The sequence below is a fragment of the Dromaius novaehollandiae genome, chromosome 4, assembly GCF_036370855.1.
Source record: "Dromaius novaehollandiae isolate bDroNov1 chromosome 4, bDroNov1.hap1, whole genome shotgun sequence".
Lineage (NCBI taxonomy): Eukaryota > Metazoa > Chordata > Aves > Casuariiformes > Dromaiidae > Dromaius > Dromaius novaehollandiae.
The window spans coordinates 53,389,410-53,533,588 of record NC_088101.1 but is presented as its reverse complement, the minus strand read 5'-3'; the positions used below and the strand labels follow the sequence as shown (position 1 = coordinate 53,533,588).

Below are 144,179 nucleotides of genomic sequence, written 5' to 3'. Positions count from 1 at the left end.
GCTAGGGGAAACATGGTCTCTAGCCAATATGACTTTATAAAAGTTGTAATTGACATTTTCACACTTCAAAATAGTCATAGCCCAATTGGATCCAAATTATATCCTGAATGGCAGCCACAGCTGAGATAATTATAACTGAAGATAGTCCCAACATGAAGAAATCTGAGACAGATTGGCAGTGTAGTATGTGGAGACTTACTTTTTCATTGAAGCAGAATAAACATATGTGGTTTAGCAGTTTTTTTCTTTCTTAACTTTCTTTGTATCTCACAAAAAAATTGTGATATTTATAATATTTATTTCACACCTTGAACTAAGTAAAAAAGAAGGTCATTGTTACTCTTGCCAATCAAGATCCAGGCACACTCTCAGGGAGCCCTGGCAGCCTGTAGTGGAGCAATGTCTACTGGTAGATTTCCAAATTATTATGTGTTACATCCAAGGGAATTCAAGAAATTTTAAAAACTCTATCTCAATGTAAATCCATTAAATGATCAGCTGCAGTCTAGCAGAATGAAACATTTTGGAAATTGAAGAAAAACATGAATACTTTGCAAATTTCAAGCTTTATTAGTAGTTATTAAAATACTGTGAACTCTTGCTCTCCAGATCAATATAATGTCTCTCAGCGGTACATATCTATTCATGCCATATCTATGAAACATCGTCCTTGTTTTTCAATAAAATGTCAATATTGTCTTCTCTTATTGAGATGAATAGCTTAGTAAAATTTTTAAAAGAGGCTGTAGATATAAGATTCTTATGTTCTTATGTCCTTTACACAGTAAAAAGCCTGCCTTCTACAATCATTATTAATTGCATTACTGTGAGCTAAAATTGTTCTTATTCAGTCATAAAAGGAAGACATTTCTACCATAACTTTGAATGTTTAACATGGAAAAACTAGATAACAGGAATGACTTTTTTTGTCATTCACTTCATTGTCTCCTATCTCATGCCCTCCAGCTCTGGTTCCCATATCTCAGACCACTGCTTTGCAGTGCTGTGATTTGTCTCCCTCTGGGCTATATCCGATACATGGGCTTGCAAAGAAGAAGGCTGGCAGATTATTTCCTATTGGGAAACAGAGAGTTTCTTAATAGAAAACACATTCCTTAAGCAGCAGCCTAGTACCATAGGCCTTCCTTATAACATGACATAATTTGGTGTACTATCTGCTCCAAGCACAAGTGGATTCTCAGGTAGACTGAGAGGTTTCCATAGCTTAATAACTGTGGTAACATCCTCTCCTGGCAGTTCCTCAGGGCAGCAAATTCCTGGGGGCAGCAAAAAGGTGATGATGCCTGTATCTGCCTGGCTCTTTGCAGAGCTCTGGGAGGCCAGACTGGTAACAGCTGCTTCAGGCAGATCAGGGCTCTGGGGATGGCAGATAATGCCAAAGGTGTGCCCCCTACCTTGGCCACTACCCCCACCCCTCTCAGTTTTTCTCTCCTTTGCATCTCATTTTTTCCCAGTCACAGGGGAAACAGCAACCATGACTTTTCACAGCTTCTCCCAGCTTTCTGCTTTAATACTGCACATTCCTGTTTCCCTTCACCTTCCTGTCACTAAAGAGACTTGACCCAATCCCTAAACTCCAAAGCAAAAAAAAATCACATTTCCTTATACTACTAAAACTTCAGCTGATTCTGGAGCTGCACAATCAGGCAGAGAGTAAGAGATTCAAGTAGCTCATGATTCTACTCCAAGGAACCCCCCAGCTCTCCAAACGTTTTTTGGTATGGCTTCCTTAAAGCCTTCTTGTTCTACTTTTTATAAAAATACATAAATACTCATTGACACAAGTCCTGACACCTCAGTGTCCTGCTTTGGCAGCAAGTGTTCTAATCACGAGGCTATTGAAGTATCTTGCATCTGCCTATAACATCTGCAATTTCTAAGTGGGTGCTTGAGCAGCATTGCTTGGGGATTTATTCATGGTTTTTCCATTTTTGTCATTTGTTTGTTAACTCTTGCTTTCTTTTTTCAAAAGAACCTGCTAAATCCATTATTTTTTTCAACTGCTGATTTCTGGACTCTGGAATGGGGACAATCACATGGGAAAACCTTAGGAAGGGCACTTAGCAAGTCTTGTGTTAGAAGGTTTATAATCATTATAAAGTGTTCCACACCTCAGTCAAAAAGTCTTACATATCTGCCATTCAGAAAAGGCTGAGTGGCTCTTCTCTTAATGATTGAATCCAACCCTTTCTACTGCCAACAAGCCTGTCAGGGATGCTGTATATAGGTTAGAAATATACGAACAAATGCAAGAGCCATATAGTTAAGTTTTAAATGTTTTCCTACCATAGGTTTTCATTAAAGATCAGAAGCAATTTTATCTTCCTGTCATTTTTGGATATGATTTATAATGATAATGGTTGGAAAACAGATTAACAATAACAAAACTAGTATGCAGCACAGTGACTGAGGTAGGAGTCCTGAAATACATGCCAAGCACAACTGTGTAAACTTATTGCCATCAGCATTTATTTCTTCCGAATCCATTGTTGGTACTAGTGACGCTATATAGAAATTTCATATTTTCTTTCATTGACACTTGGTTGTGGGGGATAGATTTCTTATAACAGAACATCTAATGTGGTCATTTACAGTTTAGAGTTGGTCTGAAATTTCATGAAAATGTCTAAGTGACTTTTGAGTTAAGAGAGATTTACAGGAAAAAAACATCTGAATAATTGACTTTCAGTTTGAATGTTACATTACATTAAGACCCCATCTGCAGCTTTTTAGTATGGCTTGCAATGTCTGTTGGCAAACCAGAAAACCTAATGAGAATTTATACGGGCTATGAATCTTTCTCTCTAGGTCCTTTTTTTAAACCAAATATTGAATACATGATTTAGTTGATAAATTTTACCCAAAATGAATTGCTAGAAATCTCGTCAGTCAATGTCATGATGTGAAACAGGAACTATCTCAACTTTTTTACTAGGTAAAATGATGAATAGACTTACTACTTAAGATTCAGTTAATATTTAACAAAATACATGCAATAAAAACAAACAGAATTAAAAACTTATAAAGCAAGAGCCATTATATTTATGTTAGTAGCTATTCTAAATATACTGTAACATTTACTTTGGTTTGTTTATGCTGACATACTGGGTTTCGTTTGTTTATACTCTGCCCTGGTGGAAGATTTTTTTTCCAAGAGAAACATTTTGTAATCAGTGGCAGACAGGGATAAACACATATGCACTTTGTTATTGCTGTTAAATGGGATTGCTTTGTCATTTCAAGTTGCAGCTAATTATATTTGTATTACTTATACTTCATGGTCAGCAGACAAAACAAAAATCAAGCATACAAAGTACTTCTCAGAATATCCTCTTCAGAGAATTCAGTGTACTCTACCATTAAAGTATTTTCATTAAAAAAAAGATCACATTCTCACTCACCATTTTGTGGGTTGAATTATACTTAAAACCATGACCTTTCCTACATGCTAGTTTTGATCCTGCTGCAGTGAAATCAGTGACAGTAAGACTGGGCACCCTGTGAATAAGCAAATGCATATATATATATATATATATATATATATATATATATATATATATATGTACACACACACATATATATTTACACACATATACGTATATGCATGTGTTTGTGTGTTTGTGTGTGTAATATAAATAATACTAAATAAAATATAGAGAAATGTATAACCCGTGCAAGATATGTGGCTACTTATCTACCTCAAGTTGGTCCGACATCACCAGGATCATTTCATTATGTCCTCCATTTTGTCAATTTTATTGCTTGCATAAATGATTGTATTCCACGAGATTTAATTAATGTGCTCTGATGTTATAGATTAGGCATTAATGAAGCTACTTTTGTTATAGACTTCAGTGTATAAGCACAGCCTTCTAGACCAAAGCATGCATATATATAAATGCTTTGTTAATGATAGAAGTAGATTATAACTTCTCAGCTCATTTACCAAAGGTGCAAAGCCTCAGGAAAGACAACTGTTTTGATTTTTTTGGCTGTGTGTCATGCATTTAACACCCGGATGAATGAAATCACATCACTCTAATGTGAATACATGTCCCTCAGCTGTCTAGACCAATGGTCATCTGTTAACATGACAGGACACGTTCACCAGATTGGACCCTTGCTTGAGGACAGACATGTCAAGAAGTGGCTGGTTTATATGTGAAGCCTGTAAAATACTTTCGATCTCTTCTTTATAAGCAAAAATCATAGAGTTGAATGTCACCGTGCACTAAATCATATCCTTTTAAATGGACTTGTCATAGAAAGAAAATATGTTCAGAAACAGAAATAAGGAATGTGAAGAGGCAGCTGTGGATATCAGTGACCTCAACCATTTTAAAGATTAGGAAACCAAAGAGCCCCAGTGGGACGTAAACATGAACTGGGATGTCACTTCTACAGATGTCTGTAATGTCAGATGGGCTAAATGAATTACAGAGAAATGAATCTGTTGGAATCCAATGGAAACAAATAGTGTTGCCTTTATTACAAGGTATCACTGAGACAGTTTTGGTTGCCTACAGTACCCATAGTTAGGCATCTTGCCCAGAAAAGATGACTTCAGGTGCACATAGGTGTAGAGAAAGGTTATTCATGGGTATGGGTAGAGGAGTCTGTTGTTGTGGCCAAGGAAAATGAAGGCAGTGTGGGATTATGACTCTGGTCTCTAAAAATACCAGGGAAGGGCAAGAGTTACCTGAATTATAAATGCAATATTAATACAAGAAGAAATAGGACTGTGAATACATTTAAGAAATTGAAGAATGATTTTGAAACACTAGACCAATGAAGTTCTGAGAAGCTTTCCAACAGTAGAAGGGCCAAAGTTACATGACTCCTTTTAAAACTGTGTTTAATAAATTAATGGAAGGAATTACAGGAAATGTAATCTTAGCAGGAGATTGAAACAATGACAAGAGGGGATTAATGTTAATTCTGTAGTTGTACGTATATGTTTATATTCAGTATGGTCATACTTAGAATTACCACAGTACAGGTACCAATAACACTCATGGCTAATAGGCAATTAAAAACTGCAAGTAAAAAGCCTATCATACGTTTTATACTCATTTGATATAAATCCAAAATTGTCTTATTTTCTAAGCTATTAGTTTTAACAACCCATCAAGCTGCCATACCCATAATCATGGCACCAAATATGCCAGTCTTTGTCTCCTACTAGTTTAATTTTGATACACACATCTTTGTTCTTTATCCTATGCAGTCACTTATGCATGGCAATACATAACAACAATGCATTATCTTTCTTTAAATTCCTTAATAAATTTAGCTCTACTGGGATCACTAGAAAACATTTTAAAAGGGCTCACTAGTAGACGTTCTGCTGCAACTGCCTCTTATTATGCTAAATATGTTCACCTCTTGGTTATCTTGTGCTTCCCCTTCTCCCCAGGGAAGGGGTGTTTGTTGAATCCATATGTTTTGTAAGGTAACAGGTTACATTTATAAACTCATGGGATGGCTACTGGCTTTCTTACATTTTCATTTGTTTTTTAAATTTTCTTCTCTAAAAATAAAATTTACATGTCATATTCTTTCATGTAAAGACAGGAGGAAAAAAAAAGAAGAGTTTATTTTCTTTTTAAAAAATTTTGCCTCACCACTCAACACCTGTAAATAAAGAAAAGCAGAACTCAGGAGGCATTAAAATCTGAAAACCTATTTTGCCTATTTTTACAAAGAAAACCTTGGAAATGTCTAGATTTTGAACATACTTTCAGAACATCCATACACCAGAAATTTGCCATCCTGAAGTTATTGTGAAAAAGGAAATTAACATTTGAAAAACATTTTCGAAGAAATTAACAGTAAAGGCAAAGTCATTTTTTCCTAGACCAGTTTCAGGGACTTTTCAAGGACTCTTAACACATCTTAGTTTTAATTCTGGGGTGTGCATTCCCTTCATATATTTAATGTACATGTTTTAAATGCTTGGCTTGGTGGCAGGCAGATGCACAAAAGCAAAAGGAAGACTTCTTTTTAGACAATGGATAGTAGAGTTGATCTATAGAGGCTTTCCATAACTGCACGTTCATAGCAAGGCTGAGGAGTGGAAAGGAATGTGTCTTCGTATGAGTTTATACGTACTTAACACAGTAGTGCCCTACAGAGGCACCCACTGTATATGATATTATTATAATCTATTTTGATTTGCCTGTCTTTCCATTTTCTGCTTTCTGTGTGAAAACATAAAAGGGGTCTTTCTTGAGCTGAGGTTTGTACCCGTACAGATGTCCATGCTCTGCATCCCTCCTAGAATCTTAAGAAGGCCCAGTGTTACAGGCATGTAGGTAAAAGCAGCATGTGGCCCTTGGATAACCCTATATATATAGGAGAAAAGAGTAGTTTAAGTTTCCAAGCATCTTCCTCTGTAAGAGTCTGTTTTAATTTGTATATAATTTTGCCAAATTTTAACGATTTGACCTGACCTTATTCATACCAAGGTGTCTGCCTCAGACTGACTTGCTTTTCCCCATCCTGGAGATTCAGAGAAAATTTTAAAGCTATTTTGTAGAATAAGGTGAAGGAAAAACAAAATGATAGAGTAACTGAGAGAGGTAGGATTGCAAGAAATAAGGAGTATCCAAGACAAAGCTCAGCTCGCTCTTCGGCATGTTTCTGTGCTGCGGTCCATCATGCTGGACTCTAAAGCTTTGACATGGCTAAGGTATCTGAAATGGCAAATATTTCTCAAAAAAGACAATTATCTGGAAGGGAATGTAGTACTGGCTGTGCCCCCTTTTACATATAGTTCAGTGATTAGGGCACTCTTTGAGATCTCTGCTCGTAGATCCTGCCTTTCACCATCCGAAAAGTGTATTTACTGCAAAGTTTTACGTGAAATGGTGTACTTTCAGGTGGAAATGAACAGCACAGAATTGTTATGATGTATAGCGTATTAAATATGTATAAAAATGGGCATCATTTGCACTGAAGGCACTAGAGGGACAATAGTATAGAATGTATGATCATATATTTAGCAAGTATCATTATGCTTTATAGGGCAAAATCTATTTAATGTTAAACAAGCCATCTTCAAATTCTTTCACCAAAGCTTTTGAAAACTAGACATTGGCTGAATTGAAACACAAAAGCACAAGGACAGTAAAAATAACCTACAATTACTGTAAGCCAGGTGCTTAGGGAAAAGGAAAATCGTGAATACATTTTGCCAGACTTCCTAAAAAATGGAGCAGAACTTAACAAAAGGCAAATAAAATGAGCTACTGATTAGACTGAAAGTAATGTTATGTAGAGCTTACAGAGTAACTTTCCACTGTATAACACTTTTGTTTTAAATGTTTGATTTCCTGCACTGACCAAAGTGAATGGATCAGATCTCGTTCAGATGAGTGCCATAAAAAGGTCTTTTAAAACCTAACAGTTCTACTGAGTATGAATTTAGCCACCCTATCTACAATACTCAATGCAAACCTTCCTGTAGTAAGAGAGTTATTCTTTTACTGTGCCACACACGAGTAAATAGTGAATGAACTGATATATCTGGCATATATCTGATATACCTTATATTAGAGTTGTATCATTCACTGAATGTGGGTTGGAGGAGAGAGGGAAGGAAAGATGTCACCTGGCTACGTATGGAAATGAACCAGCATGTCACAGAAAATAATTTTAAGTATTTCAAGAAGTTAAATTCTTACTGCAGTAGCAGCCAGCCATTATTATTTTTCAGTAAGTTCTGCTAAAATTTGGACCATTTATCATCTTTGTCTCAAATCCCATGAAACTGGTATTTGCTTTCAGTTAAAGTTATTATTCTACTACTATTCAAATTCTTCAATGGAGTGATATCTCCTACAGGCTAAGACTGTTGGTTTATTTTTATGAACTTTTGGCTATTTGCTCAATGTACAATTTTTTAAAGCCTTTTCAAGTTGTAACATAGAATATATGAGATGTAAATAAAATGTTTCAGGCTATTGCAGACAGCGCACTTGCTTTAACATTTCTAGGCTGATAAACAGTTGAGCACTAATCTTTATTATATTCAGCTTTGTGTCTTAAGCGTTGTCAGTCTGATGACTAAACCAGCAGGGCTGAATTCAGTGATAGACTGTGTGGGATGTAACATTATCCTACAGGACTGGTGCCTGATTAGCATGGTGTTTTCATAAGCATGAACCCACAGATTCCTTAGTATGCATGGGATGTCCAATACTCTGCATACATGTAGAACACATACGTGGTTGTAAATGATGCTTAGGACTTTATGGATTCTTAAGACACAGTCATGATATGACCTAGTAATACTTGCTGTTTAGAGAACTAGGTTATTAACCTAAAAGATTGGGTGGGGGGAGGGATCAAAACCAAGATTTTCTTTCTTTGCATGCTTTGGGGATCACTGAGTTTTATTTCTAAGCTATTACTTCTGTAGGTCATGCTATGGGTTTTTTTGCCTCTTATGTACTGAATGGTTCGACTTCCTATAAGAGCAACTTTTTCAGGATGACATTCATCCTAAATTGAGCCTATTAGAACTATTTTAGTTTTACATTAAGGCTTGTCTCCATAAACATGGTTTCTTTTTGCAACTTTTATTCCTATTTTGACCTTCTTGTTCATTTTTGAGCATGTTTTGGCTTGGATTTTAAATGATTTATACAAAAAAAAGTAGTTTTAACTTTAAGGAAAGGCTTTTTTTCCCCTAAACAATGGACAAATGGACACACCACCCTCCTCTGCGACCACTGCAATTTTGATGAATCATTATTTCAGGGTAAAGCAGCAAAGTACCTGGCCCAAACAATTTAAAGTGACAGACCTCATACTGTTATCCATGTATGTGGTCAGGAAAGGCACAAATGCTAAGTGGAAATTCCCAAGAGGACATGAACATGTGAATTCCCACACTCTTGGTCATATTCCTGAAAATTTGTCTTTAATCCCCAAAACATTGACAATGAGAAAGATTAGGATGGTCAGTTATTGTACCACAACTTCTAGATTGACTTTTCAATTTCTAAATGAATTAAATGAACCCCAATCTGAACCTAAATAGTCACAAAAAAACCACACTTGAAATCTTGACCCACTGGTAGCTGGCTAAATTGAGCACATGCAGGAAACTACAGAGTAGTTTGGTTACCAGTTTCAAATGAGAGCCTGTGATCCTGTGTCTACCTTGCACACTACAGTGGTCTGTGGAGCTACTTGAGCTAGTCAGAAATAGAAAAGCACCTTACTGCAGTAATTTATCCTGTGGGTAAAGTAAGTAGCACTTTGTTCCATGTATTGCAATGAAAATTGTCAGATATAGTTCTGTCCTTTCAGATGCCTGAGGATATTGCAATGTGACGTGTAGACATACCCTTATTACCGTGTTTGCACTTCTAATAATTTTCAGCTATCCTTTTTTTCTTTCTAACTGCTTTTTAGACTTGGGCAATACTTGTATCCTTCCTTTTTTTTTTTCCACACAACTTGATTCTATGGCTGTAAGTCATCTGCATGCTGCTACTTCTTAATCATTTTTAATGACAACATTAAGATTTTCCTTATAAGTTTGTGTTATGTAAAAAAACCTTGCAGTATTATTTTTGGAATGTATTAGTGAATCATGAGTCTTTCAGAGGTGATCTATCAAGCACAGTTTTGATACTTTTTCTTACATATTAGGATAAAACACTTCGATCCATTGATGTAACATGATTGTATTTTGTTTTAGTTTGATCAGTTTTCCTCTTCTGAAAATTGTGCTCCTTATTCTATACTTCTTCACCTTGCTTTGCTGTAATTTTCAGAGAATTTCACACTGATAGACTGTTACAAGTTTGGGAACTGGTGGATCAAATCCAGACTTCAAGGTCTCCATGATGAAAATATTCATGAAAACAAAACTTTTACCTTGTCTTACTCTCTATGGGACTAACATTCTATTATTGGATATTTTCACAGGGAACACAACAGTGGAAAACTTCAGGAGCAGGAGAGAAACACAGCAAGGGATTTTAAGGTGAGAGGGCTAGATTCCTTGTTACAAATCTTTAGAGAACAGAGACACTAGGAATTAGAACAAAGAAAATGAAAAAAGTTATTTCATTCCTTCCTGATAATAAAAAAACCTGTGTCTGGATCTAAAAAGTCTCATGTAGGAACCTTCTAAGCAGCTCTTTAATTGACTGTATGTTTATGAAATGCTCACTAGAGCCTGAGTCCTAAAAAAAGAGAACCCTAAAGATTTATTCAAACAATGGTAAGCAGAGAAATGTGATTTCTGGGGCCAAGACTGTTGATAATGTACACATACAGTAGAAATAGTTTTGAATGGTCCTGCCTCATATTTTTGTTGCTGCAGTTACCTCTCAGAATATCTAATCTCATAGATAAGGTTAGGCTCTATCAAGTTGTTCTGCCTGATTTAGCAAATTATTTCTGTTTCTAAAAGCAGATTCTGTGCATGCTGATGTGCACCCTCCTGCTCTATTCTAATAGAGCAGTGGCAATGTTTATTCTTCTAATAGTAAAAAATGGCAATACTTGATTATCCAGGACAATATATTGTCCCAGGGAAGCACACTTTGATAGTGTCAGAATAGGACATTCATACAAGGATCTGAACCTACAGTCAGCACATACCTCATTTATCCCATTCTACCAAAGTAACCAAGCCCCTTTGGCCACCTTTCACAAACGTTATGAGGGAGCACTGGAAAGGCTAGAGGAGGACCAGGGGAGTTTTGTATTCAGATGGGGAAGGACCAATGAATGAAATAGTAACAGTTATCTAAATGCCTTATTTCTGCGCCAAATAGATTCTCCCATTCTTTTAGCCCCACTGAGAACAAGGAATTGCTGAAAGTCAGTGAAGCTGAAATTTCAAGCGGAAAGGATAGCTTTCACTGTTTTTTTTTAAAAAAAACCTCCTACAGGTCAATGAATATTTTTTCAGTCTGAATATAACCCTCAAAAATCTCCATCAAAACTTGGAGTTTTAAAATCTAAGTACTGGTAGATATTTAAAGGCATTCCATCTTTGGTATGGCTCTCTCATTGACTTCTCTGCATTACAATACCCTAGTCACACTTTCTCCACACTGGGTTTTTTTCAGCTTCAAATCCATACAGTTAAGATTTTTCTCATCTTCAAAAAGGAGCCTACATATCTGATGGCATTTTGAGACTTCTCACTCCATTGTATTTTAGACAGAAGCTATTTATATTAACTTTCACTCTGCTCAGAGAAGCTACAGGGTTACTAAGATGATGAAATCTTTTAAAGGCTTAAATTTTCAGTGTGATCCTGTTCTTGTTTTTAAATGTCTGTACTAGAAACTATTTTTGTAGCATTGAAACAACTTTTGCATAAAGTTAGATTTTGTGATCTCCAACAGACTGCAAGATGCCAGTGTGATTCCTTTATTAATAAAGCTAACCTTACACCCAAATATTGTCTGCTATTATCTTGTCTTTCATCTTTCCATTTAACTCCTCTCTTTCATAACTTATATAATGGGTCATTAACATACCATGTACCTTCTCTAAAATTCAGTCCATGTTTTTAGGTTGCTTTTTTTCAGTTCCATGGCTTTGCTAGAGCAGCAGTAGCATTTATCCTACTTGCACCATCACATGGGGCACATTTTTGGAATATCCCTTAGAGTAATCAGGAGTTCCTACATAAAATTGCTATTCCGTAATACCTAAAGAAACAGTGATAATTTGCCTTTGGTATGAAGCTTTTGTTCATGCTTTATATGTACCAGCAAGCCTAAATTTATCCCTACAACTCAATTTGTTAAAAAAAAAATACATTTGATGATGTCTCTGCAAGGGGCAATGTGCATGGGTTAATCTGCTTGCTTGTTCCTTTGATCAGGTCCTATATAGATTTATATCACTAGTTTCTAATGGTACCTTAACTATCAACTGAGAATTCCTCTCTGCTTAATTAGGCTGTGATCCTGCAAACTTCAAAATGCATTCTGAAGGAATGGCAAGTTAAGATTACAAAGATAAATAGAAAATGGGGTAAAAGAACTATTAAAGGCAAAGAGTAATGCTGACACAAGAATAACTGGAAATAAACTAACAAAGAATAGGCTTTGAATCCTAGGGAAGGCTTTTAATCATGAGGGTAAGAAAGTTATAGAACTGCTTTCCGAGACAAGTGTATAGGAGGAGAAGGCCTCCAAGTGTTACAGTCAAAATCTTCTTATGGCTCAAGGAGAATTCACCATATATTCTAAGAATTTATCGTTAGTCCAGTGAATGTTTTAATGGACTAATAGTCCAAATTATCTAATTAATACAGAAAACACTCATTAATATTACAGATAAAATTATTATATTAAGCAACTTTCCTAGTATTTACCCCTCTTCTCTGGTGTGGTACTCACCATATTAATACTCTTCTGGGTCCAAAGACTGAAAATTTCAGTGTCTCTCAGAGAAGTGAGGAAAAGTTACAATTTGTCGTTGGCACCCTGTGGTCCTCAGCAGGAGGAACATGATATTGATGCTGGGGGGGTTCTTCCTTCTCAGTTTTGGTCTACTTGTGTTTATTATTATGTTTTCTTATCAGTCTGTTTCTTCTCATTACTTCTCAGGTGAAGTTTGAAAGTTGTCCCCCAGCCTCCCCCAGTCCCTGGTAGCCAAAGGGGCAGTTTGCTGCCCAGCAGCTCCCTGGGGCTGGCAGGCCTTTACCCCGCAGGGTATTCCCAGCGCTGAAGCTAAAGCAGGTCAGGCAGCAGGCAGCGGCCACTGCACACCTGGCAAACCAGGCTAAAAGCAGCTCAGGCCGAGGCAAGTGCTGAGAAGTCCTGAGACCCTGCACTGCTCGGTCAGTGCAACGCCTGGGGCCTTTGCCTGGTAATGAATCCTTGCTCTGTTCAGTCTCACTTTTCAGAGTGCCTTGCAAAGATCTGCTATGACAGTCATTCTTCCCTACAAGCACACCAGTGTCCCTTCTCTGAGATTATCACAGTATCTTTTTTACAGGTGATTACCAGATCACAAGTCAGAACAAAGACTGATCTGTTTCACTTACCACGTCAAACTAGCCCAACACTGTACATAGTTTTTTACCAGTGTGCAAAATGGTGCAACAGGAAACTGAAGAGAGCCTGAAAGTCTTTCCCTCCGAGAGCCTGGAGAATTCCAAAGCCAGCTTGGCAGCATAACATTCGGCATGATGTGATGAAATAGGGTCAGATGATTATTACTTACTTTGGCTTGTGATAACTGGAAGTAGAAGACAAATAACTAAAAAATTATGGGCATCTTCAAGGAAAACGAACGGGGGAGAATGCAGATCATCTAACAAAGTCTTTCAGTCTTGGAATAAAACACATTCAGATCACGAGCTCTTTAATGTTAGCTGCACAAAGTGTGCTCCAGATAATGCTAAATTAAAGCAATGACGGGTGCAGAAAAATTTGCATTTAGCACTCTGAAATGCATTCTCCCTCACACCCCCACACAAGATTTTAAAAAAGATGCCTAGAACTTCAATTCACTAAAAGAAGGGCCAAAACAAAGATGATAGCAATTTTTTTTAAGTTTAAAATAATGTTGCTTCACTTACTAGGATAGCAAAGTTCACTTTGCATAATGTCCTTTCATTTTATGAACTTGGGCGCTAGTGGCTCTTAGACCATATCACATTGCAGTTTTTAACTGTGCCTGGAGGGCAGAGGAGAAGTTATTGTCTTGCAGTTATTTATAACTGGTGTTTATTTTTAATTTGGAAAACTTCATTTAACATTTTGACTTGGAGAAAAAAAGAGTGAAAGTGTTTGGAGTATCTGTGAATTTGTTTTCAATTAATACTCTCCAGAAGAGAGAATGCGTACATAAAAAGGCTCATTTCCCTTGGAAAAAAAAAAATCTTACAAGAACTCTTTAAAACTGTAATTAACAATGAGTGTTCAGTAACAGCATATGGCCAGAGCAGCCTGTGAAAGCTTATATTCAATGAATCCTCGTAAGATCTTACCCTGGTAATACTCAGATTGTTTTTCTGGTTGAACAATAGCTGTCAATTTGGGCCTGGAGATATTTAACAACATACAAAGCAAAAAGAAGACATTGTATATAACATAGTCTGACATGAACATTCTTGGTATGAAAGTTAATTTCATTATAGTCAAAGTCACCAACTTAAATTTATCCATGATCGTACCCACTGCTTTATTCTTCTGTCAGATGCTCAGGAGGATCCAATCACACAACCGATGTATCATTTCCACTGTTTGCCTGGTCAATGGGTTTTATTAGTGCTCAGTATTTCAGGGAAGCACACATTTGAAAGAAATAAAAATAGCTTAGACAAATAACCTCTAGCAAATAACTGCTCATATAAATCTGTGAATTAAAATACGGACAGCCTTTGGTTTTTCCAGATTGATATTCAGAAATTCCTCAAAGAAGTAATTAAGTTCAGTATGTTGTAAACAACAATTATTTGTCCTACATCTAAATCTTCTTTATTGCCTAGGATGGGAAGATAAAATAGACCTCTTCAAATGTAATCAACCTCCATCGATCAACCTCAGCCTTGCCCAATAAACTTTTTGGGTGTTTTGGTTTTACACAAGACCTGATTTTTGTCAGGAAGCTTAGAATTTTGTTGGAATTGCAAATTTTGTTGGAATAGAGTGAATCTGCCAGTGAACTGAAATTAAACAGTTGCTTTGCTTACTTTAGTTTTTCTGTGAAGCAAACTGTTAACTTTACTTGTTAAAGTCACTATGGCACCAAATGTATTAAATGGTATCTTGCATATCTCCAATGGTGCTCCTTTATGTTTATGAAAAACATTGCTAAAAATTTCAGGTACCTTTATTCCACAATGCATGACTGACTTAGTGTTCAACCCTCCTTCATATCCACTGCTGTCATTTGTCATTAATGCCAGCTTTGTACCGGCTGGGTTACAATTCACAAATACGCTGAGTTCATCTGACCCTCATATTTGTCAAGTAAAGGACATTTTTTAAGATGATTGTCCTCAAATAATTATATTGCTTTTTCTAAAATCATAAACTACTTTGTCCTTTTGTTACTAAAGATTAAACATTCAAACATGATAACACTTGGATGGTTTTAAGGGTAGGAAATATTTTCTCATCAATTAATTGCAAGCTTTGATTACATATGAGTGAAACAATCCATAGTCTACCAGCATCTTGACATCACATTTCTTCAATTTGAGTATCAAATGATATTGCAGTTCTTTAATTTGAGTATCAAATGATTTTTTAGTAATTTAGAATGTGTATCTTAGGTATATTAGCAGTCTTACAGTTTTGCACTCCTTTTGTACATGTAGTTCTCCTTTAAAGCCTGATATTAAAACTTAATTTTGTTATAACAGCAATTAAATGATAATGGATGAATGAAAAGTGGGAAGAGAGTTAGAGATGTCCCACATGAACACCAGATATATCTGCTTCCTATGCCAAAGAAACTCTCCATTTAAATTTTACACAAAAGGCAAATGAGTGAGAAAGCAAAAAGGAGAGGATGAGGACTTTTTTCCTATTAAAAAAAATAAAACTCAAAATTCTGCAATAACCACCTTAAATTTTTCCAAGACTTTCACTCTAAGATTAGGTATGGGAAGAGTCTGGGAGAGAGGGAAGGAGGAAAAGAAGGAAGGAAGGAGGAAAAGGAAGCAGGGAGGAAGAGATTAGCATCCTACTTTTCCTGTGTTAATTAGGTTTTGCAAATCTACTCAGCCTGTGTTATAACAATCCTGAAAAGTCTATTAAGTGGCTCTTCTGCCTGTTTTCTCTTCTTTTTTTCATACATATAGGCTCAGCTCATTCTAGTACTGTGCAATAGAGTAGTTCAGGTGCATGCTTTGGTACCTGCTGTCCATCACCTGTGAAACAATTAGCCCAGTTTGCCTCTGTACTGATATATCACCTCTGTTTCAGTCCATTATATTTGTTTAACAATTAGTTCCTGTCTCATACAGCTTTTTGTTTTTCCATTGTAAGGATCAGCTAGCTCCCTTCAGCTGTATCTCAAAGATGGGAAAGACCTTGAAACAATGCTAATGAGCTGCTCTAAGGGACAGTACTGACTATTTTCAAAAACATGACGTCACAAGCTACAACAGAAGATAGAGGGCTGAGGAGGCAGAAAACAGGATGTTCTCTGAAACCCCCTGCCTAGGAAATCCCCTTGTCTTTGCTTATATATTTGTGTGTTTATATATGTATATGTACACACACACACACACACATAGATACACACACATATACACATATATATATATGTATATGTATGCTGATGGCTCACCTTCTCGTCATAATTTCTTTGCAGTGACCTGAATCATTTGATAGCCTCTGATGTAACTTTGGGCTGTTATAGATGACCTTCATATGCAGTCAAAAATTACAAGGTATTCCTAATGTGATTTGTACTCCACTGTTCTATTTTTATGCTGTAAGATTTATTTATAGCCAATAATTTGTGTAAATGTCTTTACTACATTTTCCACAGCTTCGCTGAAGTGTTTTGCTTGGTCTATTCACTGTATTTTAATTCACTTTTAAGCTATATTTTGATTATAATGAATGTTTCTGAGCTTAAAATGTGAAAAATCTGACTTATGCCAGAGATTCATATATTTAAAGCAAAATCAAACGTTGTTGTCAGAAGCCATTTTAAATTGGCTTGACTGCTAAGTCATAAGATGAAAAAGCTTTTACTTTTGATAACAGATTTGAAGAGTGGAAAGCTCAGAGTAGAAATCATAGACCATATATGACACCAGGTTTCTTTATGGTCATTTAATCATCTTTGAAGTTGTCTACCATATAAATAAGATAGGACATAACATCTGAAAAACTGTGCACATTGCATATGTCTAAATACAGGTAAACTACAATTGTCTTTGTTTAAGGGCAAACGTTCCTGAAAGGTTCTATTTCAAATTCTTCTATTATTGTGTTTACCTTTAAGCTTTTGAAAGAAACAGAGAAACATTCTCTTTTGTGTGTGTGTGTGTTGCCTGTGGATTCTTTTCTTTTATACCAAAAATCACTGCCAACTTATTGCTATAAAGAGATCTGCTCCATACACTTTGTTCTGAGTTCTTAGGCCTTTAGTGATGAATGAACTTCAGCAACACTTTGCCCAGACTTTTAAGGAAAGCAATGATTCAATTTCTATCTGAAGGACACAAAGGCCTGATTTACCCTACTTCAGTGCAAATGAGAAATTGTGCCAGTAAAGCCAGAAAAAAAACAGTGAAGAGCCATTAGGTTGAAGGAATGGCACAGATAAGGTGATTACCACGGCTATATTACTTAGTGGACTGGTGGAGCAATGAATTCAGAGAGGAAAAACAAGCAAAATAAAAATAATTAATGTCAAAAAACTCATTATATCATCCATTCAAACCTCTGGTCTAAAACAGCTATGTACATCCAGTTACGTCTATGTTAGATATACAGTCTCGAATTACAACTCAGCTCAAAACTGCATTCTATAGATAAGGAACAGCAGAGATCAAAATATTGACAATGCCTGGAGAATGCAAAGAATTGATTGACTGTTACAAGCATGCATATGGTCCGAGCAGATGATGCTGTTGTCTTCCCATCCACGCTTCAGACAAAATCAATTTTTCTTCTTTCTCCTCTTCTTCCTCTCTCTCCACCCCCACCTCTGACTTCTAGGAAAAAAATTCTTCCTGCCCTAACATCTAGTCATCACTATACTACTGGGCATATGAATGTGATGCACCCACCAGGCAGCCAAGAGGAAGGATCTCCTTTACCATTTTGAAGTTTACAGCAGTTGGTTTCTAGACATCATCAAGGTGTGATGTTTCAGAGAAGGAAGGAGAAAAATAACAATCAAGAATACATCTGATCAATTGTGCCTCTGGGAACAATTTTCTTCCTAACCCCAGTGAGTGAGTAGCTGAAGCCTTGAAGCAATATTCTTTCTTTGAAGTTCACCAGAGAAGGATATGAATAAGCTGACTCATATATTCATGACTTTGGAATTTGAAAAGAATAATCCTAGCCAACCAACTCAAACACTGCTTTGGGTCTGGAATTTCTCCCAGAAGTTATATTAAACTACATTATTTAGTAAAGAAAAAGCTATCATCTCATCCAAAAGACAGTAAGGGGTGGTTAATCTAACACTTTCACCTGAAACCCTTATAGCCAGGAAATTGCTTCTAATTTCAAGGTTGAGTTTGTCTAACATCAACCTCCAACTGTTAGATCTTGTTATACTTTGATCAGCAAGATTGAAAAGTTCTCCATTATCAGATTTTTCTTCCTGTGGATAAATAGATTTCCATAGGAATCAAGAAATACTTCAAATTCCTCCTTCAAATTCCTGGACAACAGCAGAAACAATGGAAAAAGAATATAGTAGAAAAGGAAAGAAGAAGAGATTTGGGACACATCCTGAATGTGATAAATAGTCCTGCTGCTGTAGCCCACAGCAGGTGATACGTCCCCTTATCTTTACACTAGCCATGTGGCCATGTTAACCAAAGAGCCAAGAGCAGATTACAAAAATGACCAATAAATCACTGAATTTGTAATTAGCTTTTACTGAGATTTTTGCTGCTGTGGGCTGGGATTTATCTTAGTCTACATTCTGGGAATTAAACTGCAGATCTTACAAACATACCAAATGAAACCTTTAACTACTTAGTTCAGATACTGCAATGTATTTTGGGGTGGAATTCTCTCCTTATAAGCTCTGTGAAAGTTTGTTGAGGCCTAAGCTAAAACCAAATTTTAACTTTCAGATGGTAGAGTTTGGCAAGATGAATCTGACTCATCAATAACTGGTTTCTTTGAACTAATCAAAAGCTAGAATCAGTACTTCTGTACCACCAGCAATCACAATAGAATGACTATAGAACAAAATGCAGATTTGGAGTTTGACCATAGGATGAAAAGGAATTGAGAACAAGTGAATCCAATAAATCTTTTCCTTACCTTTTCATGTAAGGGGGCAGCAGGAAAGATGTGAAATAGTTTGTGCAATCTGAATTCTTTGCAACAAGAAAGCAAAATGGCAATTCAAACAGTGCATATGGGATTACATAGTATTTTTTCAAAGAAAAATCTGTATTTTGCCCCATGTAGTTGCCAGATTAAATTATCATAGAAATCCTTAATTTCTTTGGGATATCCTTTTAGTTAATTCTTGGTACTTGAGATGATTCTTTCAAAGGCACCCTAACATGTTGCCTTCTTCCATGTATCCTCTATGTGTACAGGTATGTACACAGTGGTTGATATCCTCTATATCTTGAACTACCTGCAGGATGTGGTAAGCCTAACCTTGAGGACAGTTCAGCAAATACAGCTTTTTCTTACACTTGCACTTGCTTCATGCACACACGAGTTAACTCGGTCAACTTTTAAAAACTCATTTAACTTCAGTAGGCTACAAGGTAAATCTTGTGCTGTCCTTCTTTGATGTTGAGGTTAGAGCACAATTTCCCCGTCCCATAAAAGATGAAAATAGAGGAACAGAAACATCTAAAGTTGTAGCATACAGGATAAGATCTTTATGATGCACGGCAAAAGGCAACCACCGGTGGAGGGCGCAGGGGGCTTCATCCCCATGACTAGAAACTGTTTTGCTTTCTGCTCTTCAGAAGGTCTCCCAGAGTGCCCTCACCAACAGACTGTAGGGTCAAATAGTGTTTTCTCCTCTCTCTGCTTTCTGAATAGATTATATGATTTCACTTAATACCCATCTCCTACTCAAAGCTGTTCAGGAGCAGACTGTGCAGCTTTTGAGATCTCACAAAATGCAGTGAGCATACAGTAATGATTGCAACAGTTGCGCATTTTTCACACAGTATATTCACGTTATGTTTCCCACAATCTGAGACGTGTGTTATCACATTAAAACATTTTTGAAAACCAAGCAGACAGACAGCTTTTCCATCCCTTGTTATGCATACCTGTCTTTTTAGCATGAGAGGAGACATTAATGTGCAAACACACTAATTCCTGTGAGCATTGCTTGTTGAATGACTGAACATTGTTCAGTTACTGTTGTTAGAATTATGGTTTTGCCTGACTAATATCAAGATGTTTTCCCCTGACTGTCTACATAAACCATTGTACTAGTTTGCATGCTGGTGCTGGTCTTCCTATAAGCAATGAATACTGAAGATCTTTTTCCCCTCAGATGCTCTCACACATATGATCACTGTTGCTTGCAACATTTTTTTTCAGTTCGTGTGACAATGATAGAGAATCTCAGTCAGAGTTATTCTGTTTTATGCCACGCAAAGGATACTACTGGAGTAAAGAAAGCAGTGGGACAAACTCCCTAGAATTTCTCTTTCTTTTCTTCTCTGAATTTCCTCTGTCCACTCCTGTGTGAATTTCTGCCACAGATTTGAAGTCTTGCTCTGTCTTGATAGAAAAATAGGTTCAAACTCTAAAAATCACAGGAGCTTCCCAGTTCCCTAAGCCTCTCTGTATGGATTTATCTCCCTTTCTTCTGTATATTCCCCCTTTTTCTAGGACAGAGATTTCTTATTCAGGCAATGGAATGTTTTACAACATCCCATTATCATGTTATCCCTTTGTCTTTTTCAAGAAATACAATCACAATAAATAATGTTAGGCAATGTCCTATATTATTACCTTGATTTCTAGATAACAGTCAATGCTAACAGGTTTTCTATGTAATGGAGATAACAGATTAACAAATTCAAGAGCAACAAGACAGGGGTCCATGCCACTCCATGGTCATTATGGAAGCTTTCTAGTTTCCTAGTGAACTAATCAATCAGCTCCACTTTTCCTCTAGGATATCATTGGAGGTAAACGTTTCCTGACTTTGTGGATGCGCTAAAGATTCTGAATTTACTTCACAGAGGTAATGCTTCTTCTAAAGAATCAGTGTAACAGGTGCAATAGGAACTGGATGTTATACAGTTACTTTAGACTAAATTATACCTCAGACACTGGTAAAAAATTGGAATTCCCTAGAAAAAAAGGCAGTCTTTCAAATATGATTGAGTACTGAAAAGGTCCTTTCTATGCTCTTGTCAGAAATGTTATAGCCGACTCCTGAGAAGGAAAAACACAGCCTGAAACAAGCATTCAGCAGTGTAAAGTGCTTCTTGCATGAATTGCTGTGATGCTGCTAAACCAATCACTTCAACATTTGCACCAGCCGTTATGACTGAGGAACTCCTGAAAGGAATGATGATCAGCAGAAACTAGCCTACTGCTTCAAGTCATAAACAGGAAACTATAGGCCTTCATTGAAATATTTTTCTGTTTTAAATTTGTGGTTTACAAAATGCGGTTAGAAACCTGGTGCTGTTTTTATACACAGTAAGGTACAGTTTGCAGGCAGTTCATGTGCTTGGTAATGCTGTGGTAGTTGCCAATTACCTGTCTACACATACTTTGAAAGTGGCTGATACAAGTATACTGTAAATGACCCAATACATTTAATCTTATTTAAAACCTCCAGAAGTTGTATAATGTCCAGTTAATTGATATAATCGATCAGAATGCTAAAAAATGAGGTAGTCCAAAACGTTCTATGGCTCAGGAGAGTAACTGTCTTAAATATCTTGAAATCAAAATTATGTCAACTTTCTTCCTGAAGCTGGCAGAACTCTTTTCTCAATTTTGTTCATCTTTGGTATTCATGACTTTACAATCCCAAATGTTAAACTAGGCAGAAGTTAACCCTGAACTTAACCTAAGCTAACCCTGCTTAATCTCTTCTCAGGCATAAGACCAGGAAATGAGAAATACTAAAGTGCATGAAAGGCAAGTTTGTAACTTCATCATTTGTATAACTTCAGTGCCTGGGAATTTCAAAACAGGATTTTTTTTCAAAAAAAAAGACAAAAAAAAAGGTTTCACTACCTATCGTAAATTAGTAGAACTATTTACTAAAATGATCCCCAGCTAAGGAATGATATGAAAACCTATAAACAATGTATTATAGTTATGGGGGTTACCATTGTAAGTCAATACTTTGAAATTTTAACCATGCATAGACAGCTTTGTAGTTTTACAATCAATCATCTGCATTTCGATTTGATAAAATTAGCTATAGAATTACTGGCATGTATGGAAATACAGGTGCTTCCTTAAGGTTGGCAGCTCTAGCAGGAAATTACTTTATTTATAAATGTATGCATTTCTTTTCTCCATGTAAGTGGCTGTGTCCAATCCACAAGTATAGTGCTTCACAGAGACAGTTCATATGCAGAGGGAGAATACTCACAGGCTTGTACACGACAATAACTCAGCATTGGAAAGAATACCTCCCTCATAGTCTGGGACACTGAAAGATAACAAAGTGTTTATAACCAATTCAGAGGTTAGCCAAGAAATTTTGCTTGCTTGTCCAAAGGAATTCTATTCTTAATTTGCTGTCAGAAACTGGAAAGAAGTAGAGACTGACAGCTGTGAGTTGCAGAGATAGAAGCACTTGGATTCACCCTACAGCTTTTCCAAAAACTTAGGAACTGAACACATATCTGACCTTTCTATCTCAAGTGTCGTAAATAGCCTTAAGACTATGTTTTTGCTTGGTGAGAAAATCTAGGAACTTGTCATATGCAATGGTCCACAGTTTGCTGGGAAACAATTCATGTCATTTATACACAAAAAATACTTTGGCCTTTAGCTAATGCCAAAGCAAAGAGAACTGGTCAGCACATAAAGAATCCATTGCTAGCTTTCAACTATAAAAAATATTACTTCTTCAGCTATAATAAACAATACTGGACTAATTTTAGTCTAGTATGGCTGATTTTTAAGATATGGGTGAAGATGCTGATTCCTATGCTAGGAAACATATTGCATCCTCAGTGCAAATCTATGCCAAAACAAAGACACTAATAGATTATCAAAAAAGACATGGTACACATCCATTTTAGAAAATTAATACTTCAAGGGCAGTACATAAGCTTCTTTCCTGGAGTTAGAGTAAAATAGGCTGGTGAAACAGGTTGACCAATATCTATTTTCGTGTAGAACAAATGCATGGTTTCAAGCCAAGCAGGTACTTATAAGATGAACTGAGATAGCTGCTGCTTATTCCAAGGTCAAGACATGACTCACTAAACTATAATAATATATATAAATAATATAGTTAATCACATATAAATAATATATATTATTGAATTTCGAGCAGGGACATCAGTATTCCTCTACACAGGAACAGGAGATCTGCCTATCAAGATCTTAAGAAACCATACAAAAGTTTCTGGTTCAAATTTAGGACCACAAACATCCCAAGGAGGATTCATCATGAATGATAGTAATTCTCATATATATATTTTTTAATTTGAATAATTGGTCACCTGTGTAGAGCTGGAGCCTCAAAACTGACTGACTACAAACCTTTCCCTCTTGTGGGATCCACACCTTAAATCAGATGCTCAAACTCCCAGTGCAATGCAAAGAAAGCATGTGACACTTATGAATGGAAATTCCAAAAACCGGTTGGATGAGGAAATGTCTAATTTAGCTCAGAGAGATATAAAAAGAAATGATTTAGATTAGGTGCCTAAATTAAGACAGCATGAATATCTTCTAACTGTCTTCTGCCATTACCTTTTCAATATTTGTGTGTGTCTCTCTCTCACTCTCTCTTTCTCTTTTTGTCTCTTCCTGTATATATGTATACACACAAATGCACACACATATGGACACACACATACACATATGGACACACACACATATGCACACAAATACATTTTATTTTACTTCTTTCAGAAGGTTTGTATTGACATCCTTTTTCTTTGGCTATCTCTGTTGTCTTTCCATATTCTCTAATCAATCAAAAATTAACATTAAATACTTTGGGCTTTGAACCTAATTTTTTAATTGAATTTTTCATTGTTGCTGTTATTTTTTTTTCTTATGTAACATTACTGGTGTTTTAGAAATTTCTACATGTTTTGGAATAGATCAATTTACTGGCTTGAAGTCTTTCTTGTTATTATAGCCAGGATTCCCTGCCAGTGAGCTATTTGCATTTAACACTGATCTTTTGGGTGTTTGCTGATGCTAGATTAATGCCAACCCTGGCTTCATTGTAATGCTGAGCAGAAAACAGGTTAGACTTTATGAAACACTGCCCTCTTGTGCCTCAGTAAAAAGAGTAATTTGTGTGGATTTTCTTCTTTTAGTTTCAGGTAAATGATATGATCACATTCAGACGGTATTTTGCTGGGCTACAGCAGATTGCTTTTTCCTTTGACCTTCTCATCTTCATTTGTTTGTAGGCAAAAGTGCAAGGGATGTCTGCTGACAGTCCTTATTATTAATGGATGAATCAGAAAAAAAAAAAAGAAATCTCAGAACAGAAATGGCAAAAGCAAAATTATATAGCAGGGAGAAATGCATGCAACTACAACTAAAATAAATAGACACAAATATACTAAAATAAAGAGAATAAGAAAGGGAAAGGAATGTGATATTTTCTAAAAAAATACTTATTTGGTATCTTGGCAAATAGTGAGCAGTGTCCCACTTGGACATTAGCTATGTGTTAGCTGTCCATTTTTAAAAAACTATGGATAAGATAAATCTGTCTGATAACTAAATCAAGAAATAATTTAAGAAGAAATTAGTAGCTGACATTTTAAATTATATATCCGAGCATACTAAGAAGGTGGCTACAAAACTGGCTATAAGAAAGGTGCCTGTGGGATAGTACTTTAGAAAAGGGAGGGACTTCTGGCTTGCTTAAGAACTGTCCCATTCCAAACTTGCTTCCAACACGCCTTCATTTCAGACCTTCCTGAGAGCTATAACTGAAGATAAAAGACTGACGTCTTCTCCAGACTGAAACTTTTGACAACTCCTTTTAAGGTCCCATTTTTGCTGAGTTAGGCCTGGATTAATAAGACTCCAGGAGCCTATCCAAGTCTTCCACAATCAGCCTGTTGATGGCAAAAAAAAAAACAAAACAAAAAATAAAACAAAAAAAACCCCTCAGAAATTAGTATGAGGGCATTAATCCTGAAAGCTGATGGATGAGTATCAATAATTCTTGGGAAAAGCCTTAGGTCAAAAAACCTGAAGCCAAAACTCTTATAATGCTGCTGCTGCTGCTGCTGCTGCTGCCTTTGGGGTGACTCATACAGCCAGACTTAAGGACAGCAAAGAAGAAGTAGTAGAAACAGAATCAATAACTCATTTCTGGTCATCAGACATTCATATGATCAATTTTTGTAGGCATACTGGTTCTTCATAGGCTGGTTTGTCACACACAGACAGTGAAATTGAAAGCCAAAGAAAAAAAATGTCAGCAATTACAAGTCAGATCTATTATTTGTTACATATATATATATATATATATATAAAATTTATTACTGTGTATTATAGCATTTAATTTTCCCACTGCAATCACTGTGTTATCTATGTTTTGTCATTGACTTGTTTTCTCCATGCATGCCTTTACAAAGAGTAGGTAAGAGCTTCCATTTGTACATTATTGGTGTATGAAATCAAAAGTCATGCATCTGGAAGCTGAGCCTCTAAATCTTTCCACATGGTATTTCAGTCTTTTTTAATGTGAGAACAGTCCACTGAAAATCCAGCAGTGCAAGCAGTACAGTATTTTTGTTGCCTTTATGAACTTCTGCCTTCATTCAGAAAAATGTTCTCTGACCTATTCTGCAGCTGTTTGCGTAAGACCTGTCCCATATTTTCTGCAATCTCTCATCTCTGATGTAAGCTTTTCATAATATCACAGAGTGCACAATTCCCTTGTTTGAGTTATATTTGGCCATTACGCCAAACACAGTTTTTCAGTGTTTGGCACAGCTGAGATTCTACCTCTTCTAAACCTAAAGATCTCAGGGAGAAGATTGGACTAGTTCATTCTTTCCTACTTTTGACAACAGGAATAGAAGAAACAATTATTTTCCAATAATATTTTCTCTAAATCAAGGGAAGTGCAATCTGAGTATAAAATATGTCAAAGGATGAAGGCAACAGTAGGTGTCAGAGGTTTCTCCTGGAAGTAAAAATTTTATAAAATTTCGTATACATTTGAAGCTGCTATAAGTTTCTTCAAATACAGTCTGCAGAATTACCATGAGGTGGTCGATTCAAGCAACTTGCTTAAAAATATTATCATTAAAAAGGCCAATTATTACAATGTAGACAAATAAACAGCAATCAGCAACATCTGGGAGGGGTCTTCTGACCACTGAAAATCAAAATGTCTACCAACTACATGCAAGGAACTTTTAGGACTACATCAGATCCTGGAAACATCATAAAATGTCTTTAAATTCAGCAAGATAAAAGCCTGACAACAGTTCTAATCCAAGATAGTACACTCAGACAAGCATCACTTTCCTTTTTCAGTTTTCTATAATTGGGAAAGATTCCTTTCTCCAAAAGCACTATTTACAGGCATGGAGTTACAGTACGGGGCTATGAGGACTTTAACCCCTCCCAGGAATGACTATTTTCTGCTCATGTGCTGCAGAGTTTGATTGTCACACAGTTGCACAGTGCTGCACTGCAGCTAGGGGATGGGTGCCTCTTCTGCCCTACAGTACTGCACAACAGGGACCCCCTCTGCTCCCAGGAACCGGGTTTGGCCCTATCACACATGACTCTGTGTCAGGACACTCAACCAGTCCTATATCAAAAGGGTGTCCCTCTGTCCTTGAGCTAAACACTGTATGGCACACGTGGTACACTCCAGAACTGTGAATTCAACTCAAGGGTACACAACTCTATGAGGCAGAAATATTAGAAAGATAAGATATTGACTAATCCATAGAGCAACTAAAAAGAGTCTGCATATGTTTTTATATGAACAAAGGCCTCTTTCAATTTCTTTGACCAAAAATTTATCTCTAGTATTGGCTGCTATTTTACCATGCAGCCTAAAATCAATTTGCTTTAAGGGTTCTCTATAGACTTATACACAAAGCCAGTAACCGATAATCAAGCCTTACTTAGACAAACTAGCTAGTCTCCTGAATGCTACTACTGAGTGTCTGGGTGGCCAATTTTCCCAAATGAATCACTGGCTCCAGAGCCACAGGAAGTGGACAAAGAGGGTTTGTCCTCAGAGACACGCCAGTTGATCAGTTCTTTCTTTCTCCAGCTGTTGTAGGGGCATTTCAGTGCCATGCCAAGTGTCTGGGTTACCCTATACCTATAGTCTGAGCCAATGACCTGTGTGTGTCTGCCTCCATGTTGTCAGTTTCCAATAATCCACAAATATCTGATAACTTTTACATGGTAAGATTATAGGGACTTTCTCTCTAATTCAAAAGCATTTTGAGATTCTTCAGACTGAAAAAAAATATATTAATATAAAATTTAGAATCAGTGCTTGAACTCTGTATAAGAGGTGAAGCATCTCTTCAGGTACTTGCTACTAAAGATCCTGGGAAAAAATTGAATGAGCAGGAATACTACCTCTGTTATTCTTTATTTTCCTGGAGAAACAGCGCTGTTATACACACTTGTAAAATAGCTCAGTCCAACTGTTCCCAGATCAGGCACGCTGTCTCATTAGCATACTCACTGTCTCAAGCCCTCCCTAGCTGAACTGAGACATTAATATTTAATGACTTCTTCCTTCTCTTGTTGATAGTTGGGAAGGAAATGACTGAGAATTGGAAAAACTCTGTAAATATTCAGATAAAGGATTGCGCTTCTAAGCTTCCTATTTCTGAGCTTCTGAAGTTTTCTACTTCAAACTCATCATATCTGAAGAAGTCATATAAATAGGCTAGCCCTACAGCATTTACAAATGTGTAGGATTTCAGTTTAGTAAGAGCCCTGGCATTAACTGCTCACTTGATAGTGACTAGACATATGCTACTGTGAGAAGCTATGAGGAATGCAAACTAGGTCATATTTCAATATGTGTTTCCTAATGTCTGGAAGAAACAGTTCTCTTTCAGAGAAAAAATTCTCTCTTCCCCTGAGATTAAATAACCTGGGAAGGGAGGTGCAAGGAATTCCTTCCAAATTCATGCAATATGAAGTTACTGGGTAATACATATCCTACATCATTTTCTAATCACTGATGCCATATGATATAATTCCTTTATTTGTATCAGGTGAGAAATATGACAAAGGAATTACTTTGAGCCCGTTGAAAGCAAATAGCTCAGCTCTACTGAGGAAAATTAACTATAGTTGTATGAATTGTCTGTGGTTCCTTAAACACTTTGAGCCCTGATGTACTCAAACATATTCAGCTGAGAGCCATTGATAAGGAGTCAATAAGAAACTTTCTGAGGCACAGGGAATTTGAAAGAGTCAAATGCCATCAGAATCCATGTGGCATAGTGAAGCATTTAATTAGGTTGTAGCCCTGTGGACCAGCAAGTAGCAGGCCAGGCTGCGTGTTAGCTTAGCAGAGCCTCAGAACAGAGGTTTGCTAGGCTTGTTATCAGTCTCAACTTGTTGTCTGAACTTCTTGTGCCTTGGTAGCAGGTGTCTTCTGTTATGATATGGAGTATAAATGTGGGATAATAGCAGAAAATATGAAAATATGAGCACAGGCTGAAACCAGATGACCAAATAATTCACCAATAGTCAATTACAGGTCATTGAAGAAATGCAATCCTGAATGCTGGGTAAAAATGGCTTAGGCACAACAAAGAGAACATACAATTTAAGCAAGAAAATAGTTAATCAAGGAGACAGAGCGCCTGACCCAGCCTGGGAAGGTTAATGCCATCAAATGTCACACAGTACATGGTCTGGAAGTGGGAGGCTAAGGGCTAAGAATCTGCCTAGAGACTCAAACATAACGTAAGAGGATAAGATTTCGGTGTGCTGGGGAGATCATCTTGCTGGACACACTGTGTTGAGCCTGCAAATATACCACCTGCTTCAAGAACCCTATATTCAAGATCCAAGGACTATATTCTGCGTGTGTGTGTGTGTGTGTGTGTGTGTGTTTTCCCCTGGATTCTGTGCATTTCTTCCCTCTAACTGAATTACCACCTATCTATAAAATATAGTTGAATGTGACTTGTATTTGGATAGTTGGTACTTTGGGCAACAATATGGTAGATGTCATTTTCTATACATAGTGTGAAAACAATAGAGCTTTCACCAAAGAGCTGTCATCCATTTTATACTTACTTTTTCCAAAGCCATTTGTTGCACAAGTTTATACGAAGGGATGGACTATGACAAATAATCAGCTTTTGTGGGAAAAACTGTGGGAGAAGGCAAGAGAACAAATGAGGGAATTCTTGTCACAGAGTCATATATGAGACCTTATATATTTAATTCTTATATATGTAAGATATGTAAGATCTCCCTTACAAGATCACGTAAGTGTTCATCTTGCACAATATTTTTGTAGGTGATAGTGTTGTCAATGAGCCTTCATGGTATAGATAAGAAGCACCACAGCAGAGAGTGGTGAAATATCTTTACCAGATGGTTACATACGTGTACACAGATCTTAGTATTTTAGTTCAGGTAAGAATAATCTTTTTTTTTTTTTTTTTTTTTTTAATCATCTGACTTACCTCTGGTTGGGGCACAATATTGTCACTATCCTAATCTATGCTGGTCAGAACCAGCAACTACTCTTATGGCAGCTGATGACTGAGGGAAGTGAAAAGTGCCATCAATCATTGAAATGACTGGTGAGAACACCTTCACTAAAAAAAAAAAAAGTGCCAACAATAAAGTACTGCTTTAAAAACAGATACATTTTTTTCTTAGTATCATTTACTTAAGGATTTCTCAGCTGAAAAAGATAAGAACATGGACAAGAACAGAATCTTTTTATGGCTACAAATGTAAAGTTGGCTGTCCAAATTCCCACTATGCAATATGAATAGCAACAATGGAATATTGGATATTCAATAAAATGAAATCAGAGAAGAAAAAAATCTTTACAAGCTAGTTGCTGTAGTTCAGAGTACTTGAATAGCAACAAAGGTATAACAGGAAATTGAAACAACAGAAATGAATGAGATTATTCACAACTGAGAAAGGCTAGTTGTGTTTTCTTGCTCAAAAGCTAGAAGCTTTGAAAAAACACAGAAAGACAAAAAATTATGCAGGATATTCACATGAAGTGATCAATCCTGAGATGTATTAAAAACAAATGCAACACAACTCTGGATTTTTTAATCAAGGTTTTCCTCCCTCTCCACTTCTGTGTGTGTCACACCCTTTAAAAAATAATTTCTGAAGAAACATTTCATAAAAGACATCAAACATTTAAGCAATCAGACCTGCCAGGAAAGGAAATGAAGATGAGACATGGACAAGTTTGAATCTCATTAGAATTCTTGCCTTGGAGGTTATTGTTAACCTATTTTCCCTCTCCTTTCAGAAGTCATTATTTGTGTCAGTTAGAAGAAAGGAAAGGAATGAGAGAGGGAAATACAATGAAGGTCTTCTTAACCTTTAAACTATATATGCAGTTTAATTTGTGGGAGATACTGATGCTACTGATACCGTAGTCATTTTTAGCTGGAGATAAAAGTGCAAAAAATAACAAGGAACTAGAAAATTATGTAAGATGAGGCATATTGTTACTATATCTAGAAGTGCTGAGCATTATGAGAAGTATATAATAGGGCTGCTTCAGCAAAGTCTTTTATACATTACCGATATCTCCCACAGATTCAGTGGTTTTTGCCACTATGTGGTAACTGAAAAAATGTATTATACTATAAATCAGTGAAAGATCAGATCACGGGAAATGTGAGCAATACAGTCATCACTCAAGATTACAGACACCCCCCCCCCCAGCCTCCTAGATTCTTATTTTTAGCACCACGTATGGGATTAATATCTGCAGAGCAACGAAATAGGACATAATAGGACATAGGGTTGCTTTTCTACTTTTGTTTCAGTGCTTTCTGCAGTTATCTTTTGCCACATCATAATCTATTCACATAGCAGAATTTCCAGTAAAACCCTTTAGAATAAAACCAAACAAGGAAATTTTGGCCAATATGTCATATCTGCATCTTCATGAAGAGCATGGGGAAAAACACAAACCTTTTTTTCATTCCACAGGTGCCCAGAAGAGATACAATAAAAAGAGGTATCTCTACTATTATAAATATTTCTTCCCCGGCCACATATATCTTCTTTACATGAGCAAGATTGTGGCTATATTTGGGCAAGAAGGAAGGAGGTAGAAGAGGATGTAGTCTAATTTCCCAGGAAACCTAGAAGATTATAAGGATTTACAAGGACTGTGTTAGCATCCTCAAAACTGATTTTAGCTTGTTTTATGCACACATTTTGCCCCCATCAGGTGGCATTCTTTTGGCAAATGACTGCTGTAACAGGCAAGACAAGGGGAGAAAAGATTCTGGGTAGAAAGCCAAGGTGTCAGCCTTCTTTATGCAGATGTACCCAATTTCATTGGAGAGAGAGGAATTTGCACTTGGTAGGAGGATAATCTCCTTCCCATCTCAGACCACTTCTCACCATCCTAGTGAAAGAAAACTCAAGGGACACTACAAATTGACTCATATGAGAACAATATGCCCTTTATTCAAGAATAGCCAATAGAGGGGCAAGGAAGGAATATGTGCCCATGTGTTTATAATTCAGCAACTCTCCAAAACATAGCTGTGGATTCTGACAACTGATCTGCTAATTTTCGTAGCATCTTGGCAGTTTACAGTACTGCACCTCTACCATTTGCATTTAGCTACTGTCAGTTTCTGATTCCTAATAAGCACAGCTTAAATGACATTATCAATTAGAGTGTCATCTTCATCAACAGCAATCTTCATTATATTCTTCTGCTATGGCAAAGAACAATTTGAGGATAATAAGCATTTGAAATTGAAGGAAACGGTGACAGTTTCCTATTCTAGTGTTGCTCAGCCTAGAGCCTGGAGGCACTCTTGTTGCAGCTCTGCTTTCTCTGTGTGATGTTCATGACTATAAATTTTTCCCATCTATGTTTTCTTTTTGAAACAGCAGTAGCAATATTAAGAAGCATATTTCACTGCTGTCATGGGTCTCAGGCACAGGATGCTCTTTACCTGGAGTAGCTCAAAAGAATACTCACTGGTCTGCAAACTGTAAGAGAAATGCTAGGGTGTCAACAGCTGTGTCATGGGCTTAGTCCAGTCAGTACTCTTCTTCGTACTGATAGTTCTTCACCTTCAGGAAGAAAAGTAGTTACTTCTTGATCTGTGTGAAACAATTAAGTCTGGAAACAGTAGAACATATCTGATGTGCTCCTGATATGCACCAAAGCTCCTTATATGCATAAAGGCTAAGGCTAGTGTGCAAAAAGAAAGAAAGAATGAAAAATTTTGCTGAACTGTCATGATGGATTTCAATCCATTTTCATTTCTTGTTGCTTAGTTCTAATAAGCTAAAGCTTGCAAGAAGCCGTGGTCTTCTTTCAGCCTCTGGTTGAACATCAGGGCCAGAAAATACCCTTGAAGATGTCAAGAAGGTTTTTTTTTTATATGGAAGGTCATATATCTTAGGCTAGAGACCAGTGAACATGTATAGGCAGAGTCCCTGATATTTATCTGTTCTGTGAGTGAGCCTACACTGCAGCAAATACAGTGTAGAATAGACTACTACTAATATTCATGGTAACATGAATATTAACAAAACCTAACTGCTTGAGTATTTGCTCAGCTTCTCAGGAGGGAATGGAGCTACTTATAAAATCTACCTCTACCCAGTAGCTAATTTAAATCTAGAATAAGTATAATTACACTACATACCCATCTGAGTCTTGATTACTGTATTTTGTCACTTGTTTTGTAATCTAAATGCATTGTTGACACATGCCAAATACTAAATTGTAACTGCCATTCCATTTGTCATTCTGGGGATGATCCATGTAGTTCCAAATAATCACGTGTAATATCCCTGAGCTCTCCGGAATCAAGACAGTTCAATTTCTAGATGACTGTGAGCATTTGCCTGGGGCTTTTGAAAGACAGGAGCAGTTCACAAGCCATGTAGAGTGTCATTTGATTTTAAGTTCTGTCCCCTTTACTATATTTTATCTTTGACAACAACTTAATCAAAGTAGAACCAAGACGATACAGGTTGCTGATTTGCAGGGCACATTCCCATACGAAATCGATATTTAGGACTAAAATATTCAGTACATGCCCTTCTTTCCACTAATTGAAAATAAATATGTCTACTACTGCATTATCAACTTGGAGTTTCAGCAAAGATAACAGAAAAATTCTGGGAATCCTGCCATGGATGCTGAGCAGTTTCGTTGAAGCTGAGATGATTTGACCTGAGTGGTTTATATTTCCTAATGCAACTATGTCTCATTGGAAATTTTTGAATTAAGCTGTGCTGTCAAGTTATTGTCCTTCCTGCTTTTCTTCTTTTGACAGGTAATGATCATTCATGAAAAAAATATGCAAAAAACAGAGCAGAAAAAAAACATAGTAAAGTACTAATAAACAGAATCCTCTTGTGTTAGATGTATCTCAGAGATAGTGAAAGGAACACGTATCTTGAAGCTAAACCCACTTTTATGATTCTACAGTTTTTATTTGAAGAATGTGAATCCAAAGGAAACAATTTAGTACAAGTTTCAGAAGGTTTTGGTTATTTACTTGTTCCACACATATTCAAGAGAGATCTGTGTCATGCTACTTGCTAAATAAAGAAAAATGACTCATTTCCTTAAGAACTGGAGGGGTTTCTAACAAAGCTAAAACTTCAAGCTATCATAATGCAATAAATAGAAAACAAAGCATTATTTAGGAATTTTTCTATACATAATTGAGGAATAAGATTCGATGCAGAGCTCCAATTACCATTGGTGGGAGGGAAAATGGAAATTGTAAAGCACTTCAGTGAAGGCTTTGATACAAAAACAGCTGTGATTTCAGAAGTATTTTTTTCCTGTTGTAATTGCCATAGTAATTTGTTACTTAATTCCAGTATATATTTCTTAATTGATGGTTCTTATAGTAAGCAAAGCTGAATGTAAAATATTGTTTGAAATAAACATCTTTTGATGATGAAGCAGGACAAAATGTGCCTTGCTGCTGCCCATATACAGTTAAAAAACAAAAGTAATTTGACTATATTAGGCTAATTTTGCTAGACAGATTCAGTTCATGCTTCAGCTGTCAGAACAACTGCTGCCTTCATACTGATACTGATTTTGACATTTCTTTGAGCAACTGAAATATCACAGATTCAAGGTAGGCTAGATAATGGTGGTGCTTTATTCTGAATAATTTTTAAATGTGAGGTTAGTTTAACAAAATGTTTTCACTGAAGAATTTTCAGATTTTTCCTAAACACAGAAATGTTTGAACTATGGTTGCACAAAATAGGAAATGGATGATTCAAATAAATTATTCTGTAGGCGTATGTGTTAATATTAACTAACCCATAGACAAATTACTTCTGTGAGTTTGTGCTATATATAAATATACCTTATTAATTGTCAAGCCTGCACGGCCTTACTTCCCACTTCCTGGAACAGGATTTAAGGTTGTTTAACAGTTCACAGGTTCAATGTATTATAGCAATGATGGAGAAGATTGAGGAGAAACTGCAAACCAATTTGATAAATTACATTAACCATACATCTTTGAATGACTCACCTGCATTTTTTCCATCTTGCCATTAAAACAAACAAAAATGCCTTCTGGCTTGGCTACAAACATAATGAATGAACTTACCCAGATCTCATCTCCCTGAGGACAGCAAACTACATAACACAGTAAGACAGTCAATATGCCAGTATGTTATGCAACAGGTTTATGGTCTGTGGGAGGAACATGAACACAGAATTCATGTTTCCAAAGTTCCCCACTTCAGTCACTAAAAGAGAATGGATCTGCTCTGGAAGCAGAATTGCTATGAAAACTTGCCTGTAGGAGTCACAGTTAGTCTGTGGCAGAATTTGTAAGCTGTGTAATGAATGAGACAAGTCAATGAATGAAACAGGTATTTTTCAAACGCCTGTCCCAGCATATTCAGCCTGCACTTGTAACCACCCTAAAGTTGCCTTTCCTTTTTTTTCAAAACTCGTAGTCCCCTTTCAAATCTACGTTTGACTTGCAAAGATTTTGCTCTGTCGCTACTGTTCACTCATTCTTAACCTTACTTAGATTGTAGCTGCTGTACACCGTGTGATACAGCTGTAATCTGCTTAGAAAGCTGCTGTCACTTTGGATGCAATTTCCTCAGATGAAGGATGAATTTTTAATGACAGAGAAGATAAATTGTTTTGTAAAATGTAATTTATATGCATCTGTACACGTGTGTGTGTTTATGCTTTAAATATAGTTCATATTAATATAAATTCTGGCATGTAAGTCAATATTTACTATCTTTGTAACAAGTAATAATTAGCTTACAAAAAAAATTTTTTTTTTGTTGAGTTAGATCTACAAAAAGTGAAAAGATTACCCAAAACTGGATTGGAAAAATTTCCAGTAGTTCACTCATCTCTTTGTGTAATACATGGAGGTATCTGCAAGCACACTGCTGGGGGAAGTTAGGTAAATTAGCTGCTGTGAGCTTTTTCTGCTCACAGAAGTGAGCAGAAAGTGAGTATGACTGTTGAAAAAGGCCATTTTCTGTCTTCTGCCAGTGAGCCAAGTGATTAAACTTATTTATGTGGAGTTCTGAGTGTTTTCAAATGTGAGTCCTGACTGTCTCTGCACAGGTTGTTCAAATCACAAGTCTACTGTTATCTTCAGTGTACATGCTAGTCTCCAATGTCTACTTTGCCCTTTAGTCAAGTTACTTACACTCTTTTTATGACTATGTAATAAAGTGGATAGCCTCCCAGGTGATGAAGCCCCTTTTGTACATATGCCTATCAGCAAGGGCAGGCATAGCTTCGAATGTCACATGAAAAAAGATGTTTCTTGCCTTATTTTTAGCTTTCTTAGAAGAATTTCAATGCATGGATGTTAGTTTCAAGACTAGTTTCCAAAAAATGAACATCCATTTCACATATACTGCAGTAAATACCAGATGACACAATTCTTTGTTTAATAATCGCTTTTCAGGTAATATCCACCTTTTTATTCTCTTTCCTAAAGACACTAATTGAACAATGTGTCAAATAGCTTCCATCCAGTAGAAATTTTTAAGGGGAGAGTCTTCAGTTTGATTTATATTTTACTTGTGCCTGAAACACGGGAAGGTGTTTCACTTCAGAATATAGGGAGTAGCTTTTCCAAAAAGCGATCTATGAAACTGAGATTCATTTCCCGTTCATATTAAGTCTTCGTCAGTCTATATCTTCGTAAACCAAACTCCTGTTGGGCCAGTACACTTCATGATTCATTCTAATCTTTTAGTATTCTATAAAGTTCAACTAAACCCTGGAAAATTCAGCTAAAATAATAAATAGCAATTAAAAACATTTACCTATGTGAACAAAGGGTCTCAAATGTGTCTTATTCAAATACCCACTAGGAGAAAGGCAAAATAATTCAAGAAAATCAGTTTCCCCTAATAACTGTCATACCTGGAAAATTGTTGAGTAATTCAATATTTATGGTTATTGTTTCCCCCAAACTTCTTATAAGAGGAGTCCATTTTTCCCATTTTCTGTTACCAGTAAGTTTGGGGATGAAGTCAGCTGTGATAATAATCCACCTTCGGTTGAGTTATTTGGAACTGAATTATTTTAACTGAAAGAGTTGGGTAGGTTCTGAGAAAAGATTTAGGAAAATTTTTATTTTACTGAAAGTTAAAGCAGAACTTTACCAACTACTTTCCCGAAAAGTTTTGTGTTATTGTATTTAATTCATATTCACCTACTTTATGGCAAGCAAAGCTTGGCCACATTCAGTACATAGGATGGACTATAATCAGGTGAAGTACTGCTCAGAAAAGGTCTGCATTCGATTTAGAAATTGGCAGGTGTGTAGTTGTGAGGAAACCTGGAGTAACTGAGGGTATTGATATCCTTTGACAACCCATCTCAGTAATAAACAAAACAATAAGATTCTCGAAAAGAAAAGGAAATGCTGGTTTGGGCAGCTGATTGCCATCCTGGAGAAATAGATGTAATCTTTGTTCTCTCAACATGTTTCATAAAGTACAGGAACAATCTCAATGTCTTAACAAGAATTCCGTCTCCTTTAAACATGTGCTAATACCCAAGGTTATGTCTGGAACTGAACAACTGCAGCTTATACAGACTACTTGTTCACACTGTCCCACTACCAACCGCTATAGTAACTTTTACTGTTTACTGGAACTCTATGTGAAAAGAAACCAAATACACTCAAAATTCCTATTTTGAAAGTCAGGCATCTCATACAAGTGAAGAGCTATTGAGACACTAGATCCATTCAAGTGTTCACGCACACCAAATAAGCCTCCTATCAGGTTTGAAGACATGAAGGAATGACTTTTCTCTAAATCAACAGCACAGGAACCATTTCATTTATTGTCTCCATCCCTTTGTACTATGTTTCATTTTCTAAGACCACTGGGACACTCAGTCATTTTGAAAAGCATATTCACAGCAAAAACTTACATTTCATTTATAGTTGATAGGAAAGCCTCAAAGGTTAAGATATATTAAGAGAGCTAAAACACCAAAAATGCTATCTTCCAATGCATAGATCACAATTCTGTCTGGAGAGTAATTGAGAAATGTGCCCTTAAGTACAAATTGTGAGTAAAAACAGCTTAAACAGACCATACGTCTGTTACCTCATGTTTAATTTCCATAGTTTCAATCAACAAAGTCATTCTTTTTTATTTAACCCTGTTTATTTCTCTGTTTGCAAGATAATTTTCTTCCATGATATGTGTTTGAGAGCAAGTCTTTGAAGCAGTGAACCTCTCTACCCAGCATTAATTTAGGTCACCTTCGAACCTGTCATTTCCATACAATGGCTTTCCATACAATGACTTTTTGAATGTCTTTAAGGGTAACTGCCAGTAGAAGAAGACCTGGCCTTTCCTGCTTAAAGATTAGTTTATGAGCAGGCTTATTATCAAAGCCTTATTTGTTTAATATGCTGCAAGTACAGTTCTGTTCCTGGACTGGGCTTGGGAGAAGTGGAAAAGTTAGACTTCTAACGGAGAAGATCTTTGTTTCTAACTTAAGAAACCTGAGCCCTGGAAGCGCATAAGATTTCTGTGGACTAGGTAATTTTGGACTTAAATATAAATGAAGCCAGCGGTTTAGCTAAAATACAGGGAAATTCCCTTTGCTGTATTCTATGAGTCGTCTGATTTTCATCAAATTTTGACTAAATGAAGAAAGTGAAATGAATGAAGGAATGCAAGTCATTTAAAAGGATATGCTCTAAATGATATTTTTCTTTATAAATGCATTCTATTGTATCACTAAACAAAAAGTTTTAGTGGTTGGGATAAAGCATTTAAATTCCTATGGGTGTCAATCAAATTCTATATAGCGTAAGAACCTACTATACAGTTCAGATGATAAAATATATTGATTTCAAGTCCTCTTAGGTCCTTCTTTATTAAACATTTTTCATTTTCTAAGTACCCAATGGATTCCTTCACTTTGGCGTTTGATTTTCTTTGTTGTTCATATTTAATGAAAATATGAAACAACTGTAGTCAAGCAAAAGATAAATTACATTATTACTCTACATTATTACTCCAAATACTTGTCAAAATATTTGGAATGCACCTAAAACTTTCAGGAAGATGGGTCTGTACTATGAAATTTATATCACTTATAATAACTTTAGAAATTAATTTTAGATCAATAGGTTTCTGTTGCATTAATGGAAAAATAGGGAATTGTTCATATGGAATAAACAACATTTCCCTTGGAGCTGCTCAAGTAAAAATTTATGCTGTGTTGAGTAGAGAATTTGTAATATACCTCAAAGGTATGGTACAAATTCAAGTCTTAAAAATATTTCTAGTTACCCTTCTCCATGAATAGAATATAGTGTTGCTTCACTGCTGTCCTTCTTCAAAAGCTGTGAAAGTACTGGGATTACCAAAGTAAAAATCATCATCTGAACATGCCTAGATACAGGGTTTCCTGGAAGCAAAACGTTATTTCCCAATGTAGCATATTATTTCTTTATAAAGCTAGGGAAAAGGAGAAGAATGAGGGAGGAAGGAAAGAAGAATGTTTAGGCCTGACTTGGAACTAGACTCCTGAAAAATAAGTCTCTGGGAATTCTTCAGTTCTACTGCAAAAACTCCTGGATCAGACTTTCCTTTATCACCAATCCCCTACTCCAAAGAGATTTCCAAAGGATAAGTTTTCTTTTGTAATATTGCTAAAAGATAATCATGAGGTAAACAACCTCCCAGGAAGACGGAAAGGCAGTGACTTCAATTTCTGTAATAGAAAAACCTGCTCTAGAAATTTTGAAATTAATTTGATAACTGCTGACAATGCAGTCAAGAAAGGCTAGATTTGGGTAAATGAGTAAGCTGAAAACCAACTTAAACCCCTCTAAGAGTGTCTTCCCAAAGGAGTTGCATATCTGCCTTATTTTATTCTGTGTATCCATAGCACTGGTTTCACTGTTCAAGAGCTGTGTATGGTTCTTTGTTTGCCTCAGTGACTGAGGCAATAAAATATATTTGATGATTAAAAGAATTTTTCTTAGGACAGTATCTTTACAGGCAGTGGTACATAGAATCATAGAGTAACTCGGGCTGGAATAAAGAATACACCTAGAGATTAAAAATAGCCTCCTTTTTTCCCAAGGAAGAAGCTCTAACGAGAAAAACTTCTAATTTCAAAATGCTGGTGAACAGTTTTCTAATGCAAGCACAAAGGTTTTCTTTTCATTCTAATCCATGTGTTTGCAGGCATGAAAAAGAAATAATAAACTTTCTCCAAAGATTGTCAAGGAGTTATAGCATTTCCCTGTGAACTCATAAAAAAAAGCCTATCAGTTTCTTTTCCTCCTTCCAAACATACCTGTCACAACTGGGATAAATGTATATCCCAAACAATCATGGCTGGGATAAATGTATATTCCAAGCGTTCAATAATGCTACTTTTAATACATGATTTTGCTGCAGTACTAAATGATAAGTTTGCTTCATATCAGTTCCTCCAAGTAAGCATCAGTGTTCTGTCTCCTGGAGAGAGAACCTATATTTGTTCTTTAAAAAAAAGATTTTGACTGACATTGTGACTAATGAACATATAGGGAAGATATAAGATACTTCAAAAACAAAATAAACTGACAGTTTTACTGCAAGCTTCAGAAATTTAATATTTCTTCACAAGTATAAAGCAACTAGGACATAGATTATTTCATCTGCCTCCCACCACTGCCTTGAAGTAGCACACTGAAAAGTTTTATGTGATTTAACTATTCCCTCATTCAAAGAATTAAATTCTGAAGCTCACACACTGCACTGTCTTTTCTATTTTATTTATTTTTGAATTCCTTTTTCTTCCTAAAATCATTAACCTTACAGAATCAGTCAAAATCATAATGAGGAGGAATGCTGGAGGGAAGGAACAAATACAGACTACTTGTGAGAAGAAACACTAAAGCTTTTCAAGGGTCCCCAAAGTCCAGGTTACTATGCCTATACGAAGAAGCCCAGGATCCTCTTCCAAGCCCAGGATCTTCCTTCCTAAGCATCTGAACTAGACAGAGGGCTTATTTGTTTGTTAAATTTTTAGACAATGCTAAATAGAAAAAAAGAAAAAGAAAAAGTCCAAATCTTGTATACTCAAACAAAAATGACAGCTTGATGATCCTGCAGTTTAGAATCAGATAAAATGTGAGAACTATACTTACAAATATAAGGAGTAGGTTAAACATTTGATTAATGGTGTCTTAAGAAGTGATGAGAGCAATAATTAGAAAAGAGGTACAAAAAAATTTTTAAAAAATACAAATATTCATGTGGCAACAGTCATCACAGCATCACGAGTTCCTTTTCAGAGAAATGTGGTGAGTGGCAGTGGTGCTATGATTAGCTGAGTCAACTCGATAAACTTTGCTCATCAAGATCTTCGAAGGTTCAGTTAGTTTATACCCATTAAAAAGAGGAAGTGTAACTTATTTAATTACAAACCAAACATATTCCTTATTCAACTGCTTTGAAGGTATTATAGTCCTAGAAAACTCTCAATAACTGCAATAGGCTTCAGAACAGGTCTTATGTGAGTCATAGATATTGTGAAATCAATGAGTTACAGAAAATTCTGAGGTTCCTTTGCAGAAAGGAAAGATTTTGCTGCTTCTCACAGAAAGTCCTTGATTTCTAGACTATCTAGTGCGACTGAGAGCTGTAACCAGAGAAATGTTAAGAAAATAGAGCTTCATGTGTCCATTATATATGATATACTTTTTAGCTTAGAGAATATTTTTGACTACAATGAGTACTAAACCAAAAAAATCACCATTCTTGCTTTGCCATAGATTTCATGTATGACCTTGGGCACTTTTTCCTGTTTATTTGCAAATATTAATAACATTAACCACCTCATAGCAGCATTGTGTGTTCTGTGAAAATATTCAAGTGAAATAGAAAAGGGAGTATTTGAATATCTTTGAAAGCCCTGATACATGGGCCCTACATCAATATCTGGTCAAACAGTCAATTTCTTTAAGAGAAAGAAAGTAGAGCCCTACTTAAGAGCTTATTTGTTTATTGCAGCCTAGTCTGGTCTGTCTAGACAGAACAGCAAGGCTTGTATAGGGTGATAGACAAAGAGCTGCTCTGCTCTCTCGTTCTGCTTTCAGAGGAGAAGTTCAGGTCATGTAGGAGAAGAGAGCATTGATGTGCTGTGTGTGACCAGCCTTGACTGTAACCATTACAGCATTTCGTACACAATATTAGATACACACCTCTGCGCAATTATAGGCCTCAAGGAAGAAAAGAGAACTCGGTAATCAAAGACAGTTATTCTGTGATATTTACAGGTTATGTCAATACTTGAGATACTTGTCTATGATGACTTGAGTGTGTATGACCATGATGAACCGATCTGAGGAAATGTACCACTTGTAGCTATTTCCTGTTTGTTTTATTCATACCTACTGTGTTAGCTAACTTTATTTTGAGGTACTGCCATTTGATTCCCCAATTGCAAGGTTAACAATGTCCAACCTCAAAAGTGGTTTTGCCAAAGAAGTGTGCTCCATCTGAAATTAGTTCTGATCTCAAAGTACTTTGCAATTTGTTTGTTTGTTCCTGTGGTTTCTGTGCAAATGACATTATAAGCTAAAGATCTGAATTACAGTCACTAAGATCCACCATCTTTGCTGGCTCAGCATTTGGAAAGCAGGATGCATTTTTTTCATCAGAGAATGTACACATCCAGTGACTGAGAGGCAATCACTCGCTATTTTTTAAATAGATAAGCATTTTAGGAAGACAATTTTCATAGACACACAGCTTTGCTCTCCACCATGTTATCCAGCCATGAAAACTCCAACACCGAAAAGCTTACTTCTAAGTTACGACATTTCTTACACCAAAATGATATTTTTGGATGATCTGGTAATATAGTGGCTATTGGAAAGTCAGGTAGTAAACCCTCCAGAGAGAGGTGGCTAACTTATTTCGGCTGGAAAACAGAGAAAGACAACCTTCATCTCCCAGCATAGCTTATTATAGATTTCAGTTTGGAGAAAAAAATAATTAAAAGACATGCTTCGCAGGTCTAAACTGTTAGAAGAGGCTTAAATATACTTTTCTCTGTAACTAAAAACCCTGTAAGTGAAAACAAAAATACTTTCTTTCATTCACGTTGCCATATGTGCTACTGGAGAACAGATGCCTTTCTAAGTATAGCATTCACTAAACTGAATTCATATTTATTGGGCTGACCTTTCTTTGAATTTATTTTTGATTATGGTTTTCCTGTTTTGACAAAAATTTTAATTTACTCTGGAGGGGGAAGTGGATAATGACATTCCTATTTGTAGTAACATCTAAAATTTCATTGAGGTCTGTGATTTTTTCAATGAGCTGCTGAGTTGTTCAGGTGATACTAAAATAAACCACCTGCTTTGTCTTGAGTTGGCTTTTTATTTTATGACCGTAGGCATATAAAGATTGATAGTCTTCTTAGAGTAAGGATTGACATTCTTCCTATTAACTGAATAATGGAGAAATCAGTCATTTGGAAATATTAACAAACAGTTTTTCAGGCATATTTTGAAATAATTGTCACATCATTGTGGATTATAGACATTATTAAAGATGCAAGACTATTTTTATAAGTCCTCTCAGAAAATCAATTATTATGCTTTGTTGATGATGCACTCTGTTATGAACACTGTCAATATTTTTAACCAGAGGCAAAACTCCACATCTGTAGGAAAAGCACACCTTTTGCTATAGCCCTCTGGAGACTAAACTTGCTTTTTGGTATACATTAATTCAGTCTTTTTTGCCTCTACATTTGGGGAAGTAATTGGCACTCGTTCTGTCTTCTTTGTCTACTGTGAAGCACATAAATACTATCATCTTCCATGCTTGTTCAAGTACAAGCCTTGCTAATAGCACGTGGCACAAAAAAGATATGGGGGTTTCCGTGTGTTATCTCTCACTTTGCTCTAAGTCCTTTTGTAAACTTGCAGGCCACACAGAGCAAGGAATAATGTAGCCCAATACTTTGTAGCAGGCTATATGTACATGTGTGCAATTTTTTATTTATTGCTGCAGTGAGTTGTTGTGTGTATTATTTATAAATCTCTCAAAAGCTACTCACTTTTTAGATAAAAATAGTTGCATTCTTCAGTCGTTTTTGAGAAATGAAAAATATATGCTAATCTCTGAGAGAATCTGCCTTACTCCAGCTAAAATTACAAGAATGAAAGCTAGGTCATTCAGCAGGGGACAAGAAAGAAGACTAATCATTAATAGAAAACTAGCACTTACTATACTTATTGTTCAATAACCCAGCAGGAAATAAGAATTAAAGAAGCAGGAGAAAGACAAACTGTAACATCAGCAAAAATTTCCCCATATAACAAAATTTTAAGTGGATAAGATATGATCAGGAATAATTTTTGTTCTCTTAAATTTACATTTACATTTAAAATGTAATTTTAAATACTGCTGCAAGTGAATATTCAGTTTTTAGTAGCTTCCCCTGCTGGTTGATCTTTGAGAAGATTTTGGACACTAAATCATGTTTGATGAAAAGGTTTCCATCAAGCTCAGTGAGATGAAGCCAGAGGGAAAAAACATGTAAAACATGAGACAAGCTGTTAAAGCGGAGTTGTCATTGAATAGAAATAACCAAAGAAGAAACTGTGGCTGACATCAAAGTGTACTTCTCCCATGGAGATCTTCTGAAAGGGCCTTTGATAGGGTAGTCTCTGTAAAAAGATGTGGTATATATGTGCACATAAATTTCTGGTCCCTAGGCCAAATCTGAGGCAGGACTGGTCGCAAGAATATTGCTGATAGAGCCTTGCAATGTTTCTTTCATATTTGTAGATTTTAAGATATTATATCAGAGGTAACAATAATGATTTCCTGAACATTTCCTTAGCTGTTTACTTTTCCTGTGTACATGTAAATCCTTTCAAAGATGGAATAGGACCTGATTATGACTTGAGAGCGAGCTGTCAGCTCAGTGCATTACCTTGCGCCCATGACTTTTCTGGTAGATTGTGGATGTCCTTGTTCCAGCAGGCCATATCCATAAAAGTGGCGCTTGAGAGGGAAGACAATGCCTCATGTGATCCACCATCTTTTACCTGAAATTTAGATGATAGTTTGGTAGCTGACTGTCACCTAGTCTCCCTAGCTTCTCTTATCTTAAAATCTGTAGAAAATTTATGAATTTCTTTTAAGCTGCTCAACCAACCTCCACTTACTAGCAAAAGGGTGACATGGATGTCTCTATCTTCAGATTTTTTATGTAGCCCATTATCTGAATGAGCCCTGTGGTGCTTTTCTTTTTTTGGAAGGGAAGCAGGGGAGAGGGTGTGTGGTAGGGTGGTGTTTTGGAAAGCTGCTTTTTTTTCCTTTCCATGAGCTTCAGTGTTTGTCTGAACACCTGTTTTACACCTTTCAGGAATGGCTCACTGGAAGCCCGGAATGATGGTCTCCTCAGGTTTTCTGACTAGTCAACGGAACAAGGATGAGCCCCAAAGCGGATCATGGCAACTACAGAAGCCATCTCTCATCATTAGCACACCGGTGAGTGTAGTCCTGTGCTCAAAATTCGCCTTTGTGGGTACCTCAGAATGGAGGCTTCTGTCAGAGCCTTTAAGCCTTGGCCAAAGTGGGTACTAGGAGTAACTCTGTTTTGCTATTCTGTTCAGCCAGATGAGGTAATGGATCTGAAGTGCATCAAACAACAAACGTACAAAACATCAGCTGCCATTATGATCTGTATTTAACAAACCTCCGACGTCATCAAAACAGAATATTTAAGATTAATTCTTCTATTTTGATTCATATGCACTCTAATTTAAAAAAGGTGAAAGGGAAAAAGAAAGGATATTAAATGTTTATTTTTCTCTTCTGTGCTTTTGAAGTAGGGGTTCAGACTAAGGATTGGTTCTTAAAAAGCAACACTATAATGGCAATGTAAAACAGATGTCTCGTTCCTTGATCTAAAAACAGTCAGAGTTTCTCACAAAACCATTTTCAAGACATGTGGATTCACCACTCTAATAGTAGGATTTCTTCAGAAATATTTTAGAAGGTTATCCTTTATTTTGTCTCAAAATAATATGAATCAGCTGATTTGCAAATACGAAAAATTACAGAAACAAAGTAACAAAAAAGTAAGCTGTGCTGTCCTACTTTACTACTTAAGTTGCTAGCACTCTGTGACATAAACTTGGACCTCAATTCAGAGAATCTGGTGCAAGACAGGATGGACTACTTTCAGTTAGGCAAAGACGAATATGGATTCTAATTAAAGAAGGACTCACTCTGTTGTTTAGCTCCACTAATAGGACCTTACAGATCTGGGATGTGTTTGCAGTTCTGCCCAACACCCGGAATACTTCTAGTGTAACTTTATTTTAACAGAATTTAGCATCTCAGAGCTGGGTTGAGGTTCAGGCTGTGGTTCGCCTGCATTCTCTGTGGAGACATGCCCTGTATTTCCTTCTGAAAGTCCTTTGGCCCTGTTTTTCTTTACAGGAAAGATCTCCCTACCTCTGCAGATGTGTGCAGAAGGGCAAAAGGGCAACTGTGTTCTGTTTTTTTCAGAGCAGGTTTTTTTGTCTGGTTGTTGTAGATTTTTTTAAACAAAACTTGTCTTCATTTAATTTTTTAATGAAAAATATTAATGAATTTAAAATATAAATTTAATGAAGAATTTCCCTTGGTCATTGTTCAAAAGGTGCAAGAATTTTGGGAGCTGAAAATAAAATTAGAATTTTGTCAGAGTATCTTATTCAACAAAATGTTCCTGGAAATATTATGCCCCAGTGCTCCCAATGAGAGGACAACTACTTCTGTGAGGCACTGTATAATGAAAAAGAGACTACAAGGAAGGGCAGCAATAGTCCAATAGCCAAAGGTCACTGCAGACTAAGGAAAATGGAAGCAGATAGCCACAGCACACTTCAGGAACTGTAATAAATTTATATATTAGGTTTTAACCAGTTGTTTAATATGTAAATGCATTGGATAATACTAGACTTTTCAGGGTTTTTGTTTTCCTTTATTGTGAAAAATAAAAAAAATTGTTAGGAAGGATTCAGCTTAATTTTGAACTTCTTTAAAATAGAATAGACTAGATAAGATTTATTGTAAAAGTTCAGTCTAAAATTATTCTTGTGACTCTTTCTGAATGCTTCCTATTCCATTCTGATTTTATGGTACAATATAGTCTCCATCCTCTCTTTTCTTCTCCTTCACTGCCTCTTAACCTCTTTCTGTTCCACAGATTATAAAGTGGCAGTATTTCTCTTTCCCCTGGAAGTTAATCTTCTCATCACTTCTTCCTAACATACCCTCTGTTTCACAGGTTGCAACTACTTCTGCTGTCATTTGCAGTAGAACATACAGGCCTAATTAAACTCCAAACATTCATCTAACTTTAAAATTTGCTACTTCTGTTTTGGAGAAGGCTCTGTACTCCAGAAACCTTGCTGATTTCTTTACATGCCTGTCATTTTATGCATCTTCTGGCCAGGAAAAAAACAATTTCAATATCATTCTTCATTTAAAAAGTTATTACACACGTATTTAAAGTTTAAGTATCTGCTCAATGTTTTACTAAATTGGGACTTGAATATATTGTGTTTATTCAACAAAAAATGTGATACTTCTTGACATTCAACTAAATAAAATGCTCTAATTTGATTTTTCAAATTATTTTTCTCTGGTGTATCAAAATAATAACTACAATTTTATGAGATGATTCTCAATATATTACCTTCATAATTCTAATGTACTTTTTGAACAAAGACACCCTATAACTTAAACTTACTATGTAAATATGAAAGATCTCAAGTTGTTTTGATGAAAACTGTTACAAAATATGGAATATGAAGTGTGTTACTCCTTACTGTAAGCCATGAGAATAAGAGCTATTCTTTAATAAACAGAATGAATTTCTCATTCTTATTTTGATGGGTTAATGTTGCTAGGTCTACAAAATCTTTTGCAGTGCAAAACCTATTACTAGAGGATTGTACTATTAGTGAAAGACAAGTTTTCGTCTTTATTAGCATTAAACAGGGCTAGTAAAGACAATAAAATCAAACCCAGAATAATGCTCCACAACACGGTAATATACAGAAGAGCCATGGAAAGATATGTTTTTTATAAGGAGTTAATGTATGTATACATATACATAGATAGAAACAGACATTATGTTCTCAGGGTGGTTATTCTATTTCTGTGCACTTTGATACAAAGAAAACAAAAATTTTATTTTTTAATGATATTATAATCTTATTTTTTTAAGTTGATAAAAAAGTCCCAGGTGATAGACTGAAAGTCAAAACTAGTATCCACTCATATCATGGAAGAATAGTACCTTCCTTGGCCTAATTCAAAGTCCAAGGAAGGGAAAAAAATTAATTCCTTTTATGGGATAGTCTTAGGGTTGTAAGATATCTTTTCTCTTTCAGCACAAAGCAGTACATTTAGGAAGTACCATGTGAATCCAGCTAGGTTTCTTGAGTGATTACGGATGATTAGAGACCTCAAACAACTGTTTCATAGATAAAGTCCACTTGTTTTACTTATTCTCAAAGAAAACCCTTATATTTCACCAGACCTCAATTCATAACTCTTATAGAGACTATCTACTAATTTTACATAAGCTTAAAGAAAGTTTTGGTCTATTTTAACATAACAAAGAAAAGTTTGTATCAGAATGTGTTCTGCCAACTAATGAGTAAGCATAGTATTAACAGTTGCAACAACACAGTAAAATGTAGCCACTTATTTCTTAATATAGGAAATATTACTAAATTGAGATGCCTACACTAAAATGTCACAAATTTTATTTATTTATTTATCTTACTGCATAAGAAAATGTATTGGAAGGTACTAACACAAAGGATTGCTTAAATATTATACATGACATGAGGATTATGGCAAAATGTTATGATATGATCTACAAAATGTTTCACCAAAAACTATAGTTCAGTGAGCCATATCACAAGGGTAACTGTAACTTCAGAAATACAAGTGTTATGCAATCATTAGCTACAGGACTTGTATGACTCATGAAGCTAAAAGCCTACATAACAATTTGGCAAGGATATCCCCTCCAGAAACGTTACAGAGAAAGTAGAGGAACAAGGTTAGGACAAGTGTTACATCCATCTCCATTACATATTTTCTCCTTTATATATTTTCTTTCTCCTTTGTGGGTGAAAATATTAAGTCTTGTCATGCTTTTTAATTCATTTAAATATGGACTGTATGCAAAAGAAGTTAATTGATACATATGTTTGCTATACTGACTACATTTTATGACTTAGATTAATATCTATAGGGTACCCATTACCCTAAATCCTGGACCAGACCCCTGATGACAGAAGGTCTAAGGAAGTAGGAGGCGGAAATAGAAACAATTTTAAGTCTTTTTCACAAGGAATTTGGTGCAGCAATGGAAAATCTTGAAAAGTGAGGGGACATGGTCAGGTCACAGTCTGTGAAGGCTCAATGCTTTTCCTTCAACAGCTCCTGTGGAATGAGTTTCCAGGGCACTCTAGCTGGAGAAGTCAGCAACACCTGTATGGAGCTGAACTCTAGTGTGATGCTCACTGCCCATTGGTAACTGAAAGGTGTAACTTATATCTGTAATAAGCTCAAGCACATTTGTCCCACTGCCTATATTCAAGGGAAACTACTGGATCTGCCTGAAGTTTCTATGATGATTGCATCCAAAGCTGTATTTCTCCTTTCTTATCACACATTCCTCACAAAATGTCTAAATTTCCCGTTCCCTCCAAGTCAGCTATCTGCACTATTGTTCTTCCTCTTATTTATTGTACAATTCACAGGATAATTGAGTTTGGAAGGGATCTCTGGAGATCATCTAGTCCAACCCCCCCTGCTCAAGCAGGGTCACCTGGTTGCTCAGAACCGTGTCCGGTTGGATTTTGAGTATCTCCAAGGATGCAGACTCCATAAACTCTCTGGGCAACCTGTTCCAGTGTTCAACCACCCTCACAGTGAAGTGTTTTCTGATGTTCATAAAGAATTTACTGTGTTTCAGTTTGTGCCTACTGCCCCTCATCCTGTCACTGGGCACCACTGAGAAGAGTCTCACTCCTTCTTCTTTACACCCTCCCATCAGCTATTTATAAACCTTGGTAAGATCCGCCCTGAGCCTTCTATTTGCCAGGATAAACAGTGCCAGCTCTCTGAGCCTCTCCTTGTATGAGAGATGCTCCAGTCCCTTAATCATCTTTGTGGCCTGATTCTTGGCACATTATCTAGGATTAGGTTTAGAGTCCTGCCAGCTGCAAAGGTCAAAATGCCTTTTCATTGTGACATTTTAAATTAAATTTTGTTGGAAAAAAAATCTAAATGTCATTGACTGCTTCCAGTAGAAGGAATGCGGAGATTTTTTCCGTGTTGCAGGCATTTCTCACCACGATGTAAGAAGAGGAAAGATGGTATCTCCCAAATTGTCATGAGATGGAAGGCCACCCCCAGTCATTTCAAACACTTTCCCAACACTTTTAAGACCAAAGGCCTTAACTTTCTTTCTTTAATTGTTTTCCTTTGTGGGAAGTAAAATATTAGCAAAATAAGAAGCTTGCCTCAAAAGTACATGATTAATGAACTGATTTTCTGAAATACAGTTTTCTAATGCCATCTTTTTTGCCCTGTCATTCTCATTTATGAAGAACACCAACTTACATCCTCATGCATCCTCATTCATAGTCTGCTCTTTCCTTGCTTATTCATTTTATCATACCATCCTAGACTCCATTTCCCTTGCTGAAACCCAGTATTTTAACATTTAGCTGACACTGTTTCTTCATTTATCCTTCTATTATAGCTCCTTCATTATTTTTTTCCTTATAGATTTCCCTGAGCCATCTGTTTTCTCCTGTTCTGAGCCTCCAGTGTACTAGTTCTAGAGAATACAGATGGCTTATTTCATCTGCAGTCACTATTTTTAAGAATAAAATACTCACCACCTGTCTCAGTGTAGGAACCTTGAATTGACAGGATTTGAAAAGGACCGTGCAGAAGGATGATGTAAAGGAATCAAGAAGATAGAGCAGAAGTCCTGCTCCTTGTGTGGGCTGTCATCCTGCTTGCCACCCAGCTAGCCTGAGGGACAGGGGATTTTGCCAGCTCTGTACTCCCCTCCCACACCCCAAGTAATGCAGCAGCTGTCGGGATACTCTGTGGTTCTTGCTGTCTGTGGTTTCTGCAACCTTCATGCCTGTAGTATTAGTACAGGAACAGTGTTTATCCTGGAGGCCAGAAAGAAATTATTCTCTTTGGGAGCTACAAAGGCTGCATAGATCTTTCTTTCACCTTAGTTACAGCCTCAGTTAGTCATAGACGAATTACTAAATCTAGGGCTTCAGCTACTGAATATTACATTTTCTTGAAAGATTTAATTCTTCTCAATATTTTAAGTAGATGGAGAATGCAAGGATCAGCTCCTAAATGTAAAGGGAGATGGGATGCCATGATGGACACAGGCTGCAGTAATCTTGCTTTCTGCAGGATGTGGTTTGTGCTAAGCCAAAAGACAGCCTACCTGAACATGCAGATTATATTGCAGGTATCACCTATAACTTCATTAAATTAATGTGATATTTCAAACCACCTTCCAGAAGATGTTCTATGTCCAGGGCAGTATAATGTAGGTATCTGTAATATGCTGTCTGTAATATGCATCTATAATCTACCTGTAATATGGTATCTATCTGTAATATGCTATTTTCTGGACTGAGACTGCAAAAAACTCTTAAGGACTTATTTATGGATTGCATCACATCTTGCATGGGAGGTAATATTTAAAAAAATGATAGTGGTCTCTGCGGGTCTCAATTTAACTGTCCAAACTTACTTTTGGAATTCATGCTCAAATATTAGTATTTAGTACTGGAATTCATTGTATTAGAATTCATAATACTGGCAGAGAGAGAGAGAGAGTGTTGGGATTATATATATACATATTTAGCATTGGAATTCATGCTCAAATATATTCTCAGTTTGCAGTTCTTACGTCTCAAAGCATGTTTAATACCTATTTCAATATTCATAAAGACTAAAATTTGATGGCTCTACCGCAAGCAGCCCAGTGCTCCGTGCACTAAAAGCTCTTGAGAGCTGGTGGTTCTTCAGTCAAAATCTGGCACAAACACAATGCTACTACATGTTCACAAACAGTCTTGTAAATCATTATGGTTAAACACTTATGGAATGCCACTCTTTGGAGTTACCTACATTTCACTGCTGAACTGAAAGCCAACATAATTTGAATTGGTAAGGTAGTCCAATATCTTCCAAATTTAAAGTCATATTTATTGTACATTTCATTTTTTCAGTTGATGAGAAATGACTTTAAGTGAAGGCAAGTGTCATCTAGATTTACTGAGAAGTGACCTTGTCTTCTACTTACTCTCTTATTTTATTCACTTGCAGAATGGGCCTTTTTTAAAAAAATAGTTATGATCCTCTGTTCTTAAATAATACTGAGTAAAGGTATATTTCAATCTGTAAACACACTATAAAATATTTTTCAGTTTTTAAAATCTTGTTTAATTACCCAAATTCAAATAGTAAAGAATCTATTCCTCAATTTTATACACAGTAATATTAGCTTTTTTAGTCATTTCCTTTGGTACTTGTTCTATGTCTTCTGCAGTTATGGAAGCAAAAATATGCAGTGAAGAGTTTAGTTGAGGAGAAAGAAAGAAGCAGGTTGTCATCTAAAAATAAAGTGCTCTAAGTTGATAGGAAAAGATTTCAATTTTTAAGTTTAAAAATAGGCTAGCCAACAATTCACAGATAAAATTCAGAGACTACTATTTCTTGGAGGAGGAAGTAACAACACCTATTTCATGAGAATAATCTGCCAAAGAACCTATAAGTTCTTATGACTTCAGGTAGAAAAGAGAAGATCATTTGCAGAATCTGACAGCTATTATTGGACTTGTTAGCAATGTAATTTGCCTGTAAGTTATGCTGTTGGGAGACATTCCTCAGTAACGTGGCTGTAAAACAGTAGGAAACTGATGCTTGATTTAAAAAAATTGTAAACAGGAATTTTCAATCAATGACTTTGGGCAGACAATTATTATTTAGGTGTTATTACTCACTGTGCCTTGACACACTGCAGTACCTCTAACTATTAGATAGGCTGATATGATGCTATTACAGAGTTTGCTCTTGGCAGATGAGTATTTCTTTTAGATGCTGTAAGTATCTCTAGAAAATGCTAGAGATAATGCAAGCTAGCTAGAATAAGAAATAGATTTCATAGAGTTTTTGCAGGTACCCCTACCAAAGTTCAACTTGTGCATACACAAAAGTCTTCAAATATTCCTATTTTTGTAGGTCTCTGCTTCTTTTTTTGTAAAGAATAAGCCTTTGCATGTATAAATATTATAATTTATATCCATAAAATTAATTCATCTTAACGTTTCAAAGAGTTGCATGACTGCATCACCAAACTTAATCCATATATTTGGAGGCTTTAATCTGATGTACATTGTATCTCATCACTTCCAGTAATGTGAGTTTAATGTATCTTTTTCCAATGCTAGTAGTGCACCATGTTTCAATGCACAGCTTTTGAGATGATAACGTACGTTTATCTTCATCTAATAATTCTTTTTGGAAAAAGAACGTTGCAGCTCGGAATTCTGTAGCTCCCAAATCCAGCAAAATTGCGCTTTCACTTATGTGGAGTATCAAAGCAGCCAGACTATTCTTGCCCCCGACCTTAACAACACTGACAACCGTTGATACCCTAACAGTGAAGTGGGATGACAGAGGTGAAATATGAGCAAAAGGAGGAGATTTTGTCAGTGGATTTGTACACATGTAGACCCACTTTGCATCAGCTTGTCACATAAATACGTGGCACTGATCCTGCTAGCTGCGCCACTCAGATCTGCAGGTGCAGACACAGCTTGCTAAACTCTGCGAAGATTTGCCCAAGGGACAGATGGAAGAATGTAGAAACTACCTGGACAGTCCTCAAGGAGGCTGAAGACTCTCTTATCACTAATTTCTTTATTAAAGACGCACTGTGGGAAGGATTCCCCATACATAGTATGGGGAGCTCACTGTGAAACTTGTCGCAGCTTCTGTCTCACAGCAGTTTCTCTTCTAAATGCCTTTAGTTGGGAAAAACAAATTTTGGTGACCAGTGTGCAACACACCCACTGAGAGACTGACTCTGCCTTATTGTTTTATTGACTCAGGTAAGAGATGCTAGAAGAGTTTGAATTCTGAGAGGCCTAGAGTTGTTATTTATGACATGATAAGCAACCCTTTCATTTTTATAAGCTATTACTAGTGGCAGTAGCTTCAACCTAGCGAAAGTGTTTTTGCTGAAGAATAAATACACTGGATCATCCTGCTGAGATGAGAACCTGTGAGTATTGCATGAACCTGAAATACTGCTTTCTTTGAATAAGGAGAGCAGCATAGCAGGAAGCAGTGGGTTTGATATTGTGGCCTTGGCAGTTTTTTTGGATTCTTATTCCACAACCTTTGTCTAATCACCTTGTTTTTCAGGTTGACATCAGCACAGAGTTTTAGAAATACATAATTGATACATAGATGTACATACATACATTCATATATATATAATATATATATAATATACAACTGCTCTTTTGAAGTAATGTTAGTAACAGCATGCGTAGCCTCCCTCTGGAAGAGGAAAGTGCATATATAGTTAGAGGAGCTGTTCATTAGAGCTGCTTGATCAAAAGGCAGCTTAAGAAGAGAACTGGTTGAATCAAATCTGGAACTGATAATTCAGAATGTCAGGCTAGAGGAATTTTCCCTGGGAAAGGTGGTTTAAAAATGATTTAACAAGAAAATGTCATTACCCATTGATGAAGGAGAATGGCAGTGTTGGCAAACTTCTGGACCTCATTATTACAGACACAGAAGCCGAAGTCAGGGTGTTCTTTTAGGAATTAGCTATTAAACCCATCATCTTTAGATTTCAGCACATTATCAAATGAATGATAGTGAGATAGCTAAAAAACTGGAGGAATCCAAGGCAGCAATGCCTTTCTGTAAAGCTTGCAAGAAATTGAAAGTGGAATTGTGCGAAAGTCTGCCTTTGGTCTGGCTCTGTTCAGTATTTTCAATGATAGATCGGACGGATGGAATAAAGGATATGTGTGCAGAAGGCACTAAGCTGGGAGGAACTACTTGCTTTTTGGAGAACAGAATCTGAATGTGAAATGATAAATTAAATGTTCTTTAATCCAGAAAATGACTTTCAATACAAACAAGTATAAAGTGCTACACACAGTAGGGAAAATCAAATGCACAAATACTAAATAAGAACTGGGATAAAGAGCAGAATTTTAGAAAAAAAAGTAGTTTGCAAGTTTGAGTGGCTTAAAGTCCTCGATTATGACTCAATAATGTGGTGCTGCTGTAAGAAAGGTGAGCCTCAGTTTCGTAAAAATAGTCCTTGTATAATGAAAAGCAGGGAGCTGAATGGTTCAGCTTGGCTATGCTGAAGCATGGAAAAATGCCTTCACTTTCTAGTGAAAAAAAAGGCAGAGATATCTGAGAGACTCCACAAGAAGGTAGTAAGAAATGAAAACATAAGAAAACAGAAGGGTTTCTCTAGGCCACAAAACAGAAGATTAGGAGGACATCTGACAAGTGTTCCAATTTAAGAGTCGTATGAAATATTCTCTCAATACATTGCTCTTTCGATACGAGTTTAGAAAAAAAATTGTATGTTTTAAAGCATGTGACCAAACAGCACTTGTGTATGCCACCATATCTGCTGCCCTCTTTAAGTATTAGTCTGCTCAAATCATGCTTATTCGGAAAGAGGGAGTTATTTTAATTTAGCTTCTACTAATTACCTCAGAGATACAAACATAATTTCTAAAACTTAATCCAACATCGAAGAATACTCCTAGTAAAATGCATTCTGGGCTACTATGCATATATGCTATGTCTGTACTAATTGAGAACATAAAGAGGAGTTATGGGAAGATGAATGCAAATGACTTTGCTCCCTCTCTCATAAAATAGAAAAAAAATATGTGGCAGAAACAATTTTGTTAGGCTCACAACTGCAGAAAAATGAACTTTTCCCAAAATAAATGCAGAGAAAATTACATAATATTGAGCATAAAATAATATATGTCTGGACATTAACTACGTGAAGAGGAGGAAAACCCTCATGGAAAATTTAATTTCATGTACTCTGAAAATTATCAAAGAATTACCAGGTGTTCGATTTTTCTCAGCCCAGACAATGCACAGTTTTACAGTTCATACATGCGTAACCTTCCCAAAACCACAGCGTAAGCCCCTCACCAATAAAATATTCTTCCGTAACAGTGACACTGGGGGAAATAGGGTATCATCTTTCAGAAGACCCTCTGTACCCTCTTTAAGAGTTCCCACAGGTCAGAGTCCGTGCAAGCAGCTGCAGCTCAGCTCTGCCTTCTCATGTTTATTGTACTAAATATGTGGGTCCCTTTTCTTATTTGGCCCCAGAAGAGGAAAGAAGGAAATCCTTCCATTCTTTCACACCCACATCATACCTGAAGCTCTTGACTGGACACTGAGAAGAGGCTGGTTACACAACGGCACTGATGTAGTAGGGGAGGCGGGAGCTCACTAGCACCACAGAAAGCAGACATCCAACCTGGAGATCATCCATCTCACTGAGTCGGTGCACCTCTAGGTGCTACTTAGAGGCCACCTAGTGCTGTTAGACAGCCAACACACTTCTGCCATGCTAATACAAGCACATGCAGAAGTGGCAAGGAATGGGAAAGCAATAAGGAAACCAAGTAAGCCTTACAGGAATATTTTTCTCCTACCTCTGAGGCTGTTCAGCTTTGGACCCCAGAAGACGTGTCAGGTGATTCTTCATCCGTATCACTGCAGGAGGAACAGAGGGAGGAATCTGGCTCATAAGTCTGTTCCCTCTGCTAAGGAACCCAGGGGTACTTCTGAGCCATAAACTATTAGGACTATCAAGGCCATTGAGTTTAAAGATGTGGCCATCTCATCCACCCCTAACCTCAAAGGTCATCCCCCATCACCTTTTAGTTTCTCCATGTTCCCTGTCTAGATGCCCTTTGCTGTTCTATTGTTTTATTTCTAAGCTTCAAAAGCCTCCATTAACTCTTATTGCTACATCTAATTTATTCTATGCTAATCCAAATACAGCTCCAATATGATATAAATAAATACTTTAATGCTCTCTTGCCTCTCTCACCCTTCACAGACTGTCCAGTTATTAACTACCAGTACAAGCATGCACAGGATAAGTGCTTTATAAGGTCAGTTTAATCTTGTTGATTTAACAGCCTCAGTTTCATCATGTCTGGATGAGCTAGTAGTGGGCTAAACTCCAATTTAGATCTTCATATGCCAGACTACTGAGGGGCTGTCAGGGCCCTCAGTGCACAACAGACTCAAGACATCTCCTCCCGCTCCTAGGGGTCTGGCAGCTGGCGCTGGAGGCCAGCTCTGACACGGTGCAGCTATGTGACCTTGGATCAGACTGCTCAGAGAAGAGCTGTGTGAGAAAGAGCAGAGAGGAGCCTCAAAGGGGTCACCCCCCTTCATTTGGTAGCTGCATTTCAGCTCAGGCCCTCGCGCTTGGTTCTTGCCTGAGCTGTGCTGTCAGTGTGCAGTGCCAGGCCAAGTACATCACTGACCCTGCCAAACTAATTTGACTTCCTGGCTTGACCTCAGGCCTGCCTCATCACTACGGATATGTTTAGCAGTCACTGGACTCTGGCTGACCCTGGGCACTGTCACTGGCCCTGGTGTCACTGGCTCTTGTTCGGTTGTTCAGGGACTGCATCTCTTGTCAGTGAGGACACTGCTCCTGTCTGCCTTGTTGTTGCTGGTGGATCCCAGCTCACCTTCCCTTGCAAAGCATCCTGCTTTTGCTGCTCCCTGACAGGTACAATTTAGCCATTTAAATTGTCAGAAATCATAAGTCATATCTGTGCATTTGTGTGAAATGGGAACACACGTCTCAGGAGCTCTAGGTCAAGCAGTCATCAAGAGTTAGCTATCAAGTGGATACTGCATTTAAATCTGTGGCTGCAGCAGGGAGGAGGTAAGATAATATCACAGAGTGCAAGTTTATCCTCTGATAGCTGCCTCATGGCAGATGATTGCACCTGCCTGTCTTTGAGGGGCTCAAAGTGTTATTTTCTGTTTCTTCTGTAAGTCTTGTAACAAGTAAATCTTCTTTTTGAAGGGAATCCTTACTTCCAGATTGTGAGTTCATTCAAACCTAGATTTTGGAAATAAACTTTACTACAAGTCCTTTGGGTAGACAGACTTCACAAGAATAAAACAAGCTAGGAGAAGTTGAAAATTAGATATCCATTCCCTGGACTGGATAGACAAAAGTTCTCCCAGGTCTTGCTCTCTCTCTTCTGTACCAAATTAGCCTCTTCTGTCCTTACTACCTGGACTCTGTGCCTCACAACAAATTTCACAGAACTTTTTCACTTTGAATTCCCAGAGCTTTGGCTAGAATTGTGCATAAGAAGCACTATTAGATCAATCTATCTGATTTCTTTTTCTTAGCTATTATGTACCTTAAGAAAAGAAACTCATTCGGAAGGGTTAATATTTACAATAGGGAGAATCAAACACAAATGATAACAGTTTACAAGTATTTGATTCTTCCACGGCTCTTTATGGGATTCTGGTGTAACCACTGTGATTCGTTCTGGACTACGTTGAACAAACTTAGAGATGACTGATACAGATTGATACAGATTTTCACACACTTGCCTGTCACCTTGATATTTTAGCTGTGTTCAAAACACTTCTAAAAAGTCAGTGTTTTTTTCCTCATCTCAGGGAGGAACAGGGAAAAGAACAGAGTAATCGTCTTTTAATGTGTTTTGATTTCAGCTGACATGTCAGTGGGAATGTGGGCTTTCAGGCTATTTCTGTCAATGATCTTATGTCAAAAGGCAGGGTATTCAGAGTGCATACATAGTAGGTAATTGTCACAGCTAAACAGAAAGTGTTCTGCAACATTTTTGACAGTGCTAAACGTGAATCAGTATAAGTATTATATTTATTGCACCTGAATATGTGAAATGGCATGAACAAATGGCAAAAGAAAATATCTGAGGTGATTAAAACAAAATGGACAATGTTGTTCATGTTTTAGGTAATCATCTGAGTAGAAAATTCTGCTGACTTTTCTACTAGATTTCAGTAGCTGTTCTGAGAGTAGCTGCTACCATGGGATGCTGCATCCAAACTCTGCCAGACCATGACAGCACTCGGGCCTCCTATTCCTATATTCTAGCTCTGTTCTTTCCTCAGATGCTAGAAATACCTTTTTTCAGCATTCTCCCTGAATGGTCACCAGTCATTGCATGGGAATATTTGAAACCTTTCAGCCAGGTTCCTGCTGGACCTCGTGGGGAAGAGACGAATGAAGGCTCTCACATTCCCACACAGAATATGTGGGAACTGCACTTCTTCTGGAATGGGACGTGTGTAGGTAGGAAAGAATCCTGTAATACTAGGAAAAATAAGTGGAGGAGACAGGAAAAGGAAGGATCAGAGTAAAGTCAGTAAAGAAAGGTACCTAGCTGCTGCATCACTACTTATTTCTGTTCTTTCTTTAAGATGCTTCTCTTTAAGGTGTTTGTTATTTTCAGTCACCTAAACTTCTCCTTCCTCTCCCTCCCCCTCGCCCTGTCCCCCAAATCAAACGGAAATTGGACTTTATCAGGAGACAAACTTTAGCAAAGTCATTCTCATGACTCAAATCAACTCACGCGTATCAGTGGGTAGGCTGAGCCATAGAAAGCAGATCCAGCTCCACCTCAGAAGACATCAGAGAACAAAATCAGTATTCAGAAAGCAGAACTGTGGGTTGATTAAGTTTGGTGAATACTAGGAGAGTAACCAGGGTAGATCTAATTTTTGGTAAGGCCATGAAAAGAAATCTCAATAACAAAGTAGAAAAATATAGCAAAAAGAAACAAGATCAGAGGCTGTGGGTTCCCTGCAGTGACTGTTGATGATGTTACTTCAGCAACTTTTTTTCCTGTTGGGAAAATTATTATTTATTCTAAAAATGTGCACACGTTGTGTAATACCACAGAATACAATATTGACTCAATACCTTCTGCACTGTTTTCTCACAGGCTTCCCCCTCCCTCTCCCAGGTTCTGTTAACAGCATGGGAAAGTGATGATTGCTACAGTGCTAAGCATCCTCTTTTTTCCTGCAGCTCTATGGCAGCTGAAAGTACAAAGCTCTCTTACAGAGTAAAATCTAGAGTGATTACAGTTAATTAGCAGTTTACTAGTTGCTTTGGTTTTGTTTGCATGGATTGTCAGTTATCGACATGGAATATATAAATAATTTAGCAAAGAATTATATTGCAAGTAATGACACCATTCTTAGTTACTGAGATTTATATAAAAAGACCTTTTTCTTTTTAAAAAGACTCATTTAATCACATCTCCTTTTGCAATTCTTTAGTTCAAAGTTTCTTCTTTTGATGTTCTAATCAATGTAAACATGTCCCAGTCCCAAAATGTTCATTGTTCTGCTTCCAAAACCATTTTGACACTAAAATGCTTTGTGTTGGCCTTACTTTAAGTGCTCTTGCCTGAGAGCACACAAAATGGTCACAGCCTTATTACAACACAGTTCAATGTTTTAAAGTTTTTAAAGGAAATTTATCATCAAATTAAAATTTGCTGAAGTACTTCTGATAACTGCAGAAAAGGGGAAAGTGGGAAGAAGAAAGGAGGACAATGAAATTGCTGTTAATTTCAAGCATTAATGTTTTATAATTGCCACAGTTTGGCTTCTGAACAGTACTGAGATTCATGCTAAATGAAAACCAGATATTGGATTAAGCTTTAAATGACTACATTTTGTCTCTAAATATAATGAGCTAACTCTTTGGAAATCCTATGTGTTCTGTACAACCTTTTTGATCACAGAATTGCCAGTTTTCTTTTTTTAAATGTTTGAAATCAAGATCTTTTAGAAATTAGACGTCATACTTTTTTTTTCATTGAAAGCATCAAAAGAAAATGGTGTCAGCATTTTATAGATGCCTACATTCTGATAATATTCCTTGAAAGAGTTTTAAGCCACCATTTTAATATGATTATTTTCTCACCACTTTGTTCACACATCTTTTTTCCTTCCACCTTTAAATAGAGCAGGGCTTTATTTCAAGCCTGAATATGAGGATACAGTGATAGCAAAACACAACAGTTTTAATTCTCTCACCATTCTCAGTCCTGCTGTTCACATTACATCAGAGTAACAAATCAGACAGGGGTTTTTTTGCCCGCTCCATGAAGTTTTGATCACAAGCACCTTTGTTTCCACATTGCCTAAAAACCCTGCTCATTTCTTCTGACCCGCTCCACCAAATTCTCACTCACTTCCACCAGCCAGGCTTATACATTTCATACCTGCTCTTTGCTGGGTTGAAGCAAATGAGCTGCAGGAATTCTGATGCATGAAAGTTATCCTCTTACCCAGAAAGCGAGCAAACTTTCCATTAGTTAATAAGGAAAATAAAGACATTATTCTGTTGCTCCTGTTGTTACATTGGAAAGCTTGGGATGCTTGCTAGTCAATGAGAAATTGAATTACAATATCATAATAGAATGCTATATATTATACATTTTATACTATATAATCCTATCACAAGGGTTAATATATTTTGACTAAAATGAGTTATGGAGCCAGTAAAGATAACCCAGTATCTTAAACAGTGTAATCAAGAAGTTTATCTGCTTGAAATATTCTTCGTTTTCTAAATATGGTATAAATGATGTGATAAAGAAATTGGTTCTTGGGACCTTTCCTCATATCATGAGTCTGAATACTTCCCTTTTGCAAGACACATTATTGCTAAAAATAAAGCATTTATTTCTCATAATGTTAACTCTGCTCCTTTATTTATTTATTTTTCTTTCTGAAATAACTTTAGCCTGACTAGACAGGAACAAACTTAGCAAAGTATCAAGTTCCACTGCACTTACACACAGACACCTTGGGGAAAAAAGGTGATGTGATGCCTCTTTCCCCTTTGGGAGGGGTTGCTGACGGTTACAGTCAGAGCACGCTCTTCTGTTTCCCTGACTGTTTCTCAGCGTTCCTGAAGCTGAGGGAAACTGAGGGGCCTCCACCACTTCTTTGGCTGTTCAACAAAATATAAAGAGAAGATAAGGTTTCTATGTGTCTCATATATAGCTGTAGCAAAAATTACCTGTTTTTCAGCAGTTTTATTTGAAGATATAAAAATAGTTGAATATCCGTATAGACAATAGCCCTCAAAAATGCTGCCTCGGAACAGTGGCTAGTTTGTGGACAGTTCCAGTTTGATGATGCTCTGCCTACCATAGGTTCCTGACGTCAAAAACCTGGGCCAACTAAAATCAATGTTTCAGCATGTCAGCAGAACAGGATAAATAATTTTGTAGTACATGACATTCAAAAATTAGGAATGCATATTCAAATGCATTGTGAATGGATTGTAAAGACAGACCATGAAAACTAATGCTATTTTTTAATTATATTTTTATTAAAAGTGATCCTTATGCTACTCAAGGTCTGCATTTCATTTTCCTGTTAAACAGGCTTTATTTTAGTATCAACCTAGCATTAATGTGAAGTGTATGTCATCTATGTCTTGAACCTGAGTGGCAGAATACATGAATTTTTGTTTTATTGCTACCTTTTTTCTGTAAGACATCACAGAAAAGATCAGTAGATCATTTTTTTTTTTGCAATGTAACATCTACAACAGTGACAATAAAGCAGATTTATTACTATATTTCTATTTTTTAATTATTCATTCAGTACTTCAATGTGCTGCTTTGAAAATACACCATCTGTCACAAAAGGATGATTTTCTTCTTGATATTTGAAGAAATATTAGTTTGAATCTGAAATCACAACAATGGAATAATTTTTATTCCTCAAATGAATCTTTCAAAGATTGATCTCCTGTGTTCTACAGGAAATAAACTTTTCCTCAACAAGCTTGTAAATCAATTCAATTATTCTCTGTGTTTTTAGGTATCTTGTGTCAGACACTATTACTGAGTGAAGCAATTATTTCTGTTATTCTCTGTTACAGCTCTAAAGGTTTGTGTTTAAGTTAGTTTGTATACCGTCCTCTTGATAAGAGTTTTTTCTGCCTGTCGTATCTGGTTTAAATCTCAATGACCTTATTGATGAACCTAACAGAAAATATTTCCTATCTGAAATACTGCATTGCATAAATAGAAATAATCTGGCTTCACTATGCATTTCACTGTTAAGAGCTGTAATATGGATCCTGATTCCATCACTATATAACACAAAAATAGCTTCTTAATATATACGATATTAGTCTGAGTATCCAAGTAACCACTGAAACAGATATGTATTTTCTTTCAGGCTGTTAACTTTCTGAAAGCAAGTGTAGCTATTGGATTTTCAACTTGAAAGTATTTACTATATAAGTATTTTTGCTGAAGAGAATTACTTTAAGAATATTGCTGCTCCAGACAAGAATGGAAATTTACTTCTTTGTTCAAACAAGCAACCTTGACTACAGTTCTCTTTCAGTAATGAATACTTCTAATCAGTTGCTTACAAATAAGCATGGGAACAAGAATTATCCACAGAAGAAGTTCCCCAATAACTGTGTGAAGTGCATATGCTTGAAAAGAATTATAAGGTACTAACAAGTCACAAACTGTAAAAGACAAAATTCCCACATTTATCCAGAAGAATGATTCAGATGGCTTTTTTACTTTTCCAGCTTCTTCTCTTGTATGCTTTATGAAATGTCTTTAAGAAAGATACAGATGAAAATGGTTTGTGGATGAGACACGAAGAACTGAGAGGCGTAAGAAAAATGTAAGTACTTACTTTTTGTCACTGCTTCTCATGTCCATGATTAAACATGAAACAGATTTGGCAATTCTAGCTTTTATCAGTGAGTGTTCTTATATTGCCTGTCCACCTCCAAGAAAATGTTTTTGTAAGTATTTTTAAATTATTATTTATTTATTCTAAATATATAACCCTTTCTACTAGTCCTAGATTTACTGCTTCATCTTAACATTGTGAGCCAAACTTGGGGTAATATTTCTTTAATGTGTTTGGCAACGATACAGACTCTTTAGAATTGTTTACAGCTGGGCTCATACTATCACCCTCACAATTTTTTTAATTTTCCCACTGTGCACATTGCATGAAGTCCTGCCCACAGGATAACATAGCTGTCCCATTCTGTACCTCACTGGATGCAAAACCCTGAAGGAACTAATTCTTACAGAGCGGTTAATGGCTTCAGGCATAATCACTGCCGTTTATTTTCTGTATCTGTAATTGTATATAGTAAGTAAAACAGTCCCATTAAATACAAAAACATTACTCACTTTTAATAATGGAATCAAATATTTGTATAAATTAAAATATCTGTAATCTAATCCCTTTCAGCTGTTAACATAAGAATAATTGTAAAACCATAATTAGCTTGGTTATAGCAATGGATATTTTCTATTTTAAAGCAGTTCCCTGCAGTATCTTAAAACAAAATCAATATTCCTGTTTGGTTATAAGGAATTTATATAGGAAACTTCCTCCCTCTGAACGGAAGTCTAGGCTTTAACTCAGTCACTTATTTTCAAAATACCTAGTAGAGCAAGAATCATGTCTCACTTTATCTGTGTGTGCCACAAATGCCATTAACCATGTGTTCTTGCACAAACCTGTGCCCCACTTCATCTACTTGTAACACAGACTCAACTGCTTCCTTCAAAATAGCAATCAGATAGTTGAGTTATTAGAAGCACTTCGCGATCCTCAAATGAGAAAGCCTCCCATGTGCTGTGTGCCATTCGTTGGTTTTGACCAGGCTCCATAAAATCTCACTAAATTCCACTTGCATCCTGATAAACAGAAAATAGCTCACGCGCAGCTTCCTGATCAATGCCCAGCCTCTTCAGAAGTGCTCACCCTGCATTAACCAGGCACCCTGTGGCCATTCTGGAGCAAAATCACTCATACTCTGCCCTAGGGAGTAGGGAGTAGAGTCTCCAAGAGGTTAACGTCCTCTCTCCTTGAGTGCAATCATATTCATCAAGTCTCTGACAATTTCAGAAGATTGTCACCTTTGCTCACCTCACTTCCTCATGTTCCATTGCTTTCAGACATTTGTAGAATAAAACGGTGGCCTTTCTCCTGCACTCTAGTAGATCTGTCTGGCAGTGTGCTCATAAAAAAAAATGAATAAATACGAGTAGTTTCTCTGCAGCGTAAAAGCTACAGATTATATGCCTTGTAGCAGGGTCTTGCCCTCAAAGCAACCGAGCCAGTAGGGTACTACATCAGCAAAAACCTTGTACCACAACCTTGCTTTTTCTTGTGATGCAAGGCGCCCACCAGTTGAGCTGATGCAGAGAATGTCATGTTTCTGAGACAACTTAAGGGAAGATGAAGAAACAAGAGAGCATGGTGATCAGCATGAGAGGACAGAAACATGTCTGCAAAAAGAACATCTTCTCAATTGCCTCTCCCTGTTTCCCCTTCACTGCCATTTTCCTTTAGTAGGGAAAGTTGAAGGATGACTGTATTAAAAAACAAAAAAACCCAAAAACCCTAAGCCCTTGAATGGTTCGCTCTTCTTCTAATGCTTGTTCAAACCAATTCCTCATAAACACACTCTTTAAGAGTAGCATTGACTCTCCCTCAGGAGGAATGACTTGCCTCTTCCAGAGCAGATTAAGCCCTTTAACAGAAAATGCATGTAGCAATTTAGTCTGAGCAGCTCTTGGACCATCTGCCTTCCCCAGTGATGCCTCTGCTCCCCTGCATATATAGATCTGACTGACATTTTTTTTAATGCTATATCCCCTGGGCTACAAACCTTCTAACATCTGCAGTCACATGCACATTAGAGATCCTGTCTCCTGTCTGTCCGTTGCTTTCTTTCTCTTGTGTAGGATTAGGACCAGCAGATTCTCATATTTATTTATAAACAAAAATATAATTTTGAAAGAATTTCTGAAAGGGAAATGCTTGTACCTGCTTCACAACTACCTTTCTCTCATCAATGCAAATGCAGTATTATGTCAATGTAAATCTGCAGGAAACCTTTAAGGAACATTTATATATAATTCTTCATACATTTAAATGCATTTTTTAGGGAAAAATGGCTGTAGCTATTGCATATATATCATGAGTTCTTAGTATGGTAACTATTTCTATAACTGGGAACCAAAAAGCAAAATGGAGGTACCGGGAGCCATTTTTCAGAAGACAAGGGAAGGAAGCACAAAACTCACCAGAACATAGAAGGAGCTGTATAAAAGGGTGGAGAAGGAAATTATGTAAATCTTGACAATCTTCAATCTTTCAAATTCAAATGTGATTTAAGATGGGTAAAACACTAGTTGTAAGGACCCTGCTCTGTACAGAGTCTAAATATTCCTTAGACAAAAACTGGAGTATCAGCTCCTGTTGTACATTTAGCTAATTCATATCTTCCAAATCAAACTTATGGCTGCTGACAGAGTTCTCCTCTGAGGAATCTTGAGTCTCTTCATGGAGCAGAGCCCTTTGGCCTTTGGCTCAGCCTAGGGTTAGGGTTAAAGCTGAACGAAAAAGGAAGTCCAGACCTGCAGTTAGAATGGGCTTGGAGGAAGACTACAAAAAAGGGTTATTCCTGGAGGAAGTTTTACCTAGTGGAAAGGTCCAAGGCGCTGCCTCAGGTTAGGGCTGAGACAACCAGAAAAAAACAGCTGCAGCTGGAGTGGGACTGGAGAAGGGCTGCCAAAATGTTACATTCAAAATGTTATTATGGGCAAAGGGAACACAGCATATATATGTAGTCTAATTAATCTTTTAACAGTCTAATAGTCCAAATTGTCTAATTAATACAGAAAAACCTAATTAATAATTCTTGTACATAATTTTGTAGTATCTACCTCTTTTCTCTGTTGTTGAGTCTGTCCATCCAATGTCCCTCTGGGTCCAGAGGCTGACAGGTTCAATCTTCCTCAAGAAGACTTGGGGGAGTGGAGGGGCGTGGTAATAGCTTTCCCCTTATTCTTCTGCACTGCAGCCATCACAATTCATATTCTTTATAGCAGCCTTTCATTTTTCTTGGGGAAAAATACACAAACAAATTTTAGTATAATGGCTCAGAATGCTTCACACTACATTAATGTAACTTGCCAAAATGTGGAGACATATTTAGACATTTTGTGAAGCTCATGGGATCCTCTTATGTTTCCTGGTAAGATTATTGCTTCACTATCTACTGCAGCGGTCACTCACTACACATACTATAAATACAAAACTAGCAATAGAACTTATTTTGGGGGAAACATCACATTTGAAAAGATGGTTATTTCCAAGAGCAGCCTTATGCGAAATTATCATTCAGGGAGAAGAGAGGTAACTGAAAACTCAGCTCTATGAGCTTTCCTGTATCCACACCTGTGGGAGGTGTGGTGTAATGGAGATCACATGGGAAGAGGCCTCTGGCAAATATCATATCATTTCGGTATGCGGAGCCCTTTGTCTTATGCTGGGTGTACTTTAGAGAAAAGCATACTGAAGGAAAAATATTTGACTGGTTCCAAGCATCGACAGCTGAACTCACCTTGAGTACTCTTGTTCTGGGAAAGTTCATGAAAAATTTAAAATGGAGAGAGTGTTCTGAAATGTATTCTAAAAACAAAATAACAGCTCCAGAATAAAATTTATACTGAGTTTTTTGATTTAAATAAGGATTAAACATTTCAGTGTATGAACGGTTTGGCATATTTCCCATACTACAAGTCTTACATCACTTCTGTCTTGAGAATAATATTAATATTCATGATGAAAGAAGTTTTAATAGCATGTTAATTCCTTGTGCATATCCTTCTGTGTGCAGATCCAACCCTTTCTAGATATTTCTGGAAAACAAACTTTAGCATTTGAGAACTGAAAACTTACCTATTTTTAGATTATTCTTTTTAGCCAAGGAGAGTGCACATGTCCCTGCACACATCAAGTGACATCATACTCCCCAACAGCAAACAACAAACCTTTGGCCCTTAGTAGAAGACCAAAAGCAACAACTACAGCATGTCTTAGGAAAACAGGAGACTTTAAGACCAATATTATTGTTTTATCTGCCTGCAATTACAAGGACTGCCCTTGAAGATGTGTCTGTGAAACTGTACTCTTCTTATTTCATAAGGACAAGTGGAGAACTCTATTTTTCTAACACTATGGAAAGATTTCCTTACTAAGTAAGACTTCTGAATGAGAAAAGCTGACTGACTTCAGCTACAGCAGGCTGTAGCTACCTAGCTTCTTTATTTTTCAAAAAGAGTAAACAAAAGAGCTGGGGAAGATAAAAGTTCACATGAGTAAACATTTGCCCATCTTTTTTTCCACTATGTACTTGGAAAACATAAAGCACGTAATCATCTTTACATCTAATTTGTTAGAGGGGATACCAGCAGGGACTAGTTAAGAAATAACAAGAGCTTCCTAGGGGCTAGCTAATAGTATACTTAGAGAAAGAACACTCACGAAAACCTTAGGAAGAAATAAAAACACATCACAAACAAGTAAAACATTTAAATACTGAATTTAAAAATAAATAAAGTAAGTTCTCATGGTCCAGTCTGTTTTTCTTGGCAGAAGTAATCTGTTGTAATGATTCTGCTTTCAATAGCATAGAAAATAAAATAAAATGAAAAAAACCCTGCAGTCTCTTTTCTATCTTTCTTTTTTTCCCTTTCTTTTGTTATTCTCTATATCTGAAATCAATTGCTATTGTTACATCAACATCATTTTGTGTTCGTGCTTTCTCTTCGATTTCTGGCCTGCGGGTCAGCTCTTATTCTTTTTTTCTTCGTGTTTTTATCGGTAAAATCTCTTATAATTGCACTTTTAAAGTTTTAGTTCAAAAGAGGGTTTTTTTCTGTCTGGAATGCATTAACTTGCATCTCTTATGATAAAAGAATCACTGAATCATTTCACTGCGTACAAAATTATCTAGCAATGTGGGAACTACTTTTTGCTGTTCCACTACCTGAAATATTAAAACAAATAGTTCACATGGCTACACATTAACCTTAAATATGGGAAGATCTGTAAATATTTGCCCAGCTCCACATGTAGAGCTCTCAACTTCCTGAATGCAACACTTTGGTTCACATGATCCAGGCGGGTGTCTAGTCCTTTAAGTCATGGGATAAAGATGTTTGTACAGATGGATTTGTAGGGGATTTGTTCTTCAGTGTTCCAGGTCTCACGATGGAGAAGATTTCACCATGCTGCTGCCCAAGGACCTTACTTGCAGTATGGCCCCCTTGAGCACAGAGTTTTTCTAGAAGTTATTATCGCAGCAGCCATCAATTACTGCAGCTCCTCTTCCTTTCTGAGATAGCTCAAAACAAACCCTCCAAGAGTGAAAACTTCAGATCATAAGACATGAACGAGCTGGGTATCCTGTGGTAAACTTATTCCTGTACTTGCAAGAAACCTGTGTGTTCACAGATAACCCCACTGACATGTTGGGGATTTCTCCAGGATGGGTCTAATACAGAGTTCACTGCAGAATCATGGCCTCTCAGACTGTAAAACATAAAAAGCTACAGGCAATCACTTTGCCTGTGGACTCTCCTCTAATTATGGCACTTACCTACAGCATTAGTCCTAGTGTCTTGTGCCCTCATGGGTAAAGCCTGGAGTGGATATATACATTTGTATATATACATCCAGACTGGAGGTGACAATTTTTTTTTAACAGAATTCTCAATAATTGCGCAAAAAGTAGGAGAACTGCTAATCCTTTGGGGGCCGGAGGAAGCAGTGAAAGTAGAAAAAGTGAAAGTACCAAAGTGCCATGGTGTGGCGGACAGATGAGTGAACTTTTGCCTTAAACATTTCTTGGTACGTAAGGTGCAAGCAAACCAAAACCCCGAACAAGCCATCTGTTCCCGGCGGGAACAGGACTGACTGAGCTGCTGCGACCCCCGAAATGGTCTCCCTGCGACCATTCAGGACACACCGAGCCTGCGCTGAACCAGACCACGATCGGGCAGAGACTTTGGGACCTGGACTGTAAATTACTGCTGCTTAGCACAACTTCTATAAAACTTGCTTAGCATGAGTAGCTAAATTTGCTGAAGCCTTAGGCCGCACTCCCTAGTTCAGTGAGAAAGGGCCCCAGAGCTGGTGCAGGCAGGAAAGACAAGGGGGTTACCAGCAGTTCGCATTCCCATGCTTCACGCTCCGGGAGGGAGGATGTCAAGGCTTTGAAGTGAGGCCTGCTCGGGCGCCGGGACCCTGGGGAGCAGGGCCTCCTCTCGCTGCGGAAACAATGCTGACTGGGGAGTCTGGGCTATCTCGGGGTCCAGATCATATTCCCTTTGTCTGGACCTTGGGAAATAACACCTACTATCACTGCTGGGGAAGTAATAATTTGCCAGGGCCTTGAGAGATAAGGGCAGGACCCGAAGAATGAAAACGCATCTGTCAGCAGAAACCGCAACAGTAAACAACCTACCTAGGGACCCAATAAGGAGCAGGAGACCCCAGACCTAAATATTACTATTGGTCCAAACTACTGCGTGAAGGGCGGAGAGCTTAGATTGGAAAGTATAATTGCCCAGGGATTTCTTTGTTCGGGGTCCCTCTTTGGAGGCACCCAACTCGAGCTGTAACTACTGCACGCGTGTCATTACAATTTATTTATTTAATTTGCCTTGATTTGGCTCCGAACTTTTCAGCGGGAACCTAGGGTCGGACCCTGCTCGAGTTGTAATTACTGCACGCGCATCGCTAAAATTTACACCCAGGGTGAAGAGGACCAACGGGACGCCGCTGGATCCACGGGTGGTGATATCCCTTTCTCTCTCTCTCTCTCTCTCTCTCTCTCTCTTTTTCTCTCTCTCCTCCCCTTCGCCTTTCCCCACCTTTTCTCCCCACTCTGTGGAAAATAAAGTTAAAAGGTTGTATGATATTTGACCGGTTTTAGCGTCTTAATCTCATCCTTGGGTTCGTAACAAACCCCCCCAATATTGGATCGGGACACATGGTAGAGGAGGTATTAAAGGAACGTGTGGCTACCAGAAATGATAAAGTAGATAGGGATTAGAGGGAATTCTTTACCTTAAAATCCCTTCAGGAAAGATCCCTGAAGGGATGGGAAGGGATGGGAACAACCTCATCTTTTCCTCTGAAGCATACACTGTAAGGCTATTTCCTAGATCCTAGATTCTTCCTGTTTGGACAGTCTGAGGGGATAATACTGGACGGACAGTTAAGGAGGTATAAGCTAGCAGAGTCAGCAGTGAGCAGAACGTGGGCAAATAACAACTGAATAAGACAGAAGGTAAAAAGGCTGTGAACGTATACTGCAGAAGAAAAAGGTCACATGTATATATGAGTTAACAGAAAATGAAGTCACGCTTGCTTACACAAAGCACTGCAGAGTCAGGAAAAGGATATTGTGTTAATCACACTTATTAATACTAGACAAAAAAAGTATCTGTATTAATGTAAGGGAAAAAGTTCAAAATAGTGTAATCCTGAGGAGGGCAGTTAAATGAGGTAGTTCTTAATTTTCCTTGTGCCCATTAAGGTCCCCCTGCCCCCCCCCCCCCCTTTGCAGGTTTTCAGCCCGAAAACCTCCAGAAGTACTGACCCCAAATGGTTGCTGAGCTGCCTGGCTGAGTGAGTTATACATCAGCCTCTGCTGCAACCTTCCTGCTTGCCCCGCCAGCAGCAAGCACAGCCTGCGGGGAGTGTCCCAGCACCAGCAGGCTCCTTGAAAGCATTGGCCCTGGAGCTCAACCAAATACTTTTGAGCACATGATAAATTTATTACCATGAATATTGCATTTAGGATACTGGTCAGGACTGTAAAACTTGTTTGTTTGGATGCAGTGTGCTGTGTAAGTAGTACATATCTGATTTTGTGGCTGGGTTGCCGTTATGTCTTGTGATGGCCTCTGCACCTCAGGACAGGCAGAAGCCTCTGGAGGAAAGGGAGGGCCAGATCTCTTGAAACATGTGAGCATTCAGAGTTAAAAGCAATGTTCTTTATGTAGCATGGGGCAATGGAGTAAGAAATCCATGAAGCTAGTCAGTAGCCCTGCTTGTACATTGGGATGCTCGTGAGCGAAGAGGCTTTGTTTGCGATAGCCTAGCCCCAAATGTGACAGAAAACAGAGTTCCCCTCCACCCCCCCTCCAAGGAAACCAGAGAACACTGGGAGGAGTTGGTTCAGCTCAACATTTCCACATTACAGAGCAGGACCATAAAGAAGTAATTTCCCGAGTGACACTGTAGTGTGGCAGATTAAATTTACTCTCAGACCTGTTCATTTGATCTGTCTCACCCAGGTATTGTCCGAGTTGTGGGTTTTTATGTTTTTCTTTTTTTACTTAAAGGAGTTATTTTATTCAGGTTTGTATTTTGTGTTCTCTTGAAAGGCCACTTTTAAGACAGATACATTTTGCTGTGTCTAAGGCCCTCCTTGCTTCATGAAAAGCTGTGAGAGCTTCACCTCAGCACTCCAGCTAACTCAGGGCTTTGTTACAAAAGGCTCGATTAACTCAGATACTTCCAGGAATGTATGCTGTGAACGAAAAATTGTTAATATTTTCCTGGATTAACTGTATTCACCATATTTCTTAGGTAGTTTTCTTTCTTTTGGAGGGACACTCATCTATGTGTCTATGATTTGGGGGCAGAGAGGAATCAGGTTCTGTGCCACGCCTACATGTCATGGACTTACAAGTGCTAATTTTGACTTAAAATATATTTCCTTGCTTAGAAGATATATTTGTTGTTGATGGAAATCAGTTAATTGCTGTATGAAGTCATTCTGCCATATACTTTCTGCAACCGTTAAAAATCATCTTTGCAGCAGCCCCATTCAGAACTGTGATCATCGGCTTCCACAGCTCCAGGGAGTTGCACAAATATTGTTTTCTCTCTCTTCAACCAGAGAAATCTAGGTTTTTTTATACAGATAAATTTCTTCCATAGGAATTCTCCACAACCCACTTGTACAACCATGCCATGAGGAAGCAGCAGCACCCACTGGACACCTAGCGGCATGCGTACCTACCCTGTGGATTTGTACCCAGTCAGGATAAGTTATGAGAGATTTTTGTCCTGGACCACGGATTGGTTGAAAGAGCTGGTGACCTGAGCTAAAGCTGATCACATACAAGGAACTCCAGCATGGGAACTATACTACTTTTCCAAGCCCTGATATCAAATGTCTGCCAGGGAGAAGCTGTACCACCAGATCCACCTCTTGTCTCTAGGAGCTTGGGACATGTGGACATAGCAGGTGCATTTCCACCTGCATCATACACTAACATCCTCGTACAGCTATTCATCTACTTGTCGTCACAAACAGAGGAGGTAAGCTTTTATAATAATTGCATATTTAATCAACTTGAGGCTAAAATTATGAGAAAAGTTATGGCAACAATTTAACATTCTTCAGGGGCGTAAGAAGTATAGTAACTGTTCTAGGTGATTTTCTGGATTTATATGGGATAATGACCAAAAGCCCTGTATTTGTGAGCAACTAGTGGAGGCAAAAGGATGGAGGAGCAGCTAATAGATAAGTTTTGTCCAGGAATTAGCTCATTTTCTCAAATCAGGTCCCAAGGAAGTTCATTAAAGAGCATGAAGTTCAAACTTTATTCGCCTGAAAACCGGTAAATGATAATTAATGAGTGCTGTGACATCTGAGGCAGTGTTTGGAATGCCAGCAGCTATATGTTACCCAAGCTTTAAGAGACTGGGCAGTTATTGAACCACATTCAGTTTTAATATAAATTGAAATAGGTAGCCTTCAGGACAGAGGAGGAAATAATTCAGTTTTACATCTGTTTGTGAACACCTACCCTTCCCTTACACAGTGTCATGTAAATATATTATTTCTATCACAGGAGTGGAGCTGAATTATAGCTTGCATCAATCCTGGAGGCTGCCTATATATGTGCTTTTTGTTTCATACTCTAATTTGTGTAACTTTCCACAGCCAACCTTAATAGAAAATTCTTTTCAGGGAGTACTATTCTGAAAGCTCACCTGCCTAAAGCTAATTATACTAAACAATCAGAAGATAAACACTTATCTCCTCTCCCTTGCTGCTGTGAGATACAAGCTTATCCTCTGAGACAAATTTTTATTTCTCCCAAATTTGAAATAATTTGCAAGCATACCTTCTCAAAAACAAAATCCATTACTGATGGGAGAAAACTGAGAGCAATATAGCTCATTATTTTTGAGATGTAGCCTGTGCAGTTCCAATTACCATAAAATCTTTAAATCTTTCTGTAGAAGACACAAAAGAATCCCTCATCACAACTGAATATTTTAGCACTAGCCACTTTAAAAAAGAGAGCGTGTCATTCATTATATTCTTATTTTCATACAGAAAAATAATGTTCTTAGGCAGTAGTAGTGTTTTCAAATTCAAAATCACTCATTAAAAACATAAATTAAGAAGTCATTCACAGTATTGTCCCATATTGCAGCAGGATTATTGTTCTGTGTATGGAGATGATCAGCCACACAAAAGTCTGCGTGATTTTAGGTTAGAAGCAAGTTCTCTGCAAAAATTAAGTAAAGCAATATTAGCTGTCTAGCACCATTCACCTGATCCTGTAAAGAGAAAAAGCTAAGTCATGCCAGTGGGGAAGAGCTGCCTTATGTCCATTTAGTACCCTGTGCAGGTGCCCTGGATAAGCCACAATCCTGCTACAAAATAAAAATAATAAAAATAAAAGCAATAATTAATGTCAGCTTCTTGTCAATTATAATCATTAAAAATATAATAATTTGTGTCAGCAATTTGTACCAACTGTAGAGCAACCTTATCATAGGGTCATGGAATAACTTAGCTTGGAAGGGGTCTCTGGAGTCCCTTTAGCCCTGCTCCAAGCAGGGTCCGCAGTGCAGTAAGATCAGGCAGCTGGGGACTTGCTTAGTTAAGTTTGAAGATCTTCAGAGATGGAGGCTCCACAGCCTCTCCAGGCAACCTGTTCCAATGTTAGACCCCCCTCATGGTGAGTAATTTTGTCTTTATGCTGTGAGTTTCACTATGTTAAGAGATCATAAAATCTAATCGAATTAACAAACTAGCCACCTCAACAAGCAGCACAGAACTTGTAAGGATGAAAATTCCAGGACTAATAGGAAGACTGCATTATCAGGCCTGTATTATTCTCTGTCTGAGTAGGATGGGAGCACTGACTGTGCTTTGGAAGGTCAAGGAAGCAGAAAACATGTTTGGAGTGAGGTATGGGAGAATTACTGTTGTACCAAATCAGTTATTTTAGCATATATGTTAGCAAAAAAAAAAAAAAAAAAAGGCGTTAAATGTGTGAGAAGAAAACAAACATATTGGGAAGATTAGTGGTTGTAATGGTATTTCATGACCCTAGCAAATGATCTCAATTCTTCATCAAATACACTGAATTGTGCCCAAAATAGTTAATATTAGATTTGGGAGAAAAATTAGTAACAGCCCTCAGACTAGTGGGATGAAATGAAATACTGCAAAAGAAAGTTGGGTTTACAGTAGGTAAAACAGTGTATATGTGGCAATGGTGATGGAAGTGTTCATCACACATCATGAATTTAAAGGAAAGGCCTGTATTTAAGCAAAAGATAAAGTAACCTGACAAATAAAATAACTTGACCCATGAGGCAAAGGGAGGCTGAGATGCTACCTCCACAAGCAGAACTCAAGAACAAAAATATAGCTCACCAAATCCTTCTGGAGTCTACATTAGAGGCATCATTCCCTCCCCTCTCACAGGTATTTGTATACCTCAGGAGAAACTGTGCAGAAATTGAATTACGCTGGTGTAAACGATATGAGAGTCAGCCCCAGAAAACTTAATATTGACAAGTGAATCAGAATGTGACCAGCCTGGAGTGCTGCAGGTTGGCTAATACTCTTTCTCCTTGCTTACCAAGTTTAATTACTACCTTAAATTTCAAGTTAAAAAGAGGGGTTTTGTTTCAGCCCTTCTTTAGCATAGTAGTTCAGCTTTGCTGACTTAGGGTTAGCTTGGATACACTTGAGAACAAAACAGTGGAAAGTCTAAACAGGAGTAAAATGGGGTTAGATTGCATGTTATGCCAATATTCACAGACTAAATTTCAGCAAAATTGCTCAGTCTTCCAAATATACTCTAGGTATTTAGTAAGATGAGACATGTTAGAGTAGTAAAAGTTCTGCTCTCATGTATATTACCTTCCATTTTCCTTAACGTCTGAACACTGATCAATCATCATCTGAAGAGGTTAATATTTATGTCACTGTTTAGGAATCAGTTATCTAGATAAATCAAGTAAAATTAGAATTAATTTATGACTTCTGATCCTTGAAAGCCCAGAGAGACTGAACCTGTAGCTTGACTGCAGGCTTGACCATATGGTATTTGGATAGTAGGCTAATCTTTGCAAGAAAACTGAACATTTTTGTGGATCACCACCCTGTAGATTCTATAAAAACTCTAGTCTCTGCATATATGGTTTCGAGCTGCTGTGGGGTCACAGAGTTCTGTTCAGTGGAAAAGGAGATGTAGAAAGCAAGGTGTCTTGTCACACTCATACATCATCAAATAAAACACAGCAAGAGAATGCTTAGAGTGTGGAACCCAGACCTTTCCTCTCTTGCATCAATATCTCACCTCTAGACAAGACAGGTTTTCATGCTCATTCCCGTTCTAATTCTTTGAGTATTTCTTTAATCTATAAGAAACAGAGCAGCTTTAATAAAAGATCTTCTTCCAGTCACTATTCAGAAAAAGCAAATTGCATTTAATAGGAAAGCAAACCCAAGGCTCCCGTTGCTTGGGTGAGCGGTCAGCTTCTGAGCATAAAAGACAAAGAGGAAAGGTAGGTGCATCCTACAGAAAGCAACAGCTATAGACCCTTATGTGGAGCACATATACTACTCCAATCGCCTCCGAGGTATAAGAGGAGCACATGATATCTGGGCCATACTAGGGCTTAGTTGCAATCTGGACACTAACCTGACTGGCACTGCCTAAGATGAGGTGCTTCTGGGCAAAGCCAAAAGCAGGATTAAAAGCATGTAGGGAATTTTATGCAGAAAGCAAAGGTAGTCATAGACTTCTGATGTGTGCAGTGATAGCTGAGGATCACCTCACCTGCATTTTGAGGATAACAAAGACAGCTACTTTTCAAGAGACTGAAACATGTTGTTTCCTAGATGAGCTTCACAACAGACAGGACATGGACTATCATTAGAGGAAAGGAAGAAGGCAGGCTCTCTGTTTTTTTCAAGAAAGAGTTGTTATGGGCTAGTGCTTTACTGCAAAGGATTGACAGGAATATTTCAAATGGGGATAAAGCCCCTTTTAGAGCCAAAAGAGAACATATGGCTACTACTGAGCTGTAGTGTAATCCCAGCTAGTTTTTTAGCATTTCTGCTTAGTGAAATTAGATGAAATCCTGTACTTTAAGGCGCTAATCCTTGCTATGCCCCTTAAGGGGCCTAAAAAAGGTTCATCATCATCTCTGAATGGCAGTGATTACTACTAATCTCAAAACCAGTGAACTTTGCTGGAACAATTTTGCTGATCTACGATGTACTGACTAATTATTATTCTATTGTAAAGCCATTAGATGGCACTATATTTTGTTATTTTGTAGGAATCATATAGAGTGAAGGACTCCACAAGACAACCTAACCTTGACCTAAAGGACACGGAAGCAGTCTTCAAATGTCTCTAGTTCGAAGTGCTGTGAAAAGCACTGAGCAACTATGCAAGCATTATTTTCTTTCCACTTTGCTTTTCATTATGTAGGAAGATATCTGCTTGCAACATTTTGGCTATAGATAATTCAATTTATCTAGTGTGTACTTTGCACATTTTTTATAATGACTCTCTGATCATTTTTGTCTAATTTGATATTTTCTACTTTGATGCACCTTGACACTATTGCACTCTGAACATTTTTCCAGGATAAAGGAGGTTGACTGTAACAGAAAAGATGCTTAAATCAACACTGAGAAAGACAACTGAAGCTGGTATCAAACAGCTGATAGAGCTCTCACTGAGTTTACACTGACACAGAACTACTCTGCACTTATCTCAGGAATTGTAAAGTGACATTTAAAAAGTTAAAGAAAAAAATAGATGAAATAAAGATTGGAATCAAAAGCTTTATGATCCCATTGGGCAGCCAAATGTGAACAAGATAAAGAGATTTCTTCCAAGATGGGAAACAGCAAAGAGCAGTGTTTATGGATGCTGGTGTCCTGAATACCACAAGTCACTACATTTCACCAAAATGCCTGTATATTCAGCCCACTGCTGTAGAAGTGTTAACCAAAAGGCTGTAGCCTCATTTAAATTCTACACAGCAGGAGCAGAATACCAGGCTGACCAAGCACCATCCGCTGGAAGCTGGGAAATAAACATAAGAAATCAAACAGATGTAAAGGAAGTAAGGCTGGATTGCCACATAAGCTCATAAGCAAAAAACAACAACAGATAAAAAAAGGAAGCAATTAGGATGGCTGGTCACATGCACCAGGCTTGTATTTACTGGGCTACGCAGAAATTATTCTGTTTTGAAGATTTCCCCTGAAGAAAAACTGCTCCTACGGGAAAATGTTCTAAGCACTCTTTTCAGAGAAAAATTTCCTTTTCTCAATTACTTATTAGATTGAAATTAAAAATGGGTATCAGCTGGGTGAAGTATTCCTTTTCTCTTCCCCAATCTCAACCACTCATGGCTCGAAATAGCTCCAAAAGAAAAGAAGGAAGCCTGCTTCAACACTACATCAAATCATCTATTTTCAGAAGCCCATAGGCATATATTGATGCTGTGTTCACATTGAACTCCACAACTAGGAGAACATTATCCCCAGCAGCGAACAAAGATTTATTTGCATCTTGCTTCATTTATTTATCTTCTGCATTCAGGCTTTCCCGGTTTTATCCTCAGAAAAATCTATCTCTGTGCAGAGAGTCAGTTTTTCATTTAAAAGATGGTAATGACCACAGAGTTATTACTATTACTTGCTTGGTAAAATTGTTCTCAATAAGTCAAGGCTCACATAACTATCAAATAATGCTGACACTCCATTAGCAGTGGGAGAGCAAGGAAGATTTGAATGCCATGGACTTGCTTTTCATTCTAAAAGGTGACTTCTCCCATTCAGAACAAATAGAGAAAGAAGGGAATTTTTCTCTGCCACTGTCAAACCAGGGCATGAACTAATTTATCTGGTATTCTGTCTCAATATGACACATTTCTCAGACACTTATGTTGCTCTCAGAAGTTTAGAAATTATCAGAAAAAAAAACATAATTCTCAAAACTCCACTGATTTCTTATTGGTTTATTACATAATGAAACAGATACTGACTCAACATGTTGTGAATATTTATCTTTCCAGGAGACTTTTAAAGACTTCCAAGACTTTTTAAAATCAATGCAAAGCAAAACAAACAAACATCCCCAAGTAGTCCCTACAGTCACATAGCCTCAAGCCGCCTGCAGCTGTCAGGGCTTCTGGGTGGACTGGGTTTTCACACACAGAGGCAATCAGCCAGACCTGAAGTCTGACGCCTGTTAGACACAACGTGGAACTTGGAAGCTGGGGAACAATTTCTTGCCAAAATGAGGCCTGGGTGACATCTTATAGAGCAACTATAAGCTTCTAATGGTCAAAAAGACAACAGTTGCTTTTCCACAACACTAGTGGCTGCTACCTGCTCTCTGTCCTCAATGCTGCTCCAAAAGCCAAGGACATGAGGGTGGGGGGTGCAGTTCCTGAGCAAACCTGAGTCTTGAATGAATGCTTTCATGCAAACCACACAGAATAGAAAGGAGATGCTCTGGGGTTTTTTTTGAATGTTGTTGCTCTTCTCTGTAAGGGTCATGGAGAACCTGGCCTCAAGTTGCTCCCACACAGCTTTAATCTTCTTTTAGTTCTCACTTCCACTCAGTTAATGACCATGGCAGAAATATACCATATGAGAAAGACCTTAGGATTAAATAAATCTTCAAAAATAGTTTAGTGTTGTGAATTATGTTACAAATGATGCAAAGCCAAATAGATTAGACCATTTCCTATAGGCCTTAGAGTTAACGGAACAAGCAGCTTGTGCCTGTGAAGCTGGAAATAAGTCTAAGAATAAATCTCCACAGGCAGATCTTTCTGCTGACTTTTTGTCTTTCTGGCTTCTGACTAGTGCTGCCCATGTTACTGATGACTTTGCTTGTCCTTAGCTTTTCCAGATAGCTACTGTACAGGTAAAATGCTTGCAAGCAGCTAAACTTGTGGAAGATTAAGCTATCGATCAAAGACATTGGTGAACTGTCAAGATCATTCTTCTGCTTCCTCAAGAAATCTTAAACAAGAACAATATTCTGTCACCAATCAACAGCACAGTCTGATGGTGTCTGATCAGCCCCAATCTCTGTCTGGAAAAATGGTATCATCCAACTAGCACAGATTTAGAGGCCAATACTTAAATGAAGAAGAAACCAATATTTAGATTCAGCTTCAATAATGGCTAAAACAAGAGTCTCCTCAATCACAGGAGCTGCCACTGGCTACCTTCACCCGCTATGTTTAACCAAGGGGAAACAGTTGGGATATTAAAGGCCAGAACCATATATATCTTGAAGCATTTAATTCCTGCCTAATATATAAAACAATATATTTAAATATGCCATTGCAGAAAGACTGGTTTTCCTTTGCCCACTGATGCTCCAATTTCAGAAGAGAATTTATTGTTGCAAATGTGGAGTCAAGTGATTTCCCACAACATAGATTAAGGAGTCTGAATCACGTATGAGAGAAGAATTTTGACGAACACCTCTCTCCTCAGCATTTCCTACTGATAGGCTAGCCATTTTTACACCAGGCAACACATTTTTGCAGATCCCAGTCTCATATTCTGAGCTCTGCCCAGTCATTTGACTCCCGATTATGGACTCCACCAAGCAGCAGAGTGCCTATGAGCAAGATGACACAGCACCAATACAGCAGTGTTCAGGTTGCATCTAAATCCTTCAGGATCCATTAGAAAGAGTCAGAGCTTCTACCTACTCCACAAAGCTGCTTTTCCTCGCTGGTGGGGACTGAAGCAAAGGCAGGGCTGGCACTTCCTTGGTTCTTACACAATATGGAATTACAACACGGTGTACAATCAGACCAACAATACAAAACCATCCCGACCCACTGAAAGTGGAGGCAGATTCATCCACACACAGAGATGCTGAAACTTATAAGGTCTGAAAGGGCGACACTAACAGTAGCTCCTATCAAAATATCGCTCATGGCAAGAAAAGGAAGATTAGACACTAGGCTTACCACCCAAGAAGGATCTGAGGAATGAGATCCTCTCACAGTGTCATTGTCTTGGGGTCTACTTTTCTTGAAGCTGAAACTGTGTTCAAAGATGTACTGCATCCTCTGTATGTTAAGAAGATCACTTAATGCTCGATGCCCCACTTACCAGCAGGAAAAGCTGGGAAATAGACATTTAGTCTTAATATTCTCTATATCTGCTCTCCCTATTTGTGGTCTAGGAAATAAATATTTTAACTGAGTCTCTTTTTCTTTTATTCAGGCCTCCCTACTTTGTGTCTCTTGGCAAGGTACAGAATGTCCCTCTTTAAAATGGACAGCAAAAGCCAGCAATTTCTTCATCTGCCTGTTGTACTGTATTTTGAACAAGGCAGAAAACATTTTTGCTAGTGCTTGAACAAAGTCTGATACAGATCGTATCTGGTAGTCATGATAAGCAAGAAAGTTCTTGATTCATAGAAGCCTCAATATTTTTAATTGGACCAAAGACTGAAATAGGTTTTCAGGCAAAGAACAGTGTTTCCCATAGTTGGATGGTATCAAAATTTGTCTCTGAATAGTCCTTCTAGAGTCCAGTAGTTTAGATTGAGTGTCTCAGGTTATATAAACAGACCTTCATCTATATTGTCCTTTCTTCAATCCTTCTAAATGGAAAAGGATGTTTACCAGGGTGTATCAGTTTTCGTATGTAAAACTCATCAGGCACTATTCTCAGTAGTTATTAATCACCCAAACTCTAGTATTTCATTGCTGATTTACGGTAGCTGAGCATATGCCTCATCCTGTTCCTTATTCTATTTATGCACAAATCCCAGTGCATGGGTGTTATCTATTCCACTGAGCCTAACTATCAAAGTGTCAGAGTCTTCCCGACTCAGAAAAAAAATCTTCAGACAGAGAAGGTAACTGTGTGCTGGACTTCTGCAGAAGAGTTTTAGACAGTAGAAGAATGTATGTCAAAATAGAAGAAAAGCTGGGTGCTGAGAATACCAAATTTGACTTTGATCTGTTTCATATCAAAGAGCATACAGATTTTAATTAGATCTCAAGCTCAAAAATATTATTGCCCTGCCAGACAGAATTAGAAACATTTAGTGTTACCAGGGAGAAGCCTGGGGATTTCCACACTGGCAGAATAGCATTGATTACAGGAAGTAGTGCAACATGACTAACTATATTTTTTGAAAAACTTTTAACGTACATGCCTTTTATCAAGACTAAGAGCATTTGGCAAATTGAAGTGGTCTCAGAAAGGAAAAATAATACAAGCTGTCAACATATTGGACACAGGACAGTAAGAGGCCTTCTGGGTAAACATTTAGCCTCCCTTCATAACCTATCATACCTCAATGCTCAAACTGTCTTAAAACGAATCTTGATATTTGCCGAGAATATCCTGCTTCAGAACTCAATTTCTGTAATTTTTTAGTTTCTCTGTTAATCATAGCCAGCCCATACCTATTGGTTCCCATGCTATCATTTGCTTTTTCAGTTTAAACACCTCTCCATCCTCTCTTGTATGTACCCAGTGAGTATCTAGAGAATCTCTTGCACTTCCATTTTGCTGGACAAAAGAAGTCAAGCTCTTTTAGCTCCCATTTGTATGAGACACTCCTTCTGCCACCCTGCTCACTTGAAGGGCCTTCAGATGAAGACCTGATGTCCTTCTTGAACTTGGCTGAGCAGTGTTATCCAGAGGATTTCAAAATAGGTTTTCATCAGGCTGCCTATAATAGCATTAATTGCCTATTCCCACAGGCATAGCAGATACCAGTCCCTGAAATTCATCAGTAATTCTGTTTAGCACAATAACATTTCTACATCACCCACCGTTGATTCCACTTTGCCCATTTCCCTATCTTCCTTACTATACTATTTCTCAAATGAATCTATTCCATTCTTGCCACAGTTTTCATGGGATAATGCATCATATGCTTTTACTTTTCTAGAAAAATCAAACATTTCTGTTTGGTACAACCTATCCTAAGTAATCTCATTTTTTTGCATTTTATCCCATCCTATTTTATCAGTTTCTACCCAGGCCTGATTTTTTTTTTCTTTTCTTCAGAATATATTCTAAATCTTCATACAAGTCTGAGGTCAAAACAATGGATCTTTATTTGCTTGCTTGATTTTTTTTTCTTAACGGTAAGTTGTAAGTTCCCTATTCTGTGGTCATGGGCTCCCACAACCCTCGGTTGCCTCTCCCACCATAGCTTTTCTTTATCAGTGCTACCAACACAACTGTTTTTAACATGTTCACCTAGAAAGTATTAGTTGCTAATGAAGCTTTTAGAATGGGTTCAGCTATTTAATATCCCTTAAAAGATATACTGCTGCTGCTCCAATACACAGATGTGTTTTAAAACTCACTCTGGAAATGCAGAAGTTAGTTCCTCCCAGCTGTATTTCTTCTGCAGCACTCAGTGTGCCAACTGTAAGAAGCTACTCAGAATATAAGGAATTTATACACTGACAGAGGTACCCAAAAGTCATTTGGAAGCCCCAGATAATGCCCTAAATCACCAATGAATTCTGGTCTATAGCTGCCTTGAATTTTATATGATTTGAAAGCTATGATTTTTTGCAGTTACTATGATAACGCCATCTTTCCTCAATTTCTTTAAGGCAAAAAAAGTAGAGATCATCCAAAAGCTCTTCATGAGACTGCATATGGACAGAATACCTTTCAAGCCATTCATAATAGTTAGGCTAAAATGTTGGTACTACAGAGGAGCAAACACATGAAGTAATTCTCAGTGAATTGGTTAAAAGTAGACACTTGTTTTCTTCATTTATCAGTCAATTTTTGTGCACAGTGAAACATTGTTGAATATTGAAAGCAACAGCTGGACCAAAACAGCAGTTTTATGAAGCAGACATTTAAAATAATCAAGTCTGATTAGATAAATTATTGTGGTTATCTGCAGTTCATACATCTATCAAGCTGTCAGTGTTTGTATTCAGTCATAGCTAGTTCATGCATAAAATTCAGAGCCGGATGTAACTGCTGACTGTCAGAAATATTAACATTTCTACATTACACTGTAAATGAATACATAGCATTTTAAGTGATTCAGTAAATCATCAGTAGTAATACTGATTTACTGAATGCTCTCATTTTCATCTTGGGTCTATATTGGGCTTACTTCATTTGAGATAAATAGGTTTCCTCATGAAGAAAATAATTAAGAAGCACAAATAGTTCTCTGCTTAGGGCAGAGATGATCTTTTGATTATGTATCCCAAAATAGGGTGAAAGCATCTAGCTGGGAGTCTCTATACTGTTGAAGTAAAAGCAACAACACATTTTAAATGGATGGTTAAATAGAATAAGAAGAAATATTCTTATGTTAGAGATTAATCACTTAGTTCCCATATCAAATATTCCTTAGAATATGTCCAGTAAACTTGAAGTATGCAGTTATTAGAACAAGGAGGGAGAATTTCAGCAATGTTGAAAGTTGGCTTTGTTCTGATATGGAGAAGAAATGGGAACAATTCAAAATTTTCCACAGTTCTATGGTTTTCTGTAAGGCCAGAAGGGTCCGTCCCCACACTTGGAGAAGCCGCGGCGCTCGGGGGGAGGTCACGTGTCTTCTGCCCCTCTGTTCTTGGTAGCCCAGCAGCTGGGCAGGTAGCTCAACGGCAAGGCATGCGGGAGAAGAAGTATCTCAGAACAGGGGATGCCAGCAACTTTGAGACTGTACAGCCTCTGGGGAACAGCATAATAATTATGCTGAAATAAATTCAAAATAAAAAGTCTTTGTTGAAATTTTATCTTACCTTTACTAGCTGTTAATAAAGCCAGCCATTTAATACCTGCAGGGTTAGTAGCACAGTTCATTAAGGCTGCTTGGCATTCCCCACTAGTGCACTGCTTTCAGTGGCTTGTGACGTAATTAAGCAGTAATCGCCAGGGCTGAAATTATGGTTGGCAGGCAACTGCCATAAAATGGGACACTAGCATTAATTATTTCAGGCTTCATCAGTTAATCATTAATTGATCCTAATTTCAAGTTACTTGATAATGTAACTGGGCAACTTATGAGTCAGCAGAGAATTCAGGCTGTAAAGCAGACGAAACCGCTGAAGTGGAAGGCAGTTGATAAACACATTTGTACAATGATATTCTGACCTAGTGGCCAAAGAAAAGGTCACATTTTGCTGCAGGGATCAACTATGTAAGTTTATATGGGTTTCATTTTTAGAAATATTTCACTAAGGAACACTGCAAGGCCTGTTACACCACAGTTACTTTCCTCTCCCCTGATTCTTTTCTCCTCCCTGCTTTCACATATCTATACCAGTCTTGTGTGTGTTGTCCCCCCATGAAGTGTAAAGTACTGATTTATTTGATTTTCATATTCTACTAAGCTGTTAAAGCATCAGTTGCATAAATATGTGTAGATGTATTGCATTCACAGATGGTAAGCAAATTAATAATGATGTTTTTGTTCAGATATTTGTATTAAAAAGGAGAAAAGAAATACTCATGTGGAAAAAGACAAAGGCTCTGCCATTAAAAGTAAATTCTTTAAAGGGGAAGCTTGAAACAGAAGAGATACTTTGGGGAAAAAATTGTAAAAATAGAAAAAAACTGATGGAGAAATTCCACTCTCTTCTTCCCCTGTCTTATTTCTTTCCCCTCACAGGGAAATGTTCTGGTGTCCCAAAGCACTAGAAAAACTAACAAGGTTATATCTTACATGAAATCCAATCCTCAGTCAAGAGATCACATCCAATTTGATCCTAACCATCAAATAGGAATTTTTCTGGCAACTGTCCATGCCTGCCAGACCGCTGCTGTATGTTTCCAGTGAGGTGAAGTGTAAGCATGTTCATTCAGCTCACTGTAGTTCAAGCAATAAATTACTTCAGTACTCGAAACTCTGAAGAACTAAGCAAGTTCATGTGCACGATGACATTTCACTACAGAAGAGAACTTTTTTGGTTTTCTCCCAACACAAATGATCAATGAAACAATACATGAGCTAAAGACAATGCAGCACTCTATATGATGTTAGTTTAACAAACAACGGGAGGGTAAGGAGGGCTTGGAAGAAAGATCTGACACTCCTAATATGTCTTTGAAAATTAAACTTCTTTGGATGTATAGAGACATAAACTAAAGCAGAGATACTGTGTATATAATCTTCAGTACTGAAATCCAATATATGAATATATTATCTCTTTCTCTCTCTTTCTACCTAAATAGATGTACTTACACATACATATATACACATATTAGGTATAGTTTGTAACATAGATTACAATTGTTATGATGATATAAATATTATATTGCTAGGGTTATACTATCCTGTTATTTAAACATTATGATTTAACATTCTATTTACTGATTCACATTGTGTAGCACAAATATTTGCTCTTTCATTCCATAATTATTGGTGAACTTTAAGAAATCAAGAGATGGCTCTTTGAGTGGAGACAATATTTATTCAAAAATTATCTGTTTTGAACAATGCTGTAACACCACTGTACTCTAATTACTTTGCTGGGGCTATATGCCTCAACTTTCAGTTTTCATGGCTTCAATTCATCCAGGGGCACGGAAAAAGACTTTACACCTGTTAAATGTTAGGTGGGGTAGGGACAACATCACATTATCTCCAATCAAATTCCTCCATCCCCAAATATGATGCTTCACTCTCTCTCGCAGAGCAAGATTAAGTTTGCAGAATATGAATTTCTGCTACGTCTCATTGTGTCGTATTTCCAAATACAGAAAGGCAAAGCCCCTGCTTTCCCTCTTGGTTGTCAGCATCCTTGCAAATACCCTGCTTGGAATTCCTCCAAGAGATTTCCTGATTCTTCTCATGCTTGTTGCTCGATGGACCAGTAGCATGTCATTCAGATTTACTCCATTTAGTCTGATAAATTCGTGAACAAATCAGAAACAAGTGAAATACAAAATTCTAATAGAGTATTAGAATGATTTCTGAAAGCAAACTATTCTCAAACTCAGCTGTGAGGTGTTTCATGGGCAAACTGACCGGAGAATTAAGACAAATAGGCATCTGAAGCCCCTGATGAAAGTGGCTGGTGGAGCTACAGATGAAGGTTTCCTGGCTGAATACTTTCATGGAACGTCTTTTGGGTCTCTCTCAAATTGGTAATGTGTATGCAGTTTGTTGGTAAGTGTCTTTTTTTTTTGTGAAGGAAAAATCCTTAAAGGTGTAATTTTTTCCCTTGATTTAGTCCATTTTCAGATGAGGTTTAGTTTCAACTCAGCTTCAATACAAGATGAATTTCTGTTTCAAACAAATTCAAACTCACTGTTTATATAAAAGCAGTTCAGTTTTAAAATAATTTTTAAAAGTTGTGTGGTGAATCTGTAGCTTAAATAGTCCTTGAAGACACCAACTCATTTGCTTAACGGTTGTTAGAGAGAGGACTCTTGTCTTTCCTGCTTTGGAAGGAAAGCTACTTCAAGACTGTCATGTCACAATTCCACAATTTAAATAAATGCCTGAATTCTCAGATGTATTCTTGCTTGCAACCGGTTATGACATCAAATGGTCTTATGATTTTTTTTTCAGTCATTTCTGTGTAGATGGTTGGATCTAGGCTGCAGACATTAAAAATAACACTTCAAAGAGGCTTATGCTATTTTAAATCTTCTAAGGTTAAAATAAAGGTTTTATGCAACATATTTCCCACCAATAAATTTTCCTTAAATTTACATGAAAATAATAGAGTGCTTGTAAAAGAAATCTGCTTTTAACAAGATTACTCCTCCAGCTTTTTGTCTGCATTTTAAACAGCAGAAATTATGCCTCCTGTCTCAGCTTTATATGCTCTTGGTAAACCAGATATTATATACAATGTCTCTATGTAAGATCAAGAAGAAAAAGGACATCATATGGCTCAGCAGACAGGGAAGAGAGGGAAACCTGACTTGATGTGGAGGTGCTGGGGTGCCGCAGGCGGGCTGTGCAGCAGTGTGTTAGCACACCAGGAGATGCTCACAGAGAAGCGAGAGCTCCCTCATGTCCTGGTAGACTCACTGCTTGCACATTACTGTCTTACTGGAGCATCTGTAATCCTTTTAATCTGTTTAGGTAGGAGACCACTTACAATAGCTTTTCACTTACAGATATCTACTGAACAATTCACGTCACGGAAACTCAACCTTTGTTGCCTCATAGATGAGAGCACCAAGAGGAGAAACAGCATATTCTGCTCTGTCCAATGACCTGGAGGAGCCCGTATCTGCAGAATGCAAAACATCCTTGTCTAAGAAGCAATTACTTTGGAGGAGCCAAATCTATGCCTCATGACTTTTCCTTTTAGGTGCGTGGAATCTGTGAATCGCGTGTCTTGTGCTGAAAGGCCAGAGATGGGAGGCGTATTTCCCAGTTGTGGCTCAACACAGTGGCCTCTCCTCTGTCTCAGTTTATGTGCCACTCTCCATGGGTATGTGGACCTTCTATAGAAGGTCTATATACATTATTCTTTTCCCTAAGAATGCTGGAGGTCTTTGCTTTTGCAGGACCAAAGTAAGGTTTTTGACAGATCTTGAGATGCTCCAATGCAAATAAACCTCAAATAGCAAATAATCAGTGGTATGACATTATAAATCCAGGCCCACAACAAGTCTGCAGTAACTCAGATGAGAAGACTATTCAATTTTGAGAAGACCATAAGATTTTTTGGTGAGAAACTATTTGATAACCTTTTCTTCTAGTCCTGATAAACTGGGACAGGGAAGTATTGACTCTGTTGAAGTTGCATAACAAATAAGCGGCACATCTGGCAGTGGAACACATACTGCTAATTTCTTTTTCTGTGTGCTGTCAGAGCACAAGATCGCAGTTCTCCCAAAGAAGAGAGAAAATGTCAATGTCAAATGATCCAGTGCACAGTACCTGTCAGTACTCTAATTGTTTTGCAATAGTTCTGTTGTCCTTAACATCGTCCTTTTAGTGCCATGGCTAGAGCTCCGGGAAGAGCTTGCAAAAAACCTCACCTTGACTAAGGATCTGTTTCAAATTCAAAGCTCATGCCATGTCCACTGAATGACTAATTAAAGTTCAGTTCTTGCATATGCTCTTACCTCTAGTTTTCAATATATACAGATTTAGTATACCATACACACGCACACACACATATGTATGGTGGATATGCATCAAAACTCTGAAATCATGTCATTCACTGCTGTCACAACTAGAAAGGGACTCTGACAAATCCAGGTTCTTAAAGTCAAAGTCTGCAGTGTGCCCTTCTGTGGCCTGAAACCAAAGAAAATATTTTAACAAATCCTTGCAAAGTGAAATATAAAATTCTAAGTAGCAACAGATGTCATTTATGAGGCTGATTAAAGAAAGGGTTGTCAGGAAGTAGGTTTTGATGACAGAAACTCCATTTATCTAACAGCAAAACATCTAGCTTTTTACTAAAGGTAAAGCAATTTCATGCAACCTTTTCAAAAATGACTAAGGAAATGTGGCTTCACTTCATGTCATACTCAAAATTAAACTGAGATAGGGCTTCAACTTATCGGGAAAAAAACTAGCTATAAGGAACTAACATAACATTATAGTGATTTGTAATGGTTTGAACACTGGTGACAAACACAGTAGTCCATCTCCTGGGACTCAAGGAAAGGAAGTTGTAAACAATAAATAATGTCTTCTTCCCTTCAGGATAGAAGTTGATAAAACACACCCAAGGTTTCCAGAATGGCTCTCAAAAGTTGCAACAATTAAGTAGTAGACTTAAAAATATGGTATTTTTAAAAAGATTTCTTTCAGTTGACTTACGTATTTTGTTTCTTTGCCCTGTACCTCAGTTATGTTTTTCAAGTTGGGGGTCTTTGTTTGCATTTTCTCCCTGTGATCCTGAAGGTTAGTGAAGATCCTTACTTCTTCCCTTGCCACCCAAAACTCAAGATTCAAGGACAAAGCAACAGTCAGCGTTAGGCTCCTGCCAAAGCCAAGTATGATGGCAAGGTGGAAGCTTGAGGCTAATTTCAAAATAATGATTTGGTTCGGGTCAGAGCATAGAACAGTCCCCTCCAAATGGCAGAAAATAGGATTTGCGATTTCAGCTCTGAATGAGGCACCAGCAAACTGTCCCTGCTGCCAAGCAGCAACACAGAGGGCAGGTTGAATTAAGTGAAAGACGATAAAATAAAAGCTGTGTTTTGAAACACTCCTCCATTTTAATTCGACATTACATTATAATATATATAATATAGTGGATACAATATCCTATCCTGTAGTGGATAGAATACTACAGTGGAAACAAAGTTTGGGTATTGAAAAATCAAAGACAGAAAACTACACTCCCTTAAAATACTGCAAATCCTCAAGATTTCATCAAGTCTCATGCTATTTGGTGCTTTTTTAAGTATAGGAATATATTCATTTAGGAACCAAAGCAAGAAATAAATCATTCCTTTGCTTTCAGAGAAAAGCTTAAAAATGTGAACTCCAATGGCTCAAAACCAGAAGGCAAAACAGAAAATATATCCTTTGAAGTTCATGGTATTTTGAAAGACCTGAGTCATGATTTTTGAATGCTTGAAGTTGGCAGTAATTTATTTAGTTCAGCATGTATATAAGCAAACAGTAGAATAAGAAAATAATTGTTTCACTGGTATCATATACACTTTTGTAGGTAAAGTATATGACAGACAATCTTGCATTCTTTCCACATCAAAGAGTTGTTCCTCTCATGAACAAATCGAAACTTTTAATGAAATCCCAGTGTGGAGAAGTAAGGGCGTAATGACGTGTGTTGTGTTTGAAACTTTCATGATCTGGATAGCAAGTAAAAGTCCTATGATCTCACTGAGCACTGCAACACCATCATGGCTTTGGACTAGGCTGAGTAGAGTCTCTGTCTCTTTTTGAACTGAACTCTTGTCCCCCAGTGATGTCCCAGTGGAAGAGGGAAAATCCCCATCCTCAAGGTACCTCACCTCCATGGCACACGCGGAAAATATGCGGTGACTCCGGGACCTTTTTCCCACATCCCCTGGGAGTGAATGGCCCCCACCAGCACTCCACCAGCACACCAGTGACCTTACAGCATTTTGCTGGGAAGAGCTAGTACTGCCACCAGTGGTGGATGGAAGTGAGGTAGGGTTTGCTTTGAACCTCTCTCCCTCCATCCACACTTTGGTAGGAAAGTCAATATTGGCCCCCTCAGTATGGTCGACGCTGACCACAGCTGCTTGTCTTCGTAAGAGCCCCAGGGCCCGTCTATTCCTGGGCTGCAGGGGTAGGGGGAAAAGGGGGACGGAGAAAAGTGAAGGACCAATCACTAACAGGACTGCAGACTTTCTAGAACATAATAATTTTGAGTAAAAAAAATCATTCAGTTCTAATAAAAAGAAGCAGTCTGCAGTATCACGTTCTGAGCACAAAAATAGCATTCCTGTAAGTATTTTTCATTACAAACTAATTAGAAGCTGACTGGAAGGAGATGTAACAGACACGTGTTTTCCTTTGCACCAGACTTGGAGGCGAAAATGGAAATGGTTAGAGGGCGGGTGCTCTGAGCAGTCAACTGTCTTGCCAACTTCATTTCTTCACAAAGTATAAGTTAGGGTGCTAAGAAAATCATGGACCATTTCTTCTTTATAAAACATCTATATAGTTTTTGGTTCCCATGTGCCTTCTGGTTCTGAGCCTTTAGGTAACGTTTGTGTAGCATTTTAAGCTTTTATCTGCTTGCATGAGGCAAGGCTCTCTATTCAGTCATTTATTTATTTATTGACTGAAAGTGGATCTCATGTAATTAGCTAACTGCAGGAGCTGGAAATTTACAAAATAGAAGCAAATAAAAAATTCAGGCGCTGTGAGCCTCATTATACAGTCGCAAAGAGTAGCCACACTAAGCCAGCATGCTGCAGCAGCCCAAGCAGGAATTCCTAAAACAGGAGCTGGACGCATTGGCTCTTACAAAACCTTTCAACACCCACTCACAAACTCTAAAATGAAATTACATTAGAATCGTAAACAGGATGTTATCAGGATCGATTCTGAAAGAGGAACAGATTGCTGGGAATCAAAAAACAGAATACTGTCAACTGAAAGGAGACTCTCAACCTATTTATATACATAAAATGAGTGTACAAAACTGTCCTAGTAATTGTGTGTATAATTTTAGCAAAAGTATGCAAAAAAAAATCAAGGAAATGATTACTTCGATGGTTCACTTGCAGTATGGACATATGCAGTCTAGACTTGCATGTGACATTTCTATGCACAGCAACAGGAGCTCTACGGGCTGCGTGCACAGCCATGTCATTTTTGTCCTTTTGCAAGCAGCAGGTACCAATATTAAAAGCCATAGCTAGCCAAAATCAAGCATAATAGCCCATCAGTGGTTTTACTCAAAATGACCTGATTTCAGAAATTGGCAGTTGATCTAAAGCAAACTGCAATATCCTACGTCTGCTGCTGTGATGCACATTTGCTATGCCTGAACGCTGCTCTGGGTCAGCCTGCCCATTTCTCCGTGTGCACTGAGAACTTCAAAGGGTTGGGGATGGTTGCAGTTCTCTGTCTTCTCCTTTGATCCTTTCCTCCCTGTTTTAAAAGCCAAAGAGACGAGATGCGTTCCAGACAAACTCAACGTGTGACTTTTGCCAGAGACACAGGGATCTTTTTTTTTACTTACTCCTTTTCTCTAAATGACACAGAGTCACCAAATACTTTATAGCAGCACTTGACCTCTGGGTCACACAGATTGGGAATCTGCTCCTTCTTGCGTTCTGTTCAACAGACTCCAGGCAACCCTGGAATCAAGTATTTCCTGATCAGTAAAGAGAAACGTTTCATTCGACAGGAAGTACAAGTCAAATATCAAGGGATTGCTCCTGGGTATTCTGGCCACGAGTCCCACACCTAGCCAGTAGCACCCCAGAAATGCAGCTGTAGCTTGAGTTGAGAGGAGACTGGTCTTATAACTGAACAGGAAGCAAGAGGTGAACAAAATGTGAAAGATAAGAAGCTGGGAACCTCTGTAAATACAACTGTGTGAATGAGCTTGCAAGAGATCGATCACGAGCTCAGTGCAAAGACTGACTCTGCTGAGAAAGAAGTATGGTCTAAAGACAGCATCTTTGTCCCAAGCCCTTTGTGCCTCTTCCTTCCTTCTTAGACTGGCATTAGGAATTAAGTTAGATCCATTTCATTCTTTAATCACCACAATTTTTATGCCTAAGATATTTGCATCCTTCTCGACAGTTTTAGTGAGTAATTTCCTTGAACACACAGATATGAACAGTGACAAGAGCCTATACAGTTGGAGCATGTTTTTATAGAGTGTCGGGGAGCAAGAGAGAGAGAGACCCTTGCACGTAATAGCCTGGCCCAGAGGAAGCAGCATGAGATTACAGCTTCAAGGTCCAGGAAGGCTAGTTCCAGCTCTTTTACTAACTGTCCTAATATTTTTGTTTGTCCTCCATAACTTTTATTATGAAGTAGACTTTTATCTAAGAGGAACCTATTTTTTACCAGTTCCACTATGGCCATAATAGAGTTTAGCTATGGCACTACCAGCACAGCTGAAAGTGTCAATTCCTCCACTCTGGAGTCAAGCTGGTACATAAAAACCTCTAATCCTTGCCTCCAAGCTCTCCATTCTCTGAACACAGTACGAAACATCAGAGGAACAGCTGGATCACGACACAGCAACATCCTGCATTGGCGTCAGTGTCTAAATCAGTGTGTTCATGCCCAGCTAAAGCAGAGCAGTCTGCGGCAATTCAGACTCCCACGTGTGACCACCATGACTTTAACCCACCTACACAGCAGTGCATGTCACTGAAGTGGGCTCCAAGAGACGAGGCCAAGGACTCCAGTGCTCAGCACTTGGCACGCTGTGGCTGTACAGGCTGCCCAAGAAGTCGCAGCATCCTGAACAGCTTCCACCTTTGCCTCTGCACCACTTGTGTCCTGCTGAAGTGCAAACTCCAAACTTCTTTGTAACAACAGCAGCAAATAGATCAGCTGGAGGATGCCTGAAGTTACTGCGTTCAGCATGTTTCTGTTTCAAAAAGGAGCAGCACAGAGTGGAGTGTGCTGCTTCAGCTGAGTTGTCCTGATGGGACTTTGTTTTAGGAGCTTCTAGTCCTGGAAAGGCAACGCAGAAAAATCCCTCCCCTGTGATTATTTGGACTTTACACATTCTGAGAGAGGGAACGGCAAGAAACAGGAGGTAAGGAAGCAACACTTGAAAAAACAAGCAGAGCGAGGCCTAGCATAAAAAGGACAGTGCAGGGATGGTCGGGAAAACAGCAGCTGGGATGCTGAAGAAGGAAAATTAATAGGAAATAAACTGCTGTGTTATGGGGGAAAGCACCCCACCATCCCCCCCCCCCCCCCCCCCCCCAATCCTCAGCAGAAGCAGACATGGCTCTTCTGCAAAGACAGAGTGCCAGAGAGAGGCAGGATCCCTGGGGGCACCCAGCAGCCATCACAGGGCGTAACACGACTGAGTCCTCGCTCACTCTTCGAAGCAGGACAGATAGATGGGTGTATGTGAAATAAGCTGTTTTAATGGAGATCCGACGTGAAGCTGAAATTGTGCCTAACACACTTCAATCACAGGTAACATCCTGTGGGCACCCAAAACAATAAAGATAGTGCAACTAGGACCAAAATCCCCATTCCCGGACACCCCCCCACCTCCTTCTCTTCTGAAGAAATGACTTTACCTTACTTCTGGAGTATGTATTTTCCAAAAGCATGGATAGTTCCCAAAAGGAAAAAAAGGCTCACTGCCAGGTGGGTGCCTGTGGAAATTCTACATGCATATCCTAAAAACTGACAGATAACTTTTTGATTTTTAATATTAGACACAAGTACGGGACACTAAATGGTTTCCCACTGCCTCATCAAAACCATGATATTTTGATCATGCCGCAGATACAGAGTGGCAAACAGACCTGTAATTTGAAAAACATTAATTTGTAAGAGACATTAAAAGTGATGAGGCCTTGTCTCTAAAGCAGCACTGTGACCCATCAATATTAGCAGAAAGAAATTTCTATGAAGATACTAACATTTTTTTTTGGTTCATATGTTTTAAAACTGCCAAAGCACCAAAACGCATGGAATTTCAGAAGTATTTTTTAAATTCTTCAGACCGCATCCTCTGTGACTAACAAGGAGAGGACTTCATTGAGAAAGAAAATTTATTGTGGCCATGGATTTCAGCTTATGCTCAATATAACAGAAGTTTTCAGTCATAGAAAGGTGACACAGGACAGAAGACATCCTCTGACATTTTTGGTGCCAGCCTAAAGGAATAAAAAAGCTCTGATACTCTGATAAATATGTTGAGTGATTGTTCAGTGGTCAGACAGCTGTTAAAAAAGGTGGACAAGAGCTGGAAGATTGAAGTTAAAAGTGCATTTCTAGTAAAAGTGAGACTCAATTTAAAATTACTGCTGAAGGGCTCCAGGATTCTTCAAGTATATACTCTTAAAAAGTCTGATAAGGCACTTTATGCTGTTCAGCTGTTTGAATTAGCAAGAAAATTAACTGCACAACCCAGAGACAATTTATGTGCAGATACTGGGCCTCTATTTCACATAAATTATTTTCTTAGTCTTTTCACTATCTATGTATAGCTTCTATATTCTATTTCTAATTCCCACCCAAATACTACACACATGCCTCTGGTATGGTCTTTCTAACTCCAATTGCTTGTAAAACTATATGGCTCTATATGGAGTACATGGTATTTGCTGCCTGTACAGGCTACAAATAATTTCTTACTGCTTTTTATTGTTACTGATTTTTGTAAATCAACAGTGAATAAAAATATTCTGAGTTCAGCACGTTTGGTACTTTAGCAATGGGGTTAATGAACTTCAGAGGGCTGAGCTGGTCGCCTTTTGGCCCGCACTGATGCCAGACCAGGTGAGTTCCTGCTAGCTGTCACCCCACGAGCACTGCATATATCTCCCTATCACAGCCAGACTCCAAAAGGGACTCAGCATCATTTTGTTTTCTAAGATTAGAAAAAGGCAACCCCAGTAAAGTGGTTAGTTTGGGACTTCAAGCATTTAATTTTCAAATTCAAGTACTTGGGAAACTTTTTGGAGGACATTATGTGCTACTGCAAAATTTCTGAGTAAAGACAGGTCTCAACTCTTCTCTTTTGCTTCGAGTGAGACTGCTCATTGCAACCATTTCCAAAGTAAGCTGTGGAGGGAGGGGTATCACAAACCCACCTACACATCAGCCTCGTGAGTTGGTCACGTTCCCAAAGCAACACAGTACACCTCTTCAAAACTAATCAGCCTCCTTCCTTATCCAAAATTACACAGTACTTGGAAAGAAAAGGTGGAGTTTAAGAATAATATTGCTGTAGCTGTGATGGTTTAAGATTGTAAGAGAGACCTAGTCCTTAGGGAGAGATAGTGTCTTTCCTAGATCGGCTGGCACACCTTTTGGTCTTTGGGCCTTTATGACTGCATATTTTCAGCCTTTCTTTGTGATCCTGAATGCAACAGAGCTTGTTTGTTTGCTTGTTTTTAAGGAAAATGGAATTTCTCAAGTAATCCATATCATGAAGATCAGAATACCATGAAATTTGAGATAAAAATTAAAGTATTAGCAATGTGATGATTGAACTTTCATCCTAAGCAATTATTTCCCATGTCCATCAATTTGCCACATATGAAAATCTACCAGGTTTACAAATAAAGAACTGGAAGGTTTTTGTCTTTCTTCTTTGGGAACCTGCTTACATTACCTGGCCCCTTCTCATTTCTTCCATGAATGTGGCGGACAGATGAGTGAACTTTTGCCTTAAACATTTCTTGGTACGTAAGGTGCAAGCAAACCAAAACCCCGAACAAGCCATCTGTTCCCAGCGGAAACAGGACTGAGCTGCTGCGACCCCCGAAATGGTCTCCCTGCGACCATTCGGGACACACCGAGCCTGCGCTGAACCGGACCACGATTGGGCAGAGACTTTGGGACCTGGACTGCAAATTACTGCCGCTTAACACAACTTTTATAAAACTTACTTAGCCGCAATCCCTAGTTCAGTGAGAAAGGGCCCCAGAGCTGGTGCAGACTGGAAAGATAAGGGAGTTACAAGCAGTTTGCATTCCTATGCGTCACACTCCAGGAGGGAGGATGTCAAGGCTTTGAAATAAGGCCTGCTTGGGCGCCAGGACCCTGGGAAACAAAGCCTCCCCTCACTGCTGAAACAGTGTTAATTTGGGGGGGGTCTGGATTATATCCTCCTCGTCAGGACCTTGGAAGATAACACCTACTGTCACTGCTGGGGCAGTGCTAATTGCTGGAACAACGCCTGTTGGTCAGGGCCCTGAGAAAGAAGGGCAGAACCCGAGGAATCAACACACATTTGTCAGCAGAAACCGCAACAGTAAAGATAAGGGAGAAAAGCAGCCTGCCTGGGAACAACGATGAGACCCAATAGGGAGCAGGAGACCCCAGACCCAAAAATTACTATTGGTCTGAACTACCGCGTGAGGGGTGGGAAACTTAATTTGAAAAAGCTATAATTGCCCAGGGATTTCTTTGTTCAGGGTCCCTCTTTGGAGGCACCCAACTCGAGCTGTAACTACTGCACGCGTGTCATTACAATTTATTTATTTAATTTGCCTTGATTTGGCTCTGAACTTTTCAGCGGGAATCTAGGGTCGGACCCCGCTCGAGTTGTAATTACTGCACGCGCATCGCTAAAATTTACACCCAGGGTGAAGAGGACCAACGGGACGCCGCTGGATCCACGGGTGGTGATATCTCTTTCTCTCTCCCCCGTTTCTCTCTCTTTCTTTCTCTCTTTCCTCCCCTTCGCCTTCTCCCCTCACCTTTTCTCCCCACTCCGTGGAAAATAAAGTTAAAAGGTTGTACGATATTTGACCGGTTTTAGCATCTTAATCTCATCCTTGGGATCGTAACGAAACCCCCCCGATATTGGATCGGGACAATGAAAAAGACCCACACACCATCCTGAAGTTCTCCCTTTCCTTCCATCATTTTATCATACCTACTCCTGCAAAGGCAAAGACTATATAGATACTGCTTGAAATCAGAGCTGAGTTTGTTTTCCTGATTCAGTTTCTTGGATAAGGACCTTAGAGATGACTAGGTATACTTGGCATATGAATGAGTTTCATTTCCAGTCTTCATCTACTACTGCTGGGATTCTAACAGCCTTTTCTGTAAAAATAAGTGTGTGTACTTCAGAGTACACATTATACCCTGGGCCAATATATCTGTCTTCTCCTAAACCTGTGAGTCAACCAAAAGAGAATTTGTTGTAATCTAGGCAGTAGACTTCAGCCCTGCATCACAAGCATCCACCCCAAACTTTCCAAGTTTCCCATGGAGCCTTTAGGCAGAATTCTTTTTCAGTCCTAAGGAGAGGAAAAGTAGTATGCTATAAAAGCAGAGTTATTATTGAAATCAGTCTCCCCTTTCTATACACAAATAGATCAGATAAAGAAGCACAAGACCTTAATAATCTATTGCTGTCTAAGATGTACTTTTGAAGCAGAGCTGCTGTACACCCGAGAATTAAAACTTCCCAGATCATGTGGAGAAAAAGTGCCAGGAGTGCTGAAAGCAATGAAGGAATTCAGGCAGAAAAGAGAAGACCAGGGCATTATCCCTAGCAGTGTTTATATATTCTGCCTGAAAATAACACCACCGGATAAAACACAGGAGCAGCTTTGGGAGTAGGTACTAGAATCCAGGAGTACCTGCTGACAACTAAAGACTGCCGGGCTGCACAGTCATGTTCTCATCTTGATTAGTCAGTCCTACACGCGCTGACGCATAATTCTCAACACGCCCTCTAGCATGGGGGTCGGAGCACCCTTAAGGGTGATAAATGCTTCTTTCTACTTCCTGGGAAAATGTTATTATCACTAAAAAATATGTAAAAAGACAAATAACCCCAGACTATCCAATTTGCCAAAGAAGAGTTGACTGTTCCAATGGAATAATTAAGATGGCTAGGATGAATTGAGGTGGGAGGTTCCTGTCACATTTGGGTACAATCTCTCAAGGCAACCAGTACATCACTGAGGCCTGAACACCTAGCGCAGCCTTTTTTTACACATTACTTAAGGGCTCAATTCAATTGCCCCAATGAAGGCATCTAACGCCACTTGAAATGCCCCAGGGTATCTCACAGGGCATTCAGCTGCCAGTCCAGGAAACTGAGCGATACATGTAAGTCCCATGTCATATCTACCAGTAGGTGCCTTGGATACCCTAAGGCTAGCTTAGGTTAGCCCAGCTCAGCTGTCTGGTTGCTACAAATCTCAGGCCCCGGAGTCTCATGTTGCCCAGGTACTATGTCTAGCATTCAGGCATCTAGCTGAGGTTTATGCATCACCTTCCTAAACCTGCAAAACTAGAAATGAGGTACTACAGCACTGAGGATCATCCCGCCCAGCCCATCCTGCGGACTTCAATTTCAATACTTAAGAATAGGTTTTTAAAGATATATCAGCATCTTGGTCCCCCTAAAAGTGCTGTCAGTGGGATTAGAATCCAAGGATACATGAGTATTTCTCAGTTTAAATTAACTTTATTTCACATCTGCATAAAATGGTTTATAGGTCAGTAACAGAACTATTAAGAATAATTTAGAAATAGGCTACTTTTAAATCAAAGAACAAGCGTAACTGAACACTTTTATAAAGTTATTCAATGTAGCCTGACTTTCTTTTGAAATCTCTAAGTTACTTGACTATTTCACTGGAATTATCAAATTTTATACCAAGATTATACAGAAGGCCCTTTTCTGTCTATGCTGTTTTTCCTATGGTAAGCAAAGAGATTACGCAGAACTTCCAGAAAAAGGAGATAAATCTTTAGTGTTCACTCAAACATTCTGTATCTAATCAGGGCACTAAAAGCAATTGTTTCTATAAATTCAGAGATGGACTTCTCTGTGCACTTTAAATGTGCTTTTGACTACAAGAAAACCCTTTTATATCTATTCTATTTATTTCTATCTAATACTATGGTAACGGACGGTTTCCCTGTTGTGCTAGCCACAGTACAAAAAACCTGACAAAATAAGAATATTCTTATCCTAAATTACAATTTAAATATAAGATAATAGGCAAGAGACAAAAGATGCCATGAGATAATATTGGTCATTATGGTAAGGAGTGTTTCTAGCACAGCAGCTGCCTAACTTCAGTCTAGCATCTATTGTCCCTTCAGCATTACCCCCAAGATTCTATGAAAATATTCTTATATAGGTAATAAGAACCTTATTTTAAAAATGTCTTTCTGTAGGTCAGCTGAAGTAAAATGATATTCTACTCTAATATGGCCTCAACTACAATAATCCATAAAGTTATATTTTAATAAATGTGCTTATCTCTCTTTTAATTTCTTCTGCTTTTGCTTTCTCATCCTAGGACAAAATTAAGAATTTTGTTTCCTTTATCATATAAAAAAGCATTGATTCAGTTTTAGCACTGATTATGAAATGTCTGAATCCAACAATGCCCTTAAAAGAGATAAATGAAGGAGATAAAATCTCAAGCTATATATGGCTTGCTGAGATTTGCTTTCTGACATTTAAAATATTTTCAATAGATAAATTCCGGGACCACAATTAACTGTCAAGCTTGATTAGGATTGCAGTCTCCTAGGAAAAAAAGCACTACTTAAAGTAGCATAATTCTATTCATGACACTGAATGTACTGAAATGCCAACAAAACAAGAAGCCTGTGGGCCAAAAAGTATATAAATATGATATGAAATTGATAACAAAAAATTAAAGTTGAACATCTCTTCAGTCTGTCAATAACTGCATAATGTAAATGCAAAGCCAGCTCTTCATAGAAAGGGATCCAAAGGAGCAGATTAATAACTATGTCAATATGACACAAGTATTGCTGAGTTAGAGCTGCTAGGACCATTACGAGGTCTACAGTTGTAAGGTACTTTGGAATTTTTAAGTGTTAAACAAGAGTCTTCCCAAGAGAAAGGAAATTTTCTGAAAGACAGTGCAATTTTTTCCTAACTAAACGAACTTGCATCTGTTGTAAGGAAAGCATTTTAAAGGATACGATGGATTTATACACTATTGTGGGTACACTCCAACAAGCTGTCATCCTCTTTAGGTATTGGTTTCAGTCTGATGGTTTCTTTTTCATTTAAAATACTCATACAAAGATGGGAAGAATGAACTGGATGAAAGGAGCTCTGTGTATGAAACCTAATACTATGAAGGGATTTCTATCACTCTGCACTGTATGGTTGTATGGTTTTGACAACTTCTGCACTGGAAATTGGGTTTTAGCCCCTCCAGGGACTCTTGGACTGGTTGTTAAGAGTTTAATCATAGGCAAAATAGTCTTCTAAAGACCTACCAAGTCTCTGACCAGTCAGAGGGTATTCAGAGGGTCTCTGAATCAATATTTCCCAGTGGTCTCTCTTTTTCCAAAAGAATAAGCATATTCTCATATTGCTGGAGAGTTTTCTCTCTCTCTACCAAATAAAATTCTCCACCCACCGCTTGGCCCTTTCCTCTCTCTCCCGCTCAGTTTGTTCTTTCACTGCTGTCAGGCTTTCCTGACCCTTCAGATTCCTGTGCAATATTCGGCTGCTTCCTTCTCTCCATCGCGCCAGTAAAATTTGCTAGCCTCTAATTTTATCACCCAACTTCCTTACCAAAATTAATGTGCATAGTGTGAGCAAACTGTTGAAAAATCTGATCTGAAATTATCTCACCTATATGGCTGAGGTATGAATTTTAGTATGTGGTGAACAGCTATGAAAACACTGGTGATTCTATGCTCATGTAGTACCTTGATTTCTCATTATGTTTACCTTATAAGATTTCACAGAATTACTTGGCTTTGTAAGAAAAGGTTGATATCTGAATGGTATTTCCTAAGATGGGAATCCAGGTGATGTCTAATTGTTGGTTTTGTGGCTATGTATGGTTTCACAGAAAACTAAACTTTTTTGCAACATTTCTGTGAGTAGGGTACTGAAGATTTCCTACACGGATTGGAAATACAGTTTTGTACATACTGCTTTTACAGACAGACAGGGTCACAGGTATTTGGATCATGACTATATGAATGACAACTGCAGGGGGTATGTAAATTTGGATAACAGCTTATAATTCTGTTATTAAATAATGTTAGCGGAAATGCTGCTAACAGGCACATTCAGTGGGACTTCTCTCCAACTCCACTGAATAACTTCAGCTCAGATTTACATACTGATGGCTATTCTGGCTACAGTTCTGACATTGCAGTTCCAGACATCTGCTGCTTTACAGAGAGAACTCTGCACATTGTCTGATGTAGTCTGAAACATCAGCTATAGCTTTAGCAGTAAGGCATCCAGGGTCTGTTGAGGAGCTGTAAGGTTTGATTTGGCTCTCTTGGCTCAATATCTGATTGAGGAAGTTCTCCAACTGCTTGGCTCCAGGCAAGATACCCTCCTGCCAGCCTTGCGGGTGCATCTCCTCTAACATCTCCTGCTGCTTTCCACAGCCTGTGTGTTGCCACTGTCTCCTTTTGCTAAGGTATATAGGAAAATCCCTGGAACTCAGCAAATTTGTCTGCAGCCATAAAGGTGCATGTAGTAAAAGCCAGAGGTCCTCCCAGTGCAGACCCTTTCTAAGACTTGTGTTCTTCTGCGGGATGCTCTAGTCTAATCCATTCATCTCCAGCACCAGGAAGGGCAGTGAAGCCCCCAAAGTTTGTTAAACACTGAGCTGTAAATCAAACCACCAAGCAAACCACTACCTTTAATGGTAGTGAGACTGGAATTTTAGTAGTTAATCAGCTATCAAATATCCCATGCAAAACTATTACTATTCCTTAACAACATTTTTATCACATGCTTTCTGTGAAAACTGGCTTAACCTCCAAAGTATGGCAACACATACAAAGATGTGCAGTCTGGAATTGTTTAAACATTTTCTGTCTTGAGAAAAAAGCAAAGGAATAATACTTAGACACTTTAAAAGGTCACTGCACACGACATATTCAAGGATTTTTTCCCAGCTCCTCATTAAAATATTTTTTTCAAAAACCTTCTTTGAATATAATTCAAGCTACATCATTTTTTAGCAATTGATTCAGCCAAAAGTGTAATTGAAGAAAAGTTAAGTTTATATTTCAGTCAAGACACAATTTTAAGTATAAAACCAGGAGCTGCTTTCTTTTCCCAAAGCCTCGTATGGGTCTAGTGTGGAAACACTTAAATCATATGTATATGATCTACACAGGTGTGTAGAAAGGCAAACTAAAACTCACATTTTGTCTGTGTAAAAAAGCATGGAAAATGTCTCGTAACACTATAGCTTGGGATATATGTAATCTACGTGCTAAAGCCCCATGAAGATAGGATGTTATCCTATAATTTCAGAGCTGATTTAATCCTTTGTATTATCTTATATAGCAGAGGGATGAATTTGGCTCCAATTCGAATTAATTTTAGAGAAAAAAAATAGTTACTAGTAAAAGCTGTATCAAAATATTTAAGATACGGAAAGTGTATTCTTCACATAACCAAAGTGGTACTATTAACATCTCATCATAGGAGCATATAAAATGTCTGCTCATTCTGCAAGCTCATGGGTACTTCTTACAGCCTATAAAAAAAAAAAAACTTCTATTTAAAATGCAGTAATTCTTATTGATACACTTATTCAAAATTACTTTGCCTTTTGGCTTTTCAATTCAAACAGTAACAGCATTTCTGAGTTACAGTCACAGCTTATGTTTGTGGATTACCTTTTGTCAATGATATTTACATCTCTACTATCCTTAAAGAACTTCAACTCAAAAGTAAAGAGCAAAGCAGGCATCACAGCAAGCCTTAATAATTAAAGTACACATGAGGAAGAAAGCTCAGTGAGTCATAGTACCACAAAATATGAGGGGTCACTTGTCTCACAGTGACCTGTTTTTCTGCAAATAATTCAGGATAACAGTATTCTGAAAAGTGCATGAGCAAACTGACAGCATTTAAGTAAGTCTCGTTCTGACTGCAGCTGTAAACATTTCCAGATAGAAATTCAAGATTATATGGACAAACAGGATGCCCCTTGCTCCTTTTCTTCTATTTTCAAACAATATTTTAAAGACAATATGGTCTACTCAAGGTGTCACTATCAGTACTTTCTAATACCACAATTGCATTCAAACTGTTACTCAAAACAAGTTGTATAAGACTGCAGCCTAAATGGCTAAATTTAACAACTCAGAGAAGCTTATGGATCAGAGAGATACAGAGTTTTACTGAAAGCACAGTAAATCAGTGATTACAAGCAATTAAACAAATAACCCATGCAATGACTGTAAATGTGGTCATTCAACAGATTAAACAAGAATATACTCTAACTGCTGCTTGAGGGGCCTAGCAGTACATATCAATGCATCGTGGACCTGGAGCACAGATCCTGCTGTGGGACATAGTGTTTTTGTGTGCTTATGCTTAAGCTTATTATTTACATATGCTTAACCTCAGAACTTCACAATAAGGGCTGCAGTCTTCTATGGCTTATTTGTTTCTAAACTCTTGTTGCTGATGAGTGTAGTACACTTACAGGTATGAGTACAGAACAATTGTTTCCTAATAAATCTACTAGTTTCCTAAGGTTTTCTATATTTACTCCTGTGTTCATAACAAGTTTTTGTGTTTAAAAAAAAAAAGTCTATCAGCACTGCTTTATCCAACATGTCGGACCCTACAGATGAAGAAGAGCCCAATTCAAACAGATGGCAAATTTATGGTTGGGAGACTAATTTTCTGATAATAGTAGCTGCTATTTCTCTGGATGTATGAGCTCCCTGAAGAGTCAGGAGAGCATCACTATACTAGTTACAGTCAGTTTACATTTGCAACTTTGAGGACTATGACTATATACTTCTAAATGCAAGCTGATTGTCTGCTCAGTCTAGGCTTATAGGTACATGCATAAATTTGACCCTGATGTTTCCAATTATGTTGGTAAATAATGTAAATAAATAGGAGAGGAGAAGGTATAAATCTGTGAAATACAAGTTTAGTCTTATTATATCTTGTACAATGAAAACCATCTACAGTCAGATTTTCAAGAGAGAGAGAAAGAAAGAAAGATTTCTCTCATCATATGCGCCTTTAGTGCCTTATCCTTTGGAGGTCTAAAATGACCTATAAAAGTGAACCTTGTGGCATAATAATGACATCAATTATTTTTACCTCCAGCAATGAATTTCAGATCAAGGTGTGTGGTGGAGAATGTCCTCACAGGTACATTGGGAACGTGAGCACTTCCAGGGGACTTCTCTCCTGCAGCATGTCACTGGGTTGGAAGCAGTCTTTTGAGCATCTTCATGCCAACCTATGTATTCAATGAACAAAATGACTGTGCTAGAAACTCTACCCTTGCCCCATTCCAGCAAGTCATATTTAGGCTCTGGTGTGCAGCTGTAGCAGCTAAGGAAGCAATGATTTTATGGGCAAGTATCTTGCCAGAACAATTACATTGTATTGTATTTTTTAACTAACTTCAGTTTCCAGAATAAAGATTAAATTTTCCGTGGAAATAGGAATCAAGTTAAATGGATGCATATATATTATCTGAACACTAATGCTGGAGTATTATTCCTGCTTCTGTCTGTTTACAACTCAGCAGCTCTCAGCTACACTAGTTGAAACCAGCTTCTGGAGCTGAATTTTTTCTGCAGAGTCAATGGACCACCCTTCAGTTTCTCAAACCAAAAACAAAAAAATCCCAAGTCCTGGAGAATTGCAACCAATTGATTTTTTTAAACCAGATCCAGTGCTTGTCAGTCTAGCAAACAGACTTCATAGATCAAGACTTGTCAATTATGATGATGGTCTCTTGAATGCAATATGGTTTATATCTACAGGTACAAAAGCTAATACAGGCATCTCAGTGGTAGGCTGAAAAATTAAGACAGTGTTATATGGTAATTATATTTGTATCTCCCTTTAATTTACAAAGTAATTAAGAATGTACATATTGTACTTCCAGAGCTATTGCATGCTGGACTAGCTAGATTAAAGGAGGTTTCTGCTGTTATATAATTTTTTACCTATTAATTTAGGGCAAATATTGATTTCAGAATGAGTGTGTGTTTTTTAATTTTGTTTTATAACCAAGCATTCAGTGAACAATTATGTACACTGAATTACAAAATCTTACACCAAACAGCGAAGCCCAAGGAGTGAGCTATTGTGCAGCATAACATTATTTTTAGTTTTAATACTCATTTGCGGTTACCTAATGTTTGCCCAAGTATCTGCATTACACCAAAGCAGGATGCCTGATTAAATACTTACCATAAATATCCTGAAGAGTTTTCAGGGAAAGAAATATCATTTATGGGGTTTTCGATCACTGCTTAGTACAAGATATCTCTGCTTCTAACTGAGGCTTGCAAATACGAACAAATACAGACATCATTGCTTATATGCTTCTCTCTCCCTTAGCAGAAATCCCAAGAGGATCCTTTGGAATAAACTTGTGAAAGATGGAACACGTTTCAGTTGCCCTCACCTATGATATCTACTAGGTAAGATACCCTGTCAGATGCCATAAAGTTGGTGAATTACAGACCTTATTAGAACAAGAGCTACCTTATGCTATTTTAAAGGAAATTTGGGGGTGAGTCACAAATATGCAAATGCTTACATGGCCAGTTCCATGAAAATATAAGCCAAAGAAATCACAAAGAAAAAGAAACTGTTTATTATTTTTATAGTTTCAACACAACAAACTACTGCAAAAAATATATCTGCTCCTTCTGTGTTTGTATATGTGCGTGTTTTATATATTTTTATATACAGAGCAAATAAATACCATTTCTTCTTCAAAGTTAGATGTTCAGTACTGGATGTGAATGGAAAGGGAAGCAGTGAAGTCATGCAATCTTTTCTAAAAGAAACGAGAATCTTGGATACTTCTCATTTTTATAGACATTTCATATCTCAGTATTTGTGAAATAGCTGATATGTGTCACATAAATGCTTTCGTGACTGAACTAGCTGCAGGTTTTAAAAATCCTCGATTAGAGGAGTAAGTCTGAAGAGTACATTTAGTGTTTAACTCTGAATTTAAAAATTGCATGACTGACTTTTTTTCCATGTCACTGAGAAAAGCATCTGCATGGTTAGAACATACATTTCTATTCATATTTTTGGTCACATCAGCAGTATGTTTACCTTGCACTTAATCATTATATTTTAAGAAATCTTCCCAATAGATATTGTATATTTTAGTCTTCATGTTCTAACACCTTTGCTTCTGTTTCCTTAATGTATGAGCATTTTGTTATGCTTAATACTTTGAGAACATACAAGCAGATATAGAAGATCAGACCAAAGGTCCATCTAGATCACTAACCTGTCTCTAACAGTGGTCAGTAACAGAATAACAGACGCCTACAGAAGTGTGATGATTTTTTTTTTTAGTTTGACACTGAGCACATCAAACAAGATGCCCAGTAGTTTTGTACCGGATAAGCCCATTTTTTCTCTGATAGTTTTCATCTCAGCAGTCAGTAGTTGCCCAGATCTTCCCATAGTTTCCCAGGTCTTTGGAACCCTCCTTAAAAATTAGTGTCACATAATGTAATTTTGGTACCAAAGGAGTTTTTAAAAAGAGTTTGCATACCAGAATGAGTGGTTCAGCTGCTTCCTCCTCGAGTTCCTTTAGAATTCTTAAGCAGCACCACCTGGACCTGACCATTTGTTACTGCTCATTTTGTCAGTTTGCTCTGTTGTTCAGTTTGTTCTACCTATGCTTCAACTTGAGACACATCTGCTGATGGATTGCTTGCAGAGACAAGTTGCAGGATGCCCAAGCTCCTCCACAGGATGGATGGCAAACATTCATTTAATTTTCTTGTTATAGCCTTATCTTCTCTGAACTCTTCTTGTGGTCCTAAAGGCTTTCTGGCAAGCTTCTTGCTTCTGATGCATTTGTAAAAAGGATTTACTAGCAGCTTTTATGCTTTTCATAAGTGATTCCTCAAACTTCTTTTGGCCTGCCTTATTACATATTTACACATAATCTGCCATGGTTCGTGATACTTTCTACTTTCTTCATCTGGGGATTAGCTTTTTGAAGGGTTTCCTTTTTAATTGTAAATGGCCTCTTTTACTCTGTTGTTTAGCTATGCTGACTTCCTTTTGGTCCTTATAAAGGCCCTACTTTTCCACCCACTATATCAGTATATGTGGAAGACCTTTTTATGAACTAATGTTCATCGCATTCACTACTGTTTAATACAAACACATTCTGTTTCCTTGAAGTCACCCTTTAAAACATCTGAAATTAAATTCTAACAAGTAATGTCTTGCTGTCAAAGAGGAGTCACAGAATGTTTACATCCTAACCAAAAGATGCTCAAAAAGAAATCTGCCTATGAACGACAAGTCTTTACATATCTAAAACTAAGAATTTCATCCAAGTGACAGAATGTTGCTAGAGGGGTTATTTTTCAGGCAAATGTATGTTTCTTCCTATCCAAGAGGAGCCCAGATAAGTGTAGACTAAAATACAACAGGGATGCAAATACTGTAAAAGCCTGGACAGATGGACAGACAGATCAACAAAGAGATGGGTATTAGTTAGGAACCAGGACAAGAAGTCTCCTAATTCAGCATGTTAGAAAAACCTCAGCTCTGGCAGGCCACCAGGTTGTGGCCACACTGGGTCTGACCATTCAGACTGCTCCAAGCAACCAGCAGAAGGTAGCTCAGAGCCCACCTAGGAAAAACCCTTACAGCTATTATAAAAGAAAAGCAATCCATTTATTTTTTCATTTTAATAGTAAAACTGAGGGATTTCTTCTGACTTTTGCATCAAGAAGACAGACAGAAACGACAGGGAAATTCTTGTTTCACAAAATCAGTTTGCCCATTGCCACCATTCAACTCCTGCACCCACTTGAAAAAGAGGTCAGTGGTACACAATTGCTGAACAGGTAGAAACAAGGGACCTCGCGTACATAAGTAGAACAGTAATAATGTTTTTTGAGGTGTGTGGAGTTACGCCAACGTACAACTGGAACAACGAGGATGCCAGGCTTTTAGGGCAAGGCCTTGGGTCTGTGTGCACTCAGCAGAGTGGCTGACGGAGGAAACACACTCCTCTTTTTTTGCCTCGGTCGGAGTGACCACCGAGTTATAAGTGTCACCAAGTGGCACTTATGTCAGCTATTTATTACAGACTCAGGTACTGATTTTTTTTTTAAACTGATGCTTCATGTCATTATACCTATGGCTCTTATTCTGCCAATATCTCGCTATCAGTCAAAGTCTGCATTTTTCTCTTCCTTGAAAGACTCTAGTTATAGCCAAGCATTGACCCAATCCTACTTCATATTGTGATAACTAACAAGAAGTATATATATGTGGAAATTTAGAAAAGAAATAAACTTTATGAAAAGTAAAGTTTACTTATGAGCATGCTCAATAGTCCTCAAGACCTCAGAACACTTATAGAAAAGAAGCTATGGTTTTTATTAGTAAGAAAGCTTTAAAAAAAAAAGCATTATCACATTTGTTTTGTTAAAGAAGGGGTGTGTCAGGAAGTTAATTTTTTTTTCTTCTGACTGGAAAATTCTAAATAGAAAAGCAGAAACTTTAACCTAGAGCAATAGCCACTAAAATGCAATTTAAAGTCAAATTATAATGACAGGGGAAAAGGAAAGTAATTCTATTGGCATAGCCATGGTTTTAAATTGCCTGCAGCAGCTGCTACCACTTTGCAATACTTTTATTTTTCATTATGTGAGGACTGGGGGAATTATGCATGGATTTTAAAAATACTGATATTCAGCATGCCATCAAAGCTAGTAAAAGCAATTTAAGTTTTAACGCTTCTGATTTAGCATTGTTTATTCTTTTGATTTAGTATCATTTGTCTTTGTCTCAGACATGCAAACACAGGTAGGTCTGAAAACAGCTACTTATTTATAGATTAGGCTATTAGTCTCAAGTATCTAGGAAAAAAGTGCTGGTGATCCGCCGGCTCCACTGAAGCCATTGAACAGTGTCACTGCCGGTTACACCTCAGGTCCCTCCAGCTGGAAGAACTTCTCGCTGGTGCCGCATTGGGCTGTTTTCCTCATCCTTTTTTTTCTTTTCCTGAGGAGAGGGTACAGTCTCAAAACTGTAATCAGTAAGCACATCCAAACACCTGAAGGAAGCTAGGTAGTGTTTAGGTTTCTGAGGGCTTCCCCCCACCCCCCATAAGTGTGCTGCTTTTATGCAAGCAGGCAACATGTAAGAACCTGGCAAAGCATTAATGCTGGCCTTTCCCAATATAGATAAAAGTCTATGTGACACATTTCTTTCTTCCATGCTCTCAAGTGGTATGCCGATATCTTCATTTTGTGTTTCATTCACCAATAAAGAAACATTCCTAGGAACGTTAAGCACAACAAGCTAGGAATAGCAGACTCAAAAACAGCAGGCAGTATGTTGTTTCCTACTGGACAGCTTGCTGAATTTTTTGAGCTCTGTCTGTTGTTCTGTCCAGAGCAGGTATTGAAATATGCACATGTTAGGATCAGGACTACGCCCTTTCCCATGATCGTATAACCATTTGTGCCTCTTTGGAATATTGCATTTCACCCGTGGGAACCAGTGCCCTGACAGAGATTGATGGCTATGCTCAAAACATACAAGACCTTCACAGAGGAGCTGCCTCCTCCTTGCGGGAAGCCACTGCTGTGGGTTTGGCAGTGGCTGCTGCTGCTTGCTGGTGTTTCCATGCCCCACTACTGTATCCAAAAGACCCACATCAAAGCTTTCCAAAAGATACTGAAACTAGGAAAAAGTTTCCAATGTAAATTCTAGTAAATTTATGTCTAATTTACATTATTTTGGCAGGAAGATTGGCATTTTAGCCAAAGAACTGCTAAGTCAGTTATTTTAGCAATCTGATTTGTTAGACACCATCTAATTTCTGCAGCACATGATGTGGGAGGTGCATAGACAATTCTGATTCATATCCAGAGCATGCTCCATTCAGCAGAAATTTTGAGGACAATGTAGATCATACGTGGTCACACAATGCAAGCACATTTGTTAGGGAAATTCCAAAAACTTATTTCCTGATGTTTCTTCCACTTTAACATGATTTTAGTGTATGCAATTTTATGAAAACAAACAGGGAAAAATAAAGTCCACCAGGTGGCTTCACACTGGCACCTATATTTGACACAAGTAGGGTCGGACTTTTAGATGCACAGCTGGTTCAAAAGACTATACAGAGCTACTCAACTGATATTCGGCAATTATGGGATAATCCCCTAGTTGCTCATAGCTAAAGATTAAACTAAACCCTAGAAGCTTAAAAGAAAAAATGAAAACGTGACATAGGTTATTACTATATTAAACCTCATGCTTTTTTCAGAGCTTCATCTGGTGACTTAAATTTGTGAGGCCTTCAGCACAAAGGCAGCAATGAGGTTATTGCAAAGAATTGCTGTCATGGCAGGAGGGAGGAAGGCAGTTGCTACATCTTTGGCACTGATGTAATAAAAAGTTATGTGTATTTCCCGTAATGCCCTGGAGATACAGTGCTTCAAACTGTCTTGATGCCGCTCTATAGCACTGATTGAGCACTTCAGCTTTCTTCAAGACTGTCTGCTGAAGCAAAAAATTTCACACTTCATAGGCATATCTGTGGGTAAGCAAATCTCTTCCCCAATATGCAGCTCCAAAGACTTGGATAGTCAAACTCATATTCTTATCTCCAGCCTTTTTTTCCTCAAGCATGTTAAAATACAATACCGACATACTACTACCTCGCACCATCCCTCAGGTATAAATATTACCATCTTTTAAGTTTACCATAAACAGAAAGATAGCCATGTGGCCTATTTCTTCTAAACCATCTGTGGATGAATTTTCAAAGCCATCAAGAGGCAGAGTCACAGAAACAATCAAGTCCTCACGGAATTCCCAAAACCACCTAGGCAGGCAGGTATTTGCATCCCTATCACTTACTGCCAAGTGCATCTACGCACTTCAAGTAACTGTTCAAATACCATTAGAAGTCTGGCCTTTAAACATTACCAAGGTTGGTAACTAAATCCTCATTTTGATACCTGAAAAGTATCCCTAAAGCAGGCTACCCCAAATTTGACACGTCTTGGATTAAATGTATTTTGTTTTACACCTGGGTCCTTGGTCATGCATCTGGCCAGCAACAAAATGAGCTATGAACCAGACACAAGGAGACACAAATCCCAATTCCTGCTGAGTTTATAAAATTGTTCCCTTTCTCTCCTGATTTCATTACCCAAAATGAGAAAATATAGAGGCACTCCTATCTTTGAAAAAGATTCTTTGTCACTATGTCAACGATACATATACATTCATGCTGCATATAACATTCAGTTAAGCTATAATGTTCATACCAGTATTGTTAACATGTAAACACATTATCTGAAGTTCAGCAACAGTGCAAACTTAGGGTATTAGCATTATGTATTACTCACACAGCAATACCATTGTATTTCTATACTATTGTAATTCTAGAAATCAATGGGATGTTTTTTGTATAATACCTCTATAGCTTTTAAATTGCAGGGAAAGGAGCAGGGTGAGAGGTGTGGACAATGTGAACCGAAAGATCAAAGGTATGCAGCTTTCTCACAGATGCTTCTTCCTATGAGAACCATATAGATAACAGACAACTGTAGCTATAGGAGTGACTTCCTTTAGGAGTGTGATATAGGTCAGAGATGTCAAACTACATGCTACTTACAACAGACATGCTAATTATTATTAGCTGATGATCTGCCTCTTTAAGATATTCATCAGTGCCTTAGAGTTAATGACTCTAAGTTATTTAAAGTAATCTTGATCAAGCATTACCTCCTAATACAACTGATTTCTTAATTTAGCCATAGCTAAATGAAGATTTTAAATGCATTGGCAATAAAATCAAGTTATTCAAAAACTAGTGATTATCAGAAATTTCCAAGTTTCAGATTTTTACCTTTAAGAGCATTTATTAATTTCTTCAGAGAACATTTCCACCATATTCCCGTCTGTCAAAAATGGGAAAAGAGGAACTGCCACTAATGCCTGTGGTATTAATATACTACATATTCCTGAACTAAAGGAAACACTGATATAAGATGTCAACGCACTCTCCAGTGTCTTTGGCAAGGGCACCATTTACTTCCTCTAGTTAGGAATGTCTCTAACACATGCAGAAAATTTTACTTTACATGTATAGTTCTCTCACTTCAGCTTCACCTTGTGGAACCACAGTGTCACAGACCCTTTTATTTGCAGCTTTGCTGCTCAGAAAAGGTAAACTGGTAAACCTGAAAAGTAGGCACAACTGCAACTTTTTGTAATGAAGATGGTTGAGCTACATTTACATAATATATGTATTGGATAAAAGAGAGAACCTAAAATACTTTATATATATATATATGTCAATAGTTTTAGTCCAAACTGAATGAAGCTTTAGATAAGAGTAGCTATTTTTCCTTAAACCTGTATTTTAGAAATATTAATTCCTGTGACAAGTAAAGGCCAAACTTTTAGCATGTTTTCAGACAGGCCCCTCTGCTCAGCATTTCTGCTACAAACTTGTCTATGACCAAAACACTTTATGATTAACAGAGTTCTTAATATTTGGAAAACATCTACAAGTTCACATGGTAGTAGGAAATTTTAGTACCACATCTAAACTGACTGCATTCCTGTTCCTTATTCAAGAAAAGTTAACTCTGATGCAACTGACTGAATTTGTTTGGGAAAATAAAATATTAGTAGTCACATTCTACAGTGTTAATGCAAAGACCGTGGGATGATGTGCTTTGTACTCTCACCCAGCTAAAGAGTCATTAAAACCAGTTGAGCTGCATTTGCAATAACACTACTGAGGAGAGAACAGGAATGTGTTTCTGCTACAATGACCCCATGTTATAACATGTGAAAAAGATCCTTCATGCACTGATATCTCTTGGCTATAGCACATAACCATGTTGAAAGTGAGAGTGAAGGCAGTGCTATTGGACAAGTAGCAGAGAAGACAGCCAGAAAAGAGGGAAGCAGAGATTACTGCAGTTTTCTAAGCAGAATAAGCCTCTTCAACAGAGTATGGAAAATATAAAGCTTTTTGATCAGTGAAAGAAGACCACTTTTGTGGAAAGGACTCAAGTCATTTTCCATCATTTCACTGGCAATCACCTAAATCTATACATATATATGACTTTCTACAAACTGTAAGTCACGAGTCAAAGCCCCGACTAGTATCTCTGCCCAAGCCTGAGAGGCCAGGTCCCCATCTTCCTTTGCTGTCTGAGGCTATCCTCCTTTGCTGCCTGGGAACTGTATCTTACAAACTTCTTCAGATAAAATTTTAACTGACTCCTGCTGGAGTTCTGCCCGAATCAGGATTGCAGGATAAAATCCCATCACAATCTCTCAATATCGCACAGAAATCACTAAGCAAAGATTCCACGCAGGGACCTACTGGAAAAACCATGGAATTTATCCAGAGTGCTGTGCTCTGTGATGAAAGCTAAATGAAATGTATAATTTGCTCTTTCATCATTTCAGTTCCGAATAGACCAGACAGTGACATAGAGTGGTTTAATTAGTTATTAAATTGCACTTCATTTTTATCATTTTTTAAAAAACAACTAAATACTGGGGGAACTGCCAACTCCTGAGCCTCAAGTTACTGTAAAATATTGTATTTTGAACTTTCCTAAGCTATATTTATGCTTTTTCTCTATTTACTGCCCTCTGTCACAGTGTATTTGCTTTTTCATTAGGGCACTATCTGACAAAAGAACATATCTATGAAGTCTGCGCAATTCTCTGTCCTTCTGTGAACTCCTGAAATTCCAATCTAGAACTGCCTTGTGCGCAATGAAAGGAATAATGCTCATGAAAACTTGCTGTTCACCATTTCAAGCTGAAGTCATGAGGAAAAGAGTTTTCCCATCTCTTGCTTCCTTAAACTTCAATGAACATTTTCCTTCTTCAGAATTAACTGGCTCCAAGAAGTGCTATACAGAAAACAATTTTTACTCACTGTCTTCTGAAAATCTACACTACACCAAACTGAAAAAAGAAAAAGAAATGGAAACACTAAAATAGAGTATACACAGGAAATATTCAAATGTAGATTAATGCTTGTATTTATCAATGGAACTACAAAGTCTAAAAAAGGAAAGTCAGCATCTTATTTTTGCCTTATTTTACACTACCATGGGTGAGAAATTGTACCTTATAAATTTTTGTCATCACAATCTATTTTATTTGAAAAAATATCTTGCTGAAGAAGTAACGGAAAAGCAAATGTGTAAGGTTGGCAACAAGCAAACATACTTGTACAATAGACCTGCTGAAATAACAGATTATGTAACAACAGCTAAACAAAGTATATTTTTTCACTGTTATTATGGGGGAGGGGGGAGAACATGAGCATCCCATGAGGACATGCAGTCCCATCAAAATAAAATTTCAAAATGGGGACAAAAAGTTTAATTCCAAGTTAGAAGAACAAGTGAGCTCTCTCAACAGCTTGACTGTTTTATGTAATATGTCTCAGAAGCTGGAAAGATTTTCATTTAGGTTAAAATCAGTCCAGTACTTTTGGAATGTCCATCAGCTTGGTTGAGTACTTTATAAATTTAAGAAACCTTATTGCCCTCTCTGTAAAAGATGGTGACTCATCTTTCCAGTTTCTCTCTAAATCAGTTGTCAAGCACTGACTGCAGGAACGCAGGCAGAATAATTCCTAATATTGCTCAAGGTCTCTGCAAGCAGATGAACTCTTCAGCACATTTTAAAATGTGATAAGATCGAGGCAACTCTGAAACACCTTTACTGGAAGGGAGTTTCATGGCGGGGAACCTTTCACCTGGAGCGGTCTGGTTTACAATTTGTCTCTGAAAGTGAAGGAAGCAGGTTATGCAGAACGGAATGGGCTCCACAGTTGCTAAGCATATATTTTTAAGATGTTAGTGACAACCTTGAAGTGATGCCAAAATATGATTGGGAGCCAATCAGGAATGCAAAGCAATAACCTAATTCCCAGCTGACCTTCCCTACTTATACCTAAGCAATAAACTTGCATATGCATAGGAAGAATTAAAAAATGGATTCAAGAAACTGCATGCCTGTCAACCTGAACTCAGTAGCATGCAAAAGCCTGTGACATGCTCTGAAGCAAAAACTAATTCCTTTAGTCATAGAACAAGGAGTCAAAGTGTCGATGAAAAATATGATAAATTACAGTATGCTTTTACTAAAAGCAGATTGTGTAAGATAACTGGCTTCTACATGAAGGGAAACAGGACATCCATAAAATTTCAAATATCACAGTTCTTCCAAGAATATTTCCTTAAAACTCTACTGCACCTTATAGCCAGCCCTTCTATCTTGCAACAGAATACTGATCTTCGGAGGACTCCTTGCCCGTTTGTAAGACATTTGACTTTGTACAAGCGGTATTCAGAAGGTGAGTTAAAACCAGGATTTGGTTTAAGAATCTATCCTTTCTCAGCTGTTTGTTCCTGCCTCTCAGCTGAGACATAGCTCTGACGGGAGCTATTTCTCCATTAGCAAATGAGTGCCCAACAAGGGAGCCAGGTCTGTACCCAAAGCAGCTGGTGCTGAGGACGTGGCACCCACACAACACCCGTTCCATGGTTTTCTGCTGCAGGCTGACTCTAGTCTGGTCCCATGCATTGAACCACCTTCTGGTTTAGTTTCATCTGAAAGAAATTTAGTCCCTGTGCATTGAGTGTGCTCCATGACGAGAACCAAAGCGCAGCGAGGGGGGAAAACACAGATATTTTCTTCAGAAGCACGCTCCTGAACTGGACTAAAACACTCGTGTAGATGTAACCTGTCTGAGCACTCCTCTTCCCAAGACAAGAAGTTTGGTTACATATGTGCTTCAAAATATTGCATTCAAAACATTTTTTCTTCCCTTTTACAAGACAAAAAAAGTGAGGGAATACCATTCAATTAAATGAGGCAATTTATCTAAACTTGAGTAATACACTGACACTGTGCCACATGGCAAATTATTATTGAAACATCACATTCAGATTTTGAACATGGCTTTTTCTTAAAATAACTAATAATGAGATCTATGTGTCAAAATAGAAAGCATATGACTTTTGCCTGAAGCTGGACATTTCTTTGTAGGAGAAACACATCCAGGGCTTATCAAAATAAGTGATACAAAGAGGGAATAAAAGCTGAATATCAGAACTACTATTACACATGGTAACACATGCCACTAGCAGAAGAAAATTAAAGAAAGAAAGTTTTATGAAAGCTCTTTTTCCTACTTCTTTTCAGGAAAAAAAAATGTAAATATTCACTTACATTCCTTTTATACCTACACACAGGATGATGCACTAAAAGAAAAAAAAGAAACCCTGCCTGTAACTGCCAGTAAAATGCTGCATCTAAGCTACAGTACCACCAATAACTGCAGGTGTTAGTTCAAGAGAATATGAATATTCCTTAAAAGTCATTGCACGTTTCAAAAATGTCCCTGCATGTCCATGCCTCACTGATCATTGTTTCAGTCCTGTCACAGAAAGTATGACTTCAGGGGCAACATAACTGCAAATATGCCACTTTTCCTCAAAATCTCTAAACAGACACTAGATAGATCTGCTTTTGTTTTGCATCGAAGGAAGAACACTTCCCAACTTTCAAGCAGTTACTTGGGATATACTGCTTAATGGCAAAAAATACAGCTCTTCACTATAGATAACTTTTCCTGTGTAAACAAACCTGTTCTCATGTAAACTTGATATATTTAATCTAGCACCAGCTACTACAAAGTGAAAGCAAAATCATCCTTCTGCAATTTCTCTAAATGCTTTACTCAGCCAAGTCTTAAGTATCTGCTTATGTGTATCAGCCTCTGTGTAAATGTGTGATGATTAACAGGCCAGGTGCTTGAATACTTTTCTGATTCAGCGCCTACTTTAAAAGGCAACATACAACTCCAGATTTCGGGGGGGGGGGGGGGGGGAGGGAGGCGATGGCGATGGCGATGGCGATGGCGATGGCGATGGCGATGGCGGAGGCGGAGGCGGAGGCGGAGGCGGGGGGGTGTTGGTTGGTTGGTTGGTTGGTAAGCATGCTTACCATAATTGAGCACATCATAGCAAATCACAAATAAACAATGCAGGTTCTATCAAACCCTAAATAAATATGTCACGGAGGGATAGACTGTGAACACTTTATTTCCTTTGACAAACAGTAGGTTGTATCAAACACCTCCAACACACCTGAACTCATTTGCTTAGAAGAAGAAACTCTTTGAAGAAATTATGAGCTTGAAAAAGTTTAATTCAAATGACTTGAGTTAAGCCAAACCCATTAAGTAAATTCTTACAGTAAATTGTTTGCTCCACTCCAGAAGAAACATAAGGGTACCTATTTCTTCATCTTAATGTTGGAGATGAAATTATACTACTATTCCTCAAGCACTGCAGCATCCCAGTTGACAATACCACCAGAAGCTACCATTCTTTTAATGAGGATGAGATTTGCAAATACAAGGTTGAAGAGATTAGCCTTACTGATTTAAAAAGCCTTCAGTGAACAAAAGGGCTGGAATGTTATTCTCCTGATAAAATGACAGAAGCCATTAGAGGGTGAACCTCAGTTTCACCTATAACTGGAAAAAAAAAAAAAAAAAAAAAAGGCTGCAAAGGCTAGCCAGAGAGACACTAATTGAAGTGACCACTCAGTAGCACCAGTGGCAGACTCACAGCGACAAATAAGAAAGAAAGGTCAGCCAAGGAAAAGACATTAAATGCAAGTTAAAAACATTTCACCTTAGAAAGGGGTCCCTGGCAAACTCTAAAAGGAATTTAAGAACATAGTTTTTGCTAACTGTATACCTCTTGAATATTCTTGTACTGCTTAGCAACAATTCATGCAGGTGTCATGATCTCCAGTTTCTGTCAAAAATATTTATAACTATTTTATGTAATTTTTTTAAATAAATAGACAAAAAAATCTGAAATCTAAAGCATTTGTGTGTAGGCAGTATTTCCAGGACAAAAAGCGTTAATTCTGAAGAATATATTCTTGTATTTTGCTGTCAACCAAGGTGATTACGCAACATTGCCTGGGGTCCTCCCTCAGTATAAATGGATAATAGCTGGCCATATGATACTTGTCTCCAGCAGCTGCCTACATACATACATTGCCAATATACAGATAATACAATAATGCAGTTTGTAAATGACTCTCTGTTAATCCATTGTAAAAACCGGTATGCAAGTTACTATGGAAACTTAATATGCATCCTCTCTATTTTTTGTATTTTTAAAACACGACATATATTTATATAATAATATAACAACATAAAATAGTTAAAATAATAAATATACAGTAAATATATAATAATTAATAAGATAATAACACAAATGCATAATATTTTAAGAATATCTCTCCTCTTCTGCTGTATGTGGCAAATTAAAGGTACTCTCTTATTCACCTTGGTGCTTTCGGTTTTTAATGTTTGATTTAGCATGGAAATTTTAAGGCAATCACGGCAACAACATCAGCAGCCATCAGCAGTTGACTCAACAGGCTGCCAGTGTGGAAAATATATAAATAATGCAGTGTAAGAGTTTGAGGAAGCAGCATGTTCTGACCCCATATAACTTTGATGAGGACTCTCTGACCTATGCCTTCATTCATTTATGATAGAAGTCCTTATTCACAGACGTGCTCAGTATATTGAGCTTTGTATTTTACTGAAAGAGACTTCACTAAGTACAGTCACCCATCAGTCAGGGCTTACTCAAAGAGTACAATCCTCTTTTCATTAAATGTCTTCTTGGTTCTTCTAATGTTTGTTCACCAATCCAAACCTCATTTCCTTGTAAGCTTCAGCTTTATAAATTATTTAACTGCTTAACTCCTGTCAACTTTTTGACACAACTACAAAATAGAGTATTAGTGAAAAAAGCAGCATGTTGCTGTACGGCATAGAGCAAGAAAAGCACACAGAGATCACATTTTCATCACATTCTCATCTCTCCTGTCAGATTGAAATTGGTATAACTGTTGTCTCCGTGTTGCTTATGATTTACCTTTGTGTGCATCCGGGACATAGCAAACCAAAAAATATAGCCAAAACTAGCTGAAAGATTACAAAAATATTACAATGTTAACTTTTATGTCGCATACTCGTATCTGCCTTTGTAGACACTAAGTACAAATTTTGTTAGCGGTCGGCTGAGTCAGCAGCATGCATGGCAGCTATTCAAACCAGTTTAGAAAGAACACATTGCTCTAAGCCAAAGATTTTTTGACTCACATTTTTTATATACTCCATTATGGACCAAAAGCCAATGGCTAGTACTTGATTTGTACATAGCTGCAATACCTAAGCAAATTCAGATCAGTAAGCAATTTTACTAGAATCTGTTGCCGTTCATCAGAAAAAAATCTCATACCTCCAAGTCTCAGAGGAATACATGTTTAAAAGAGATTCCTAGTAATGCTTGCTCTGGTTCAAACTAGAAACTACATTAGAAAGATCCTTTTATGGCATTTTGCATTTTCACTTTCGACCATTTTTTGGAAAAGCAGGGTTTCAAAATCACAATGGGATAATGAAAAAACAACACAATTCTATTAAACTTCAAAGAAATGTCTAATGTTGTTTCAAATGAGGAATCGGATAAAGATGTCCAGATTAAGCATTTTCTTCTAACTCATTCAACAAGTTCCAATGAGTAGCAATGCATCAGATAAGTCCGATGGCTTATTATTGTGGAGATTGCTTGTAGAGAACATGTTTCCTCTGCATTTAGGGAATGCTTGAGTAAAACATTTTCTGTCTTTTATCTAATCCAAGCTGCACTAATAGAGGAATATCAGTTTCATACTATCAAGGCAGTGGAACTGGATACTCTACCAAAAAGAGGACAAAATTCTGCAGGAGAACAGGAAGAAGGCCTTGGTTATCTTCATCCCATGCTCTGATATAACCTGTTTTCAGTCCATTTATTCAGTCACACACACACGACGTACACATACACACACCCCTCCCCAGCAGATTTCTTTAGCTTTTGGATAAGAGGAGTTTCCTCCTTCTCTGCACAGATGAAAATGGATAACACACACATGCACTCACACAAACTGACACCAGCTTCTAATTCAGCTGCCCTGAAATAATTTGATTTCATTGAGATCACTGCTAATGAGAAGTTCATTTAATGAATACATGCCCAGCTTGTGACCTGCAATGAAAACAAATAAAAATAAAGGCATGCCTACAAATTGTTTTAAGATCACTAACCATTCTGTTTGAGGCACTTTGCTGGACACAAAAATACCCTATATTCCTCAGAAATATTCCTATGCCAAAGGGAAATTTCCTCCTTTTCCTAAGGGGAAACCAAAGCTTTAGAACATGAGAATGGTATCTCTGGTTTAGGGAAAGGTTACAGCCATGAATATTTTCTCATCATGCTTTATCAGCTTATATTGGATTGCTGGGTTACATGATTGCGATCTGTTCACAGCATAGGGAGAGACAGAAATATCTGATGCTGAGCCATCACACTTTTCCTAGAGCTTATTGTATTTCATGGAAACAGAAAATTTGCTAGGAACCAATGACCCACATTCAAAGAGAAAATTTCAGAATTTCATCTGGAGTCCTGCATGTGGGGGGCTGTACACAGGGCTGATTTTTTGCTCACACTTCCAAGGATTTTCTGTAATCATTTTGAGCATTGTTTTATTTCATCCTGCAATTGAAAGAAAGTGTCTGGAGTTTAGATCACAGTTCCTTCACACAATAAAAGAAAAAAAAAAGAAAAAAAATACCATTATTACAGTCAAAGGGGTTTCTCCAGCTCTTATTTGACCATTCTTCAACTCCCTCTTTCAGCTCAAATTGCATTATTGCTAGACTAAGTTCAAGGTCTCCCCCTCTTCTGCTATTCTTTCACCTGGTATAAGCACTGAGGCCAGGAAGTGAGATGAGTCAGAGCACTGTTGTGCTTTCATGGTGTGGGAGTCATTTTTCTGTGGGAGGATGCAGTAATGCATAAGCAAGGGAGAGATGACCCTAGAAGAGGAGAAGGAGGAGGAGGATAAAAGGAAGTAAGCCACATCCAAACAACATCACGAAAGTATCAACTGTGAAAGAGATTTGGACAAAGAAAGTGAAAATGTGGGTGATATTATCCAAGTTTACACTTCTGCAAACCAAAACCTGTAACTGTACAGTTCCAACGTTGTATTTAGCTAGAAAACATGGAACTCTTGTGTGAGTCTAATACAGCAGAACGGGTAAGGAGCCAAATCCACAAAAGGAGTTTTTACTGCTCTAGCTAACTTGGGTAAAGTACTATTAAAAAAAAAAAATAGCGCCTACTAGCCCTTGTGGCTCTGCATTATCAGACAATGAAGACAGCACGTCCACCACGCCACAGAGCTCGGGACAGAGTTCCCACCACCGACAGCTGTGGTAGCTGGAACCTGAAGCAGCAGAACAGCAGAAACACAACACAATCCAGCCCATTGTGAGGCTGCATCTGGGTAATTAACCCCATCTGGTTAATTAACCCACCCAAGAAAGCAGCTCTTTGCCCTATGCTTCAGTAAGACACTCTTTCTTTTTTTCTTTTCTTGTTTACTTAAAAAAAAAATTCTATTTAAATCTTACTCAACTATCTAAGACTGATAATTACTTTCTCATATTTAGTTCAAAGTATAGGTCAAAAGGCCCACCTTTTTATTCGAGCAAGCAGCTCCAAGCAGGCCAGGCAAGCTAGTACACTGGAAAAAGAGATGTCTGTCTTTCAACTAATTCTGCTGAAGGTAGCAGGACAAAAAAAAGCAGCTGCAAAAGGCTAGCTGCCTGGGGATTCAGGACAGCTGATAGTTTTTTGGAGTTATCAGAATAGGAATGCAGTTGGACACATGACACATTTTAAAAAGCAGGAACACCAAATCATGTTAGTTTAGAATAAATTTTCAGCTAATTCAGTGAGTACATCCAAGTGCTTCAGAACGCTAATAATTAATGATTGTTCCTTGTCCTTTTCTCAGTCAGAGGCTTTTCAATATCTCACGCATTAAGTCCATTTTTCTGGTGATATGTATCATGATTGTTTTGTACCATGTGGTGTGTTTGCTTTTAATTTTTAGCATTTACTTAGTATTTTCCTTGTCTATATAAGTCTCAATTTTCTTACAAATTCTTCTCAACTCAGTTGGGCACACTATAAGCTCTCCAGGTAGTTCTGTTATTTCTATAATTTCTTAAATTTGGACTTTCAGCTTCACCGATCTTCCTTGTGCCATCTGACTGCTTCAGTCTCGGTTGAGTAATTGCTGGAGTATAGACTGATGGAACTGTATTTTTTGTGAACATTTCCTTTTCTTCAACTGAAAAGGTTTGGTATTTAAAAATCCATTATTTACTTGAAGAAATCTAGAAGCAGGAAAAATAATACCAAATCTATGTTGTAGGTCTGTAATATGTATACATGCATATGTACAACTTGGAAGAAATCTTCCTGATAGGATATGGGCTTGGGGATATGGGAAAGTTTATGAACTGGATGAGTTCTGCAAAGTTGCGATTTGAAACCGCAGAGAAACCAGAAATTATTTTAGCTACAGGAGACATTTGACATTCATTATTTCTGGCATATCCCTCAGTTCTTGTCCTTTTCAAAGAGCTCAGAAGAATTTGTATTCATAATGATAGTCTGAATGACCCTACATGTAAAAATAAAATCATAGAAGAAACAAGAAAGCAAATATCATACTTTCCATGCATAAGGCTCCTGCACTACATGAAGAAAAATAAACTGTTCATGTCTTCATGATGCAAGAAATATTTCTGTGACAAGGTAGGTCATAGAAAAAGCTATTCCCATTTTTTATTGTAGTCGTTCAGCAGCATATAGGCATACAGTCATACAGTTTCATTTAAAATCCTTTTTAAAAAACTGTAATCATGTAAATGTGCAGGTCATTAGGATTATCTCTTTAAAAGGATTAGGCTGTTCTTATATTAAGTGGGACCTTTTATTAAAAAAAATAGTTAACATTTTTCTAATCCAGCTTCGAAAAGGTCTCATATTTCTACACAGTTAGAAGGTTCGTGCTCACTTATCCCCCCAAATATCTCTATTTTTACATCATATACCTTTTCTGGGTATTAGATGTCCCAGTTTATGGATTTCACATATTAGGATGTGTGTGGATTACAACCATTTATTTTAAAATTCAGTTTTAAAAACTATTTTCAGTCCTGTAACTAGGTTAGGAAATGAGGAAATGTATTCCCCTTTAGGGTCTGAAACCCAACAGAAGATTTTAAATGAAAATAATAAAGGCCCAAAAATCTAGACTTCAGAAAGACAAAACTATTCACACAAGCAACTTTGTAAATGTTGAAGCATTAACTGAACTGAAGTTGTTCCACCTTACCTACCATCATTAAAAGAAGAGAAAACAGGCATATATTTTTTTCTTTTACTTGTGTTTCTTGTCCATTTCAATTACCATCTCACTAAAATAGGAGCATGACCTTGGCTATAAAACAGGCACTGTCATGTCCTGATTAACTAAGATAATGCAGTTTCCAAACTGCTGTAGCAACATTTACTTTGAAATAATTATCACTTACAGCAGCTACAAATCAGACTAGGATCATGACTCAGTGACTTTTATATGCAGAACACTCCACAGCAAATATCTTTTCTATTGCTGTTGATATATAAATCATCCCTTCTCAATGAAGGTCACATGCTAACCTGGGCAATGCATTGTTCAGAAAATATGCCATTGAGAGATGTGCTTGTTCTAGATCACCAGGAAGAATTTGTAGCTTGGCATGGCAAGAGCTTTACCTCAAAACATGCTTTGGGTGATCAGAGATGGTCACAGACAACCAGGAGATGTTGAGTGCATATAGTCCTTTTAAATCACTGCCATTAACCATCAAACACCTCAGAAGCTCCTTCATGCCACTGAAAGAGACCAAAAGTATGAGCAATGTCTTAGAGAATTTGCTGGATGAAAATACCATGACAGTTGAGAAAATTTTATTTTCTATTTCATCACCAAAGCAACAGCAGTAACTTTCTCTGGCTATGAATAGTTCCTAAAGACAGTTCAGATTGGACACCTCAGTATTAAAAGTTTTGCAACAATTTACACTTCAAAGAATTATCCAGAAAAGAAAGCTGTTTAAAATGCCTTTTTCAAAGTTTGATAATCCACTATCATGCATCTCTTCTGGACTGAGAGAGAAGAAAGGATTCTCCACTGAATCTGTGAAACTACCAAAGAGTTTCCGAGCTGACAGACTCCCAGTACAGTGAGTTCAGGACTGGTTACCTTTTCCGCCTTGTTTCCCAGGTGCCCTGTCTGCCTGCCAGCCCATTAGTTTCCCGAAACTTTTGGATCTGGCAGCCACTTTCAAACCAAATTAAAAGCAACCTATTTCTACACCTTCATTAAAACTGGCAGCAGGGTAGAAAAGAGAGTTCAAAATTAGCGCCCCGTTCCCAGATTAGGGAAAGGTTACTTCATTAGTTCAGCTGTATGAGACGTCACCAAATCAGTTTGGGAAAGAACAGGTATACGAAAGAGCAAGACACTTGATGACATTCAGTCCCAGTAAACAATCCAATCAGGAAACGCAAGAGCTCAGGAAATGAGATATTATAAATTTCATTACTCATACAGCTAGCTATTCACGGAGCTGAAGCATGTTGAATAAGCTATTTTTCTACCAGATCTTGTGAACTCCTTAACACTTAGCTCTATTGATGAGTGTGATACTTTGTAAATACTAAACTGAATTAGACTCAAAAAACTTCTGAAGTGTTCCCATGACTTAGGAGAATAATCTTATTGTCCTTGATCATTTCCTAACTTAAACACATGTAAGTAAGTGGCTTCAATAGGCATTGTTTTCTCATGTACGCAAGAGAACCACAAACACATTTATAACTGTGAAAACATGAAGTACATCATACTTCCACAGTTAAAAATATATCTATTATAAATAGACTGCAAAGTACAACCATTGGGAAAATGGAAATGGTTATACTTTCTCCCATAAGAAATATCTTCTGCATGGAGGTGGACCGTTTCGAGGGAAGAGCAAACTGAACAATTACCCACGCCAGGCTCAGCCTGCAGCCTCAGGGCCTTCCACTGCAATGAATTCAAGCAGCTTTATTTCACTTTTATAGCCTATCCTTGTACTCAGCTTACTACTCCTTATTGGGTATCGAGTCCCTGGCTCTAATTCACTAAAAATGCCAGACTGAACATTCCCCACTGATGCTTCTGTGCTCTCTCATGTGGTTACTAGTAACAAAACTACCTGTGGATAGCCACAACACCTTTATTTTCTTCTCTCTCAAAATTCATATACGCCTTGTGATCTACAAGTATACCTAGTCAGGCCCCTTATGGTGAGCTCTTTAATACCATAATTTTAAGTTGACTTCTTGTCTCCCACCATTGACAAAGGACTCTTGGGACTGGATAATCCTTTAGCATGGATAAAGCATCTAGCAAGTGGGACCAGGAGAGACGAGTGAGCCTGAATAAACCACTGCAATTTGAAAAATCCCAGTACTCAACTTGTTTTCATCCAGGGCCCTAAACTGCTGACAAACTGTACATATCCATATTAATGTTAGTGTATTATTACATGTAAGCAATTTCATCTCAGGGAATAAGATCAATTACTACCTTACTAAGAAATGTTTGCATAGTAGAGAGCACTTCTGTATAGCGTATTAGGTGGTCCATTATCCATATTTCTTTCCAGGGCCCATTCCAATGTGTTCTTTATTTCTAGTCTTTCTCCTCTCCTCCATTTATTAACCATCATTTAGAGCCAAAATAATGTTATTTTCTGTTTGGCAACTCTATTTTGCTAAATTACTTGGCAGCATTGTAGAAAGAAAAAGAAACAACACAAAGAAAAAGTTTTAAAATTAAGTGATACTCTAACTTTTTTTTATTAAAAAAGCATTGCTTTTACTGAGGTAATGTTATCTACAGATTATAAAGCCAGAGCCTCTAAGCTGCTGAACATTTTGCAGCAGCTACTCCAGAGGGGAGTTGCAAGTTCTCAGTACTGTGCAGAATGTGTCCATCACTGTAATACTGATGTTGCCCTATAGAGTAACAGTTTCATCCTGCAAAGCTCTAGGAATGCACTTTTCCCACTGAAATCAGTAAGTCTCTTAAAAGGTATAAGCAAATGAGTCTCTCAAAAGGTATAAGCAAAACTGTCAGGACAACAAGGCAGCAGCACACACAGGCAACTATTGCTTATGCTGAGGTGGTATCAAATTTTGGTAAACAATAAACATTTCAAAGATGATCTTGATCTAAAATTCAGTAAACAGTCTTTCAGGGCTACAAAATTACTGAAAGAGGAACTTACTGAAAGAGACTCTATTGGCGTCAGTTCATAGCACATATTAGCAGTAGTCACAGTAATACGGACTATTTAGATATACTGTATGATACATTGTTATGACGAATGATCTCTCTCCATATACAGATGTATACATTAGAAAGACAGATCCTAAACTCCTAAAGCATAAATGGGTTATTCCTCTTTCTTCTCTCAAAGAGTCCAAACCTCAAGAGGATTATAAAAAACAACCTTTTTCTCTCCATGAGGCTGTTCTGTTAATAGTCAGCCTCTTTATTTATAATCACAGAGGATACTGATACGGTAAGTTTCCTACCAGTTCTCATCCTTTTTATGCTGAAAGATATATTTCTAGGGCTTGAACTAATGCATACAAAGTAAAGTTACTGAAAAGAGGTCCTGAGGATAATGTATGATGTGAAGGTCAGTGGCCTTATTTATTATTAGCTTGCAACAACCAAATGTAGTTTAGATAATTGAGTGACAATCATCTTTCTATGATTACTGTCATCAATTTTAGCATTTTAACAATGAAAATCTTGTTTTAAACTAGATCTTATAAATGAAAATAGAAGCAAGAATATTTATAGCAATAATTTTATTTTAATACTCCTTTTTCACATTTAAATATTGGTGCTGTAGTTAGCATTCAGATGTTACAATTTGGACAGGTGGAGGTATTGTACTGATGAGTCTCATTTTCATAAAGTTTTGGAAATAAATGCTAATTTTGAAGAAGATAAAAACTTTTCACTTATTTTAAGGGTATTTAAAATAACTTCCTCTTTAAAAAAAATCTTCCTATTTATATTATAAATAACTTCAGTTGATTACAATGTGAACTTTACCATCATCTGAAAGTTCACAGATACTTAGACCAAGCGCCAGGTATTACAGAAAAAGAAAATAGCCACATGAGTCAAGCCCCATAAACCCCTTGGCTCCATGATATGCTAGAGCTACTGCCCTCTGCTCCTAGAATATTTTATCTGAATTCCTCAAAATCACAGCTCTGTGGTCTACGAGGGCTCCAGGAAATGGGATGTCCTGCTGGGGAGGGATCTGCAGCAAAGACATTACAGCCACAAGCTCCATCCCCATTTCTGGAGAGCTTCTGCTGCTCCCAGAACAGAGAGCGGGCGCCTCTTCCCAGTGAGGTTGCTAAGCCCCAGTTTCTGTCCAAGACGCAAATTTATGTTGACATGTGGCTGCTTCAGATTTGAGGAGGTGCTTTTCAAATTTTTTGTGTTTCCTAAGATGTGCAATGCCAATCCATTTCATGTAGCTTTGGAAAGCAAGTGTTTGTCTCACATTTTTCCAGAATGCTCCACTGGTTTCTGAGTGAAAGCGTCTTTGACAGTTGGCACTCATACTCTCAGGTTTAATTTATGCATCTTACAAATTCTCAGTAGTGATGGGTATCTTGAAGTATCAGCGAAGGCATGAGACAGGCTGCCTTTAAGCAGCTTCCTGTTCATTTTGGTTTGGTTTTCATTATTTTCCAGGTAGCAAATTCCAATCAGCAGAGGTAAAAGAAGCAGATTTCATTCTAACTAGACCTAAAAGCGCAATTGCTTTCCATTATAAGGTCCCAGTTTTATTCCTATTTTCTAAAAATTGATTTGCCCTGGAAAATACTAGTTGCTTAGAAGAAAGTTGCTTGGTTTGTTTCTTCTGCTTCTGTTTCAAATCCCTTTCATAGATTGCAACAATCCTATAAAATTAAGGAACTACTTAGATACAAATTCCTTCGACAAGTATGGACAACAGATAGGAACATATATATAGGACAATATATAGGAACTATTTCTTATTAATGAACGTTTTAACTAGTGACTTTGTCTTTGTTTGGGCCCAGCCCTGCTCCTCCTGCTGCTATTAGGAACGTGTATTTCAGTGGGAACAACCGCCGTTGCTAAACACGCTGCACATATACAGTCTTCCATTGCTTTACACACTTTTGAAGACAGCCCTGTGCTTACCACTGAGGTATTCACACCACTCAGCACCCCCTTTGCAGCTCTAGCTACTTGACTGAATCATTTAAGTACGGATCATTAGTCAGGTTGAGGGCTGCACTTCCTAAACAGTGAGTTTTTCTCAGCCAGAGCAGTGTCCATGGAAAGGCTTCCAGAACTGGGTGGATCACAGAGACTAGCCATAGACAAAGCTTTGTCGGGCAAGGTTTTAAAAGAGCCTAGATATCTGCCCCAGGAATTCAAGAGGTAGTGGAAAATTGCCAAACAATGAAAATCCTGAAAAGAAAAGGCACCACGGTTCTGTTGCTGCCAAGAGCTCCATTCAGTGAGATATCTTCATCTCATCCATCTCTTAAAATTCATTATGTAACATGACGTTTTAGAGACCCATATAAACACAGGAGTCTAATCCCATTACCTCAGAGAGGAATGGTTTCATTTGTGTGCGCGTCTGAGTACATACAAATACAGGTGCTTAAATAGAACTAAAAATTTTTGTCCTGTTTCTTGTAGACTAAAAAGGCCTTGTTATATCCAATACAGCATTTAATTAGTATCCTCTGTTGTTCTTAATCCATGGACAATGCTCGTGTTTTACCAGAATAGGTATTTTACAGAAGTAAATATATTCTAACAATGTTCCCTGAAGGACAAATTCTTAACAGCAGGAATAACAAAACATTCAAAAAATTATCACTAAAAAAAAAAGGTGTGATTCATCATCACTGAAACGAATACAGATGAAACTGCCAAAAACAGAAAACATTTTTTAATGGTGCAAATGCTAATTTTCCTTATTAAAACAAGAAAGTACAGGTGTAGGAATAGAAGAACAGTCCAAAGAATACTCAGTCATCAACACATGAACTTCAAGTCTGTACACATACAATGAGAGTCACTGGTTGTAACGGCAGCATTTTTTAATAGATAATCCTTTCTGCAATAATTTAAGGCTGCTACAGGTGTTTCCCGCTCTTTTTAGCTAGACAGCAATTGCTTACCTAATCTGGCAACGCCTCCAACAACAATTTTGGAATTCTTAACATCATCTTTACATACTTAAGCAAAATATTAGAGATGCAAGCACAATTTAGAAAATAAGGAAATTAAAAAAAGAGAAACTATTTGCTTTACTTGGTTTGTTTTTTGAAATCTTCAATGCTGTTAAAAGTCAGGAAGATTTCGTTTCATTCATAAAGCCAAATGCTATAAAATCAAAAGAGTTTTTAATCATTTATGACCTACCTTAAACAGACTGGGTCTGAAATGCTATTACTCCTTTCTTCGAAACAAACAAAAATAATTACAACTCCCTTAAACATGACCCTTAATATAATGCTAATCTTACATTAGCAATCCCTGCTTGGTCTACTTTTCTCAAGCTCAGAGTCAAAGGCCTCTCGCACGTCTCTGTCTCACCCTGCGGAGCTGTCGGTATCTATCCAGTTGTCCTAAGGCGGGAGCTGGCTCTTAGTGCACGCCCCGCGGTGTCAGGCTGCGTTCATGAAACACGTGGGCTAGGAAATCATGCTACCTGTCATACCTCACCTTTGTTTGAGATTTGCTTGAGGGTTAACTCAAATTCAGATATCTTTCTCCTCATTTTCTTCCTCTCCCAGTGCGATTTCCCAAGGAGGGAGCTTTGCCATTCCTCTCTTACACCTCTGGAAATGTTAATGTCCCTTGGGCTCAACTATGAGTGAACTGCCAACTCACCGAAGGGGTTTTCCGGCCTGGAAAGGAAATACACAGATCTCCATGTGAAACTTTCACTCTGCTGAAACTTGTATTTCACACATATGTAAATTAACAGCCACACTTTTAGAAATGTGCATATAGGATTCCCATCTGCAATTTATTTCGTGGTGCTTAACTGTGACCAGAAATGAGGGGGGTCTACCTCTGATCCTCAAGCAAGTGACCAAGCATAGGGGTAGCCAGAAGTTAAGTGACAGCAAAGGCATCTGTGTCTGTGATAGAAATGTTCCCTTCAGCGAAAGGGTTGCGAGAGCCTGTCCTCCCCGTCCCCGAGTGCCACAGGCAAAGAGCACATTACCACCCCAGGCAAGGACGCACCACTGGCGGGTGCTGACCTGCCTCCAACACACATGGCAGCACACAGAAAGCATTTCCCATAAAGCAACAATTTTGCTTATGAAACTAAACGTGGATGTCATTTTGCGCAGCAGTCCCTCTGGCCAGCTGAAGTATTGTTCAACACCAACAAATATAAAAGGCCTGACTCTATTTCAGGCATACCAAATGCCAAGTTAATAATAATTTTGCTGGATCATCATAATTTAGGAACATTCCCCAAAGCATTGTTGTACAGATCTTAAAATGGTCTAGGATCTCCCTACCTAAAGGACTCTATCTCTCCCTGTTGCCACAACAGTGAAAGCGGAAAATCCCTTTGATGTGCCAGAGAAGTAGCTGGCAGGGTATTCCCTGTAAAAGCAACTAATTGGGAGATCTGTAAAATCATGAATGGTATGGATAAAATGCACGGAGAAAGATTAGTCACTGTTCCTGTAACGCAGGAGTGGAAGACATCAAACAAAATCACAAGGTTTAAAACAGAAAAATAATTTTTTCACTTAGCACAATTGAATTGTGGAAGTCTTTGACACAGCATGCTTTGAAGGGAAAAGTATAAATAAGTATAAAAAATTACTAAATTCCAAGAAGAGGGTACAACTTCCACTTCAGGAAGATCCTAAATTGTGAATTACTAGAATCTGGATGAAAACCTGGGTGAAGTGTCACTCTGTACTTCCCCTGTTCTGATGCTCTTCCCTTACATATCTGCTACTGTCCACTGCCAGACACGTCATTTGCTAAATCTTCTGCTAAATCAGACCTTCCAGTCTGATTCATTACAGTCTTTCTTACGTTCCTATGACCCAGAAACGCAGAACTCACCTTGCTATTGTGCTCTCCCAGTTCACCCTGTCCCTCTCACCCATTACCTCGGATGCACAGCACCTTCAGATTTCTGTTAGCTTTCTGGAAGTGCCACAAAATGCATTTTTCTCCCTGGCTCATTGCAAAATGGGCATGAGTTAGAGTTAAGGCTTAAAACCAAGAGATGCTGCGTGAAGCAAATTCATTTCTGCCAGTTGAATTGATCTGGAAAACTGCCTGTACAGGGACACCATCAGTCTCTCTTCAGTAAATTGGCTTGATGAAGAAGCTCAGCTTTGCATGTGCTCGCTCTCGCGCTCTCACTCTCTCTCTCTCTGCAGATTTAAAGCCTGCATGACAAGTTCACTAATGAGGCTGCAGCTCCAGACAATACCAATGTCCTGTACAGAGGAGCAAATACATCTGACAAGCCCTGGTAACAAGTAAAAGAGAGTGTTTTGTGTAATGATTCTCTTTTATAATTTTTTTTTTCAAAAGCCTAAAACCTTATAAAAATCTCACCTGTGATGTGGGTTCATTCTTTCTTAGAGATACAAAGTGTATCTTTGTTGGCAGAGACAAAAATATTGTGGGGCAATTCAGTGGAAAATTTGACATTTTAGTGAACAAAAACTATGACTACACCCAACACCAGATTTTTCATTCATATTTTTATTTCATGAAAGGTGAATGGTGCATTTTTTACTCTTTTGAATTAAATATCTTCATTTCAGCTGTAGGAAGCCTGTGTTTTATAAATTTAAGTCCTTACATTCTGCCTTTAGCTACTGTTGTGTTGCCATAATGCAAGTTTACTTCTATGACATTTTAAAAAAGAATCTCTGAACTTTAGAAGGCAAAAGCGTACATTCACTTGAATGTAAGGTTACAATAAAAGTAATTGCAGCAAAGCCCTTTGTTACCAAAAAAAAAAAAAAAAAAAGGATTGCTTCATATTTTCTGTTTTCATTCACTCTAATTTTGAAACACCAGAGAGATGAAAACTCCATGAATCAAAACAAAAAAAAAAATTAAAGGAATGCTAGAAGTTGTTACAAGTCAGATCAGGGCAGCCTGGAACCTTTAGGAGAGTGCATTTAACCAAAAACATACACACACACAAAACAGAAATGCTCCTCCAAAGAGACAAAACTTGTTAAGTTAATCCTAAAAAAGAAACTGTGTTGGGTGCATTAGTCTTTATGTGAGGTAAGCTTTGGTATTTCTTTTCCCTCCTATTCTTGGTCTGGCACCCTTGTGCTTCCAGGACTCCACAGAAAGATGAAAGCTATTATACAAAAAACATGAAAAGGAGAAACCTAACACATATATATTTAGAGTCTCAGACTGGTTACTTTAACAAGGAAAGTAAAACAGAGACAGGTGGGAACTCTATATAAACAAGCAATAATTTTTCAGTATATTCAAAATATTATCATAAAGCATATAAAATACACTATTAGTTTTACATGTTTATTTTGTATAAGTAATTTTACATAGGACAAACCTTTCTGTTATTTTAAAATAATCATAGTATTAACACATAGTATTTTCTAGGTATTAGTTGCCTGGAAAAACATAGGCATGCAGATTTGGAAGCCTGTATCTGAGATAATTATATTCTAGATGCAACTGATGTATTTTGGATACACATAAAACCAATATACGCAGGGTGTACACATGCAGCCAGTCACATTTCTCACTGTAAAAAAGCTGTAAGGATTAAGAAAGATCAAATTTTGTCATTGAATAATGACGTGGTGGAAAGGGGTTAACTTCTTGGAAGTGTTTAGATTTAATAAGAAGAGACATCCACACAGATCTTTGACTATCTTGACTTAGTGAGGAACCTGTCAACCCTTGAAACTCCAAGGTTTGAGTTTGACTTGCTGTCTCCTTCATGACTGGGTGCATATTCTTTACCTGTTGTTCTGGTGTAATTTGTGCTCAGGCAAAGTCGTGGTATAACATGTACTTTTTTGTTAATTGAAGTTAGTCTCCAGACTTTAGGGATGTGAATTATTTTAAGGTAATAACTAGCAGTACAGAATATCCACATATTTCACATGGGAGACTGCAAGAGGATTGCATCTGGCTTCAGAAAAAAAGTTACTATTCAGTGGAAAGCTTCATCACATCACAGGAGGTGTTGGAAACAGCTTTCCATTGCATAAATCCTCACAAAGCTCTTGACTAAAAAGTTTGTTCACATAATGCCAAATCATTTTCATCAACATCAATGAAATCTTAAAGCAAATGGCAGTGGCTCCCTATTTAGGTAATTCAGCTGTTCCTGTTACAAAAAGTATTCATAAGAAGTTATGATGCACCCATCATATCCAAAAGATATTTCAAACCTATAAGGGACACAGATGCAGAACCACTCCCTCTCCCAAGCCTATTTTGTTCATGGTTTAGTCAAGTTTGATAAACTTGTGGCATTTTCCAGGTTTCCACAGGGTTCCCCTGAGGACATGGCTGCAGCACTCCAAAGCAACAACTAAACCACCATGTTCCCGCAGATGAATGCATCATTGCAGAAGGAGCGGCAGCAACAGCAATCACACTCCTTTTGTTGGGAATGCCTGGAAGAGGCCAGAGCAGTTGTAGAAATGCTAGAAAACAGGGGAGGGGGAAGTGAGCATGGTAGTTCTGTGGGCTCCTTTCTTAGCTCCTTGAGATTGAAAACCTATGTCCCATTCACATCCCTCTGAATTTTCTGGTGGAATGGATGGCAGAAGCTTTCCTATTAGGTGGAAGAAGAACTGGGTCAGGCAGATCCCAGATCCAGACATATTCCAGCTACCAATAGTTCTCATGACTTCAGCTTCTCTTCTGTCTCCAGTAACTCATTCTATGTTCTGGATTAACTGACTCAGCATCAGAGCATGGAAGGGACCTCTTATATCACAACATAATTTTCGATCTCTCTTTTTCTTACTCTATAAACAATGAGTTCATTAGTTCACATGACATAAAAAGGAGTGAGTGAGACCCTAGCACAAAATGGGATGTGGTAGCTAGCCTAAGGCTCAAGACTGAATCAAGCAGAAAGTAGGATATTGTACAAAACCCTAGGTACAACAATGGCCATTCGTTAGGTCTTTTTCTCTCTAACAGACCTTCGGAATTCAGTCTGATTTGGAATATTTTCAGTTTCCAAAACTCTCTTATAGGGTAGGCTGCTGTTTGACAACTAGATCCAACAGTCTGCATTTCCAGGCTACCCCACTTGCTGCTTAGAAGCAGGAAGAAATTCAATCCATTCTCCAATTCTTGGCAGTCACATAGTATAGATCTTCCAGAGTCAGCAACCCTACAAGCCCAGACTAGCCAGAAGGAAAACAGGAAAGGTAGTCTGCTCCATCAGAACTGTGTGGAAACAGTTATGTTTCCATTTTAAGATAATGCCGTTTTTCTGAAAATGGCAGCCAACAAGCAGTGCTGCTGTATTAAGAATTTGGCTTCCAACCCCAAAAAAAAGGTATGACCCGAGCAGGAGAAGTTCTGTGGACCACATACACACATGTAACTATACCTAAAATACAGGTTGATCTTATTTTTTCTTTAAAAAATGGATCTAGAGACTAACACACAGAAGTATTACATTCAAAAATGTTGTTTAATTTGCGTCTATCCCCTCTGTAGTTAGGAAACATCAGCATTGTATTTGTCTCAGCAGTCCCAGCTATGCTTGCTCATTGCACATACAATCTCTAATTATGTGATTAAATATTTTGCCACAGGATCTTGTGTCATTAACTGCACTCAATAGATAAACAAAGAGGAAGAATTAAAGTTACACGGGCAATCAGAAATCTACCACATCTTAGTGTTCAAGTACTTGACTTTACAACCCAGATAGTGTTCCTTAAATGTAGCTTTTGTGGATGGAATACACATGTATAATTTAAGAAGAATTAAAAATTAACGTGCTTGACACTTAAAATTCTACTGACTTCAAACATGTGGACAGTGGCACTCTAGATAATTACTAAAGCAGAAGCTCTGTCCCATTTTCTTCTTCACTGTCTGTAGCTATCTAGGCTTGAACAGAACATTCATAGAGAACTGTGCAGCTGAACATTATGCAGTGCTTTTTGCATGCTGTGTCATACTCCAGTGAGTTCCCTTTCCCATTAATATTGAGAGGATTTACACCCAGTCAGAGAACTATCACATATCCTTGTCACGCTTTCTCACTAACACAGCCTTTTCACATGTGGTCAGACCAGACTTGTTGAAGATGAAACGGAATGACCACAATAAAAATGCATCTAAGAATAGTATGTGAAGGGCAGATGAGTAGAAAAAACTACACATGCATACACATGCACACAGCTCAGAAAATCCTATCACACTGTTTTAGAACCACATTTGCCTTCAGAAAAAAAAGCCCAACATTAATTTGCTTAAATTAGTATACAGCATTTAAAATACTGATGAAGATGAAACAAAACTCCCAGTTGACCTTTTCAAAAGAGAGGACATGAAGTCTCAGTCTGGCTGTGCATTATTTAGTCAGTACTGTGGCATGAGTTATAAAATGTCCTTAGGCTGAAGCACCTAATGAGCAGATACAAAGGCCTGATGGATTCACAAAAGCCAAGGCAGAACTGATGAGCAACTCTTGTAGGTTTGGGGGCTGCTGCTTTATGTGTGTTAGTACTTGTCTTACATACATAGGAGGCAAGCATGCTCTAATATAGAAAGGTCTTATCTTGACCACTATTTTAAAACTTGACAGAGTATGCCTGGGTAGCTTGCTTTACACAGGCTAGGTGCAGGACAAGAAGGGACTTAGCTGATGTGCAAGTAGTCAGTTAGTAATAGTAGATGCTGTGGGCCCACTTAAACAGTTCCCTTTGTTTTGAAAAGTTTTGTCAACAGGAGACAGGAATCCCTGCATTACAACAAGGAATACCAATGGCTTCTCGAAGGAAATAAACTCTCTGGCCAGAGTATTTTCAACAAGTTTCCTAAATCTGTCTAAGTTATTAGTCTGACAATGTATCAGTGTAAAGGCTCAACAATGCTAGGTGATAATCCTTCTGCCTTCTTTATCACAGAGCAATGGACTGTCCCTTCCTGGGAGTAGTTCTTTCACAATCATGAGTTTCTAAGGGCTGAGTTCCTGCTTTGGCTGCCAGTTATTAAGCACTTTGCACTGAAGGGTTGTTTGGGTCCTAACTTCTTACGCATTAAGGGATGCTAAAAATACATCTTTTGAGGTCTATAACACTAGCCATAAGTGAAAATTAGTCTTTGAATTATTAGTAAAAAATGGTACCTGTCTGAATTTTGCCTCTCCTTCTGTTTTTAGTGTTTATCAGTAGATAAAGTTAGCCTAAAGTATTTGAAAAGATGTGCTGCAGGGTATCAGACATCCTCAAAGTCTGGAAAGCTTTTTCCCTCAAGGTATTTTCATTTGATAGATTCTCTGCTTGTTACAGGTCAGCAGTGTTAAACAGTTAATGTCTGTGGGAATGAATTAGCTGCCTCACTGTTCTGCTATGGCTAGGACACACCTCTGTCCTACTGCCCTGCACTGTCTACTTGTATGGATAGAAAGGTTATTGTGCAGCAGAATTTCTTCTTTCCTTTTCTCTTGTAAATGCTGATCCTGTTAGTGACACTCTTCCTGAGAGGCAGTCTCCCAGTTCATTATTAATGTTGCAATTATATCTGTATTGCAGCATCTTCATTAATACTTTGGTGTTGTCACAACAAGGCACCTATCCAGTACAAATACAGATTGCAGAAATTCTGAGTGTCATGTTCACTGCTTCCTACAATTTTATATCCTAGAGGAATGTATAACATGCTGTCCAAAATATTTTAGTCCTTATCTCTATAAACAGACTGCCCTCTGTGAAATCTTCTTCAAATGATTCTACTGCCTTATAGATTTCATAACAGGATTTAACATAATAGCAGCTGTTTTAGGAAGTGACAAGTTAGACTCACTACTACAAAGCATGTGTGGACGCAGTTGAAATAAACAACTAAGTAAAGCAGAATTAAGTTTCTGCCTGTCCTTCCTTATCAAACTTCAGTTGAATATGTGGAAGTTGGGGATATTCATTCTCACCTTCATGCAGTGAGAAGGCTTCTCATTTTCTGTTTTCCAAACTCACAGCTTTGGCAATGTCACCACTTCCAGGCCTCCGGGCAACGTAGTAATGAAAAGATAAAAAACAGTTTTTATACATGGCAATCTACCTAAGCTGCTGTTGAAACTTTTTTCTTGCTGCTGTGTTTTAGTTTGTTTCTTTATTATTAATACTGTTCTAAGACATCCAGAGCACTGAATAGGCATACTTGTAATGACTGTCATATAAACATAAATTAATATAAGATGTATTAGAGAAAAAAACTACCAATCCCATAATTAAGCCTTCTTGCAGAGTTCTATTAAAATATATTTGCTTCTTACAGATTTAGATTTTAAAAACCTTTTTAATTTTTTTATAATTATTTTCATACTACACTGAGGTTTTCTTTGAGGCTTTTTTCTTTAAATTTTGGGTTCAATTGTTCAAGTTGCCATCACTGGTCACAAATATGTCTTTCTGGAAATTTTAAACAATGTACCTACACTCTTCTGTGTCCCAGCCATTTGCATTTTGAATTACTAATATCTCCCTTAAATAGCCATTATTATGTATCATAAGCAAACTACAAAATAATCAGCATGTTTAATTAACAAGACATGAATCCCAATCACACTTTACATTCCTCCTTCCTGAGAGATGCAAAAAATTTCAGATGGGAAAATATCAAAATATTTTTCAAGACATAAGAACTTCTGGTTAGGATAATTTGGTAATTTGGCACAGTGACTTTCACTGACACATTAAGCATAGTCTTGTAGAGATCTCTTTAAAGGTTTATATTGTACTGATGGAGGAACTGTTTAGTTAAGATTTCAGCAGGAGAATATTTAATAACAATTATATGTATCAAATCAATATTAAACACTTCCACATGAGCAACTCAGTAGAAAAAGTTTCTGCGCAAGTGCAGGAAAAATTGCCGAACAGGGCAATTCATATAAATTTATCACAAAATAACAAGTTTGGCTATGTTCTTAGTCCGCATTTTAAACAAAGAAAAGAGAAGTCAGCAGCCTCATCCTCCAATTTCCTAGTTTATTTGATGCTTCTAGAGACCTCCAAGATATCTGTGATATTTGAAAGTTCAGCAGATTCAGTGAACATGTTGCTTCCAAAACTGAAGGGAATCTGACCTGTGATCAGCCTGGAGGTGATGAAAAACGTGAAAAGCATTTAATAAACATTTTCAAGATGAAAATGTTATTAGAACCTGAAGTAGTTCATTTACATTCCACCAAAAAGTAAAACTGTCCGAGAGTAGGCACTTCCAGGGTACATGCATTGATTTTTTGTGAGATGACAAGGCAATTTTACTGAGGCCCAAACATTTCTACCAACATCACTGGATTTTTCTTTTTATGGTGGGATCCATTATAAAGATGATACCTCCAGCCTTGCTGGGCAGGTATTTTGCACTGCTTTCAAAGCTGAAAACTTCCAGGGCATACTATAGCTACCCACTGAAATTACAGGAGAGCGGTGAGAAATACTGCATTTCCTATAGGAATGCCAGAAATTTCTTATGTCTAGGGCTTTGGCAACATGCAGTCAAAGCTTGCTTGCAGGTCATAACTGGACTTGACTAGTCTTTGGGTGGGGGCTTGTATCACACTGAAATTACATCAGCACAAAGACTTTCATACATTAAAAATCTTAACATTTAATCAACTGCATATAAAACACTGCTTTGATTGAGCCGTAAATATGTGAACCAGTACTATCAGACAGTATTAGCACAGCTTGCATGTGCTACATACACGCACTTTGGCAATCTAGTTGTCCTTTAGCTTTTCCTTTTTGATCTTCGTTTTGCTCTTATAATTTATTTCTGAATGGTGATCTGTGCTCCAGCCGAACATGTTGTGTTCTGGCATGATCTATGATTTTAGCAAATGTTATTGGCCCTAATGAAGTCATGTCCTCTTCCATTTAAGCGTTGTCCTCCTTCTTAAACACAGCAGAAGGCACACAAGTCTTCTACCCTTTTATTGCAATGTTCTTAAAGAAAAGAGCCTGCAGTCTTTTTTCTGAATTTTTTACTTTGCCCTTCTACCTGCTGCATTTTATTCAGCATTCTGAAATCTGCCCTTTAAAGGTTCGCTGTCACTGTTTCTCCTAGAAGAGCCACATACACTTGTTACTAGGATACTAAACTTAATTTTGCAGCAGACGCTATCAGCCAAAGACATGCATGTGTTCATCTCATACAGAAGTGTCTATCATTTGATATTTACACTGGCTGATGATGTGACTATGCCCCCCTATTTATGGTTTTCTAGCTGACTACAGAACGTGCCTCGGATTTATTGCCTAGTTATTGTCTCCTTTTCACTGGAAATTGTTGTTAAGGATACAGTCCACTCTGCAAAAGAAATCTGGATAGAAAGGGTTAGAGAAGCCCTCAAAGTGCGAAAGGAGCTGGTAAAAAAACTGTATATGATTTAGAAATCAATACTTACCAAAAGACCAGTGCCAGAGGGAGTACGGTTTGTGACAGTGCACTGTTACATATCACAACCTATAACATTCCTACAAAATGTTGCCCAACTCGAGCTCATCTCCTGGAGCTGGGTTATCTGCACTGCACTGTCCCCACAAGGCCCCAGTGGAAAGCAGGATCATGCTATGAAACATGTGGCACCTAAGTAAATTATGGCAAGATCTGATTATATTAGGACATAAAGTGACCCAAACCCTATTCCCAGAAGAGTTTGTGATCCTGAGACATATGTTACAGTGTCCTTACAAGATGGGAGAGAGAAACTTTTACTACTCGCTTCTCCCCTGGGAAAACAGGCAAAATGGAGAGATCTGATGTTTTACTTTCAATGAAAATCAATCAGAGAGCCAGGAAATGAACCCCCAATTTCCAAATCATAGTCTTATGCTTCATCAACAAATAATTCTTCTTCCTAGTGCTTTTCCAAAGCCTGCTTACATGGAGAGATTGATAGTTGCAGGATTAAACAACGCCACAACAAATACTGCCATGCCCAAGCCAGCTGTACACCCGCTGTGCCAGCCTGTATAGTGCGATTACTTCTAAGGATGGCAGTAGCTACAAGCTACGTAACAAGAGATTGCTGTGCTTCTTGCTACTTTGTGTATTTGTGTATCCAAAAGATAGACATGTTAATTGAACCTTGCTACTTTCTCTCTGCCCATGATTATTTCCGTGTAACGCACTATAAATAACCACGTTAGAGATTAGATCGGTCATGCTAAAGCATGTTTACATCATGGTAGACACTAAGCTTCATGCAATGCACATTTAATATCAAAACCCCACATATCCGTGTTTGGTCTTCTACAATATTTAGACTTACTCATTATGAGTATTTATATATTTATATAACTAAATATTTAGATTCACACTATTTTCAGTTATTTAGTCAGCTACTTATTTCCTGCAGTGTATGATGCTTTGCCATTTAGATACTGCGGCTGCTGTTGCTACAGGCTTTTATTTCTTTGCTTGCTTTTACTTTGATAAGTGTAAGACGTGCTAGTACAAGAGGGAGGAACTTTAAACAGGCATACATATATTTTGCAGAGGAACTTGTTTTGAAATTTCTGATCTATACAACAGTAAGTATAATTTGCTAAATAACTGTCCTTGAATAGCTTGCCTAGTGAACACTATAAAAATTAAAAAAATAATATACTTTAAGGAAATTCTATTTTAAGTATTTTTTCAATGTTGAAAACATTTTACTGGTTAGGTTCTGTCATGATAGTGACCATGCAGTCTTTCAAAGTACCAAGGATACATCTATATTTATTAAAACCGGTTGTACAGATGTTAGTTTGGACAGTGGAAATGCTGGTATTTCAGGCATGCACTAGCTATACTGAAGAGAGTTGTTTCAGAATTGCCTTTGCCACTTTAGGGCAGGTGACATGAAGCAGTCCTATGCAGATGGAGCAAAGGGCATCCCTGCTCGCAGGCAGCTGGGCAAAAGTCACGCAGCCATGCAAATAAGCACTGCTTCTCAAGAGGACTTAATAACATGGCTACAGGAATGGGGTCAGCAAGAATGGGCCCTGTAGACTCAGAGTTTTCAAAACTGTGGGCATCTGACCATGCAAACATGCCTGCTGAAGTTTCCAGTGCCAAAGTGGCTCACATAATAGAGGACAGATGTCACATAAATATGAGTGTATTGAAGAAGAGGAAATGCTAGCTTTTAATGCCCCACTTTTGCTTTGCAGGGTTCTAAGGGAACTGTAGTGGGCAATTAGCAGTCACAGACAGATAGATCTTAATATTTTATTAATATTTTAATATTTAAATATCATTTAATATTATTAATATTTTATCAAAGAGAGGAAATAAGATGCTATTCCAGAATAACAAAGAAGGTGGTATTATGTATCAACACGGTGTGGCATATCACATCTAAATTAGAAATGGACTATCAGAACCTGAAGTGAGAACCTCAATCCACTTTATATAGGTTAAAAGGCTAGAACAAAATGCTGGAAGTCTGAACATTTGGTATGGTAGTCTCTGCACACTTAGGTCCATAGGACACTAAGGCAACAGCTATGAAATTGCCCTTTTAATTCCCTACATAAGCAGAGCAATGAGATGAAGGACCATGTCAAGCGTGGTATCAAAGGTTAATAGCAGGTACTTAATAGCACCATTCATGCTATTAAACACAATTGCAACAAAGCAACAGTGAGTGGCTTCTGACAAGATAGTTCAAAGTTTCTAACTTGCAAAAGCTATCAAAGCCACTTCAGTCCTCTCCTAACCTGATTACCATCCATTACCATTTTTCATTTAAAGCCTGAAATTCATGTCCTAAATAGAACCTGTTAAGTCTGAAGTGTAACTTGGGTCTACATTCACATTGTAATTAGACAGTAATGTCAAAGCTGTAAACTGGAGACTGCTAGTTATTTATGAATTCAGAGAGAGCAGTTCTCTTTATAGCCCAGTGATGGCAAGAAGATCAAGTATTAGGTTTGGTAGAGTTGCTTGCTGGGGGGTGGGAAGCAAGCAACAGAGAGACTGAGAGAGAGAGAGAGAGCGCGAGGGAGCAAATGCTGGTCAATAAGTGATAGGTATTTGATAAAAAGTAGTTACAGTAATGGAACAAACACAAAACAGAAGTGTAGAAGAACGTATTTCCACAACCGCATTTCATTTGGAAAGTTCCGAGTGGCTTTAGGTATGAAAATAAGGTCTGGTGTTCTGGGACCTGTCAAACCATCAATGCTGCCAATGGCTCAAAACATGAATTCCCCATATATTAACAATACCAGCTTCTTCAGAAATTCCAAGCTCAGGAGGTGTGGGAGGACCGTCAGTCACTTGGGATGAGAGAACAGTCAGTGGCATGGAGTGCAGCATTTCATCTATTTTTAAACTGTTTAAAATATTCTTCTTCCATGGCCACAGCACAATTTGTAAGTAGGCCTTTTCCTCAAAGGAACTCTGTGATCAGAGCAAGGGTAGCACAAGCCTTTCTGGAAATTCTGCAGTCTCAGCTATATTTTAGTCATAATGTGAATAGATAAAATGTTGAAATATCATTTCAAGGGAGAAAATGCAAGCTTATGCCATATCTAAAGACAGAAACAATTTTGGTGCACTCTTTGTAGAGGGGCTGATTCTCTTTCCTGGTATAGTTTTATACTAGTTTCTCTATTTTATTGACCACATTCCATTCTTCTATACTTGAGCAGATCATTAACCCTTTACTGAAAATCATAAGAACATAATATGTGAGAAATCTTACAAGACTTGGACAAACTAGTTCCACTTGTAAAG

General features: G+C 37.8%; 1 long non-coding RNA gene across 1 annotated transcript; it reads right to left on the bottom strand.

The window, feature by feature from the left end:
• Positions 1 to 61,430: 61,430 nt before the first annotated feature.
• LOC135328394 (uncharacterized) lies at positions 61,431 to 105,287 on the bottom strand. Its single transcript, XR_010389226.1, has 3 exons — positions 105,153 to 105,287; positions 66,533 to 66,709; positions 61,431 to 61,749 (listed from the first exon to the last, which is right to left on the bottom strand). It is a non-coding gene; the product is annotated as an uncharacterized LOC135328394 (long non-coding RNA).
• Positions 105,288 to 144,179: the final 38,892 nt, after the last annotated feature.